General features: G+C 37.3%; 2 protein-coding genes across 2 annotated transcripts; both read right to left on the reverse strand.

The window, feature by feature from the left end:
• Positions 1–55,049: 55,049 nt before the first annotated feature.
• tmx3 (thioredoxin related transmembrane protein 3) lies at positions 55,050–104,509 on the reverse strand. The gene is made up of 16 exons (XM_023326334.1): positions 104,429–104,509; positions 104,131–104,188; positions 103,039–103,078; positions 101,684–101,807; positions 101,486–101,531; positions 96,229–96,309; positions 95,696–95,795; positions 95,458–95,535; positions 93,714–93,780; positions 81,729–81,827; positions 74,851–74,908; positions 74,564–74,617; positions 70,938–70,994; positions 65,556–65,685; positions 63,748–63,816; positions 55,050–57,808 (listed from the first exon to the last, which is right to left on the reverse strand). Exons 1-16 carry the CDS (start codon positions 104,460–104,462, stop codon positions 57,551–57,553), a joined length of 1,353 nt encoding a protein of 450 aa, XP_023182102.1. The 5' UTR covers positions 104,463–104,509; the 3' UTR covers positions 55,050–57,550.
• Positions 104,510–106,629: 2,120 nt separating this feature from the next.
• On the reverse strand, positions 106,630–119,175 carry pxdc1 (PX domain containing 1). The gene is made up of 5 exons (XM_005798524.3): positions 118,715–119,175; positions 110,481–110,572; positions 109,762–109,879; positions 109,550–109,661; positions 106,630–108,977 (listed from the first exon to the last, which is right to left on the reverse strand). The coding sequence occupies exons 1-5, from the start codon at positions 118,968–118,970 to the stop codon at positions 108,854–108,856; spliced, it is 702 nt and encodes a 233-aa protein (XP_005798581.1). The 5' UTR covers positions 118,971–119,175; the 3' UTR covers positions 106,630–108,853.
• Between the last annotated feature and the right edge of the window lie 6,172 nt (positions 119,176–125,347).

The following is a 125,347-nucleotide window of genomic DNA, read 5'->3' on the forward strand; positions in this document are numbered from 1 at the left end:
CAACCACCATTCAGCCTGCTTGTATTTTGTGTAACTTTATTTGTGTTGGAGGTCAGTTAGAAACAACACATGTGGTTGTTTGCCAGCATGTTGTAATGACAAGTCTTCAGAATGCCTGGAGTATTGTCAACTGCGCTTGTGATTGTATGTTTTATGATGATCCTGTCATAAAAAAAATATACTCAGGGATAGCTAGAGAGAAGCACAAAGACTTTGTATTTGCCAGTGTCATAAAATATAAATTATTTTCACATTTTGAATTATACAAACATAAAAGACACATATACCCAGGACTTCCAAATAAGCTATTCAGCACAACCACATTACATCTACTCTGAGAGAAACATTGGTCAGATTCAGTGAGACAGATGGAAGGATCAAAGTCAGGGAGAAAACCTCAGACTTCAAACAACAACACAGGGCCATGCTGAATGATGATAGCCCTGTTGAAGCAACAGTGCCCCCCTCACCTCTCCATCTCTCTCTCCGCAGTTCCTCCTGAGAGTTTTCTTTGTTTTTTGTCCAAAAAACAGGAGGAGGTGATGTGTACAAGTGGAATTTGAGTGGAAACAAAAACAAGGCATATTCTTACAAATAAAACGCTGCAGCAGCAGGAAACCAAAGTTGGCACAATTATACGTTGTTACATTTCACATTGGTTTTCAGCGAGGTCATTAAACTCACCTGATCTGCTGAATGGAGTTTAAACACATCCTACGAAGTCGAACCCCGACTGACATGCAGTTAAGCAAAAATTCATACACTTGGTAGATTTAAAATTGTTTTCGTTCAACCAGGAAGTTTGTTTTTGGTAACAAAAATGTAAGAAGGGTGTCCATTTAAATAAGATTAGATAAATAGACAGACAGACATTTTTATTTTGTATTTTATGGAAGTGTTGCATAAAAATTGCATAAGTACACATGTTTTTGACATTATAATGATCATCCAAAAATTGACAAGACAGTCTATTCCCTTTTTCACAAATATCTTCACAGAGATCTTGCTCAAGTGGAAATATTTAATTGCTTATGAAGGTGTAAACAAACCATCACTTTCAGATCTCTTTGGTAAATGTCAAGCTGTCACCTGAAAAGGGCCACTTATTTTAAAGTTTAATTTTAGGGGCAAAGCTCTGGTGAATCATTTCAAACCAAAACTAAAATTCAACCCCTGGCGACCCAGCATGGAAAAGTAAGTATAGGTTGACGGATGGATGAAAAGACAGATGGAAAGATGGATGGACAGACTGCTTGAAATGCAATAACTGTATTCCAAGTGCCATGAGTTCATGCTTTGTATGCCAGTGTAATATTGAGCCTGTTAGATGGGGTTTCATTAGATGCCCACACCTGACAAAGATGACAGCGCCCAAGATGCTAAAGGTCACACAGAGAGCTTTCAGAGTTCAGTTGAGATAGAGGAGTGAGGAAAATGTGAATATATCTCAATATTTATTATCATATTCACCAATAATATCACCGTCACAGGATTTTCTTGTATTGTGCAGCCCTTGATCAGGTATGGTGACTAGCAAGTCTACGAAGGAACCTCGGGCATCTTTCTACCCACTGACTGTATCAGAATCTGGAGGGTTCCAAGGCCAAGCCAGATATAATTATAAACTTTAGTTCCAACAGCAGCTCTTGATCTGCCCAGGTTCTCCTTCCACTGAAAGTCCCCAGAAAATCTGCAGTTGGAATATACCCATTAAGGACCATGATCACAAGCCCTAAACATGTCAGGTGACTCTTTTCACCTAAAGAAACTGAACTGGAGCCAAGTCAAAGATCTGGTGGGGTGAGTCCCCAAGAGTTGAGCCTTGGTTTCTGCGGTTCACTAGGTACAGAACGAAGAAACCACACAATGCCACCGTGTCAGCCCATCATCTGCAGGAAGGAATCTCCAGGTCGGTAGGTTCATGTTGATTCCCAGTGTCATATATTTGAATCTAAAGAAATGCCTGACATGTTAAGTATCTCATAAGTGTTTTTTAAAACACTAAAAGGAAAGGTAAGATATCCTGAAGTGAAATTATGTTGAGAGGTATGACCTCCACCCCATAACACTCTGTCTCCTTTCTTATTCTCACTTATGAGACAAAGATTTCACTGAAGTGTTAGCGGTTATGTTTTGAGTCGTACAGTCAAGTCATGTAACCGTCTGTATAATAATATTCTGAGCCTGGCAAAATAAACGCAAAAGTGTGTGTTGCATTTAAAAAAAAAAAAAAAGCTGGTGTGATGGTAGGAGCTGTAGAGTGAGAAATGTGCACTGGAGAGTAACAAATGTATTAACAAAGCAGCCTGAAATACTTGTATGAATACATTTAAATGATACTGATTTCTTGGAAGGAAACATCAACATCCCAAACATCAGATGTAGTAGAGAGAGCTGTTTAAGTGCTCTGCTGAAGCTTATGCCAAGCTCTATATGCGAGTGGATATTCAGGCAATAAGCCAAGTAATATACTGGAACCAACCATCTGTCTATAGATTTTAGCTTTGACCTGGTCAGTTGGTAATAGACTTTGCATGCTGATGTAATATCTGTCTGTAAAATGTGAAAAATGTAAAGCTCTGAAAAGCATATTTCTGTCTAATGCTCATTGGTTTACATAAAAAAGATTATAAGCTATTAATATGCAGTCCCAACAAAAAACACTGGAATAACAACATCAACAGTTGGTACATAAATTGACCATCTTAATCTCAATTAGATTCTACCATGTAGATTGAAGGCTAAAGAAAAACTCTGCGTTGTACCTTTTCTTCCTTTTATTATAATTTTTTTGTTGGACAAGAGGAGAAATTGCTTTCAAGGAACATCCATTTTCAACAACCGTTCAGGGAAATCTGGAAATTCTTGACACCAAAGCTCTTCTGAGTCACCTCTGAGAAATCCTATCTGCCCCACCGAGGAACACTACCACTTTCACTGCAATAACCCAGACCTGCATGCAGTCAGAATAGGAGTCTTTAGGTCCAGCCGATACCTTGCAAATGCATTTGATGGAGTATAATTTGTTTCAGTCAATGCATTTTGACACTCATGTAAAAAGGTAAAATGAAAAGGTACACTCTCTTCCAGCAGATAAAAGCTGCAGAGGGATGAAATGAAACTAGATGAGAGGTAGGACGCACATTATGTACCTTTATAGAAAACCATCTTTATTTTTCTTTCTAGGCAGTATCGGAAATCCTGTTCCACAAAAATATGAAGAAAAGGTTGAAATGCATTTACATAGTGCTATTTCTGACCACTTAAAGTCCATAGTGTGTAGTGAAAAACAGCAAAAGTTTGGCATATCAGAATACATTGGAACTTTACCTATCTTAAGATTTTATAAAACATAATATATTGAATATGAAATGGAAATTAGTTTACCATTATAATGTGCCTAACAAGTTTACATTTTCAGTGCACCTTACAGCCAAGCTTATTTGTATTGCACATTTCAGCAACAAATCAAGTCAAGGTGCTTTACATGATGGAAACAATATTACATTGCAGCTTTCAAAATAATGGAAATATATCTGATTACAATTAGTGATATTTCAGTTATAACAACCTTAAATGTTTGACAGAAATAGCTATGCTGTGAGTAAAATTAAATGACAAAAAATAACATGCAAAAAGGAGGAAAAAGAATGAGGTCATATAGGCCCACAACACCTTGCCACCAAAAGCTAATTAAAGATAGACTGACATCTCAGTCTATCTTTAATTTATGCGCACAGCAGCATCTTTAAGTATTTGCCTTGACGGAATTTTATATTTAACATGGTGCATGTTCCAACCGACAAATAGAAAGGGGAATATTTCACCATCAGTGGAAAACCCAGCATCCTGCTGCCTAAAAGGTAAACTGGGTGCAACTTTGCCTCAGTTTAACTTTAAATTGTAGACTCACTTGGCAGTAGCATCAGGTATTATGTGACACTTCTCCTTTGAAGTTTTTCACCCCTAAGTGTTCTTCGCATATCAATTTAGAACTAGTTCAAAGAACTGTTTACTTTTGAGATAGCATTAACTTGAACACAATGAAAAGTACGTTTTGTGGAGAGTGGCTTACTGATTAATATTTAATGGGAATTATATTATTGCAGCAAGTACAAGTAGCTGCAGACAGTCTTTGCCAGGTAAGTTCATTATTCAGCAAAAGAAAGATAAGTTATGCTTCCCCTTTAAGTTGTGCATCGTGATTTTTCAGAGTTTTATGAAGTTTTAGTGCTACAATGAAAAAAAAAACCTGAAAAATAACATAGATGTTTTAAGATTTTATGACAGTGGATGCGTCCATCCTGTTTTCAGGATGCTCTGAGAAAATCTGGTTTTAGCAAATCTACACTTCTATTTCTGTTATTAAGGATAATCAGCAGTTCAGGTGAATTAATACACATATCTCATCTTCTTTTTAAACATCTAGTATAGTCTTTAGTTCATGCAACATTTGTGTGTACAGTCAAGCCTCCAGAACTGCTCAGGTACACAGTTCCATCTTGTGTGAGATAAATATCTCACTCCCCTCCCCCTGTTTTTTCCAGCTCGTCGCCACAGGAGAGATCCCCCAACATCACAGGAAGGCAGTCACTTTGTTCTCTGTAAATTGGATCATTGTCTAGAACTATTTTTATTACAGATAGATAATTATTTAAATCCATGTTAAAGCCAAAACCCATGATCAGTATCCAGCAGTGATTAAAATAAGTCTTTGATGTCCAAATGAACTAGTTGAAATTGTTTTATTTTACTATAAAGAGGCAGATAAAGTTCTTGAGCAAAGAAGTCATTGAAAATATGATCAGCAAGAGAAAAAACACTGAGATAGTCCAAGTTGAACTCTTTTTTTGGTTTGAAATGCTTTGCCCCCAAAATTAAACTTTAAATTAAATGACTATTCTCTGGCGACAACTTGACATTTACTGGAGAGACCCGAGAGTGACTCTTGTTTACCCCTTCACAGAAAAGCAATTATTAAATACTTCCATCCATCCATTTTCTGTACCCACTTATCTTTACAGGACTGTGGGGAAGCTGGCGCCTATCCCCAGGAGAGACGGGGTTCCACTCTGGACAGGTGGCCAGTCCATCACAGGTCAACACAGAGACACACAGGACAAACAGCCATGCACACTCATGCCTAACGGCATTTTAGAGACTAATTAACCGAGCCAGTCATGGCTTTTGACTGTTGGAGGAAGCCAGAGTACCTGGGGAGAACCCACACATGCACAGGGAAAAGTTGCAAACTCCATGCATAAAGACTGCAGGCCAGAATTCAATCTCATTACCTTCTTGCTGCGAGGCAACAGAGTCAACTGAAACGGGGGGAAAGGGCTGCTAGCTAGTGGATTTGCCAGTAAGCAAACAAATTTAGGAGCTCTTAGGAGGTGCTGCAGGGAGTGTCATGGAGGAAAATTGCCAGGAGAGGCTTTGAGAGTTCACCTTGAGAGCACACAAAGACAGCTCAGTAAACTATGCAGGATATCATGGAGTGCTAGATGTTACCACAGTGGTTGTGATGTTAAATGATTGGCAGACAGCTCCTAAAACACTGCAGCTAATGAGGCAAGAGAAGCGCAGGTGCACATGGTGCACACTGCTCAGCTCCACCCCAAGGGAGGAATCCAGCACCTCAGTGAAGAAACTTTGTACAGACACAACACAAGCCAGAACCCTGACAGATCAGAACTGAAGGGACACAGATGTTTCAAAAAGCTGGTTTCGATACCAATAAAGGTTTCTGAAGAGCCATTTCCAACAGACAGTAGTTATCTATACAGGGAACATAAAATCATACAACATAAGACATAATTCATTAAAATTCATACATATTAACTTGGTAATAGTCTGCCTAATGTATAAAAAAATATAAGTTAGTTGGCTCAGTAACAAATATTTAGGACATGTGACATGCAGAAATGTGTGTCACACTCATCTTAATTGGAAAACTTTGCCACGTCTCATCATGCAGCTAATTTCTCCCTCAAGGTTGCACACAATCAGAAATAACATTCCAACTACACTGTTTTGGGGTTTTTTTTGTCTACTTTTGTTTGTTTTTGTTCTTTTGAAATAACAATAGTCTGGACTCCCATCCTTTTAACAAGAGTGCAATATCAAACCAGAGCCTCACATTCCTGGTTCGTGTTGCCATGGCGATAATGGTAGAATCCATAGTGTGTCCATTCTTGTAATTTGGTTACTTCAGAATGAGAGGCAGACCCCATCAGAGCTACAGCTGGGCAAGAAGAAACTACAATGAAATGAGGAATTATATTGTAATACATGTGCTCTCTCACTGTGGTCAGTGTGATTGAAAGACAAAGAGAGAGCGAAAAACTGCAAATGGAAGGGCTTAGAAGTAAGAAATTCAGAACTTTCTGAGTTACCTTGCAGTCTTCTCATTATCCAGTCACACACTGAAGTCCTCGCTGGCAGATGTTTGCACCTTTTCATCAGAAACACTGATATCCTGTGTGCTTCAAAATGAAAGAGAAACCTTCTAATTAGAAGTGAATCTATCTTACTCTGGGTTTGCTGTATGTGGATAATGTAAAAGCTCTATACAATTGTGCCCCAAAACACTGTAAACTGTGTGGTTTGAGTGGCAAAACATAAAATGACCAAAATAACTGCCTGCAAGATATTTACCCTGGAAAGAGATCTTAAAAGTCAAAACAAAAGTGTGAAACCACAAACTGATTGCCTCCATGTCATGCTGCATTGATGCAGTAATTCATGCTAAAAGAGCTACAACCAAGTATTGACTATAAAGAAATGAACATTCTTTTCAGAAGCCTGATATTTCTGCTTAAAATATTTTTTATTTACTTTGTGTTAACTTAAACTTTTCTGACCCATAATCATCAAAATTAGAATAAATAAAGCCTTGAAATATTTCACTCCAGTCGTAATGAATCTGAATGAGTGTCACTTTCTGAAATGAGTGACAAAACCATTTAACTTTTTCACAATATTCAAATTTTTTCAGATGTAGATGTATATGTTTATAGAGTCTTGTTCCTCCCTTTGGACAGAGAAATTAATTTTTAGCATTTTTGGCGCAATCAGCATTTCAGCAACCAGAGGAATCTCTCACACGGCTCATTATGTCTTCCCTACAGAACCATAATTGTGACTTATTTGCCTGACAAACCAGTGGCTCTTTCTGCACTGATTCAGTAAGTTCACATGTAAGAAAGAATTTATTTTGTGGACCTTTAAAGCTTTGAATCACTGAATTTTTACTGGCGAAGGGTTTGCTAAACTGACTTTAGCAGTCTGCTCTGCTAAAAAAAATCTTTTGTTTTTATTACAACAAGAAAAACAGAAGAATGAAAGCATTTCTTAAAACTTTCCTCATGAAAAGTAAAAACAGTGGTAATAAAACTATGAACAAGTCTTTCCATAATTAAAAGAATGCAATGTTTATTTTTTTTGTGAATTTTTATGTATCTTTTCTTAATCCAAATGTTTTATTCAAGGCAGAGCATTACAGCTAACGATCAACAATTATGCAGAACAATTCTGGCACTGGCTCCTGAAAGCTTGTTAGTTTGGCACTGAGAGTTAAGTTATGTGCATCCAAAATGGAAAAGGCTGAATTGCGTCTGTTGTATTAATTTATTATGAAAGTATCACAATCAAATGAACAAATTAATTTCAAATCTAATTTTAAACAATAATGTTGCAATTTAGACCATTTTCAGTTAGACTTTTTATTTACCTTTGCAATTATGAACTAGTTAGGTTTGTTCGTCTTTTACTGCTTTAGTTTATGGGTCAGTGAGTTGGATGCTATAACCTACAAGAGCCCAGCGATGTTAACTGGCTGTTCTCTCGGGTGCCGTGGCATATGGGAAGAGAAGCTCCAGTAGAGTGCCATATGTTATAAAAACAAGCAAAGCTCATAAATGTTGCATGAGGGAAAGCAAAAGTTACACTTAGAGCACTGCTGCTTCACAGCCGGCATGTTTTGCAAGATAAGTGTGCAAGACTTTAAAATGGTTGATTTAACAAGAGTAATAACAGATTACATAAAGCTCCTCAATTATTTCTCCATGAATAGAACTTTGGGAAAATAGTTTCACAAAAAGAAAAAGAAGTATCAAACATGCTCTGCATGCATAAAAACGACTTTATTTTCCTAAAACGAAAATTAGTGCTTTTGTAAAAAGTGGTATTACTTTTCGGAATTACCCTGTTCAGGGTTACAGATGAGTGGCTACTCTTTCACAAGACCGTAATCCGTTATGTATTTTTATTTTTTTGCATTATTTTGAGGCATCAAAATAAAATGATTTGATGAACTTCAAAAAACTACTACATTTTGACATATATGTGCACGTGAGTCAACAGTGCGGTGCTGTGAAAGACGGCATGTCTGGTTTTCTCCCCTTTGGATTTTACGTCAAGAAATTCAACGTTGTTCTTTTTTGCAGTTTCAAGGTGAAATAAACGGAGATACTGTGCCAGAATTTTGAACAGGTAAGTTTGTCACAATGATAAAAGGAAAGATTTAGCAAAAACAGAAGTGCTTTGTTAATCTTATTATATAGAAACCTGAGTTGGCTCATGTCAAATACATTTCAATTTAATTTGCATATCAATTTACAGAAACCCAGCTTTTCATTACTGACCCATTTCCGTGTTGTGATTTATTATAATTTGTAACCAGGCTTCTTGTAATTTCCCCAATGTTATCTATGAGTCCCTGTATCAAGCTATGTAATCTGTGCCAAATTAGGGAATTTGGCACACCATCAGTAAACAATATTACAACCCTATGGAATTGGCTGGTTCCCCTTCAAAAACAAATGTGCACAATGAAGCAGCTTCAGCTCATTAGTCAAGTCATCTTTTTAATTGTTATTAATTTATTCTACAGCTGGAACCAAGCGTTTACGATGAACAAATAAAAAGTCACTTGCACATTTTTTTTCTGTCTGCACCTTAATCCAAACAAACTTCTCTTGTTTTGGGTCAATTAGAATTAACAAAATTATTTCTATTTTCCATTGGAGGGTTTTGGTTCCTGAGCTGCATTTTAAAGCGGTGGTAACACAGCTCATTTTGATTTAGGTTGAAACTTTAACTAGACCACACCACACCTTGATTATTATTTGTTTGATTTGTTGATTATTGTTGTTTATCCATTAACAGTTGGTCTTGCTGGTGAGATTTTGGTCATTGTCCTACTGCCAGATCGATCTTGTGTGTGAACTTAGGGTTAGAAACTGATAGCTAAACATTTTCCTTCAGAATTTTCTGTAAGGCAGCAGAATGCCAGCAGGTTGTCCACGGAAGCACAGCTGCCCTGTACCATCACACTACCATCACCATCATTAACTTTCAGTTTATTCTTTTTCTAAAATATTATGCTAGGTTTATGCCAGATGCAATGGTTCTCAAAAATCTCACGGATCATTGAGGTATAAGAGATGGACCTTCATGTTATTTTTACTCTTAAATGGCTTTGGTCTTAGAATGCTCCATTAATATTATTTTGGTTCATGAATCATGCTTCAGATGTTGTTGTGAGTTCTTGGTGATCTTCTTTATGAGTTCACCAAGAACTCTGGTAACTCCTGGGAAGGTTTGTTGATTGTGGTTTGTTGGAGTTACAAGCTTTAGAAAAGACTTTGGAGAGTAAAAGGTGTCAATTAGTTTTCCTCTCATCTCTTCTTGAATCCATTTAAATCAGTACATGATGTGATTATTTTCTATGACTTTAAGGTTTAAATAGGTTCTATTTAAATGATTTCTTAAATTTTAAGGCCTGCATTGGATAGCTTGGGACTGGGAAGACCAAAAGGACATAAAAAACCTAAAATAAAATAAACAAACAAAATGTTCATTTGTACTTTTTGTTGGAAAAGTATAATAAGGATGCATTCACACCAGCTCTGTTTAGTAGGATATAATCAAACCCTGGGACTTTTGCCTAAAAAGTCTGGTTCCTTTTGGGGAGATGTGAAGACGTAGCCAAACTCTCATGTTGACCAGAAAAGTGAACTTGAAGTCTTGGTGCAGTTACAATGAACTTTGGTGAATAGCAAGTTGTGGGAGCTATGGAGCTCAGCAACGCAATAAGCATCCCACTACCGGTCAGCTAAAATGATGTCAGATCTTTAAAAAATATAGTGTTGGCAGTTCAGTATTGGGGAATAATTAATTAAAGCTTCCATACTTAAAACAAAAATATTATTCTGGCTTTAAGTGTGTTTTATGATTTTCTGTGAGGGCAGAATGGACATAGATGTCTAAACATAGCTGCAGGCTACGGTTTGTAGACTGTAGTTTGATAAAATCATACAATGATAGAGACATGCTGGTCAGAGAGAAATGTTTTCAGACTGGAATCTTGGAAATACAGTAATTTGTAGAGAAAATACCAGAAGATTAGAAAAATGTATTACCAACTAAGCTCCCACATCACATGTATTCTTAATCAATAAAGCCAACCCTTTTGGGTCAATAACTATATCTTTGCAGCTGTTGACATGGAGGAGGTGTATTGATCTCAAGTTTCCAGTCCAACACTATGTGCAAGATTTAGTTACACACAAACTACAGATTATCAACATTTATGGTGTTGGCTGCAATTATGGTAAGTATTTGGTAAAAAGCTTTAAATTATTTCTTTATCTTATTACAGAGGTATAATCTCCCCCTAATTTTTGGGGGAAAAAATTAAAGATTAAATTAAGGACATTTTTGCTATGAAGAAAATCAACTACATCACCTGTGGGACATTTTTTGGTATCTCCTGAGTCAGCGTTTTGTAAAACCACTTTTGGCCACGGCTACAACTTCAGGCTTTCAAATTCATGCAGATTGGGCTGAAAACCTGCCTGCCAAAAATTCTCAAAAATACTCAGGTGTGATTCATGATAGTTTTAATGCTTTAATTAAAACCATCCGCTGAAGATCTGGCTCTTTCTTAAGGGCTGATTTCCAGCTGGAAGGTGAACTTCTAACAGAGTTTCTTCCCATTTGCCAACAAGCTTCCCTGTCAAAATAAATCACCCCAAAAACATATTGCTGCCACTACAATGTTTCACTTTGGTAATTATGTGCTCAGGAAAGTGTGCATAACAGTTTTCTGATTAACATGTTTTTGCAGAAGGTTAAACGGTTGTCTCATCTGATCAGAAACCCGTCACCCATCTGCTTTTTTGGTTGGTTTAGTAACTTCTGAAGGTTATCGGTCGAGTTATCCTCAAGTATATTAGAGTAAAGGGAGTTTAACTGAAATGCAAACTATATTTTTCAGATTTTTATTTGCAAATAGCAGGATCATTCTCCTTCGACTCTATGATTATGCTCTGCTTTGTGTCTATGAAAACAAATTACAATAAAATACATCCAAGTCTGTGGCTGCATTGTAAAAATACAAAGTTTGAGAAGGCAATGTTTAAGTCAGTTACAGAAGTAAACACATCTGTAAAATCAGACTTTTTTCAAGTATACTGTGACCAATTGAATGTTTAAACCAAAAAATAATATTTATAAAAATCAGCTCTTTTATGATTCCCTTCAATCATGGATTGGAAGCTTAGCAATTCTGCTTTGACTGTTCTTCGAAGGATGTACGCTTCCAAATGTGAAGAGGCTTAAAGATCAAGCCCACTTGACACCCACCAGCCTCCTCCTGCACACTCCACTGGCCCTGCGAGAGAGGCAGTCTCCTGCTCCCTGAATGCTCTTAAATCATCCAGCCTGATAAAGACGGCTCGACTAAGCCTCGTTGGAATTTTAAAACCTCCAAGCTCGACCATAAACACTCCGTGTGCTGCTTTTAGAGGTGGCCGTGGACTTTTTGCATGCGCTATTACTCCGGAGTCTGCCGCTAACTGGCCAGCTGCCTTGTTTCTCCTCAATTATGTCCAACCCTGAACCCTGCGATCTCCAGTTTAAAAACGGCAGAGAATGTTCTGCCTTGCATGCTTCCACGGCGCTGGCCCTGCTTAAAATGCTGCAACATCTTTTCATTAGCAGCCATGGCAAAGCACAGAAAGAAAATTACTGCAGATTCTGAAACCAGGTGGAATAATGCGATAGGAAAAGAGGTGCAAATAAAAATAAAGCAAACATGCCAATCTCTGCATGCAGATGCCACCTTGTCTGCATGGGATTAATGAGAAATAAATAGTTGGAGTTTCACTTGCAACCTCCCCCCAAGGGATGTTATCTGTGTGACAGTCATGGCTTCATGTCGCTCTGAAATGTCAGACACTGGTGCTGTAGTCCATCCCTAATGACTCAAGACACCAGCACCTACCAAATGCATGTTCTTCCCCTAAGAGCACAAGGTTTGCAGCTTGCATGGTATAAAAGTAAGAAGCAGGGTGCTAGTTTCAGAGGAAAATCTAGGAAGCTGCACACAGACGCCCTCAAAGGAAAGCGGAGGCACAAATGAAAAGTCTGGAGTCTTTTACATGTTTATGGCTGAGAGTGTAAGTCTTTTATGACACGACACACTTCTTTAAGCCCAGTCAGTGTGGTTTGAATGTATAAGCAGGCAGAGGTATGAAGGGCTCTGCTAATTTTAGCTGCATGTGCGTGGTACAGCGGGACAAAGCGCCATCGCAGGGACGGTAATGAGAGCTGTCGCGAACCGATCGAAACTAAGAGATGTAGTGTGGGTTTTGAGGAGCTTTAATCATTACAGTTTGTCAAGAATGGCGTGCATCCTGACTCGCTTCCTCCGACTGGCTCGTCTTTCAATCAGGCCGATTTCAGGCGCCGCTGTTGGATGTCATTTCTGCCAGACTAAGCAGACCGGCTTGTCTCTCTAGTTAAGAGAAAGATGGATGAAGTTCTGTCAGGGGCCCAGAAATGTGCAAACTGAAGCTGTAAATCTTGAGGAAGTCACATGATGTGTTCTCCAAATACTCCAGCGTGATAATGTATCCTCCCATGGGATGTGTAGAGGGGTGAGAGAATTGGAAATATAATGCGGCTGTGTCAAAATGAGTGGCAGGGTGACCTAGTCATTAGGAGCGCCAGGAAAGGGATTTGGCACTGCCTATGAATCTTTTGTCTTTAGGTGAGGAAGTAAAGGTAGCAATATTTTTTATTTAGGAGAATAATTTAATGTCAGATCTCCAAGATTCACAGGAAATCAAAGAGTACATGAAGGAACATGCTGTGACAAAGTTTGCAAAAGGCAGTCCAATTTCTGTACCACGGTTATTTCAATCGTATATTCTTATGCAGGGGTGTCGAACTCCAGTTGTCCTGCAGTCTCTGTGTGTCTCCCTGCTGTAGCACATCTGAATCAGAAGACTGTATTGCTGCCTCAGCATGCTGTGATGTTGAACAGAGTCCTGCTAATAACCTAATTATTTGACTCAGGGGTGTTGAAGCAGCAGCACATCCACAAGCTGCAGGACATCGGCCTTAAACGCTGGAGTTTGACACCTGTGCTGTAATATATTGATGCCACTTATCTGGAGCAATGTTCACCTTAAAGTACTCCTAAACACCAGTGACTCCACCATTGACAAAAGTTATGGGCTTAACAGACCTAAAAGCATTATAGAGCAACAACCCTTTATGCTCTATGAAAACTTCATTAAATGCCAAGAGCAGAAAAGAAACTAGCAAGCAACTGATGTGATTTTATTTCTAACAGCAGTCTGAAGTGAGATGACATTTTACCTTGACTAACATGAAGACATTAAATGTACATTATCCTAATTATAAATCCCACATAAGTAAAAAAAACAAAAAAATTACAAGAGACACAAACCAAAACTCAAAGACAACTTCACTTGGTTCAATATTAACAAATTGTTGTTTAGACGGAAGACTCTACGCTTTTTAAGAAGGTCTAGGAATACTTTCTGGATGCTGGTTTAAGAGGCCCAGAGAGACTAAGGAGTTCGCTGTGACTCAGAGGTTTTGATACTGGAGCAAACAAGGTCAAGTCCTGGCAGGGAGAGCATACAGCTTATCTTGAAAACACATACACACATGGCTTGTACACATACTGAGATACATAAGGATGTACTTTTCAGAACAGTATCTCAACAGTCTATGTTGATAATATAATATGTCATCAATTATGTAATTGGAGAAGAAAAAAGCAAGTCCACCTCTGAATGACTTGAGAAAACAACAATAAAAGTGAGATTTTGAAACAGCCTAGTCAAAGTTTGAACTTAAACCATGCGAGATGCTTCAGCAAGACCGGCTGTTCATGCTCAATATTCTCTGATATGGCTGAATTAAAACAATTATGCAAAGACGAATGAGACAAAACTTTAAAACACGTATTACCAAGTATCACCAATCGATGACCGTTATTTCTGCTAAGGAGGGCAGAAGAAAATATTTTTATAATTTTATATTTGGCCAGGGTGATGATTTATAGCTAAACAATCATTTCAAAAAGTTGTCCTGAAATATCTTTGAATCTGACCAACAGTAGTGCTTCACCTGTTTCAACATATTTAACCATGACTATAAACTAACATGCTGCTATCACCACATGTCCCTCCATGTACGCCAGTGACTCACAGCATCAACCACTGACAGGTGTAGTAAACAACGTTGATTGCTGTTTACTTCATCTGTCAGCAGTAACTGTGCAATGCTCTGCAGAATCCATGTGTTCTGGCATATAATGTTGACAACCACATTTATCTAAACAATACACATCCAGGCGTACATTTTCAACAGTAATGTAGCAGCAGCTTCCTAAGCAGGACTCTGTGGTCTATTACAGAAGCTGTTCTGTTTTCAGTCACATTTTCATCATGCTGTCATTAAATGCGGACGTCTTTTCAAAGCACAAAATATTCATATATGATAGGCTGTCAGCTATTATTGACAAAAATATAGAGGCGGCTTGCATGACATTGCTATGTGCCTCATAAAGTGACTTTAAAAAGTTTATGTTCTGACAAGAACATTTTGAGTTTCTGACATCTAAGTCTTTGAAGATGTTTTTTTTTTTTTTACCCCTCCAGGGGGTCTTTTGTGGGCTCTAGTGTCCCTTATATTATAGTAGGCTGACAGGAAATGGGGAAGGAGAGGGGGGAAGACATGCGGCAAATGTCGTCGGGTCCGGGAGTCGAACCCACGACAGCCGCGTCAAGGACTCAAGGCCTCCAAATACGGGTCGCGCCAACCGCTACACCACCACGGCACACCCTGAGGATGTATTTTAACTGAGTCCTGGAGCCGTGCTAATTCCAACCCACTCATATTGTATCTTTATTTCAGAAAGCTTAAAGTTTTGTTGGTCATGGACAGCGAGATTGATAATTTATGAACAGCCAAAGGCATTTTAAAGAGTCTAGTTTGTCTTTGCAGCTTTACTATAATACCGTTTTGTGAAAGACACTACTGACCCAACCAAAAAACTTTGAAAACCTGAATACAATTAGGAACTTCTACAAAGCGCATTATCAAGTTTGAGCCAGTAATTTATATTCCGAAAAGAAATGCCTAAATGTTCTTAAGCACACATTTCTTGAACAATAAATGAATCAGTTAGGATTAATTCAGCTCTATTAAGTATTATTTATAGTAACATTACTGATTTTGTATCAGCATATCTTACATTTTAACAGAGAAGGAAATTTATCCTCACTGATGTCAACTCTTCATGCATCAAACTGACATTCAGACTTTCTTCTCAGACTTCCGAAACACTGGCTCATTTTGTTTAAGTAAAAATGACAGATATCTAAAGCTTTAAACATACGATATAAATAAGCAGCCTATTTTTGGAGCCCAGCTACCTCCCATCACTCTTTCGTGTGACCTCAAATGCGAATTACTTTTGAAATTCAGAGTGATCCTTTTGGGAAATGTAGAAGGTGCATCGTTCAGCGTGTAGGATGGTAAATTCCAGACGTCTTCTCATGAACAAAGTAGAGAAACATCAGTGCACTTTTGTTTCGTTTTTCTACAGTTTTTTTTCTTCCGGTGCTGAGATGGCACAGTGATTATGCTGGAATCAAATAAAAGGGAGTTTTAATATGAATTGTGAATGGCATTTTAGTGGCACTTTTGTGATAACACATACTTGAAATGTAAAAGACTTGACAAGCCGTTTTCCTCTCAAGTGTATTTTCTACTCTTGAAGTCATTTCGAGTGTTTATCCCCCCAACGAAAGGCACCATTCACTGGTAGTCTTGAATTAATGCATCTCTAATGTATCTGCCAGTTAAGTGTGCTGCTATTAGTGTTTCAAAGTGACATTCAGCTGAACATCTTATGTGATCAGCAAAGCTGTGCACCTGAGCATGGACTCCATTTTAAATAGTCTCTACTATAGTTATCACATGTCTCTTCTCCAAGAACAATTTAAATTTTAAAACTGAATCCAAATGAGCTGCAAAACTGAACACAGTAAAGAGATGTCAAGCTGGTATGAACTGGGCTGCAGTTGGTGAAAACCAAATAACGTATTGGCTAATAAGCCTCATAAGGTTCATAATGATTTGAGATTATGTTGCAGCCAAAGGAACCGGAACCTTTGGAGTCATTGAGTATGCTATCAAAACTTTCCTATACAGTAAACCTCCAGTATTCACAGGGGGTAAGGACTACAAAATAGCAGGTAAGTATCAAGCCATGAATACTTGATACTTAGCTACTTATTTTAAAAGTTCAAATAATAAATTCACCTTCATATGCATTAATACACACAGTGGAAACCGTCTTAGCGCTACCGCTGAAGCATCTTCTGCATATGGAGAATTTTAAAGTTAACTTTAAGGTTGTTTTATCAATGACTGTAGTTTGGCTAAAACAGAATAATTTTTCTAATCAATGGAAAAATTCTCGAGGGTTGATGCAGTGGCAAAAGTTCAACATGACTGAAATGCTGTTCCGGTACAATAACAGAGCTGTGCTGAAAAGTCCTACAGCTATATTGTAAAGAACACTGGGTCAAATGTCTGTCAGAGTGGTGTGAAAGACTAACAAGGGCACAACCACTTCTAAATATTTCTCCTGTCTGGTTGCAAAAACTATTAAAAATGGAATTTAATACATTTTTGCCATCAAGCGTAAATACATTAACTACAACATTGACAGTTATGGAAACTATCTTTGTTTCATAGCTGTTTGTGTTGAGAATACGAGTGAATCTCCAACTCTGGGACACAGATTTATGCATGGGTGATTCTTATAAAAGATGACAGCTTCTACCAAATGCACTTTTTATACAGAACATTCTCCTTAAGGAAAATATGTCAGACATGCCGAGGATTTTTAGACATGCAAAAGAAATGCACTGCCAGAAATCTCACATTTCATCAGCCTGGGGTGTCTGTATCAAATTCTTCCTCTGTGCTGTAAGACCAGCAGATCCAAGCCGGGCAAAAAGTGCATTTTAAATCGTTCTCTTGTCACATGTCTGGAAAAAACTGACTTCTCATGCGTTATGTGTGGCTGCAATAAATACCGGAAGCCAAACATTTTCCAGACAAACTTTGTACAGGCTGCATGTTTTGCTGCTCTTGCAAATTTGTCAGTATTTCAATTGCAGCCTGGATGCTGTTGTCATCATGTCTCCAGGCGATAAATCCACTGTTTCCCCACTAATGAACTCTGGAGTTGACCATTTGACTCCAAGATTGTCAAACTCACTTTCTTTTCCAAACAAGACTTCTGCAGCTCATTTACTCCGCCGTAATCCCTCCGGCTGCAGCATGTGCTCCTTGGCCTGAGAAACTGGTGTATTATCATTTCTCCTCAGACTGTGAACCAGCTTTGCTGTCCAGTTGGAGCAGGATCCCCCACCCCCACAGCGCTCAGAGTAATGCCGATAATGAGTGCTAGGAGGCTCTGTACCATGGATCAATGTTCCGAGCTGTGTGTCAGAGAAGAAGCAGCTGCCCTGGTATGACCGGCTGCCGACCTGAACACACAGCAGCCCTGCTGACACCAGACTTTCTGGGTAACCCCTGGGGCCTGCAGGTGAAGATGTTTCTGTAATCATCTGTTATCTTCCTCACAGCAGCACCTGAGCCTCTGATGCAGCTTTGTACAGGTGCAACAAAATATTGTGCTTTTTCACACATAAGATTTTTGGTCTATTTGTAGTTCTTTATGTCGATGTACTGTACATTCCAATGGTGCTGTAAACTCTAATTTTGGGATGATTATCCAATCATCTTCAAAACGGGTTAAATGACCAGTTGAAACTAAATCAGTTTCAGGTTAGTACAGATAAAAGCACACAAAGAGTCACACAATCCAGACATTTTGAATGCAAATATAATACAAAATATTTTTAAAAAGCCAATTATGGCCAATTTTATTATAAACATAAAACTTTGAATGAACATGTCTAGAGGAAGAGATTAGGTAGAAGCATCTATGGAGAGGACAACTAAACAACTTAAGCTAAGTTCACAAAGAAGGCAAAGCTAACCGAAATCTGACTGTTTTTGCCCATATCCAACTTTTTCATGGCAGCCTGAACAGCCCAGTTCTAATATTTTCACCCAATAGTGCCACTTCTACAGTGTACTAAAAATCAGATATGAGTCCAATTGTTTTCACAGCACATGCAATTAAAAACAAAGTCAGATTTTCAAGTCATTGATATGAGACATGCATCATAATTATGCACAATATAAAAAAAACAGACTTGGTAAATCCAGACAAAAACATTGGCTTAAGTAAACAGTGAATATTATGAAAATAAATTATGAAAGAAGTCTGTCAGTGAAGCGCATTACATTGCAATCATACCACGCCTAGTTCCGATAACGAAAAGCAAAGGACTTCTGTTTAACTCTGGGACACAGAGCTCCCTCTTGACTTCACTTAGTGAGTTTTATTTTGATGGGATCAGATTTGCAAATTATTGAATAGAATGTAAAACATGCAGAACAGTAGTCCCTGACAGCCAGGTTTGGAAACCATTTTCCTTTAGATAGAGTTAATTAATTATAAACAACAGCAGTCCTAGCAAACAGTCTTGGGTTACACCAGAAAAGATAATCAGAAGGTATTAAGGTGTATGGGGTACAATTGATTCTGGTTTGAGTTTAAGAATCTGATTATTGCCTCACTTTTGCCTGTGAAAGTATTCAGTGTAAGTAAACAGGGTCAACTTTTATTAGCATGTTAGCATATTAATACAGTAAAATTGTACATTTTTCAGTCACCTGGAAAACATTCTAAAATCAGAAATTTGAATATTAGCATCAGCTTATTTAAAAAACAAAAAAACACCATCAATTTCATGTTTGATGTTTTAAACACATATTAAAGAAAACATAATTGTTGTTATTATATAGTGAACATGTTTAGAATCCATGAGAAAAACATCTCACATTTATTTCTGCTCTGAGGTTTGACTCTAAATCTGCCAATCTTCATATTGTCTATGGTGTAAGGAGACAAAAGTGCACTTGGTCCAGTTCTCCTTATGGTTGTATCATTTGTTCTCCCCAATACTTTACCCAACACAAACATATTACTTTAGACAAGATTAGGAGTGACAGAAACACACGACACCCTCATGTAAAAACAGTCCTATTGGACCAGAGCTCGATTTCAGAGTGGATTTCAGGTCTTTAAGTGCCTCTCATAGGGAGGTTGTGATTTCACTGTGAAACACTGCTGAGTCATGAAGCATATCAGCAGAGTAGGTGGATATGAGCTTCATGAGTGGACTCTGGCATGGAAATGACGAACGCGAGTGAAAGAGGCGTGAAACCTTTTGAGGGAGATAATGATGCCGTCGGATCACCTTCCTTCAGAACATCTGTTTAAGTGTGTAATTGTTCTTAAACGTTTTGTGACGTCTGCATTGACAGATTCGTAACTCCTCACTGAGCAGAAAGCATTATGACAGTTACTGGTGTGCAGTAGATGGAGGGTTACAGAGTCTTTTCAGGCTGGCTATAACAGATATTAATGAGAGTTTAGCAAAAAGCATTAAAGTCTTTTAAAATCAGGCATTATAGCTTACAGCTAAACAGCCAAACAGACTTTTGGAGCTTGGCAGAAAGTAGTTTGGTTTAATCTCACTTAAGTTGCATGCCTAGGGTCAAAGATTTTGAGTTTCCTTCCTCAAGCTTCTCACAGTGGTTTGCTGGAGTTCAGACTCATCCTCCTGGCTGAACTGGTTTTTACTGAGTCGGGTTTGTAGGAAACCTAATTCCTTTTCAGCAATTTTCAGCTCTGCTCTGGTAATTTTCTATGGGACTGAGATCAGGGTTTTGTTGTGGCCACATCCAGGACCTTGCCTTGTTGTCTTTAAACCACTGTGTTACTAATTTGGCTATATGATTAGAGTCACTGTCTCTTGATGACTGGACATGCAGTTGGAGTATTTTGACATAATGTTTTTCCACATGATACCACTACTGTGAAGTGCATCAGTCTCTTGTAGAGCTAAACACTCACAACATATTCCTGCTGCCCCCGTACTCCACAGTTTGGATTATGTTGTCAGGCTTAGTTCACCATTACTGACACAGCGTCTTTGCTTTCGTTCTCTGGTTGAAACACACATTTCGCACCAAAACTTGTTAAACTCTGGGGCACAGAACTCCCTCTTGGTTTTGCTTAGTGAGTTTTATTTTGATGGACAAACCTCATATCTTGCATTGACCTCAGGCTCCCTTCTCACTTGCATTTGGGTCCAACAGTCACCACTTTTTTTTTTTTTTTTACCCATCCAGGGGGTCTTTTGTGGGCTCTAGTGTCCCTTATATGACAGTAGGCTGACAGGAAATGGGGAAGACATGCGGCAAATGTCGTCGGGTCCAGGAGTCGAACCCGCGACGGACACGTCGAGGACTAAGGCCTCCAAATACGGGTCGCGCTAACCACTACGCCACCACGGCACACCCCAACAGTCACCACTCTTAACAAAAGAAAAATTATAAACCAGGGTGATATTAAGCAGAAGGTCAACTGGAAGGTTTGCACTTCAATTCCAGCTTTCCAACATTTCCTGTTATTGTTGTTCAAAACACTGGACCTTATGTTGACTCCACTCACTCCAATGTTTTCCAAGAGTAATGCCCCCCAAAAAAAGGTTCCCATTTCACATTCATACTGTGCATAACCCAAATCTCTGTTCACAAAGCAACAAAGAGATAATCATTGCCCTTATTATCTGCCTCAAAATTATAAAATTGCTTAATTATGGATAATGATATAAAATGATGCCATTACCTTACATTCATTATTTGTCCAGAAGAAAATTTGCAAATCACTGATAAGGTCGGAGCAACAGAAAATTTAACAAGCTGGCAACATACCATAAAGTACGCTGCAAAAACAGCCCATTTTGTCATCCTACAAACACAAATGTCAATATCTTTTATGATGATTTATTGTCATGATTCCCTGGACTTCCTGAATATTTGTGCTGTATTTTTAATCTTGTATTTTAAGTTATTTCTGTATTTTCTATATTTAGTTCTGTTTACATTGTGTTGATTGATCTCCTTTTATTCCATGCTTCTGTGCTCTCATTAGACTCCACAGGTTCTTAGTCTTGCTCCCAACTCACAAAACATTTATTCTGTTGATTCTGCTCAACTGGTTTCTATGGCACAATTACTGTACATCTCCACTGTACTTAAAGTCCTTGGTTTCTTGCTCTCACTACTGGATTTTACTGTTACAACCGCCATGGTTCTTATGGGTTTTCCACGTGTTCATGTCCTTCAATTTCATCATTAAAAAATGTCCTGCTCCTATTTGGGTCCTCAACAAACTCCAAACAATATATTTACTGCAAAACACATATACAGTAGTGTATAGTAGAAAGTAAAAGGAAAATACCTGCCTTCTCATTTTTACAAATATAAGTCTGAAAATGTGTTGCAACAAATTACCTTCAGAAATCACCTAAGTTGTAGAATAGAGTCCACCCATGTGTAATTTATCTGTTTATATACAACTGCTCTGTGAATGTCTCAGGGTTTGTTTATTAAAAAATAAATAAAAACATAAAAATGACCAAGCATCATAAAGACTAAGGAGCACAGCAAACAGGTCATAGGTAAAGTTCTGAAGAAATTTTAAAGAAAATAAGCTTATAAATCAATAAATACCCCAAGGTTTAAAGATGTTTAGGGGCATCTTTCAATCCATCCTCCAAACATCCACAATAATCCATCAGGGACACGGACATTTTTCAGAGTTGATGGGAAGATAAATGGAGCTAAATGCAGAATAATAAAGAAGAAGACGTGTTAAAGGCTGCGAAAGCTTGAGCAGAGGTTAATCTCTAACAGAGAGCCTGAGCTACAGTGGAATGGTTTAGATCAGGGATGTCAAACTCATTCTCATTTTGGGCCATTTCAGGATTACAAATATCCTTATAGAAAAAATGTCTTTGGACGTGTACTTTTTAAAATAAAAAAAAACAATACTGAACATTTACATCACTCTAATTTGGTAGTATATAGATGAAACTGCTTTGACTGAATTAATATATTACTTAAGCAACAACTGTTATCTTGTTATATGTATGTGGACCACATTAAAACTCATGGCAGGTCAGATTTGGATCCCAGGCCTTGAGTTTGATATATGTGGTTCAGATCAAAGCATATTATTTATAAAACTGTCATATTCAAACTCCAGAAAGCTATATTTACATCTGCTAAAATGTCCCACTCTATAATTTCATAACATCAGTACAATCTCAAACTTATGTCTTTCGGTGTCTTCTCAGTTGTTTTAGATTTTTTTTCAAAACTGAAACTCGTGAAAGTGATCTAAACATGCATTCATGCGACACAGCATATAGAAAGTGTTCTCTTGTATTGTAAGCAGCCATGTTATCTGACATTTCCCATCCATTGATTCCCATCATCGGTTCAACCTTTTGGAGGGCTTCACTCTGACCTACTCGGCTCCGTGGGGAGCTCCTGGGCCACTGAGACTCGTGCAAAGCGGCCCTGCTATCGATCGGCCCCTGTGCCTAAAAATAAAAGCCGGGGCCGGCCAACGACAGAAACACAAGCAAAAAGCCTATGTCTGCTAATCAATGGTGACCCAGAATCTTAAGTCCTGAATCGATACATCTTGCTTTTCTCGCATGATCTAATGATCTTCTGAGTGCTTCTGACACTCCTGAGGAGAGCAGAGACAAAATGTCAGCTGGGAAATTAGTTTCATTTCTTGTTTTGACTTCATCTTTGAATGGAGGGGATTGTTTTCCTTTTTTCTTTATATTGAATCTAAAATCGTTACGAGTCATTCGAGTCTTCAGAAATGTGTTCACTATATTTTATAAACTTCAGCACATGTTTGCAAAACTGATTGGACCTTTCTAAGCCAAGTTACATTTGACAGAGTAACTTTTATAAATTGGAGGTGTTGACAGCCTGTTGGTCATTCTCTGAGCCATTTTGTCTTCAGTGAAATCTCTTTATATCCGCTTTCACACATTTCCCTGCAGTCACGTTTCCCTCTCCTGCTCCACCCCTATCTTACAGAAGGAGCCATTATTGCTTAAGGCTATGAGCTATCTTCCTATATTTCTCTCTGGTGAATATTTTATCTCGGCTTTCAAGTATCATTTTCATACAGAAATGGTGCATTTGTCCCATGGTGGATTAGCCAGCTTTCTGCCTTTTCAAATGAGTTAGATGTTCAGGCAGCTTTTTAGATTGGGGATTGACAATCAGACATCTTCATTTCCAGGCAGAGAAAAGTCTAAACTAGAAATCTGATTACTTAAGGTCCATCTATTCACAAATAAATTTTTATTTAAAAATACAAACAAAATAATTTATTTAACAACTACACACGTTTGCTTAGTGGGAGCCACATAATAATGTAATACAGTTTTAGACTGATGGCAAAATTGTGGCAAACTTGTTTACAAAACTACCAAGGATTTAATCACTTCAGAATTTATCCAGAAAATTTTATTTAAGGCTTCCAAAGTTAGCAAAAAGTGCTAAACAAAAATCTTGCGCTGCTATCAGTGCAGAAGTGGAACAGTGAGAGTGTGCCCACCACTGGTGAGGAGTTTACTTTAAACTCCTCACCAGTGGAGTTTAAAATAAACTCCACTGGTTTATTTTAAACTCCTTTAAAGTAAAGGAGATTACTTTAAAGAACACATGACCAAATGTATAGTGGTGGCCACATCATACTGAGGGATTCTTGCTTCCAGTGGTATTGATTCATAGCACAAAGTAGTTGCTTAAATAACCAGAAGAAGTTTGTCCTCGGTTAAGAAAAAAAAAAAAGATTGTGGCCAAGGTTTAGTTTTGTAACTAATTATTTAAAATCTTTTTTAGGAATCTGTGGCTGTATTTGAGAATGTATGCATAATTTTGACTTCAAGAAAAAATATGTTTGAACACCATACTTGTCTTTGTTTAACCAATACAGTTGAAGCATCTGGAAAACCGCTCAGATATTCATGCTCATTTGGGTACTTAAACTTCTCAAAAGTACTGAAACACTTTCTTTTTCAGAGAAATAGATATTAGAGCAGAATTGTACATTTCATCTCATATCCTATTTTTTTATCTTTCAGCTTCCGAATTTCTTCATTTTAGTGACTCACATTTAGTATTAGCGAATCTAAGTTGTTTGCCTAGCTATATCCTCTGGCACAGTTTCCTGAACGCGAGATGACAGTAGACCAGTTCTCATATGTGCTGAAATGAAAAAAAAAAGGAAAAAGAAGCTTACAGCAGTAAATATTGGAGGAAAGACAGGAAGGAAAATCTGAAGAGCATTTGTAAAATATTCATAGTTATATTTAAGTCAAAGTGTACGTGTTTATTTTTAAATGTTTTATTCATTGACTGAAGTTTGTACGGCAGACGGAATAAGCAAGGGTTTGCATTTGACAGTTCTTCAGCCCTTGCATTAATTCCCTCTGACACTCTGCTTCATATATGTGTGTCTTTTTGCACTTCATCACATACATTTATCATGGACTCATGCTGAGGCTAACGTATGTCGGTGTTGTGAGAGAGTAAATGTCAAATAATTCCTTTCTCTGATCCATCAGGACTGCTCACTGTGATCAAACAGGGCCTTTTACGACTTATAGCATGTTATACATCTCAATTATCTATCTAGGTTTTCAGTGGCATGACCTATAAAAATACAAGAAGAGGAATCCAGAGGCAGGCATCTACTCTGGCATTCTGCAGAACAACCAGCTGATATGGTTCAGTACTCAGCTAAGACCAAATCTGGGTTAAAAATGTTGAAGCAACTAGATATATTCGGCTTTAATTCCCATGTTCAGCACTTGCAGGTGACAACTGACAGAAAGTGTCATTTGTTTTCCCTCTCTTGCTGCCGTAGGACACTTTTGTCTGCTCTTTTTATTCTCTCTTAGTTAATGCTGACTTCTCTATCATTTGGAGTCCCACTCAAGAGCACAGTGCCAACTGAAGCTGCTTATAAAACATTTACAAAATGCACAAAATAATTTGGATTTAGCCAAATGATTCATGCAGAGGTAAAGAATGTTTGTCATACATTTTTGAGGTGCTTTTCTCAAAGCTATGTGTTGATAATTATAATGGTTTTGTGTTTACGGCATCAGATCAATAAAAAATATTTTTTTAATACAGAAAGATGGACTTAATGAAAAGCACATTTAGTTCCAGCTTAAAAGTTACTTTTAAAATGTACTATGAATTTGACAAACGAGCTTCATTGCAACACATATTCTAATTTATTGTGTATGGTTGTAAATACATTCATATTGAAGCTTGCCACAACTTTGACACCAACCAACAAGTGCATTCTTTCCGTTGTACCAGAAGGCAATGCAGCTTTCACAGGTTTAGAGGGATGATGGTGGATTAAGACAACGAGATCCAAGTTCATCTCCAGTGTCAAACATGTTTTTTTTCACTTGGATTTGCCTGAAACACAAGGGACATCACAGGACTTTGTTGGATGAAAAATGTTGGAGTATTTGTAATCTAATAGACTCCTTTTGCTTCTAATTATTTGTTACACTTAAATGTTTAAGATCAAACCAAGTTGATTGCCAGAGGAAATACAAGGTGTAGTTTTCAAATTCCAATTTTGTTTCTTAAAAAGAAAAAAAGATACTCAAACCAATGTTACTCGCAGTACAATTGTTCCCCTTTTCAAATTATGACTTGGCTGTTAACTTTCTAAAAACATTTGATTACTAAGTTTAATTTCACTAGCTTCATAGAGGCCTGAAAATTTCAAGACCTTGAAATGAAGACGAGTCATTGACAATGTAGAAAAGGGTCAAAAGGACTTTTCAAAGACTCCAGACAAACATCCAAAATGTTATACATAGCCGATCCAGGAGGTCACACAAAAATCCAGAACCACATCCAAACCACTGCCTGCCTTTATTGTGTCAGTTAAGGTTGGTATTCTTGATTCAACGATAAAAGTGGGTAAAAATGACACATTGGAGAGTTTTAAAGGCACAACAACTGCTGAAAGAAAACACCAAGGCCCATCCCACAACTGGAAAAAACATCTTGATTATCACCACGACTTTGGGTAAATATTTTCAGGAGAAACTAGACTATCGTAAACTGGAACCTTCTGGGAAGTTTGCATCCCGTATGATCTAATTAAGGATTTCAAAAAAGCAAAAACATCTTACCAACACACCAGATGTAGTGGTGGTAGTGCCATAGTCTGGCTTCAATAGCTGTACAGCTCTCCATAACCATGGTGAACCATAAATTTTGCTCTCTGCTATGCAATCGTGAAGAAAAATATCCTGCCATTAGATCATGGGTTATGCAGCAGGGTAACAAACCAAAACACAAAAGTACACCCACTAATAAGTAGCTCAAAACAAAATGGTTATAGACTTATTATCAAAGTCTAAGCTTTATCCCATATAGATTATATATATTGACTGCAAGATCCTTAATGTGATGTAAATAAAATAATTTAATTAAAAGAGTCGGGCAAAACTCCTCCACAGTAACATGAAAACCATGAGGATAGGGATTGGGTGGGTGGGAAACTCTTTTTCCTTTAATAAATTAAACAGCTGGTTTTTTTTACTCAACTTGTATTTGTCTATTTAAAAAAATTACATTTACTGTAAGAGTTTCTATTGCAATCTGTCTTAATGTGCAGTTATGGAGGTGGTGAGGTAGACGCCGTGGATCCAGATAGCTGAATAATGATGATGGTTTAATGAAGAAGTAACGCATTAATTCACAAACCAAACAGCACAGGTGAGCAGAATCAAGGACACTCACAATGGTAGCACTGGCATCAGGGAAGACAATTCACAAAAGACACACTAGGGACAGGATAGACAAAGACCCAACAAGGAACAAGGGACACAGGTGGATTTAAATACACAGAGGGTAATCAGGGGAACGAGAGACAGCTGGGACAAATCAAGGAGTAGCCGGGACAACACAGAGACTCAACTGACACAGAAACCAAAATAAACCCACAGAAAACTCAAATCCTCACACAACCTTTATCATTTATTGTGATAAAATTCTTATTATGACAACAACTTTGATTTATCGTTGTCATGATCAATTCCAGTTAATGATGTTTAAAAACCCCAAAACTGTCCATATTGTTGGGATTGTTAGTCTTAACATTTTCTCCTCTGTTGGTTCAATGAAAGCATCAATAAAGTTGAATATCTGATTAAATGCAGATATGATTTGCAGTTTAATGATACGAATTACACTACTTTATGTGAAAGGTGACCTAAGGAGTAGAATGTTTTTGGAGAATAATATTTGTGTTTATGAGGCTACGATTGAGTGTTATGCAGTCATAGTCATACAGTAAAAAAGTAACGTCTTTCTTTTTTACTGTACAAAGTAATACATTGTTCTTATGGTCACTTATTGTTATCACAAAGTACCATGAACAAACTTTAAGTCCACATCGCCCACCCCTACGTGTGACCAAAGCAAAAATCAGCTTTTTCACAGTATTGTGTCTAACCATATAGTTTTATTTGTTTTACTGTGATGACTGTTATTTGGACCAATATAATAAAAATTTGAAAGCAGTGGTTTAAGATATAAAAAAATTACTCCAAGAAAATGTTTGAGTGATCTAAGCATTTTTACTTTGGTAAATACCCTTACAGTGGTTATGCTGTCAGCCATTTCATTTAGTTACCTTATGTGAATGGATGTCTTTGGATATATTCAGTCATGCACCACATGATAACTGCTGACGCTGCAAAAACCTTCAGCAGAGGGTCACACAAAGATTACAGCTGATATCTGCTGAAACCTGCTGTTTGGCCTGACACAAATCCAATCTTTGGGCCATTCTGTAACTGTGAGAACACACTGAAATCATGAAGCCCAAGCAGCAGGGTGGGCTGCCCACGCCTGATGTTCCCTCAGCACAGCACGGAGCCAGGCTGACCGGCGTTGACAGATGGGGTGCAGAGATACCGCAGACCTGTGAGGCATTCACTATCCCCACACAGACAGTGTGTGGTGACAGCAACGAGCCACCTACAAAGGACGAAAAGAAGGCGAGGGAGGCATATGTGAAAGAATGATGGGTAGGAGATACAGTGCTAGGCAACAGGCTTGCAATTCATACAAGGCGGGATCATGCGTGAGTCTGTTGGTGAGAGACCCTGGCAACAGCAGAGACGTGTCTCGACATGAGATTTTCAGTTTTGACCTCAATTACGTTCATCAGCTCTGATCGGATTCTGCCTATTGTTTCACTGAAAAGCCTCTCAGAAATCAGAATGAAACTGTTCAAATGTCAAAACCACGTGAAGTGTTCAATCCAATTACAGCATGAAATTGCTCACATTTGAAGTCTCACCCTGTGTAATCAATTCTTTGACCTTCTCAACAGATTTAATATTGTCAACATGGAAAACACATCTAAACTGTTGATGAATATGAATAATGACAAGAATTTTTAAAATAATTGGTATTTTTTCTGTTATTCATACAATTGAGAAGAAATAAACCTCATTTAAAATGATCCATCTGTTTATTTCTTTCTTCTGAGTCCAGGGTTGGTTTGTCACCCATGGTGACCCAAGCTGTAACCCCTGCAACTATTGTCCCGCGTCGTCTGTGTTTGGTAACCTTCACATCTGTTTGGCTGTCAGTTGTATTTGTGTTTGAGACTCATGTAGAAGTAAGATATGAAGTGGTCCCAGAGTTTCTATGTTGACGATGTCAATGAATGAATTAGTTCCACAAGCAAATTTCCATCCTTTTGACAACAGTGAACTTGGACCTCAGTCTAACAAACTCGATCTAAGTGTCTTTGGTCCTTCTTGATCAATGATGAAATTCTACAGCAGCTATTCACAAAATTTCCTAAGACTGAACATCAACAATGTTTGTGAAATTTGGACAGAGACAAAAACTTCAGCCAGTAAACTTAACAATATTATTAAATTATTTTCAGTTTTGTATATGTACTATGATTAAGCAATAAATGTTACCTTCTGTTGTAGTGCTAAGACAGCTTCCACTGCGTACATTAATGTATATTAAAGTATATTTTGTGTTTGAACCATTAATTGTACTCGTGGTTACTCAAATATTCATAGATCTCAGCTGTTCCCAGGTGCTTGTGAATCCTAACCCTCACAAATGCTGGGTGTCCACTGTGCTATATTTTCTATCCAACTAAGGTAGATTGTCAGTACAGGTCAGTGTCAGAGCCTTGTGTCCACACAGATTAGGTGAAGGCGAAGATTGTGTGGTACTGTTCCCACCAGTTAATTGTGGTTTGGTTCAGTTGTGCATCATGTAATCAAATTTCTAAGAACTACCAGCTTGATTTTCCACATCTCCCAGCTTTATAAGGCCTAACTTGCCTAATTAGATCATAAGATGACTGTTAGGTATAATGCTTCATGCTGGATAGATAGGAAAGCAATTTACAGCTTTAGAATGGACAGATATGCTATCTTATGTGACACTGTTAGCAAAGTTCTTTTATCAGAACTCTTGGAGAGAAAGAAAAGACTCCTTCAACCTCTTTCTGGTTCGTGGCCTTGTAACCAAAGTAGTGAACCATGCTCCTACTGGTTCTTTTCCTAACAATGTTGCATTGCTAATCTTCTCCCTGTTTTACTGAAAATAAGCTTCTTAAATCTTCACCTGCGGCTCTGATCAACAGCAAGGACACCTAGTAGCAGGCAAAGGATCAGAGCTTACTATCAGGGCTAAAATAAAGGGTACTTCTGCTGTTCTTTTAGTGAGATTGGACTACATTTGATCATCTTGTTCAAAATCTATTTATTGCAATTGGAAAAGAAAGCGTCTAACATGATGCTTTTTGACACTAGCACTACTTTAGTATTATAGAAGAGTGAACCTGCAAAATGTTGTAAACAAACCTGAACTACAATATTCCACATAGAATGTGATTTATAAGACCTTTACTCTATTAGTGAAAAGTTAGCTTTTCCAAGAATGTCAACTTATCATATTCTCATAAACCAAATATCAGGATTCAGCTGGTATGTTTTACTACTGATAATTAGACAAGTAATCCATATTCATAGTTAAACACCTAAAAACCTTTGCTAATTTAGACTCAGGGCGAATTACTTTACCTTCATTATTCAGTTTTTTCAAAGATAATACAGCAATTAGCATTCTAATTATGGTAATGTGCCAAACAGCACTGCGATTATGTCAAACCAAAGAATTTGCAATCTGGTCACAGCAAACGTTTTTGTACCTCTGTGCTTCTCCATATTATGCTAAAATAAACATGTCCACATTCTGATTGAACATGCTTTCATTCACATTTGTTTTCTTTCTAACTAAAATATCAAATCAAATAAAAAAATGATCACTAAAGTGTGGCCAATTAAGACTACATATTTGATCAAAGTTATTTTTAAAGCACTGCAAGGTTAATTCTGTACCTTAATAAAATTCCCTTTATTCTTTCCGTTTTTACATGTACCACATTTATTTATTTACATAAGGAGTTGAAAAGTGCTGCTAGGGAGAGTGATGTCTGGGTTTCCCTCCTGGATGGGTTACCTCCCTGACCTGATCACAGTTGGCAGGAGATAATGGACAGATGGATTTTAATCTCTATAATCTGGTCCAAGACTGCCAAGTCATTTCTGTTTACTTGTCTTTTTGATATGCTTAGCATTACGGCACCATTGCACTGGTGGTAGTGTTTTTGCCTCACAGCAAGAAGGTTGCGGTTCCTATCATGTCTTGGAGCTATGCATGTGTGGATTGTCTCAAGGTACTCTGGTTTCTTCTTACAGTTCAAAAAATATTGTTACGTTAATTGGTTTCTCTACATTGCCCTTAGGCACCAGCTTCCTGTGACTCTGTGACCGTCTGCATGGATGGACGGACAGACAGACAGATTTGCATCCATGCTACTTACTTGAATCCATTGTCACCTGCTTTCTGTGTATGCAATTAACAAGTGTATGAAGACTGAAGGCTGTGGAAGTTATTTTAATTTATCACTGTCTTTTCAGCAGCTAGCTGCTTTCCCATTGGCTGCACTACGGACACATTGATCAAACTGAAATCTGCATAACCTTGAAGGACGTCAACATTAATTACACTGAACACTGCGCTGAAATCACTCTTTTAAACAGTTTCAGCACATGGCAACAAGGTTAAACAGCCTTATTTATGTGGATGAAGGTCAAGGAATGATCATAATTTAAAATGGTAACATTAACAAGCTCTTTTAGCATCTTAGACTGAAATGTTTAATAGCAGTGAACATAAAGCAGTGAAGGGTTTGACAATACCTTCTCATAATTCTCAGACCTTATTCCCTTACACCAGTCTTGCAGGCTGTTTCAAGGTTAGTCAGACTATATTTAAAGCATCAGTGAAACATGCTCCAATCTAAAGCTTTGTAGCTCTGACTGTTTGTTCATTCCAGCAGGTTTTCTTCCTGGTTTTTTAAGGGTGAAGTGTAGAAGGTGTTGCACCATTCATGGAGTTTTGCATGTAACCCAAAAACCTCTGTTTGTTCAATGTATTTGCTGCATAGTGTAAGTCACAGGTGTTAAATTTTTAATAGCTCTCCTCACTGTTTTTTTTCATCAGTAGCGTTTTTCTTGCCTGTCTTCCAAAAAGGGCCGATGTATGGAGTGCTCCCATCTAAACTTGTGAATCTTTGCAGCTTCTCAAGGCTTAACATTATTCCTTAGCTGCTTCTTTGATTAATGATCTCCTGTCCTGTCAGTTTAGGTGGATGACCATATCTTAGTAGGTTTGCAGTTGTGCTCTTTTATATATATATATATATATATATATAGATATATATATATAGATATATATATATATATATATAATTCAGATAATCCTTGAAAAAGTGCTCAGTTTGATGTCTTAAGCTTGGGATATTGTTTTATATCTTAACTCTACTTCCTTCCTGACCTTGGTTCCTTGGTCTTCCTGATTCTGTTTATTGACTAATGTTCTTTAAAAAGCCTCTGAGGTCTTCACAGAACAGTTGGATTTAAAGCTGGGACTAAATTGTAACCTTTTTTTTTTTTCTTTGAGTTAGGCGAGTTCTTCGTCAAGTATTTGCATTTGATTATGTTTAGGAGTAGAAAAATGAAGAGGCTGAATAGAAAATGCGTGCAACACTTTTGTTTAGATTTTAAATGTGAGCAAAAATTTTGACGTCTATCTGTTATTTACCATCCACTTCACAGTTTTGCGCTATAATCGACCTGCGGTATTCATTGCAGTCATGAACCCCAGTCGGCCATGAGTACCTAAAAGTCGTCAATACTTGTGACCCCGTCTAAAAATGTTTACAACTCTCTATTTTAATCATTCAAACACCAAACATACATTTACATGATTTGATACTTCACTCTTGGGGTTGCAGTCAATTAGCACCAATGAAAAATGGCTCTGACTGTCTGATTTGCAAATGCCAGCCTTAAGTAGCACTTTGCTGAGGCATTTCAGCTTCCCACGTTTTTGGGTGTAATGTAAAAAAAAAAAAGAAAAGCTCAAACCTTGTGAATAGTCTTACAACATGTTGTATCTTAATTCAAATAAATGTAAGATTATTTTACTTCTACTTGATGAACCATCAACATCATTTTCCAATCAGTTGTCCATCCCATGCATGTATAATGAGTTGGATATAAAGCACATTAATGGAAATTTGTAAAATACACAATTAGCTCATTTCTGTAATATAGATTTGGCTCTTTTATGTACAGCAAGGTGCAGATCAAAACTAAAACTTAAGATTTATCAGGAAGTATAATTAAACATAAGCTGTTCGTTGCATGCACTATGGTGCCTTTGAGATTTTATGACCTTTATGTCCTCAAAAGAAAAATATACTTTCAGAAAAATGAGTGCAATGTATCCTAACTGTGCAATGGCAGCTTTTCATATTCCATTGTGTCAGCAAATTTGATACCCTTACTCTATCAATGTGTTTTATTGCTATTAAAGCCAGAGCAGATCTTTGATGGCTCATCATTACACCCCTTGAATGATTTCACAGACCATAGATTCATTTGGACCACTGAATAATGCGACGGTATTTGCCGAGTAGTGCCAATAAAATTTCTGCTGAGGCGCACGGTGTGGCATTAGTGTGGCAGATAAAGTAGATACAGAAGTCACACCAAAGTAATGCACCATCTGAGACTGTGCACATTTTTTCTTAAGTGTGTGTGTATGTGAGACCAAAAAACAGAGAAGGGAGGGAGGGTGTCACATCCTGTTATGATTACAGAGGTGTCATGGAGCAATGAGCCATTATTCACATAACAGGCTGACATGGGGAGTCTCATGATTGCATGCTGTTAAAGATTTCACTGTGAGACACAAGGGCAGATGACAATGGCAGTGCTTAAAGAGTGCTTGTTATCCAAGACAGAAACACTTCGTTATCTCCGGTTGAGACCGCAGCCCACACACTCCAGTGTTCGACATCGGAGGGGCGCCGTGATCACCATGTTTGCTACTCACAAGCATACTGATGTATAAATTTGTGTATTCAGGCCAGCAGCCATCTTTGGTAGGAAGATCAGTTTTGTGTTGGACAGGATGTAGTGTTGGATAGTTGACCAGATTTCCTGCTTGGAGCATGTCCTTCAACATGTTCTCTTTTTTTGTGTTTTGGGAAGAGTTTTGGACAGCCAGTTTGAGCCGCACAAAAGTCTGAAACTACTAACCAAGAGGATTTTTCTTGATGTACAGATCGTAAAACATCATTCCCTGACAATATCATTTTGCTGTGTAAGTTGTATAGTGGGGAAAATAAATATTTTAGACAAAACCGATTTTTCAAGTTTCCCTACTTAGAAAGACTGGTAAGGTCTGTAATTTACATCATAGGTACACCTTAACTGTGGGAGACAGAATCTTTAAAAAAATCACATTGTGTGATTTATAAATAGTTCATATGCATTTTGTTGTTTGAAATATGTATTTGATGCAATATTTAAAAATGAAATGTACCATGGAGCGCAAAGGAGATTGACAGTGATCTTAAATTTCTCTCATTTTCTAACAATTGCTTCAAGAGATGTTCTCACCAGCAGTTCACTGGTCCTACAGTCCGTCCCAGCCTCATGCAGGGCTGCAGTCTGTCCATGGTGTCCTTAGACAGCACTCTAGACTTGCTCATGATGGAGAGGTTGGAGACTGATTAACTGAGTGTCTTTTATACAGGTAATGAGTGAAGAATTGGAGCGGTTCTTCGAGATCCATTAACGCGTCTGTGAGATCTGAGTTCCTTCTGGTTGGTTGGTGATTTAATACTTCATTACATGCAAATTCACTACTTAAAAACAATTCAGTGTGATTTCGTAGATTATTTTTAGATTATGTGTCAATTACAGTTAAGGTGTACCTATGATTAAAGTTACAGAGCTCAATTTAGTTAGTGGGAAAATTTTAAGTTATTTTGCCAGGATTCACTCCTGCACTTTCAGACTCAGGTGTGCTAAATGGAGGAGTCACTCTTTTGCTGCTTAATTGGATGAACAAAAACTCTGTCTCACTTTTTTTCCCCAATAGTAAAATCTGATTACCTAGTAAGTTGTTTGACACTTGCACCAAATTCTGAGCTCTGTATCCAGTTACTAAACATAATATTTTTGATATATTTCACCTGAATTAACATCACTGTTGCAGCTCCTTCAGCTTCAGTTGTTCTTTTGTTTGCAGCTTTTCAAGTAGGAACAACAGGTTCCACTGAGAGCTCGTCAAAACAAAACACTGTCTTTTGTTTCAATGTCTTTATTAATGTTTCATCATGTATATAGATCCTTTAGTAAATGTGTTCAGAAAATATGCATGACCAGGTAAAGCATCTCTAACTTGCACTCACAACTGAAAATATGGAAATCCAGCTGGAGTTTTGATTATTTTTCTCTTATTTTAAATACAGCCAGTAGAGCTTCAATTGGAAGGCTGAAGTTAACAGCAGATTTATTCAAATATGTGTTGGTGTATTTTAAAATACAATCAGAAGCTGTCAGTCTACAAGGTTGTTTAATTTTTGATCCTCTCGGATTCTTTTATTCACATGCAAAATGATGGTGTCTCCACTGCATGCTAATTGGAAACGAAGGCAGCTTTTCAGATTCGTTTTGATACCAGACACTGTTGACAGAAGCAAAAGAGACAAAGAACGAATAAATTATAAGGACAAAGAGCAGGTTGTGTGCGTGTGTGTGTGTGCGCCTGTCAATGTGCAGCCTTCCTGACAAGCATTTATAAGTTACAGTTGACAAAGCTGCCATTCACAAGGGACAAGGCCAGTCCTTGGCTGCTTGGGCCCCCAGAGAGAGAATTTGATTTGTAGTCCTTTCGACTACCACCAGTCATCACAGCTCAGTTCATATTTTCTATATGTCATAAATGTTCAAATGTTTATATATTGTTCAGGTAGCATAACCATAACTTTGCAATGTCAGATGCAGAAGTATTCATATCTGTTGGCCTTTTGCCAGATTTTGCCCCTTATTTTTACAGATTAAGATCTTAAAAGTGTGGCATGCATATGTATTGACTATGTCTAGGTCGTTCTAACACAAATATAATTTGATCTAAACCATGTTGCTTTTACTGAAATGGTTAGGGTTGTTGTCATAAAGCTAATCTGGGCTTTCGAAGGCTTTCTTTGAGAAATGCATTGTGTTTAGCATCCATCTTTGTTTTTATTCTGACCAGCTTTCCTGTTGCTGTTGATTTAAAAAACCCAGGAAGCTAAAAAAAAAAAAAAAACATACTACTTAATTGCAGTTCTTAAAAAGAAGGTCGGAGTTTTCACGTAAAAAAAATTGCTAGTCTCAGTTGCTGTGACTCGTACAGAACAACTTTCAGGTAAAGATTAAGGTAAGTTCAAAGATGTTGATTACAGAGATCTAATAAAAGCATCTGGCTAGAAGACAGATGAATGTAATTTGGGGGCAAGAGATCATCTACTATCACAAATATTATGTCAAATAACCATCCTCCTACAACATTCCATTTTAATTTCAAAATATATATAAAATGTTTGATTTTTCTACAATATTGGAGGCAGCAATAAAATAATATATTTGTTTACCATGAGGGCCACTAAACAGGAAGGGTGGAATAAGTACGACTTTCACTGAAAGTGCACATTTATAAATTATAAGTCCCATTCAGTAATTCATATAAATAATTCTAAATCTTAAACTCAACTCCTTTCGTCTGGTGCTCTATCCTCATACTCACACGCCCAATGTAGTATCCTTGGTGGACAGTGCTGAAATACAGATGCACAGACCTATCACCTATAGCCTCAAAGTAGGGTAACAAGGTCTTGTGAATATAAAAATAACAATAACATTAATTTTCCCTCTACCACCATGCTTCAACAGGTAGTATAAAGTGTTTGTGATGATGTGTTGTCGTTGGTAACTACGAAACAAGTACACCAACTAAAATGGCCAAACATCTCTACTTTTGTTTGATTTGCACCAGTGAGATTGTCCCAGTGGTCTTGTGGTTTATTTACATGTACATTTTCTAAATATTTCCCAAGGCATGCGGCATAATTCTTTTCCAAAAGAACAGGCCGTCTTTTGGCAGCTTTTCAAAACTATCCACACTTGTTTAGTCTGTTTTAAACTGATCTCCCATTATCTTTGACTTATAACATTCTAACTGAGGACTGTAGACTCCAGGGTATGGCTGTCTGGTTATTTGCAGCTTACACAGCCTGACAAACTTGTTAGGAAGTCAGTTCCTGGGAAGACTGGCAGCTGTTTTGTTTTTCACTTGAAAGAAATCTTTTTAACTACAAAATTGTGAACTTCAGATAATCGTTTCCAGATTGCCTGGCAGCAACAACTGGTTCCCTGAGTTCATTCCCGAGACACTTTGGCAGCATTTAGATACCACTAACCAGTAAGACTGTACAGTTTGTGCAATTCTGTCAGTATTAAAAAAAATTATAAATATACTGACATGGTATGATACTGTATATTATATATGGCTCATCTTAACATCTTTATGTAACTTATGACCTACTAGGAAAAAATACAGTAGTTTGAAAAACATATATTTTGTTTTGTCTTTACCGTCACCATTAAATGTATTACACCTCATCAAAGCATACTGATATAACCAGAGTAAAAAATATACAGTGATCAAATTATGATTTTATTTGCCAAGAAACAAAAGCTATCCAAATCAACTTGGCGGTCCCCTGATGAATCACGTTAAACTCTCTCTGTACCCAGCGGTCATTAAGGAAAAGGGTGGTGCAACCAGTTAATGTGTTTGGGGGAAACCATATTTTCACATAGGGCCAGGGTAGTTTAGATGAGTTTTTCCCCATATGCTACTTGGGTTATATTTTTCTAATGTTAAAATCTGTTTAAACATTTCAGTGTCAAAAACTAAAGGAATTTGCAAAAGGGGCAAAACTTTTTTGTTCTGAATATGATTTTAATGGACAAAACATGTTTTTTTTTTATCATATGAATCAAACTCTAAAATGTAGCAAACATTTTGGTATTCACTTTGTTCAAACTTCTATTTTTTTCAATACTAAAATAGAGTAAAAACTGAAGAATAAACTTTCTTTCCAATTAAACAGTAGAACCATGTTTTTTGTTTGTTTGTTTTTACCATTTTCTGAAAGGGTTCAGTTTAAAATATTTAACCTTGTCCCTCACTCTAGATACTTCATCACTTATTCAGCTCTTCCTCTTGATTCTTCACACTCCCACTTACTTCTGCCAAATTGTGAACTGTGCAACAAACAAAGATTGGCTTTTAGTCTTAAACAAAAAAGGAATTGTGTCCTCTATGAACGAACTCATATACAAAACCTACTTCCTACAATCCATCAGTACAGCAAAGGAACACAAACCAAACTCAAACACTAAAACAGTTTCTTTTTAAGCCATCAGTTTTTTTTTCCTTCCTTTTGATTTTAAATCCTCAGTTGCTTCTGCATTTTCAGCTTCTTCAGAATAAATATGTCAATGTTTCATCTGGTATGTCAAAGAAACATTCATAAGACCTGTCACTATCTCAATTCGCATTTGATTTAGCTTCACCACCCTACTTGGCTTTTATATGCTCTGGACCACTTCTTCAACGTAGAAGAAGCTACTGCTATTGAAGATTTTGTTTTGGAATAGATGTCTCAAGTAGTGTTAAAATATCAGGTACAATATAGCCACTAGCGTATGATTGTCAGGATCTGTGCTTTCTGTGTTCATTTAGAGTTTTTTGTGTCCTTGAGTCTCTTCGTTGTCCTGTCCTCCCCTTGATTGTTCCCAGGTGTGTCTCGTTCTGTCATTACCCTCCCATGTATTTAACTCCACCTGTGTTCCTCGTCGGGTCTTTGTCAATGTCTTGTTGATGCGTCTCTGTGCGAGCTGCCTGTTGTTTTGGACTGTGTTTTCGCCATTAAATTTCGTTATTCATCTTACCTGGGTCCGCTGCGTCTGCCTCACCAACCCTCACCACACCGTTCCTTGACAATGATGTCTATTTTGTTGAGCTGATTTATTGCGATTTCTTCCCAGCAAAAGTTTAATAAAGTTGATCCCATTATTTGAGGGGCAACCACAAATAACTAATTTCAGTGAATACTCGAGACCCCCTCTAAAATGGATAACTGCCTATTTTAATAGTTCAAACACCAAATATGCCTTAAACCCAGAGTAGCCAAGTCCAGTCATCGACAACTGCCATCTAGCAACTTATGCTGGATCCTTGCTCCAACACACCTAAATCAGATAGCTGAACTCCCACAATTACCAAAGATACACAAAGATTAAGAACAAGGCACAAAAATACAGACAGTACACTGCTCGACCAGCAGACAAGTCTTAGGGGTACAGGCAGTCAAACTGAAAAGCATTCCTGGCATGGCGCTCTGCAAACATTAACCAATAGTGTGTCGAGTAGCATTGCGCCTCAGTTTTTCAGCTTTCCAAGTTACATTTTCATTCCTGAGAGCAGAAGAAATACACAAATAAGTGAATTCTACTTGAATAATCCAGAGTTACTTATTACAGATAAATCCACGAATGTGGGAGTGGGCAAGTATTCAAACTGAAATAGGAATGGGTCAACTCTTGTACAAAAGTTTTACAAATACTGTACATCAGTCCTTTGTTGTCAATTGATATTACATAAAAGTGTTAGCTGCAAGATAAAGAAGGTGTCATGATTTGCTGGTTGAAGAATAGTGAAATAGATGCAGTGGACCCAGGTTTGTAGAATGAAATGATGATTTAATGATGATAAAGCACTAAATCCAGGTAGCACAGGTGTGCAGAAGGCTAAGAGCTCAGAACTGGTAGCAATTGGACATCATAATAACATACGGCAGAATAGACAAGACAAGACGAGGACTCGACAAGGAAACAAGAGACATTGGTGGATTTAAATACACAGAGGGTAATCAGGGGAACGAGACACAGCTGGGATCAACACGGAAACTCAACAGAAGACAGAAACCTAAATTATCAAACAGGAAAAAAATAAATCCTCATCACAGAAGGATTAGTAAAATATTCTAGAAGAGTCTAGAACTTCTGTTTGACTTCCACTGTAATTCAAATTTATTTGTGATTTATGTTAATTGGTCACTAGATGGCTTTGTATGTGGCAAAACACTGGAGTCTAATGAAGTGGAATAAAGGAGTGGTATTATGTATTTTCACAATCAAAGAACTACGTTACCTTCAGTTGTTACAAAAATGATGTGTACATCAAACATAACTTTGCAATTTGATGCCTTGAAATCGAGCCATAGCATGTCATCCCAACAAGGTTTATTGATTGTGACATTAACAACTGTTTTTAAGGACTGAATAGTTTGTATGAAGCATGAGCTTAGCAAATGTGCAGTTCTACCTGAGTGGGGAAGGTGTGGGGTGGGTTCCTTTGTGAGACAGAAGCTCAGATGGGCTACTCCTCCAAGGAGGAGCTTAGAAAAAAAAGTGGTGCTTTATGAGAGCAAGTGTTTAGGCACCCCCAAATGGCTGCCTCTGGAGTTTCATGGATTCCTCATACATGCATAAAAGAATTAAAGCAACACTCAAGGTATGTTTTTGATGAGGGAATAACATTATAACTTTATATATAGCCCCTAAAAAGCAAGACAACCATCAACTAACACACATGTAAGGCAGCAGCCTTTGAATATGTAAGCTGAAGAGACAGAGAAGCATAAAAGAGTTAATTAGCATGTTGGTTATTACCCCTTATGGGGTCCTTTAACGTCCTAACACATTTGTCCCCGAGGACAAAAAATTGGCAGTAAAAGGGAATATTCATTCAACACACATAAAATGGCTTGGAACTAAAAAAAAAAAAGATGAATACCACAAAATGTCTCAATCTCCTAGGGGTTAGCTTTTGATTTAGAAAAGTTAAATATAATACTAATAATAATGATAATTATAATCTTTATTGTCACAAAATACATAATACATACATGGACTATAACAAATTTGGTTGCTTTCCCTTACAGTAACTTTCATTTTTACAACACACCATCACACAGAACCATGACATTAATATCAATAGTGAACAGGGTGAAGCACAGCTTATACACAGAAATAGAGCTGGGCAAGAAAAGCCCTGTGTAGGCTGGATTCTCTTGAATAAGCTGTATAGAGGTGTTTACAAAGAAAGATAAATGGATACAGCAAAAGAGCAACAGCATTTATCATTCTGGAGGACTGTCCACCACTTTGTGTTCTGCTTTATTCCAAAGCAGCATAGAGACATGCACAACTGTGTATACCTTTAGTTATTTTTCTGAGAAAATCATGTACTGTCAGAACAGAGTGGAGAATCACAGAACATTTAAGTCATTACTGATGTAAAATTGGTGCTTCATCGCACTATTAAAATTCTAACACTGCTTTTCACAGTGAGCCATGGTATTTAGCTACCATTTGGAAGAGCTGTTACAACATAATTAGCAGATTTTAGTTTCTTAAAGCATTTTTATGAAGCTCTGATGTGTTTTTCAACAACATCAGTACAGGAAATGATTGCCTACAGACATATTTTAAAATATTTAGATGCAGTTAGAGCTCTGAGTCTGATAGAAAGATCTCTGCAAAGCTATCCAAGAAATGACAGATGGTTACAAACTGCCCTTCTTCCCTATATGTGCTGATGTCACATTTTCATTTTCTGCCACCGAGGACAGTTGGCATCTGTTTCTGTTTCATGTTGCTGTCAGGAAAAGTTGATTGATAGCAAAAATATTCTGTTGCAGCTCAGGAATTTCTAACAGGTACTGGCGGCTCCCTGCTTCTTGTTCAGCGAACTCGATGAATGTGGCACCTGATAGGCAGCGACAAGCTGCAGGATCCCTGATGTTGCATGTTAAAGTTTTCCTTTTTTTTATTTAATTTATCACCACCCACTGTGTCATCTTTGGCCTTAGCAGAGCTGGGTGGCACACACTGAAGGCTGCTTTCGCTCCGTTTAATTTAACTCCGCAAAAGCAGAAGTGGTGACAGACAATCTCTATCCTAATTGCAGCTCCACTATGTCCAACATGGAGAGGGAGAGAGATGCGGGTAGCTAAAATTGCAGATGAAAACGACTTTAGCAGGGGGGGAAAAAAACGGCCGAGGGCCAGTTCTGGATCTGCCTCTGGCTGTCCTTGATGGACCTCCTCTGGGCTCCATCCTCCTGGGTGGGCTGGGCAGCGCGGCGCACTGAGACGATTTGTCTGGATGGTTGACAACCTCTGCACCACTTACCCCGGCTACTCAGGTCCCCAAAGAGAACCACTGCCAAAGATTTAAAGGGGAAGCTATTGACTCTGACATGGCGAGGTTGTTAAATCTGGTTAATATTTTATTTTGGAACAATGTAATAAGAACATAGTTTGAGCTCTGCCAAGTTGTGACTTTTCCAGTAGAAATGATTAATTGTGATCAAGGACGCTTTTCTTTTCAAGTTGTAGATTAATGCATACAGTGAATTGTGAGTTTATTGATGTAATTGTAAGCAACACAGTAATAACATTTAAATCCATAGAGTAACTGAAATGAATCCTGAAACATATCTGTATTATAGCAACTCTATATAAAAGGCAGCACCTGTCGTCCCTGTACTTTCATGTGAAGCAGAACAGCTACTCCTAACATTTGGGAAAGAGTTTCGTTAACCATTCTGGTTCCTGAACATATTTTAGAAATAATGTTGAATGTTCCCATAGAAAAATGGGAACATTTTTTCCATAGATAGCCACACGTCTAGGGCTCCACATCTAGACGTTTGGTTATAAGGCCTTTGAGGGTAGCTGGAGTTTTTCTGTTCTTCTTTGTTTTGGCTGGAACTGTGACGTCACCCATAGGCAAATCAACAACAACTATTGCTCAGTCAGTGCTCCATATTACAAAGTTATGAACTTCTCTGATGTTTAATGACATTAGTCTCTCTGACATGCAGTAACAGATATCACTGTATTTCTGATCAGACGAAAGGTCTAGCGCGTGAACAAAGAAGTAACATGCACAACTCACATACTGTAGCTCCACCATCTTGATATATAACATCCACTGTTGACAACAAAAGTTTGAAGGAACCCCAGCTGAACAAGTTCAAGAACAAGAGTCCTTTTGCTGAAAAAGGCCTAACTAACATTGGACTCATTGCGTGGTAGGGCCCCATCAGCGCCTTGATTTCAACATCATGTTTTGGTCAATCTGGCCAAACTTCCTGAGGAATCTCAAATCCACTGAAAGTTTCACTCATCTTGGTGAGTTAACCAAGACTCACCAAGACGAGTGAAGTGCGCTTATATCAAATAAAGATTGTAATTTAAGCTACAAGCAGCACTGAAGAGCATCGCCTCCACCATACATTTGTATCCAAGTTCTTCAGAGGTGTGTATAGCCAGTAGATAATGCTGTAAAAAACTTTAACATCTTGGATGAGTTACTGCATCAGTGAGACGTGGCATAGAGGTAATCAGCCTGTGTTACTACCAACCATCCACAGAAAATATTATGGTGTTTGGATCAAGCCAATTTTATTGGCCAATCAAACACAATGATACTTCGCTCATTGCACCAGGTAACGGTACTTTTGCAGTGTGGGAAAGTGTCACGTCCTGCTAGAAAATAAAATCAGCATCTCCACAAAGCTTATCAACAGAGAGAAGCATGAAGACCTCTAATGTATTCTGGTACATCATTGTTCTGACTTTGGGTTCCAGCAGATTGAATTTGTGCCTCTCCAGTCTCAATTACTAAATAAAAAGTCAAATTTATTTTAATCTAAACAAAATCCCAGTCTTTTCTGGTTAACTCAGGAAATCACAATTTCCTACACAATTTTCACTCTTTATGAAACACTTGGAGTTCACACAAGCAGATTTTTGTGTGGTAGACTGGTAGAGTGAGAACCACACATTTAGCAACTGCGAATGCTGAGGGATTTACAGACTACATCATTTGTCAGACCAGCTAAAGCCAACTGAACACATCAATTTCTCACACAAAATGTGATGAGGGCGACAGTTTAACACTAGAACTACAAAGAGTCGATTACCTCCTAGATTCACCATAAGGAGATATTTTCACTCATTGTTAGAGGAGAATTAATAATGACAGTAAAGGTTTAAGACCACAGCCTTTTTAACTGTTTTATGAATTATTCCTTAAGTAGGAGCATAAAAATTACAAAAAGTGTTTGGAAAATGTATTTTGCTGCATTTTAATGCTTGAATTAATGCTAAATTTAAATGATTTACACAGGAATGAAAACCAAGACCTATTGGCAGCTCTAGTGTAATAAAAAAAAACTGGTCAGCTCAAGCCACGCAAACTGCATCAAGATTATTCTCCAAAAACATCAAGAATTTTGATTCACTGAGCTCAGGTCCAGGTCTGCTCTCCTAACCCAATCGGGAATAAAGTGGAAAATTTAAAACATTTGCAGCATGTCCCCACCTAAAAATGCTTCTTTCTATGTCTCTGATTTAGGAGTGGCTAAGCCTAACAGTTATAGCCCATGTCCTAGACAAGTTAGTTTCATCACACATTTTCCTTCCACTCAACTTTCATTTGTAGAACACTGCAATGAGAATATTAGTCATATCCTTTTTGTGGACTTTCAGGAAAGTGGCTTGTATGACAAAAAATATCCAATATCTGAATCTAAGAGCTGTAAGTATCACTCTGCATAAAAAGCATATCTTTTTGGGAATTATTTATTTAATATTTGAAGAATTTCTGCAGCTTTTTACATTCCATTTGTTGCCTTGTGAACTGCCTTTAACATGAAAAGGACCAGCTTAGAATGAACAACCAGATGACTCCAGCAAATGAAGCTGCACCGGCTGGTGTATTCACCTTTAATAAACCTAAAAACAAAAATGTGACTCATGTATTTAAGCTCTTGACCTTTTTCCGTAATTAGCAAATAATAAAGACAGCTAATAGCTTCATGTTGTGATGATAATTCAGGGCAGCAGGCAGAAAAGCCTTGGTGTTATTACCGCCTGGAGGTGTCTCTTAACTGTTGTTCTGCTGTGGCTCTTACAATAATCCCCGACTCTCATTATGCTTGTTTTTAAATGTGTTCCTCAGCCATCTACTGTCAACAAGGATGTATTTTAAGATATTACTTTGTGCCCCTGGGTCATTTTAAACCAAATAACAGCTCACAATTATGTTTTCCTAATTGTGATGATTTCATGATTACATTACCCAGCTCTCTCGCCATGCCTAACACAACACGGCCCCCAGGCAATTGAGAGAAAGGGGTGACAGTGTCACTGGAAGCAATTAAAAAGCTATCAGGGGGAGCTGAAAAGGAAACATTTCCTATTAGATTGTAAAGTTAACCACTGGCCTGAGCCGAACGTGGCCACAGGGGTACTAAGACGTTATAGCTCTCTCCAGGCGTTGTGTTGTTATTCCTTCCATGGTGCTGGATGCTGAAGTGGGCTCACTGATGACCAATGACTGCACTTTATGCCGCTGCTCCACAGAATACCACATCAGGAGTGGTTGCTCTACTTGACTTGTCATTGTGCACATGAACCCTAAAAGCCGTCTAATAAATTTTAAATAACCTTACTTTTCTTTGAGTGTCTGTGTGAGGCAGGGTATGGTGGTTATTTTACTCTAGAACAGGGGGACTTTAGCCTTTATCATATAAAGCGTAATTTTTTCACTCTCCAAATTTGTTTGGACTTGAGCTGCAAAAATGTAATGTAATAAAAAAAATAAAGAAAAGTCCCATTTGAGAGACACGTAATGGATTTCTTTATAGACTTTTAAACAGGGACATGCCTTGTCAAAAGAACATTGATTTAAAATCAAGTAATTTTTTTTTACTTTATATTAGTTTTATGACATAAAACTTTTTAAGTTTCTTAACACATCTCAACAGGTTAAGTATGAGTAGATGTTCAGTCACTCAGTACTTGCATAGACTTTCTAAAAGTTTTTTTTTTTTTCCCCTTGAGTAAGTTCTTGGACAATTACTCAGAGCTTTAACTTAAGTGAAGCTATATTGAAGTTTTCTTACTTGAGTACAATTTTTGGGTACTGTCTCTGTCCATGTTTGCACATGCAAGACAATATGCAAAGATTTTCTGGCTGATAAAAATCTAACAATTTGTTTACTATAATGTGATACAACAAGGTAAAATCCATCTAAAATCAATGGAAGACAACAGAGCTTTTAGAGTTGTGCAACAATATCACTTGATTAAATGTGATGTTTCAATTGTTGACTGTGTGTTGTATGTCTGTAATGTTGTGTTTTTATGAAGTAAAGCACTTTCAAATGCCTTGTTGCAGAAATGTGCTATTTATTAAAATTTGATTTGATTTAAAAGTTTTGTACTAAAAAAACCCCCGAAAAGCATCAATTTGTTTTTTATCCCCTTTGTGGTAACTACCTAAATGTCAAAAGAAATAAATAAATTGGGCCATTTAAAACAAAATAAAGCCAATAATGTGATAACCTTTTGAAGCCAATAGCATAAAAACATTCTACCAATGACTATATAAAACATGTAGACCACATTACAGCTTTCTTCCTGCAAACTGAGCAGTCAACGCTCTACACACTGGCTATATTTATAAAGATTTGGTAAATTGAATAATTCTCAAACCAAATCAACTATACAGTATTTACATAGTGCTCCATAAGTTTTTATCCTGGATGACTGTGCCATTCTCTATATGTTTATGATAAGCAAATTGTTCTGAAACTTATTTATGAATTACCACCATAAGGTCTACTTTTCTTGAATTGCAAAACATTTATAGTGCTACATAATAATGTAGAAAAAAAACATCAGCAGATTACTGGCAAGTCATTTTGTCATTGTCATCTAAACTTATAACTGTATTAGCAGCTATTTGTATGTTTTAGACATGTCTGTGACAAGATTAAGCAGCTAACTCGAATAAATCCCCTTTCCATCCTGAAATACAGAGCTCAGCTCCTAGTGTCTCAGCAGTATTTCCTGAGATATCTGGAAATTTCTAGCAGACACGGCTTCAACCAGGCCTGATGTTCTTACAGTTTGTTGCCTAAGCAGCAAAAGGAGCTTGCATCAAGCATGTGTGTGCAAATTGGTGAGTTCTCTGGGAGCGTACATATGTGGTGTCGGTTGTGTCATTACTGACACTGGAACCAGCAGGCAACTCACGTCCCCAAGGTTGAGATTATAGACAAAACACAGCAGATTTAACATGGCAAACACGTGGCTAACAGTCAGCCGTGTGTTGATGAACCTGTTTCATTCCATGACCCCGAAAGCTGATTTCAGAGCTTTAGGATAATCTTCTGGAATGAAATAATACAAACTCAAAGGTATCATCGCAAAAACTGCATCAGCATTATAGGTGAGAGAACATGCCGCCTCCTCCTGAGACAGTTGTAGCTCAGATAATCCAAGCAGCTCATGCTGCCCTGAAGGGACAGATCCCTTCAGTAAATGATCACGACCTAGGTAACATCATTAGGCCACTGCTGTGTGGCAACAGCTCCATAGCAGCGTGATAAGCACAATCACACTGCCGGGACGTGCTTACTGTGCACTTCCAGATGATACGGATAATGCTGGCACTTGTTATCCTCGGCAGACCTGTGCATCATTTGTCCATTTCAGCTATAAATAAAAATTTGTCACATGCCAGTGCATGAAATGGGAATAAGAGTGTGCTTAGCTCCTATACGCTGATTCTAAAAAAACATTTCCTTCAGACCTTTATTGTTCACCTATAACTAACCCTCACTAGGGTAAAATGAGCTCCACCAAGTTAAAGAAGTACAACTCTTGCAAAATTGAAATGAACTGGATACAATCTTGTGAACTACATACATTTATTACAAACTGTAAGTTAACCTCCAAATTAACGTTAATACCTAAACTTAAACTGTCAAGAAAGAGAGATGGGGCCATCTCTGTGTTTCTTTCCCATAGAACGAACTTCCATGTTTCCTTCCTCTCAATCTCAGCTAGTTGTAGTCGTAAATAGTTTCTTCGGCTATGAACAGTAAGTAGCTCTCAGACACTTGTTATTGTTTTCTGAATACCTGCCTGGTGAGGTGTGGTATTATAGAACACTAGAAGAATGATGAATTGTTAGTTGGAGAGCTAGAAATATATATTTTTTGGATAAGTCATTCTTTTTTCTTACACAAAAAAAGAATTGATTCCGAATTGATTCTTAATGAGGTATTAACTAGCCAGTGACTGATTGAATTGAATGTTGGAAAACAAAGATGGCGGCTTAAAATGTATACAAACAGACAGATGGCAGAAGGGATGGTGTCAAATCCAGTAGTCAAATAGCAGCTGTGGTACTATTTGGAAATCCTTCTGAGTCCCATATGAACTTTTTAATACCACTAATACAAATATTAATGTTTGTATTAATACTGGCAGCATGCTAAGGCATGAAGAGAATAAGGTGTGCTGTAAACAAAGCAGAACTAATACCGTCCTCGCATCGACAGAGCTTTTATTTTACTTCTACCATAAGCATGCTAACACAGTTTAGCATCACTTTAAGGAATGTGTGGACATATTTTATGCAAGTTAGTGAGTTGAGATGAAAGGAAAACATTATTAAAATGGAATAACTTTACATTATAGGAGTAAAGTGACTCATCACTTTACTCACTAACTTTACAAAAAAAATCTTGGTGCCAAGTTTTCTTCAAAAATTCTGTTTTTTATTCGGCCAGTGAAATTAGTACATTCAGGAATGTGTCCTCACCTCTGCTACTGCGCTTCGAGTTTTATAGCGCTATGATGCCACATGGATTCCAGATGTGAAACTCCTTCTTCCTGGGAGTTGTGCATGAGAATGAGTTAATGCTCATTCTGAGATTTTGAATTTTTGCCATTGTCTTTGATTCCCTAAGCATAGATAAGTCCTTTCTGTCCTTTGCATTGCTGGGTCCAAAATTACCCTGAATCTGAATTTACATGGCCAAAGATTTATGAGCTAACAGTTTCAGACAGAAAAGTCTGCTGTTGAAAACCTTGACCCATAAAAGTCTTTAATGAGTCTGCCAAGAATAGTGTCTGGAGACAGGTTCGTGTTGATCCAAAGCAGCAAAGAAGGTGATTTAAAGGGATCACAATTACCTGATGCAACATGGTATTAAAGTTGAGGAATACCATCCTAAATACATCTCATAAAAGTTCTTCAGGAAATGTGTAGAATGTGAATGCTGATATGGGAGCACAAGTTTGAAGAACTGTGTACACCAAGGACACTAACTTCAAAGCTGACAAGCAAGTAGCCAGAAGGAGTTGCGCTGCATATATTTCAGTAATGTGACTCAAAGGACATAACAGCATCTTGGGTGTGATTCAGCCCGTGAGAAGGACCTTTAGCAAGCTGTTAAAGATTAAAAGAGTCAGTGAGGATGAAGGAAAAACATTTCGAAGCACGTTGATCAAAGGAATGGTAGTAATGTTTGAGCATATTTTTATCGTGACATTTTAAAAACTCATCAGTAGATGAGCGCATAATAACAGTCAGCATTCTGTTTGATCTTTCAGGTTAAACCGGATGCAGTTAGAAGTTTGAGAAAGTTGCTTCACATCTCTTTAGTTCATGTCATACAAGAATCTTTGTTGATGACGATGATGTGGGCAGGAAAGATCTCCAGTAGTCTTGCAATGAATCTGTCTCAACTCTCATAACATTGCTTAAAAGAGACGAAAGTCCACAGTATTATGTCCTGAATGATACCATCAGTTTGTAACTGGTTAGAAAGCCGGGTAAGAGAAATGTTGGAGTTGGGGATATGACCAGTGCCCATTATGATTGAAGAAAGAGCTGGTTTGAACTCCTCTCTCTGCACTTTGGTTATGCTCCATATTCACAAAGCCTCTGTTTTATCTCCTCTGTGATTCAGAGTTGTAGTTCAGGTATCATCAGAGTTTTTGAGAGGCTAATGAGATTCTCAAAGTTGTTGTTGGTTGGTTACTGATCATACCAACTGTCCAAAAGCAAAAAAGTAAGAGCAAACATCCTTCCAACTGAATAGCATCCAAAACCAGAGGGATTATTGTTCAAACATGCAATGCCTCAGTCAACTTTTCTAAGTCTTTGAATGTGAAAGATGTTGTTGATTTTGCTTCTAAACTGTTCCTGAGATTCTTCAGATCGGGGAACAACATTTAGTTTTTTAAGATATTCTAGCCCTTTGTTATGGTTGTCAGACAGGTTTGAGTTCTACCAGGTATCAGACCTGCGTACTGCAGGAGCAAGAAATAATGTCAATCGCAGTTATTTCATGATTTAACAAGGGGAGAAGGTATTTAATATTCATATTATCTGTCTGGTTTTGAAATATTTCAGCTTCTCTTAATAAATGAATTCATTAATGGAAACATTTCATTTTTTACTCATTTTGTTTGTTTTGACTGATATTAAAATTAGTCTGATGACATAAACATGTAAGTGTAGCAAAACAAACAAACAAAATAAGAAGTAAAGGAAATCTGTAAGGAGGCAAATGTTTTTTTACAATCCTGCAAAAATCCTCTGTATGTTCATGCATTAATAGATTTTTACTCCTTTATAAAATAGTAGGAAAAAAAACAGAAAAATGAAATTTTTCCATTTGCAGTCCAATTTTTTTAAACCCTGTGACACTTTCTGAGCATTTGCTAAGATCTGTTTTTTTTTTATCTATTTCCTATTACTGACTTCTCGAGTGTGATTGATCATTTCCGATGCAGAAAGTGATACGTCAGGGCTGATAGATAGAAATCGTGTTTGCAGTTTTGTCATTTTCACACTGCTTAGATGAAAAGTTTGCCAAAATGCCAGGCTGCTCAGAGGAAATGTATAACATCACGCACAGCTGACATCCTGACAGGCAGCTATTACACCAAGTCAAAAGCTTTTTTCAGCTGAATTAACTTCAGCAAAAACAGTCAGACAGCTAGAAGGAATCACTTTGATTGCTACTTTTTAGAGTTTTGAAAAAACTAATACACCTCATTAAATGTTTTTTTAATGAAATGTTTAGATTTCTATTTTAAAAAAGCTGCCTAATTATATGTAACAGCTACCATGTTTTATTCATTAAACTATAGATTTCAACAAAAATGTTCTACAGGTGTCTAACTTCAGTCCTCAAGGCAAATTTTAGACGTTTCTCTGCTTCAACACTACAAAATCTCTGAATTATATCATTAACAGGAATCTGCAGAATTTGACTGGATGGCGAGAAGGTAAATCAGCCATTTGATTACATCCGGGACACATCGAACAGTTGTAGCACACTAGTTTTGACACCCCTGGTGATGGTATATTTTCCACGCTTCACAGTGAGTGTGAAGGTCTTTTCCTGGAATGCTGAATTTGGTTTATGTCCAAATTCATAATGTCCTATGTTCTAATGTTATATAAACTAATCTGCCCAAAGTTTGTTATTCCAGAAAACCCGGCTTATTTTTTGTCCATGTTCTCTATCAGAAATCTTATTCTGGCCTTTTTAGGGTTTTTATTTTTGTTTGTTTGTTTTGTTTTGTTCTTATTTTAAAGATATGCACTTTCATGTGAACAGTTGTAAGATCTCCAAAACCCAGTTTTGTGTTTTGAAGATCTCTTTTAGCTTCTTGCAGTCTGCATTCAAGTTAACCTTCTTTGGATAGACGTCAAAAGTCTATTAGCAGTTTCTTATTTTAACCATTTTAAATTAGAATGTGGGGAAGTACTAATTCATTCTAAATATATATTTTTTTTAGTTTAACTACATTAATAGAATTTTTAATCATTGCTAAATTGATATAGGCAACATAGTAGTCCGTATGTGTTAGAAAAACTCAACCTGTCCTGATTCTTTTCACATATGATATATATATATATATATATATATATATATATATATATATATATATATATAAAATATTGCTTACTAGGTTGGGAATGGTGGGGGAGTGGGGTATCTCAAAGAGCAGATTTACCAACATCGTCTGTGCAATTAGGCACTTAGGTATTCTTCTTAAAGTGCCACTAAACAGATGGACCTCAGCACCTGCAGCCATCTATCACCCCTAATGCAAAACGTGTTGGCTTTACCGACAGGATCTGCAAAGACTTGCAGGGAACGACTGTGTGGGCTGGTTTCCATGGTGAGCCAAGTTAATCAGCAATTTCTCATCTGGTTGAGTGACATGAACATAGCTCAGAAGCCCCCTCGAAATGCAGCGTTGAAGCGCTAACTGAAATAACAGCCTCTCTCTTTACCTTGAACTCCAGCGTGCCAACCCCAAGAATTAAACTCCTCCCATGCCGTCCAGAAATGAGATGATTACCACCTTGCCTTAATTTGCCATTTCAACATGAGGCAGACGTCAGAGAGAGCTGCTCTGAGCAGCATAATTGTCCTTGTCTGGTGCGGGAGATTGTTAGCATTCTGAAAAGAAAAGAGACAGCAGGCCACCTTCATTTGCCTCTCGATGAAACTCTTTCTCAGAATATATGGCCAGGTAATTGAGCGATGAATTACTTTTTGCACCAGCACCACTCAGTGACTATGATTCGGAGGTAGTAATATATTATCTCCCCTTTTTTGTTGCAATTTATTCTGAAAATGGCATGCAGTCGAAAAATGAACACATCCTCTTTTACACTCGACTTGAAAACATACAAACTTTCAAGCAGCAGTTTTTTTGTGTTTTTTTTTTTTGCATTTTTCTGTTTCTCTGCCTGTGCATGTAATAGACTTCAGAAGGTGTTCATTTAGATTTTTTCATTATGCGAAGTCACGTCTCTCAGTTTGACTTGTGATTGCTGTGATTCCCCAAAGAGTGAGAAATAAATGAGTTCCCCATCAAGCAATCGCCTGTGGCTAAACCTTTTCCCCCCAAAATATGATTCTATCTGCAATAATTGAGAAAAGGGATCTACGTTGGATTACACTGCTTGAGAAAAAAATACATTTATTGGCTGGTAATTAAAGTTTGTACGAGAAATAGCTATCTGGATGGGAAAGGGAACAGGCAAGAGGGGAGCAAAAAGAGTAAAAGGATTTCGAGGCTTGTAAGTTTACAGAGACTTATCCTGGACGTGAATGTCACAGCAATGCTGGGCTTTAAGTGCTCTTCCTTAAACTCAACTTCTTTTTTTTTCTCTTTAACATATTTGAGTTTCAAGTTGGGTTAATTCCATAGTATGTTCAGTAGAAACATGGAATCCCTTTTGTCAAAGGAGGTTCAGGCTGTTGCTTTGCCATCACAAAACTCACTAATAGCTAAATATCCAGCTTTTGTTAACCACACAAAACCAAAATGGGGATTTTGGAGCTGTCTAGTCAAATCATGGGCTTAAATTTAATTGAGATGCTATGCTGTAACCTTAAACAGAAAGTTCATGTTGAAAATCCCCCTAGTGAGGCTAAAATAAAAACTGTTTTGCTAGACGGGGGGGGCAAATGACCCTGCAGTGATAAGAGTCTCGTTATCACAAACACTTTGTGGCAGTCTTTAACACCAATAGTGGCACAGTTATTAGACTTAGAGAGTGATTACTTTTTCATGTAGAGCCAGGTTGGTTCGAACAGCTTTGTGTGTTATTTGAAAATTGCGTGGATCTTTTTTTTTTTTTTTTGTAACCTCCTAACTGGTGGTAGGGAGCAGAGAAGACAGAATTTTACAATGACGTTATTCAGAGGTCCACTATTATGCTTCCTTGAACAATCTAAATGATAGGTCTATGGGCTATACAAAACATGTTCATCAAAAAAAAAAAAAATTAATTCTCACAATCAGAAAATTCCTATTGACACAGAGCTTAGATATTTTTTAATGTAAGAATGTCACTTTTCTTAAATTTTCCAGTGTTTGCATTTGACATATAAGATATTAAATTAACTTTTCAAGCTACAGCAATAAAAGAAGAATTTGGAAAGGACAAATGACACCAGGAATGAAATGCACAATGAAGGAAAAGGAGAGGAAAGGGAGGGACTATTCTGCACAAACAAGAACGGATGGAATGAAAGACACATGGGAGCAAAGAGGGAAGAACGAGAAGGAAAGAAGGAATGATACAAGGTAGAAAACCAGGAAGGACTGAAGTAATGAAAGTAAAAAAGGACAAAACTAAGCAAAGGAGAAAGAATACTGGGCACTGAAAAGAGGGAGGTATTTTACAAAGAAAGAATTTTTCCATACTTTGATAGTATTTTTCAGACTGTGTACCAACTCAATTTTTATCTCATTATTGCAACAGGCAGCCAGGTTTGTCCAGCTGTCCAAGCAAAGCAGCCAAAACATTAATGCTATAATCAGTTATAAACCAACATTCACAACTGCAGTTTTAGGCGTTGGCTCAATGGTTCCCATTGGTTTGAAATGTGTCCTTGACAGCAAAATCATATATTTTACCTACCTGCGAGTCCATTTTTGTTAGATAATTTCCAAGCAGTTTCTGTGAATAAATTAAGATATTTTGTCTTTTTTTAAAATATCTATTCTAATGCCAGACAAAATGTGTTTTTTTGCTAAAATATGTGAAGATCGGAGTTTAAAAAAGGTCTTTTCTTTACTTAGGAGGAGGGAAAACTTCTGGTTTAACACAAGCATGAGTTAGAAATCATAAATTTAATCTTCCTTTAGCTAATATCCAACTTTAGTTTCAGAGGACAAAGAAGTGACTGAAAGGACAGCCAGCTAATGACTATCTGCATACAGATATACTCTGGCATAACTTTGTCACAGATAAAAAATACATAAATAGGGACCTAAAATAGATCCTTGGGGAACACCTTTAGAAATTGTAAAGCAGCGCTGACGGAACAAAAGCTCCTTCTCCACAGGGGTGGCCATCTCAATTTCCAAATCTTGCATTGCTCCCCTCTATACTATACTTTTTTCAGAATTCCATCCCTGTCCCAAATCCTTTCTAAAAATAAAGAATTAAATGGGACCAGACATAGATCCGTGGGGTACACCTTTGAGACAACATGAATGGTCCTGACATTTCACTGGAACATACCAGGTTCTGTGAATTTCTAAACCAACTCTGGGCCATTTCACTGAACCCCACAGAGTGGATTGCCTGATAAAGTAGTTTATGTAGGCTTTGAAAAATATTTTATAAATAGACACCAACAAGACAACAAGAAAAAGGGGAAAATCTTTATTTAAATCTTTAATAAAGTTACACAATCTCAGTTCACACTCAAAGAGGAAAATTTGCTGAAGAACAGTAGGCAACTACAAAGACCAAAGGCAAGGCAAGGGAAGCTCAGTTTCACAGTAGAGATTACAGATGACCTCCATCTGTTAAAAAATAAAATAAAAAAAATAAAAAATCAGGCCTGCTTTTCCTGATAAGTCTAGATTTGTGTTTTAACAAGTTTAAACAGCACTTTAAATTCTGGTTTATTTGACTTTATTTGCTGTTGGTGAGCAGATTTTATCTATTAGCAGGGTCAGCTGTTTTCAGTACACTAATAAAAATGTTCATACTGTAACTGTCCTCAGTTTCCACAGAGATAATTTTAAGTTTTATTCTCCCAATTTCCAAACAAAAATTAGGTAAGCTTTTCCAAAAAGTTCAAAACAGGACAGGCTGGAAAATGTTCCGCTCTGGTATTTCTAGGAAACGATAAAGTTATTTTCTGGGCTCTTGCATGTTTTCAAAGCAATAAAGTTTATCTCAAGGTCCAAACACGACATTTGTGCATTTTTCCTAAAAAACAAAAACATAAAATAAGTAAAAAACAAAACAAAAATGAAGCCATAACCTGCCAAGAGTTTCATCTAATTCACAATTTTTAGTCAAAGAAACAAAAGCAAGACAAAGATAACCTTGAGACCAGTTTAAAATGGGATGTAACAAAAAAAGGGTCCTCATATTTCTTATGCTCAGTGTACATGTCACAGCATTGAATGTAAACTTTCACCTGCCAGGCAAATTGTATAAAGAAACCAGTGATGGAGGACAGAATGAAACATGCCAACAGACAGCTCCTGTCTGTTTGAGGAATAAGAGTTGTTAGGAGAGCCACAGGAGCCATTGATGCATGTTATGGCTTTTGCTTGACAGGTAGAACCCATCTATACAAGATGTTTTCAGTAGGTTGGTCATTTTTGGGTGGAAATGGATTTTTAAAAAGGGGGAGAGAAAAAAGAAAAGAAAGAAATCGCACCTATTTTTGGCATCACAAAGAGTGATACAAATTACCATTCAAGCGCTTCTCGTCATTTTGCAACCCAAATGGACAGGTGGCTGACAGAAAAATAGGCTAAATGCAAGACTGTCTCTGCACTTTGCACCCGTTCAAGAATAGCGAGGAGAAATGTTTTCAGGCAATGTCATACAGTACAAAAAAAGCACATTTCACTTATGGCAGGTCCTCTTTCCTGGGCACTTCTTTTTCTCTCTAAACATATTAACAACATCACCTTCAGTTTACAGTGCATTACAAAAGTTTTAATACACCTTGACCTTTTCTCCCCATTTTGACACCTGCCAACAAAATTCAGAGCATTTTTGAGGATTTTTTGTGAAAGAAAATTGTTTACATAATATTGACACTTTCCTAATTTAAAAAATGAAATAGTCTGCATAAGTAAAAAATATAGTATAGTAAAAATAACGCAAGCCCAAATGCCTTCAGAAGTCACTGTTAAGTGAAAAGAGTCGAACTGCAACAAACACATGGATAGCTGCCTAATCTGACAGCCTAGGTACAGGAAAGCCTATTAGAAAGACCAACAATAAGTCTGTGGTTACCTCTGGGAGAGCTGCAGAGTTCCACAGCTCAGGTGGGAGAATCTGTTATCAGACCTTTGTGCCTTTGTGGAATTGTGGCAAGATTGTTCATAGCAGCCCAAAACAATCCCTACAACGGCTACAACAGAACAATTCAGATCAAATCCATGTCTCAGAACAGACCAGCATCTAATTGATGTTCACAGACACTCCCATCCAGTCTGAGCCTGAGCTGTTTTGCAAAGAAAAGCAAAAATGTCCTCTTCACATGTACAAAGCTGGAATAATTATTAATAATAGTAATTGTGCTCACCTACCACAAAAATCCTCATATAACACAATGACGTTTGTGGAGTTATTTGAAAAATGTGAAAAAAATTCAAGAGGTGTTAATACTTTTCGCAAAGCGCTGCAGGTAGATGGACAGAAAAACAACTACCTCATCGTTTCCTAGTAGATTTCGAAGGAAAGATGTATCAGTTTCAAATGTCATAACGTTATTATTTTAAAACAGGAAAAAAATAAAACGCTTTGGGACATGACAAAAAAAAAAGATGTTTTTTTTTGTGGTTTTTGAATGATATAACTATATCTGGCCAATTGAAACCTATCACATGATTGGATATCAATAAATAAGGTGATGTGTTCACAGCCATCCCTTCTTGTAAATTTTGTTGACGCTCTGTAACCAAATAGGCTGTTTTTTTTATTCTCAGAGGCTCCGCCAGGCAGCCAGTCCAGCAAACGACACACAGAACTCAAAGGTAGAGGACGAGTCGGTGCTGGAGGGGCTTTGAGTGGTAGTGAGATGAAACATAAAACAGCAAAGTAGCATCACACACACGTCTTTGAGTTTCATGTCACTGACGGAGCCAATCATCCTCCGTCTGCCGTGTGCTCCTGCATTAATCTATTTTCTTCTCTTCGGGATCCTTTTCTCCTACATCCTCCTCCTCTCCGGGGCCTTCCAGCTCAGCGGCTTGTCGCTGTTGCTCCTCTTCCTCATCGTCCTCTTCTTCCTCCTCGTCGGTGAGCCCCTCCCTTTTTTCGTCCAAGCCATCGTCTGATTCGGCCGTGCAGATGCCGTAGCACATCAGGCTGATTACGCCGAGCGGGAGGCCAAACAGGAAGCAGCCCAGCAGAGGAGAGCTGCGAAACACGGACTGGTGTCGGAGAAAGGGAGGCAACGGAGAACAAAAACGGGAAAAGAGGGAGGAAAAGACACGGTAAAGGACAGGAGAAAGAAGTTAGATTAATAACTTCACACTCCGGCATCCTATTTAAATGAGCACACACTTACCAGCGGTAAAAGCCATTAATCATCTGCATAAATTAACATTCGCGAAGATTCCTTTTGTTAAACCCTTCCTTCTTGTCTTAATTAAGTCTGGATTACCCAGGCAAGGCAAAAGGCTCTCCTGTGGGGTCCAAGATCTCAGAGTGGATTCACTTTACAGCGAATATGTTTTTTAATGGTCCCTTTGATGGTAATTTACACTCAGACCACCTTAACAAGCAGCTCAAGTGTGTTAGCTGTACACAGTGGTTGCATAAAAGGTGCTTCCCTTTTCCTCGTTAAATTCAACATATGATGATAATAAATACAAGCTCTGTCAAATAGAAAATAGAACTGTCTGGAATCAGCAAACTTTGTAAAAAAAAACAAACAAACAAGCTCAACACTGTTTTGTGGCTGATATGCAATACATCTTCCTGTTAACTTTCTAAACTAAAAAATTATAATTTAATCCATTCCTGCTGCAAGTCTCAAATTTACTTTCAAACCAAGTGAGACATCAAAATTTCTTGCTTTTCTAATTATCCTCTACGTAGTTTCTTAATTAGAAAAGACCAGATCTTGCTTTTGCAGTAGTTAACTTTGTGTTTGTAAAATGTACAACTGCATGGTTAAAACTCCTTTCACATTAGGAAAAGCAACTTGGCGACCCTTAAACCTAGATAAAAATGTGAAAATTTTTAGAATCATAAATTGAATAACTTGAATTGAAAAAATGTTTCAAATGAATGATCTGGTAAGTCTGAAGACAAAACCTATGCAAAAATAAATACCCCATGATGATATGCTCAATATAACTTAAACCACTACTGAGTTTAAAGAAAGTTATTTCATTCTATTTTGTTTTAAATAGTTGATTAAATTGTAGTAAAGAACAAAAACAACTTTGATGTCTTATGTAGGCCCCATTGGTAATCTATCATTCAATTAACAGTGTATATAGGTAACCGTTGTAGTTATAGCTAACAATATACTGTATATTTACATTATAAGAAGACACACAACCATTTTTTTCACCACCTTCTCAACATGTATAACTCTGTACAAACCAATTTTGCTGGTAAAAGTGGTCAATTGCCCAATCAGAAATATACCAGAAGCTTGTTTATGGCTATCAAACGTACATGATTTAGGTTAAACTAGTACTAGTAAATGTACAGTACAGACCAAAAGTTTGGACACACCTTTTAATTCAATGAGTTTCCTTTATTTTCATGACTATTGACATTGTAGATTCACACTGAAGGCATCAAAACTATGAATAACACATGTGGAAATATGCACTAAACAAAAAATTGTAAAACAACTGAAAATACCTCTTATATTCTAGTTTCTTCAAAGTAGCAATCTTTTGCTGTGATTACTGCTTTGCACACACTCTGCATTTTCTTGATGAGCTTCAAGAGGTCGTCACCTGAAATGGTTTTCACTTCATAGGTGTGCCCTGTCAGGTTAATAAGTGGGATTTATTGCCTTATAAATAGTTTGAGCTTCCAAGTACAATTTCAATTGTGTACAAAGCAGCAAAAATCCACACTGAAGTGAACTCGTGTAGGAATAGTTTGATTATTTATGGTATCCGCTACATCCCACTGGTAACAAGAATACTGATTGCTCTCTTGGTTTTTGGGTGAAATATAATGAGGCTGCCAACCACAGTTACGCATGTGAATTGTCCATGATCGCTTTTTAAGAGGAGGCTGGATGCAAACACACATCAGAGGAAATAGGGGTCAAGTGTCCCTCATCTTAGTTTCAACTTCTGATCAAGCTCTGCCGTTATTTCTCGACTCCCTCTCGCACAAAAAAAGCACATACTAATAATATATCAGTGTGGTGTATTTGAGTGGTGGTATGTTTGAACTGTTGTGTGATGAGTCACTGTTTATCAAACATCAAACCTCTCAATAGATGCCATTCACAGATCAAAGTATATCAGCTTAAAATGCTTTTAAGCTTTAGATGAAAACACATTTATCTAGTTATTCATTTGAACTGCATCACAAGGTTTTTAATTAGCAGATCAGAAATCATTTGAAGGAACAAAAAGAGACTTCATATGTTTAAGATTAATTTGTGTTTGTTTTTCCTTTGTATATTTTTATTATTCACTTGGATGCTCTTTGCTGGAATGGTCAGAGCATCACTACCCCAAACATGAAGCTAATGCAGAACTGCAGAGGTCCTACAATGATGCTCCTTTGCACCAAAGGAGCATCATTGTAGATCCTTCCGCCCGGCAGCTGTTTATCAAACGCTGCTTCCAAAATCAGTGTTCACATCGCTGCTTTTTGGGTTTCTTATAAAGAGTCTGTGGTTTTATACACAGATAAACATTATATAATTTTTTTTTAATTACCCCACTTTGCTGTTCATTTATCTTAAACAAAGTGGTATGAATAATTTTGGGCATAACTGTATGTGTTCTGGTATTTATGTCCAATGAGAGAGAGTACCAGCATTTTTCCCTAAATAAGTAAAACTGTACTCTAATTTTCTCCTTATTAGACCACTCTGCATATTATAATTTACAACACTAAATTGGTTCATACAAAACTCATACAGAATTCTACAAAAGTAGATATCTTCTCCTTGCCCCTAATTGAAGCATTTTTTATTATTGCAAGTTCACTTTCTTCCTTCTGCTACTTTTTTTCCCCCAATTTCCATACCACTGCAGTAAAATGTACAATCCATCATCTTCACTTTAAACCTCAATGCAGAGGTCAGCTGAGAAGAGTTTTAGTTCTTTGTGAAAAATGTTTCATTTGACAACAATATCACATATAGATTTAAAAAAAATACCCAGGAGGGAGCATTTGGTCGTAGATTGTGACTGCTACAGAGAATTGGAGAGGAAAATGATTGAGATTACCTCCGGTTATTGCCGATGGAAAAGTGATGGTAATCGGCAGAGCAATGAGACAGTAGATGAGGTAAGGATTGGTTGCACTATGCTAACCCGTCCGGATATGACTCACTGGGACTAATGTTGCTTCCTCATGATCCTGTCAGAGATTCATTTAGATAAGCTCCTTGGCGTCAGTGTGATATCTATTAACCATTTCTGTTCTATTCTGGTCATTCTGATGCTCACAGCTCATTTATTTAGGGAAACAATAGTAGTTTGAGTTTCATTTCTTTCTGGTTTTTTTTACTCAAGCCTTTTAAACGTATAACCTCGTATAACCTCTGTCCCATCTAGGAGATGAAGTAAATAAAAACCTCTTGCTTAGATGAAGCAAGCATCTAAGCAAGAGTCTTGCTTATTATTGTTTGCAATATAAATTAATCAAACTTGATCTATCAACGAACATATTTCCACAAATCCTACTTTGCATTTTGGCATCAACATGAACTCCAGATAACTTACACTATCATTCATTGCAATTAAATATACTTTAATTACACATTGGCTTGATCCTTTGAGCTCCCAATGTCTAGCATGCTTTAATTAAAAATACAGATGGATTATAGCGGCACATCCTTACAATGTCTTTGAAAATAATTTCTAAACAAGGATAAATAAATACACTTCAACCCATCGCTTCAACTTCTATAAGGAGTGGTTACCTTAAAACATTACTTAAAACTGTCATTTTAAACTTTCTTTCTCTACCATTTTGTCCCAGTTTGCTAATATTTTTTAGGCACAACAGTATGAGTCATTTATGTTTGTATTAGTAGAGGGACTTACTAAAAAATGTAATTGAGTTAATTGCAGGATCTATAAATAATGAATTGAAATTAATAAAATTTTAGTCAAAAGCTATACATTGACAAAATAAGCAACATTTTCAGTTGAAAAAAACTTTTTGCTAATAAATTATTGAGCTCAACAACAAATTAATATATTGACTGTTTTCAATCTGTTGTTTAGGTTTTTCAACCATCAGATTGGTTAAAAAACCAATCTGAGTATAATAGATTGATTATATAGCAGTATAATAGCACTTTGCTAGGTATAATAGCAAAGTACTATTATACTGCTATATAATCAAAGTGCTATTATACCTATTCAGCTTTGAAGTTTCATTCATGTCAGTTCTTGGACTGTGGACAATGACATCAGTGTTGAGGACGTCTGTGCTGCTGTAATGTGTTTGGCATTGAGATGATATTTTAGGCTTGAATAGATGTGGTTATCGGCCAACTCCTTTTAGCAGACAATAGCCTTTTCCAGTACTCCATCCAATCACTTTTTGAAGCAAAAATTAACTCCGAGCTGGCTAAGAGAAGCAGTTTTGTCATCCATCGCTGTTTTCATATATTGCTTGTGCGTCACTTTAAAGGGCGTACCAGAAACGCACAAATACAAAGATTCAGGTAAGAACCTTTGAATGTAAAAACAAAATTACTTGATTACATTGAAATTAATGAGTTTAAGTCCGAGCCTTAAAATATTGGTATTTTTTGAGGGTAGACATCCTGCTGGAAAATGAAATCTCCAAAAGGCTTGTCAAAAGAGGGAAGCATGACATGCTCTGACATGTCCTGGTGGACAGCAGTGCAGACTTTTGACAGGGCTTCCTAAATCATCACTGACTGTGAAAACAGCACAACATCTTAACTTGTATGCCTGTAAACTCCTTCTTCAAAATATGAGACTTGTATTTCCAAATTAGGATAAAGTTTACTTGAGAATCAGTCCAGTCCTTTTTACTTCTAAATCCATGTAAGACACTTTAAATATTGTGTCAGGTTTAGGAGTGGATCACCACAAGGAATGAGGCCATAGAATTATGTTATCATCAAAACTGCCCAAAGCCCAATGAGAAAGTCCTCCCACACACTCACGCAAATATTTTCAATTCCTGAGGGTTATGAGTTCTAAATATAAATATACGAATGCTAATCTATTAACTGAGAAAAAATAAGAATTATTCAGATTTTTATGACCTAGAGGAACTAAAGTAAATATTTCTTTCACTGAATTAGACTAAAACAAATGTTCTTTAAGTTACTGGCTGCTTTTATGCATCCCTCCGTAAAGGACATGTTAGAGAGCAGTAATTAGTTTAACCCAAATGTAAGTACTGGTGTGTGGACAGTAATGCATTACAACACAGCTGTGTATACATTCCTCTCACACCCATGGTAGTATAAACACTTGCTCTCCCAAAAAAGCTACTTAGGGCAAATGTGGGAGGAGAAGCAAGTCCAACCTCCTGTCCCTCTTCTCCTCCCAGTCTCACTGCTCTGCTGCTTGCTTCCTTGCATCCATGCAATGTTTTCAGTACCTGCTCTCTGCATAGCATTTAGACTGCTTACATAAATACAGACAAGGGCAAGTATAGAAGGTAGCAAAAGTTTTTCTTTAGGTGGAAACCTGCTTTGCCTTAAGGTCTCTGCACTAAACGAGAGACCTCTTAAAACAGATTAAAATACAGAGAATGTTAGATAGTTGGTTTATCTCAATACATGTGAGCTGCAGCTCAAAATATTGCTGTGAAGGGTGACTGTCACTCTAATATCTTAAACCAATAAAAAAAGAGTCTGAAATGGCTGAAAAACATTTCATAGATATAAACATCTAAATTCTGTGATTGCTTAGTTCCAAGAGATGGTTTGGAAAAGCCATGGCTCACAGACACACAAAACTGAAGTAATGGAGGGAAGAAATAATAACTGGAAATAACTTTTTTTTTTGTCTTTTACCCAAAGGGTTTCACATCAAAACCACAACTTCTGAAATTATTATTTTTTTCTCATAAAAGCAAATGAAATCACAACTGCTCTGTGCTTGGGAAAGTAATCTCTGACTGCCATCTTGCAGCAGCCTGAACAAAAATCTCAACATCTTACCATGATGGTGGACCTGGCATCATAGGCCACACGTTTGAACCGCTGGATGAAGCCATCACCGCCGTATGCCTGCAGAAAAACAATTTAATGAAGACAGAAGAGCTACTACATTCTTAAAGGAAAATAAAAACAATCCAGTTCTTATTAGGAGTTATGTAAAGGACTTTACATATTGCTTTATTTACCTGCAATTTAAAAAAAAAATGGATTAAATGCATGTGTCTCTTTCAACAGATTAGTACCTTCTTGAAACACTCAACACTTCAGATGCAAAAAATCTGTTTCCTTCAGATTCTTTCATATTTGCCTAACCTTCGTCTGCCTTACTGACGACCTCTCGTTTACTTTACTGTGCTAAACAGCTGGTTTGGAGTGTAAGTATTTAGTCAATAGATAGAAGGGTATCTGCAGGTTACAGCAAGAAGTCAAATGTAAGACTTTTTAAGACCTTTCTAAATGCCACCTTGAATTAAATTTAAGAGCGAAAAAACTATAAATATAGGGGATGGTTAGGGAAACGTGTTGCAAAACAATCAAGGCTAGAAAAAACTGGAGTCTGTTTGTGATTCTTGACAACATCTTTGTGCTTTACATACTGCAAAAACATAAGTCATGTGATTAACACGTTTTCAATAGAAATTTGTATTTCAGGAAAATTATTAAAAGTCCTCAGCTTTAGTTCATGTCCCATGTTTCAGCTATGACCTCATTTGCCTATAAAAGCATCTGGACTTAGAAATGAATGATGTGTGCTGATGCTAATTCATCAGGATGTCCAGTTAATTAGCTCTGCCCCAAACAGGACCTCAGTAAATTAGCTGGAAGAGGGCAAGAGGCTAATTTTTAGGTAGCAGCTGTTGCACACTGAGCTTCTGTTGCAGGAAGATGGATGCAAAAGTTTTCACAATGCTTTTTATAGAGCCCCATTTGAGCATTTCTTTCCCTTGCTGAAGCGTAAGAGAAAGCAATGCTTTTCAAGTACAGAAGACTTGAATGCTAAAACGGGTAATGTACCACAATAAAAGGGAGTTCAAAATCTTCTAAAAAAAATCAGTAGTGGAAAGTTGGAACAGACCACCATCCTTATCTTTTCATGTCTGAAGCAAAACTTATCATATGTAATCCCTGTGTTCAGAGATTTTATTCATTAATAGAGGAGGGGGGATCTCCCCTTCTTTAAGAATTCCCTGGAAACCCACAGCAGAATACTTTCCAACCACTATTTTTCTGCATGCATACACATGAAGTCCACACCAGCTGTGACAGAGGCTGAAGGAAAACATTATGGTCATGATGTGAAAAGCTTAAAGCTGCCCAGGCTTTGCCTGGAACAGGACGACACAAAACTGCAGGTTTCTGCTGCTCCCCTTTTTTGTGGGAGGTGGTTTGTTTTAAGAAGCCAAAAATAGCCCAGAAAAAAAAGACAGAACCTCTGGATGTTTGGCTTATGGTTTGATGCATCTGGTGCCTTCACTGTAGAGCAGGAAGGAACCATGAAATCTCTTCTCAAGGTTGTCATTACAGAGCAATGCAGGAATCTGGCTGTTTGATTTCAAAGACTTGTTGATAATCTGTCCAAGCAGGACAGAGCCTAAACAGAATCTAAACATGCAAAAGGAGATTGCAATTTCTTTTACTGTGCAAATTGACTTAGGACTTACAATGCAAGACAACATGCGTGATTAATGAGGAGCACTGAGGTGATTACAATGGTACAACACAAGGAGAAGGGGGTGAATGGGCTATTCTGAGCTGAAAGCTTAAACAGAAAGCAGCAGAGGGAGACGAGAGGAGTGGAGGGTGTTAACCTGTGCAGAACCGTTCAGAACGCTGCTGATGAATTGGACCAGCTGGTCCGTGCTCTCAATCAGCTCGCTGGGCATGAAGTACTGCTCGTTGGATGTGTTGAGGATGATAACGGAAGGCACTGTCACCTCCCTGAGAAAAAGAAAAAAAAAAACAGAACAAGACATTTGATCTTCTTAACCTCTTCACCACAAGTTGCCATTATCAAAGTGGGAACAAAATGCAGTTATCTTACAGAACAAATTGGGACCCAGATAATACAGTAGTGTGGTAAACAAAACGTTTTATACTGAGAGGAACCTAACTTTTCCCATGGGGTTTCTTTCAAAGAGAAGACTTCTAATAAGATGAGGAATCCTGTTGTTTCTTCTGTTTTTCCAGCAAAATGTGGGAAACTCAGGGGCTTTGCTTGTGTTTGTTACAGCAAAAGACATAAAAACAATCAATTATTTTAAAATTTCAAACCTGGTTTTATAAACTCAATGCTACAAATGTTCCTTCAAGAGCAGTGCAACAAAGCTTTTTTAATGTTAAACTTTAAACAAAGGTTTTACTTACCAAACATGTTTTATGTTAAAATCCCAATATTTATTTAATAAAAGTTCTCGGCTCCTTATTTGGTGATGTTTTAAGTGAAAACACCATCACTATAGATTTACTGCAGATTTGTCAGTTTAAATAAAGAACTAAGTTTTTTATTAATCTGCATAGTTTAGAATATAAAGACAAGAATTACTAATGTTTAACATTAAACACAAGTCAAATTAACAAGAATATTTTACTGACATAATTGGTGTTCGCTATATAGCTGTAGAAACATTTACTGTTTTTTTTTTTAATAGACTCTAGCTTCATCTCCAGCCCTGGTCAAGCACTGGAACCCAATTGGTGAAAAACTCCTTTTAGTAAATCACAGGCCGTCTTAAGGGAAGCCCCTCTGGCTCTATGCTGTGGCCCAGAGGTCCACTCATCTTTAGTTTAGCAGAGGACTCAAACAGTAACCTTCACTTTACACTCCTGAGCTGCTTAATCTCCACAAATCGGCAGAGGAATTATAAATCCTTGTGAGATAAGGAATAAGGTCATAAAACAACTAATCCTTTTTCCACACATCTTGTGCAGCACCAAAGCCTGGCTTAGATAAGGTATGCTGTTGCTTAGATGCACGCACACACACAGTCACGCAAACAGTCCATCACTGTGCCGCTACCTCACATCCCTGCGGTGATACTCAACCCAGCAACAAATTGCACACATGCGCACACATATCCATCAATGTCCCAATCCACCACCCAGCTGAGATCCAGAGTGCAAACACACACAACCGTGTGGTGGAGTCATCAACACTTCACTACTCTGTCCAGCTGAGAGCTGCAAACACTTACACACACACACACACACACAGACATAATGAATGCATATTTTCACCACCGTACTCCAACAGATGGCCCTCATTTAAACTAAATATGGATTAGCCTTTATGCCTCTAAGTGGGACTACAGGGGGTTCACTGCGATGATGAAGGAACATGCCTTGCACCAGCAGAGTCACTTCTTTTCCAATGCAAACAAAAATGGCTGCTTCATACTATGATGACCCTTAAAAAATTAGACAATTATAAATAATTTCAAAACAAGCTACACAAATTCAATAACCTTGGTGCAAAAGTGAACACACCCTTGAATTAATCCTTTTTGTTTTTTGTTAAATGCCGTACAGTTTTAACATGAAGTTGTCTTTGGTTGAAGTCAGCAGGACTCATGTTGATATTGGAGGAAAAGGTTTTTGTTTTGCAACCTCTTGTGCCAAGCTTAGATGCTTGGAGAAAACATGAGCATGTTCTCAATTGGAACACAAAAAGTTAGACATTTCTGCATCTCTTCAGTCTTCATCTTAGCAGCCTCATCAACCAGTTTCTATTTCGGTTCTTTTTAATTTGGTATATAAGTTCAGTTTTTTTGCATTTCACAGCTGTCCTGTATTTTCTCCCATTATTGTTGTCTATCCTCCTTGTGTCATGGTATATAATATTATCCTGTAGCTTGTTGTACCTCCCACAGATGTAACATAAGCTAATGGCAGGCATGAGATCAAGACTGAATTCTGAAGCTGAATAAAAGCTGCTTCAACAAACTATTAGTGTAAAGATGTGCACAATTCTGCAACCAAGTTTTTAGCATGTTTTTAATAGTATATATTCCTTATACAGTGGATGCCATCTACTATTCACAGAAAGTTAACTAATTAACAGATTTTTCATAGAGCATATCTACAATAGCTTATTTGAAAGAAGCCAGAATACCTACTTGTCACGCTACTTGCTGCTATAAGAAAACTATAGATATTAGCCTATGTGATAATGCTAAGGCTTGATCCACTGTTTGCATTGATGTATGTTAAGGTATATTTGGTGTTTGGGGTATTAAAATTGTTAATTGTAAGGATTGTTAGAGGGGTTCTCAAGTATCTTGTAATTTTAGCGATTATTCACAGGCAGCTGTGGACCTTCATCTCCACCAATACCAGGTGTCCATTGTATATATTTTATAAATTCAACTGTGAATATGCTTGTGAAAACACACTTTCTGAGAGTCAACCCTGCTACTCTTCCTGTTTGATGACCACTGCTACCACTTTTCAGGATAGCTTTAAAAATAGCAAGATTGTTAGTGAAACCACCCCAACCCTAACACCAGCAATCAACACTCACATTCAAGTGGAACTACAGATTTTTAACAGGCTGATTTAAAGTTACTCTCTAATGATTCACATACTCTGATAAAAGTTTTCCTCCCACACAGGGAGACCTCACATCTTTAGTCTTTCACTGCCTGGTAAAGATGTTAGCAATAATCCTATATTAAAACAAACCCAAGGATACCCTTGAGACTCATAGTGGTTATCTTAGATATGTGTGTGCTCATGGGTGTGTTTATGTGCCCCTGATGAAAGCTGGGGTCGCCTTTAGTGAGAGACAGACCGCTGCCAGACAGTCATCATGTCGATGACAGAAAAGCAGATAAAAAGCCATCAGATTTATTTCCATGAGCCTCCTAAGGGGAAAGGATTGGTGGACAACGCTGGATTTTATTCCTCAAAAGAGGGCAATTAATCTTGCACTGTCGCAGCCACATTCAGAGCCAATGAAATCCTGCATTCTGCATGTTCTCATGCAGAACTAGAAACACTAATAAACTCCTTTTAATCCTAAATATATTCACTTCCTGTTTAAATTTAGAACTCTGTCAGCTGTATTTGGTCACATTTAGAATCTGCAGCCTACTGCTGAATCGCTGACTTAATTAGACAGGACTTAGAAGAGTATGGCTGCTATAATCTCTCTCCGACAAACAATAACATGCTCAAATTAAAATAACATCCTGCAGCAGACCCATTACGCATGCAGGCTCTCACACTAAATTAACCAGACACACATAACGAGGCACTAGAAGTTACTTGACACAAACAGACAAGCGGCCGCTGCAGCCCTGCTGGTCTGCAACACTTGTGGTATTGAGTCTAATTAAAAAGTGTGGCATGTCAGATGGAGGGTCTCTCAGAGCATGACACCCTAACAGTCAGTCCCAGAATGGGAACAAAGCTGCTCCAGCCGGATCGTCCTTCATCATTACTGCTGCACTATGAGGCAAAAACATTAAATATAAGACCTCTATAGATTCAATCCATTAATACGGAGCCCGACAAAACCCACCTTCAACATTTTATTCCTTTATTTAATCAGGTAAACCCCGTTGAGATCTAGATCTCATTTTCAAGAGGGACCTGAGCAAAAATTTGCAATACATAGCAACCTGGTTACAAGATAAAAACAATTAATACATATGCACAAGTATAAAACAATAAAAACAATTTAAAAATAATGACACTGTTTCATAGAATCTTGTTGCCTAACATTTTCTAATTTTGTCACATTACAACAACACAATCAATGTAGTTAATTTGGGTTTAGCAGGGAAAAATGTATTTGTTTTTTTAATCATGTTGTCCATTTCAATTCAGGCCCCTTTACTGTGACACCTCTGAAAAAATTGACTGAGCACTGCAATTATATCTGCATGTGTTTGGGAACCAAACCATCCTAACCAAATGGCACATCTACAGATAAATATTTTCATCCACTTTTGATTGTGAAAAGGCTTTGAAACTGGTTTCTGACATCACTTTTCATAGGGTTTCAACTCTACTGGTGTGTATTGGAAGGTTTTGACCAATGGCATTACTACCCTTAATTTACGTATATGTCTGGCATTGTTTATAGTGAATGTGTATTGGAATTTCACAGAAATAATTTGGGACCTCTTGAATATCAACATCTGCTCTGTTGCAGACGTGCCAAATAACAATTAATTAATAACAATTAAATTAAGGGTTGTTGTTCTTATCTGTCCAAATGGCATTCTTTCCAAGTCATGGCTAAGGGAAAGGAAGGGGACCAGGTCACCCTGACCTGAAAGTGAAGCCAAACGCTCCTTTGCAAAAAAACAACTTCATAAAAAATATTTCCTGTCTAGTAAGGCCAACAAAAAGTTTCATCTTAATCTCACCTGAGAAAAACTCCTTCCACACGTTTGTAGTGTTCTCTATATGGCCTGTTACAATATGGAAAGAGGACTACTTCCCATAAGGGACAGGTTGGTGAAACAAACAACTAATACTTGTCCCCTCGACAGATTCTTTAACCAGAGCTGTGGGTCTCTGCGCCACCTAAAGGGTTACCCTAAACTACTTGGCTGCTTTTCTCACCAATCCTCTCCTTATCTGACCCGTCAGTTTAGCTGGACGTCTTTGCTGTTGTTCCACACTTTCACTTTTCATGATGGACTGAGCAAAGCTGAGAGGTGTTCAAAGCTTTTATATTTGTCTGCTTTAATCTTTTTCACAACTTTTCACTGACCCGCCTGCAATATCTTTATGCATTCATGTACTTGCTGACCTGCTGATATTCTCTAACTCGCATCTTAGGCCTTCACAGAACAACCAAATTTGTACACAGAAAAACTACTATAAGGCCGTTGAGGACATTTATTGCACTGAATTTTATTTAGGGATACCTTAGTGAAGACGGTAAAATGATCGTCATTTGTAAAAATTGTTCAAGTAGGTCTCCATTCTACGTGGCCTTCTCACATGCAAATCTGCAGCAGCTTGTGAGTGTTTTGTGTTTTTTGGGCCATGGTGACTGAAGGTCCGAGAAGCAGAACAAGTAAAAATGACAGCATTTCGGTGTAATTGACTTCTCCTGAAGACAGAATCCTTAATGGCAAAGGCCGGCATTACAAGCCACTGCAGACCTAGATAAGTGGCTGACAGAAGGTAAGGTGAGGCTGAAAGAGAAGAAGTGACACGAGGAGAGAGACACTCACCCCATAATGAGGCCATTAATGTAGTCGTTCCCATCCATGTGGCCAAACTGGAAGTCTCTGGAGATGCAAGAAAAATAAGAGAAAGTAAAATGAACTCTATCTCCCGTCTCTGTGGGCTGTATATTGTTAGCACAAACTGGGACAGTATCTTCAATGCACAATATCACACAAATAGAAAACTTGGTTAAAAGTAATATGATGTCCCCGCTGCTGAAAACATAAGAACGCTTTTGTCACTGTGGGAGGCGATGAAAAAAAAATATCCCCAACGCTCCATCCTGCGCCGTCCCTATGCTTCTCCTCATCTCCTTCGCCACAGAAAAGTCTTGGGTTATTTATCTAAATGATAAGGAAGGAGGAGGAATTCAATTTGTACCTCATTGTACTGCACTATGTCTGAGAAGAACACATTGCAAGCAGATGAGGGAAGGGATGGGGAGGGCCATAGAAACCAGCGACTTTCGCCGAATGACTGATTGCGACGGCCCGCACATATACATTATATTCATTTTGAATCATTGCTACATATAGGAGGATTGTCCCCAGGGTGCTAAGCAGTACCGCATGTGCTTATGTGAATGGCATGATTATTAAGACTGAACAATATAATAAATTTTGTGGAGGCAACGAAAGAAAGAAAGAAAAAAAAAAAAAGAAAACCTTCAGTCAATGTTTGAGGTAATCGTACTGACAATAGCAAACCGGACTGGGAATAAAACTCATCATAAAGTAAAAGCCCGCGCTGGAAACGGCAGCAGAGTGAGATATGGATCTGAATTAGGTAGAAAATGATTTACACCTCTAAGAGCAACAAGAGCAGTGAGGAAATGCAACACTGAAAATGTTATAATCTTGGAAAAGCTATAATCTTTTTTTTATTATTATTATTATTAAAATTTTGCCTCTTAATTTATTTTTTAGATTTGGTCCCTATACCTTCTAATCTTCCCACAGACATGCCTTGAGCCATTAAGCAGGCTGCTAAGAATACAATATAAGTTTAATTAAACACTCCCACACTTGTAGTTTTATAAGGGCAGGTTTACCAAGTATATTTCTAATTAAGCGAACACCAGTCAAGCAGATTTAAATAAAAGAATATTGACTTTAAATAAACGACAATATACACATTACAGCATCTCAAAAATAGAAAGAAATGTTTGATGTTCTCTGCTCCATTCTCATCCAAATTCCTGAGTCAAATATATAAACTTAAGTTGATTTCAAACTTGAAAATTCAAAGGTCTACCAACAAAACCTGCTTGGAAATCTTATATGGCTGTCAAATACATAAACAAAACACAAAATGAAGCAGGTTTTTAATAATACTTGAGGGGAAAATAAGACTATTTACTGCTTTTGCAAATAGCTGAACTTTTTAATGCATTCAAAGCTACATCCTTAAGTCTTCCTAATCAGTATAGAATAATTCAGTCCAGGTTGGAATTGTCTGTAATTTGAGGTTTTACTTTCAATTTTTTATCAAAATCCAATTGGTGTTTTTGTATTTTTAACACTAAACTCATGCTCTATCAGAAAAAAGACAGTTTGGACTTCATCTCTATAATTCAAATTGAATTTGAACCAAATCAAACTGAATGCGTTGAAGACACACTTTATCTCACAACCACACTGTAGCTCCTATTAGATGTTTGGTGGAGGTTATATTGTCCCGCCTTTGTTCTTGAACTAAATCAACCAATGTGCAGAGAAGCGTCATGGTGGAATCAGCCATGTTGGAAAACAGAGGCCGTCGTGTTACACGTCATGCCTCCGACTGGAGAACCATTTGAAAGGACACGGTCGCTTCACTGCGCCGCTATTGCACAGTGTGGATGAAACAAAGGCGAACAGAAGGAGCACAGCATTGGATTGAGGGGGCTTATAAATTCAAGGAAATATTTTTGTTTTGGTGTTATTTATCAATCCCTCCATACATTTATTAACTCATTTATTTCTCTATCCATCCATCCCCTTGCAGGTGTAGCAATTTTAATTTTCAAGTTCCTGCAAAAATATCTGCACTGACTTCATAATGAACTTTGGTATTATTAGATTAAAATTGGCAAAAGAATTTATTTTAAAAGAAAAGAAATATCAAGCTGCGCTACTGAAGTTTCTTTTAAATCCCTTCAAGCCCAATACTCCTTCTATTTTCTGGTACTGTGGAAAACCTCATTCCTGGTATGCCAAAAGCACACTTCTTTCTGCTCCTTTACTTTGCTGTTTTGGGCTGGATTTGAAAAGTTTTTTTTTTTTTCTTTTTTTACCACTAAAAACAGCTAAATGAGCAGAGTAGAGTGAACTGAAAAACCAGCGTTGCATACTTATGGGATCTAAAACCAAAACAATGCCATAGAACTCCTAAAAAAAATCTATTCTTGGATAATGTGAACATTATAAAGTATAAAACTAAACATTGGGTCTAGAAGTATGCTTACCCGGACTCTCGTGGGCTTTAAATGAGGAATTATGAGATTCCAAAATCCTTTATGGATAGAAATTAAGGCTCAGAGGTCTCAGTTTGTGAGACTTTGTGATAAAGCTTCTTTTATTTTCAGCTCCAACTGGCAGATCAAAACCAAGACAAAGCAACATGTGCTCAATTCCAGCACATTCATGCCCACCGACTGACGAGAATCCTGTTTGCCCACGCACACGAACGCCACAAATGGTGGGTGAGCTGAATACCACAGCGCTGCATCAAACGGCATTGGCTCATTCAAATGTCAGCACTCTCCTGTGATCTCTTCTCTCCATGTGCTACCTCCACCTACCACCGGGGGCGACACTGCAGCTATCGACTAGTAATTACAAGCTCCGTTTAGGTGTGTCAAAACCCTGCAGGCGGCTCTGATCTCAGTGGGGGGGAACTCAAATTCAGACATCTTTGGGGAAAGGAAAAAAATGAAGAAACAGCGGAAGGTAGTGTGGCAGATAGTGGTATAATTGATGATAGGGATCTGAGTAATTCAATCAGCCCTAATGGGAATGCCTGGAGAGGGAGAAGTGCTTTGATCACAGTGGTTTGAGGAGGACATCTTTATTCAAATGCAGCAGCCACTTCAGCACAGTACATTCCTGCTTTAACCAGAATCCTTCAGCTGGAGGATGACCCACCAGCTGTGCTTTAAGTTAACCCACTGCGCACAATCAACACGCTTTCATTTGACAGCCCTTTGTTAAAATCTGCTTCCTTTTTTCCCATCCTCTTGGAGCAAAAATAGCTTCTCCTGAAATTATACACTGCTTTGTTTTTATTTGCCTTGTTACAGAGCAGCGTTCCAGCATGAGAACAGGTCGAGCAGCGCAGCACGCAACATAAACACCCCGGTATAGAGTTGTTATTGCGCAGGAAAACAGAAAATTATGCATTAATAAAGGCTGAGCGGTGGTTGTGATTGACAGCTGAAAAGAACACCTATATTTGGAAGCTGACATTTCACATAATTACCTTTCTACTGAACCACTACAAAAAAAAAGAAAAGGAAAATAGACGTGCCCTGACAACGGCATAAACTTGCTTCTGAATAGACTGGCAGCATTTCCCCAGCGAGTACGCCATCCTGAAATAAATGTATAAATTGGATTTTCATCTCTGACCTCATCGTGTCTCCGTGCCTCACCTGTTAAACTGTTCTCTGTATTCCTTCGCCACCCGCTGCATCAAGGTCTTTAATCTAAAACCAAATGAGAAGAGAGTGAAAAGCCACATAAGTCAGAGCCCATCCCTTTTTTTCTTATTTTTTATTTATTTATAGCCGCTGGCTGCAATTTGTGGGCAGCTCCAAACAATAACAGTCAGTCTTATCTCTATTCGAAAGCCACACAACAAAATGCCGCTATGGTGGAGAGTGTGGAGAGCCATTTGTTTATTACGGGCACAACTTTTTAATTTCTGTCTTCTCTTTACCTGCCGCTCTGCTCTGTGGGGTCTTTCTCGTCGATGATCGCAACTGCCACCAGTTTACCTGTGGCAGGAAGACATTGATTACAATTTTTTTTTAAGTCACAGAATAAAGAAAAGAAGGAGACAATTTGAGACCAGTTAGACACTGGCAGGAGGCTTCTTATACAACTTTTGTATCAAAATTACTTCTTTATCCTAAAGGAAATCTCTGAAGTCCTTTGATATTTAGAGACAATATTCAATAAGTACAACTGAAATAATAATTGCTATGCTTTACAACAGATATTACAGACTTTATGGGTGGAAGTGTGAATGAATGTACAGATGCACGGGTGTATGAATAGTCAGATCTGTGGACGCATATTAAATATTTGTACACTGGAATCATGTGAAACCAGGGCACATAAACTTGGTCATTAATGGATGGATGAACAGAAAGACGAACAAACGAATGAAAGGAGGAACAAACAGATGGACGGAGGGAAAGTAAGATATATAAATGGACGGACGGACACATTTTTTATCTTCCATATTAATTTAGATTTGAGAAAATATTTAAATTTCAGACTTTTCCAAACTGTAGGAGCTGCATGAGAGATGCTTCAGCAGCGCTCAATAGGGAAAAGAAAAGAAGAGGCATGGAGGGTGATTTACCCATTAATCACTCAAACATTAAACTAACTTCAGCTTTCTGCTTCGTTGTGCAGGAAACAAGTGCTCAGTTGGTAGCAGAGCTATTTAGGTGCCATTCAAAACCAAAACCCATGAAATGACAAATAGGTCTACTTAAAAAAACAAAAAGACAAACTCTTACACAACTTAAAAAGGTCTCCTATTTAAGCTGCTACGGTTTGAGGCTGGAAGCCCCTTGAAATTTAGATGAGAGAGGCAGCCTGCCCCCTGCTGGTCACTGATGCAGAAAGGTTATGTAGAGAAAATGGACATCCTGGAGTTAGGAGAAGCGATAAATACTTGCATTGCAGAGAGGAAATCTTAATATATGGCTTAGTTTGTGTGCATTTCTTCCAACTGCAGAGCGCCTGTCTTCATGGGAGTTTCTCAAGCGGGAATGTGCATAATTAATGCCAGCAAGGATTTGAGAACTTAAGAAGGTACACTGAGCTAGAATAATATGCATAGAAAAGTAATTCATCAGCAGTTTGTCTAATAGAGTACTGGGATTTTGAAACATCAGTGCAGTTTGTTTTTTTTAAATTTGGGATACACTTCGTGTTAGGCCAAAAAGGAACAATGTATTCTCTTCAATGTTAATATTAACCAGCGATCTGAATATGATTATTTTATCATGCTTCATAAAGGAAACCCAAACGCCCCAATATTTATCTTCTAAACTTCTCATATGTTCACGTACCTTCTTCTGGCTTATATTGTTTTGTGTGGTAACAACGTCGTTAGACAAGCTTGCAGCTCATTAAGCAGGTTTTCACTGCAAATTACAGGTCCAAATGTTGCAAAAATTGTAAAATGTCTCTCTTTCTTCTGCAAGGACAATAATTATAGTTACGGCGCAATAATACGACCAGCTAAGGACCATGATTACTACTGTCATCACTGCAGGACTATGTAACTGTAATGGAAAATTACTCACATGGAAACATTAATTTCACCAAAGAACTTTGTGCTTGGAGTTGTTCACTTCATTTCAGTTGATATTACTGTTACTATTAGTAATTTACTATTTGTTTTCGAGTAAGCCAGCAAAAATCTAACACTTCTTATGCATCATTGTTTTTGTTTTTCTTATGTAAGTAAATATAACTGAGGATTTTTTAAAGGGGGCTTATTATGCTTTTACACATACTGTATTAAGATAGGTTTATGCAAAACAAGTTCATTACATTTTTCAGATTCTCAGATAAAATCACCAGCTCAGCTCTGTATATTTTAAGCTCAACTAGGATCAATTGGCATGTATGCATGATTGGACTGAACTGAATTTCTTTTGTGTAAAGTGCCTTGAGATGATGTGTTGTAAATCAGCACCATATAAATAAAATAATTTAATTCTTGGTTGAATAATTAAAACTTTAAATCAAAATATGTGAGGGGTACGAATATAAGCATAAATATGGGGTAGAAAAAGATCAATTACAGCCAAAACCTTTGTATGTGAAACCCAACTATTTAGCCTTCATCATACTCTAAACTGACCAAAGCTTTATTCTTGTTTTCATCTTCATCTCCAATTGACTCGGATTTCATCAAATGCGGCATTAATTGGACATCAGGAGAGACAAGCCAAAATGTTTTTTGTTGCTTTTTCACTTTATCAACAGTTCGCATGAACTTAGGTCCTGCTTCAGAAGTTTGGTGTTTAATGCGAAACATGCCTCTACAAAAATCAGATTCAGAGATTTATTATTACTCACCAGTTTTTCAGCTTGCTACTCTCTGCTATCAAGTCTCTCTGCATGTTTGGTGTTATTTGTGACCCAGAGATGGAGAGCAAACACAGTGAAATATAAAACTCAAGGTTGTTTTCTACAGGCCCATATCTAAAAACGAGAATCAATTTGAGCTCTTCTATTATTAAGGCTTGATTACCGTGTCACGTGGGTCAAGATGTTTTGGATTCTTAATGCCAAAGCTCTGATCATCGCTCACATCAAAAGGTTCAGGATGAGAATGAAATCATGCTTCATCAGAGAGAATTTCTGAATAACTTATAAATGTTCAAATCCATCAAGTTAAAAGATCGTCTGCTACAAGCTTAAAGACCCGCTTGGCGACAGAATCTAATTTAATGCATCCAACTGAGACCTCGCATCGTTTTTCTGTAAATTTGCCAGAGCATTTTCAGAAACTATAGCCAGCTCAGTTTTATAATCCACTGGTTTAGTGACTGTACTGTTTACCCAGCTGAAGACTAACAGTTTGCGCCTTAAATCCAGTATAAATATGTAGCAAGCATGATATTCATGTGATAAATGTAGAAAAACGAGAGGACACAAAAATTGGTATGTGGAAGATGACAAATGTTTTCTGGTTCTCCTGTGTTGTTATTGCGGTTGTCTCCGCTTCTGAAGAATAACCTTCCAATATTCCCGTGCACGACAATATAAAAGGAGAAGTGCTTTTTAATATCACCAAACATATTCTGCTTTCAATATGCACCCAATTCATCTCCCTGTCTCCCTCTCTGTCCTTTAAATCCTCACAGTTAAATAAACCTAAATTACAGTTTCAGGCTCTTCATTGACTTTTTTGGGTCACACCAGTATTTAGATGTGGGTACAGAGTTCTGTGTCAGTATTACTTATGATGTGTGGGATGGAGGGGGGGATTTTTTAAGCATAAAATGTCATCCCAGCAGCTCCACTGAGCTGCAGTCCATGAAATGTGATATTCGGTTGAAAAGACTCCAGCAACAGGGCTTCTGCCAACTTTCTTTTTTTTTTTTTTAAACTTCCTTCAAGCATTCACATGAATTAAAACAGCAAATTCTTGAACAGTCACACATTGTTTATCCAATTAAGGCATTATTGCTAAGGTTTAAAAAGCAGGAAGTCTGGCTAAAAGGAGAAAGAAAGCAACATGAAGTAGCCTAAATAGAATCAAACAGTATTCACTTACACAGAGAGTAGTAAAGTAGTAAGGTTTGTGTTTGGTTGATTTTGTTGTTGTTACAGTGCTTACAGTGCTTCTACATAATTAACCTTTTACCAGTGGAAAGCCTGTTTATTCTCTCTTCAAAATGGCGCCACATATGCAGGTTGAATAGAGTTGTGTACAGGGGTTACACCCATAAATAACTTGCCAAATCTTCTTCAAAAATGCAAAACTGCTTATGATGGAGGAAGTGGGACGGTGTTTTCTCCATGATGGAAAAACAAGAATTTTCAACACTGGAGGAGATCCCAATGCAGAGAGAAATGGAGATGAGATCCCGCAACCAGTGGCAATCCCATGTCTCCGGACTTAAACCACTTCTCCATCATCATGTCTCCTTCTAACCGGTTGTTGTCTGGTTTGGTTCTACCACAGTTGATCAATTACAGCCAAAACAGTACAGTTTGTTCCTCTGCATTGTGGGTGTGAATTTAGGCAGGAATTTGGGCGGCTGTCAGCGTGCAGCAGCCTTGGTCGACATTCTAATGAGGTTTGCAGCAACACTCAGCAATGGAGAACCGCAAGGTTTTAGATTTAGGTAATGAGGTCAACAGATGTAAAGCAAAATCCACACATGAACTTTATTTAAAAAGAAAAATTCAAAACAAAGAAATAACTGCACAACGCAACTAATAAATATTATGTAGTTCTGACTGCTCCGTCCAACAGATCGCTGACTAGAAATGCAGTTTCTCTCTTTTTCATTTCTGCCCATTCTTCTGAGAGTCATGTTGCTTGCAGGGTAGCGAAACACGGTCATTCCACTCCAAAAGCTGACACGTGTGCTCATGGCGGTGCTCAAGATTAAATTCGTAATTACACTTCTCCATGCTGTGCAGCTTTATGATAGTAGACAACGTGTCCGCCAGCCCACTTTGGTGGTTGAGATGTTGTTGTATAGAGTTTGCAGTGACATAAATAAGACAATCATTGAATTCAGTCTGCTGGCTGGCACGGCTTGTACTACTCCTGAAAAAAGTACGAAAACGGGGAAGAACCGCATACAGCAACTAAATGGAGATTAATTTGGACTGGGGCAGAACCAGTTAAAGCCGCTCTAGTGGAGACGCCCCTTTAGAGACTGAACTGTATGCTACATACAGAATCCAATCATGCTATATATGATTGGATTCTACAACCTGCTGCATTTGGACATAAGCTGATTTTTCTTCCATATCTGAAATGCTTACATTTAGTTTGAAGTTGTTTTAGGTGAGAAATTTAGCTAAGTGCAGAGCAAGCTGTGTGCCTTACTGCTGTTGAAAAATGCACACCCTGACATGGTTCAGTCAACCTTTCTTTCTGCAGCTGCATGAGAAACCTTAATCTCTCCAAATATCCGAGCATAAAGACAGCTGGGAGTTTACTCTGTTTTGTTTGGGTGTCACTTAAAAGTTACCCAACAAAACAATGCATTGCACTACTAGTTCCACTTAAACATTCTGCGTGTGAAGTTGACAATGCTGTACTGGATATTTTCAGTGTGAATTTGTGTGCCGTTAAAATAAAGAAAAGAGCTCACAAAGTCTGAGAAATTTCAGTTTAATGAAAGTAAAATGTAAAGGAGTGAAAGCCGACTGGAGAAGTGTACAGATTATTCTAACATTTTTGCACCAGTAAGTATTTTAGGGAAAACATCAGGGTTAACTCTCTTGCCTTAGGAAACGTGAACATATAGAAAATCCGTGCATTAAACTGCACACCTTGTTGGAATCCAGCCCGTTATCCAGCAAACCACAGCTGCTCTAATGCTGTAAGTATAAAGCCTATGAAGGAAGAAAATACTGTGTCTAATATTAGAGAGGCACTGCACAGAGTATCAGTGTACCGCTGTTTAAGAGGCAGTTTGCATTTCACATTTGAGCTTAAATTACCTTTACAAGGAAAGGAGTTTTTGAACAAGAATAACAAATCTGGCTGTTTCTGGAGGGCATAAAGACTGAGCAAAAAATAGATCCACGAGTACAATTGAAGCTGAACAAGCTTCTGATAGAAGATGTTTGACTTTTAATTTTAAAGCTGCCCTATGGCAAGCGACACGTTTGAAGGCGAGGCTGCCAAACATTAGGGCGTTCTTTATATAACAACATTTTGCTGACATGCTTGATTTATGCTTGTGTTTTAATATGCAGTTTAGAAATGTTTAAAAGCATCTTTGGTCGTAAAGATTAAAGAAGAGCTATATGCATGAAAGAACAAAATAAAAAAACCACAGCTACAGTGCAAAATATAAAGCAGAAAAGCATTAAAATGAGTCTGTAAAACATTTGAGCTCCGTTTCATCTGGTAAAGAAATATTATCAAAACATAACTAAAGTACATTTCCAGGAAGAAGTTCTCATATGCTCCTTGGCTGTGTGTAACCAAGAAAGGAGACAAGGATGACTGCTGATGCTGGCTTCTACCATAGTGCTAAAATGATTTCCAGTCTGTGTATTAATGCATATTGAAGAATATTTGGTGTTTGAACTTTTAAAATTGATAGTTATTTTAGTTTTCTTGAATTGTATTTACTTTCAGCATTCAACGTGGCTCGGGATCCACACCATATATTTGAGCTAAGGCTCTGCGATTGTTTAACATTCATTTTTGGAAAATCTGGATTTCTTTTCACCCATGCACTCCTTGGATTTCCACTGTTCAAAGTATTGTCAAACAAGATGCTAGGCCTTGGGTAGGGTGATAAGTGTTACATTTATTTGGACTTCAAATTCAAATCAATTCACCGAAGGGATGATTGTAGTAAGATGCAATTTTGGAAAATATTTTCGATCTTATGTCATGTCTTTCAAAAAAAGGAAGCGAGAATTTTTTTAAAATTAAAATCGGAAATCAGATTTGGTATGATAAAATTTTAATTTTAATCCTCTATGGATTACAAAAAACTATCTATAAATTCAAACATGTATGCAGAATTATTGTTAAAAAATAAAAATCACTAAAATTTCCTGACAAATACTGAACCAAATTTTAAAAATTGCAAATCAAATATATCCTTAAAAGTCACAAATGTATGTGATAAACCAGAAATGGATGGCCACTATACATCTCAAATTTAACTCTGTAAATGTTAGAATTTGCATTTATTTGTATAACAGTGACATATTTCTTTAAAAAATTGGGGGTTATGCTGGAAAATTTCTTGGAAGGTTACATGTGTATGTTGGAGAACAATATGCTTTGCTGCAAAATAACATTCTTTAGATCAAAAAAGATGAAAATGAAATAAGGCTGCAAGTGGAATGCGCTACCTGTTTCTCCAAGCTCATACAAGGTAAAGCCATCAATATGAAGGTATCCCTGGAAGCGCTCCTTGTTCACCCACGACGACAGGCTGCCGTCCTCATACTCTGCAAACATACAGGGGGGAATCTTTCAGAAACAAGGGGACAGAGCAGCTTATTGAGATTCACCACACAACCTGTCGATATCAAAAGCAAAACATAGAAAACTATTGATGGCTGGACTGTCAGAAGATCACAGTGTTTACAACATGTAACCTCTTCGGGGGGTAAAGAGCGAGACACTGTCTGAGCATTCACAGACATGGGGCACGTAAACAAAGATCAGAGGCGTCTGAAGTGGTCTGGGTCATAAACGGCACTATAGATGGATATATAAGTGAACAGATAAAATAACAAGGTTGAGAATATTTTATTCAGGGTGGATTGTCAACAGTTATACTGGATGAACAAAACATGTTTTATTTATCAAATAAATGGTTGTCAAAAATACTAAATTATCCATTTGACATTAATAATTTCTATTCTGTCCCAATTCTCTCATCAGTTTTGCTTGTCAATCACAAAAAGCAAGAAAGAAAAAACTATTTCATACTATTTTTAATGCATACACTACTATGGACAAGTATACAAACCACTTTGACAGCCAACAAACTGGAAATATTATTTATATATGGAAGACCAACATAAAGCAATTCATAATAGTGAAGAGTGAAGAAAATGACAGTTTCCAAGGGACAAATATTAGTTGTTTACATTGCACATCTGATCTTGAAGAAAAAGTGGGAAGAAGAAAGCTATCGTTTAGGGGTGTGCAATATGAGTAAGACATGTGACTGCTATATAACAGCTGAATCTTGTTAAGGCAATATTGATTACAATAAATCCATGTTGTCGTAAATCTCGTTTTTTCTCTCCAGGTAAATTTCACACCAGTCTTCATGAACTTTAGCATCTTTCATACTAAAAATCTACAGCTATCTACAGTTCAGTTTTTGCAGATGCATCTAGTCCCTGATTTTTCTGTGGAATAAAATTCCAAAATACAGGGCACTCCTGGAAGAAAGTCTGATGCTGCAAAGACTTGAGTGGTGGAGGTTCATAACCCTAAACATACAGCTCTATATACACACAATAGAATAGTTTAGATGAAATCGAATTTATGTGTTAAAATGATCCAATCAGGGTCCAGACCTAAATCCAATGCGGAATATGTGGTACAACCTGCACAGTCTCAATGAGTTTGAACCATTCCTGAAAGAAGAAAGCCTTTGTTGCTAGATGTGAAAAGATGATAGTGGCAATTTCTAAGACTTGAAGCCGTAATCGCAACAGAAGATGGCTCTGAAAAATTCTGAGTCAGGGGTGCTGAATACAAATGGATGCCACACTTATCTTACTTGTAAAACTCTAAAAAACCTGATGTCATGTTTTTCTTTTATGTGTCACTGTAATAGTCCATCGTGTAAAATCTCAATAAAATATAGCAAGATTTGCAGTCATGAACTGACAAAATGTCACCAAGTGAGAAAATAATTCAAAGGATATAAGGTCAAAGACAATAATATTTTTTGCAAGGCATTGCATCTTATGCATGTCATGCACAAAAAGAAAAAAAAATAATTTCTAGACAAACATCTGGAGGCAGTATGAGAGTTATAGAACAAGATCAGTGAGGCATTTTAGAAACTAAAAAAGCTGAAAAAAGCAAAAGGATGCACATAATTACTGTCAAATGTAGCCGGAACCTTAATATGACATGTTAATAAGTTATTCTGACCTTTACACTGCCACTTAAGTAATTACAGGAACACTGATAATTTTTAACATGATTCTCATGCTGCAGGGCCTCAAAGGAGCCGGGGGCACAATACCAAACATGACAACTTAAAACCCTGGAACACGCTTTTAAATGTGCAAGGCTGTTCCTTACAGTTGCATTAGAATGCATTTCTCCCAGAGCCTTACTGCTATGCGAAGGCAATGGAGTGTTGCTGTAAAAGCCTGCTGAGTCAGTCGATCTGGTAGACATTCCAAAGACTTCTTCCCACAGATGTTTTGGCTTTATAGACAGCATGCAGCTGCCCAACTTTTCCCCAGAAGCAACAGAGCGAGAGTGAATCGAGAAAAGAAGGTGGGGGTCGCGTTCTTTTTAAGGTTGTACCATCTGATGAAGCTCTTGTACACGACTCAACTTGCTTCACCTTGAATCAAATTAGAGTCGCTCTCTTCTCGGGGCATGAGGCTCAGAAATTTCATGCTGCCCTACAGGAGCCCGTCAGCCAAGAGTTCGCACAGTGGGGAGACAACATGGAGAAATGAGGGGAAGGAAGGGGAATAAAAACAGACAGTGGGTGGAGAGGGGATGATCTGGTGTCAGAGTTTGGAGCTGAGGTAGGAGGGAGCGCTGACACATTTCAAGGATGAAGGTTAATGGCAGAAAAGACCTGGGAGTCTATGCAAATAGAAAGAAACAGAATGGCAGTGGAGAAAAGCAGAGGAGGGAAAGTAGCTTCATCAAAGAGAACTTAAACAGAGACAGAAGGTTGATGAGGATGAAAAGACAGACGGTTGAACATAAAGTGTAAGAAGGGTGTAAAAAATGAAAAGATTTCTTCCGTTACAGAGAATAAGATAATGTGACAAGCATCCATAAAACACTAAGACCCATTACAATGAGAGCAGGAAATGAGATCTGACGCTCAAGACCTGATGAATAAGAAGACTCTAAGAATAAAAAAATGACACCAACTATTAGAGGAATTACCATGAGATTTCAAGGTAATGCTATAGATGAACTTAACAGTTATAGCTTCTAATGAAATGTTCTTTTAATCCTACAACCTTTGTTAATTATAGCATGTAATGAATAAACAATCTGGTCTTTACCAACTTCTAAAATTTAGATCAAACATCAAGAGTAGAAACCCCCATCCCACCGAATACACTGTGAATCTGTTTCAGGGTTTCCCCCCGTGTATTATAAGCCTGGCGGGCCACCAGGGTTTCCTTGTGTCCCCACCAGGCTAAGCATTGCTTATTTATGAAAGTCTTTTTAAAATGTTTGCATTTATGCGTCAAATGGCCCGGTCTACGGAAAATGGGTTCTTCGAAGGCCACGGATATGTTCGACCAGAAGAGGGAAACTGTTTCATAAAATGCCAAGTATGCTTGAATTGAAAGTTATTTTTTGAAATAGCAACTATTGTCTCATCTTAGAGAATGTGTGTCGCTTTTTCCATGTTGCTCCTGTTATGAATAGTGATTGTATAATGGGATCAATGGTGTGAAATTCACGGGGTTATGCTGTGTCAAAACCTGGAGAGTTACTTTTGTGCTACACCACCTTAATAAATTTTCCTTTTTTTCCCTCATAATAAAAAAAGTTGGCCTGTGTTTGTTTTGTAATACTTCATACACATTCCACAATCCAGAATCATCTCTTATAACTTAATGGTTATAGATTTAATACTTAGTCTCAGGCTGGAAAGGCTTGCAATCAATTCAAATCTCTGTTCTACATTGTGCAACCTTTCTGTTCACTATGAGGTCAAGTAATAGCAATGCAATAATGCAACATTTCAGGATGAGAATAATTAACTTTATAATTGGACCATTACAGTAACAATTCACGCAATTCCACAAACTGTTGAAATGGTGAACATATGCATAAACACAGCATAAGAGAGCACCGCCTCTCATGCTATGGAGGTTTGATATACAAAGAATCTGTCGCAGTCTGGTTGGTTGTTCAACTGTAAATGGAGCACTGTCAATGCCTGATGGAAAAACAATATGCTAAGTTACTGTCCTCCACACAGCCGTGAACTATTAAATACTACAGAACTGCCATTCAAATCAGGCAGAAAATTAATTTATGTGACATCATGTCTTTTACCAGAGATGCAAATAAATGTGGAGGATGCTATGTAAGCTAGGACCAGTCAGTTGCATAAAAAGGCTGAACTCTTACCAGTTGTCATCTATAGCATTAAGTGAAGGAAAGCAAGGATTTTTAAATGCTTTTTCCATTTTTACTGTAAACGTACAGCACTGTAGCATTTTAACATTGTTGTTTACAGGGACTGACTCATTCACATTAAACCTAATTTAAACTAGAGAAACGGAAGCAAAGGTAAAAATGTTATCTGTTAGCTTTTACTTCAGCATGTTCGCCCTATTCAAATAATCAGAGGTAAACACTGCCTTTTTCCAGCTTATCTAAACAGTGTCATTTTTATGACTTGTTATTCAGTCTCTATTTTAAATTAACCCAATCAGCAGATGTGAAACAAGTTCTACTGCATGGCAGCCACATTCATGAGCATTTCCTTAAAAGGTGCAACACCAACAAACCATTAACCACTGATGCAAATTAGAAGAAAGCATTGATGCAACAGAGTAGTAAAAAGGGCAAATTAGGATTGTAAAACACATTTTCCACGTAAAAAAATTCCAGACTGGAATTTCCAGGGTTTTCAGTCCTGCATATGAACAGTTGGCAGATTTCACATGTGGAGCAAAGAAATAACAATAGAACAAAAGGAAGAATGAAGGGAAGGACGAAATGTAGAACAAAAGGACAAAAGCAAGAAAGAGTGAAAAATAATAGGACACAAGAAAGTGGAAAAAAACACTTAAGGAAAGACACATGCAATGAAACAAAAAATGGCAAAAAGGAAGAGAGCGATTAAAGAAAGAAAAAAGGTAGAAGAAATAGCACAACATTCACACAAAGAAAACATAAAATCTGGAAGAACAAGTTTTTCAATGCTCATTTTTTTTGTACTAATTCAAATCTGAAAAGTACTGAAATCAGATTCCAAAACTTTCCAAACTGAGTTGGAACCCTCGGAATATGCCAATCTTGTGAAAGAAGCAATGATAAAAACAACTTTTATCCTAAAGATAATGTAATAAAACAGACCATGTCGGTCAGTGTCTTCATCCACACGCACATAATGATCAACACTACTGAGAGCCTGCAGCACAGTAACAGCTTACACCAGCACAGCAGTACGGCACTGAGGATTTTAGTTGTTAAATATGCATGAGGCTCTGTGCCGGACTATATTTTAATGGCGTTCTTCAAAAGCGGGATGCTGCTGTTTTGGGAAGTGCGCAGCAACGGCAATCAAAGCTAAAACAACACTGTGTCAAATATCACGTTACACAAAGTGAGGGCTGGCTTTTGGACAGCGTGTCTCTGCTCAGTGGGAACTCTTCTTTAAAACAACACAGACCTGCACAGTCAGAGCACCGAGGTGCAGCAGTGAATTCCTAATAAGCGTTTTTGAATCCGAACTAACTCAAAATCTAAAAAAAAAAAAAAAAAAATAGAACTGCCAGGGGAAGATATTGTTTGCATATCCTAGGACGAGCCAGCCTCTAAAGCCAGGAGATAAAAAAAACAACAACACTGCAGTTTATGAAAAGATGAACATGAAAGCCACGCAGTGCTGTGCCAAACGGGTCATATCCCTTGAACTGTTCTGAATTTTAAACACAAACTTCTTTGTCTTTTATTTTGGTCCAACTCATGTCTGTGGCAGACCAACAACTTTTGTCCTTTTGATTTTTTAATAGTTCAAGTCCAGTCAACCTGGGCAGAGCAAAGAGTTATTTGTCAAGGAAGATGGTTCAAGAAAGCATTCCCACAGCTTGATGCTGCTCCTGCCATGTTTCGCTGTGTTTCCAGTGTTGTTCTACAGTCACAGTTCAGATATTTGACCTTTTAAGATCAAAAAAGTAAAAACACTGTCCAGTATTTAACTTTATGTACTGTATATTCCAATCAACCTGGACCAGCTTCCCTGTCCTTGCTGAAGACAAGCATCCCCACAAGCAAACACTGTATCAAAGTGAGTGATAGCTAGGTGACCTCAAAACATAGAAGTTTGGAAAAACTTCTGATTTTAATTAGGTCGTCTTATGACTTTAAACGGGAGTTCCCTTCTTGCAAGTCTTGCATAAAGGTCAGATTACTATAGTACTATAGTATATAATTTGCAGCTTTTCTAATCAATACTCTCCTTGCTCAGCCTCTCAGTTTTAGCAGGTTTATCACACTAAATCTTTGGATAATGGATGAATCAGTGCTGTGATGTTTCTTACTTCTGAGGGGAACTGGTGGCACTGAATTTAATTTAGGGCTAACAAAGTAAGAGGGAATCAGGATGCAGACTACAACCTTCAGATTTTAACTTATTTTTATAGATTTTAATTTTTAAAAACCCTATATCACGTATTTCCACCCAGTTCACAGTTTTGTGGCTGGAACATGAAAGAAATGCGCAAGTCTCAAAGGTGGGAAAACTTCAATGCAACATCCACACTGCCTGAAATAAAACTGGACAGCTATGCAAACGAGTCATAGAAGTTCAGCCAAATTACATTTGATAAAACACTTTCTGACAGAGCGTCATGCAAAGTGAGGGATACAGAAAACCACATCAGATGATTTAGGATCAGTTCTTCTCTTATGAAGGATCAAGTCAGAGCAATTTAAGCGAGACAAGTCTGAGAAATAAAGCAAAGCAGACAGAAACAGATGCTGTGGAGCTACAGAAGAAGAAACAAAAACAAGGACTTGGAAGTGGACGAGAGGAGTGGAAGGATTTCTTTCTGCTGTCATTGACTGCTTGACGAGCTGCAGTCGGTGATGTTAGATAATAAACGTGTTTTTACTTTTAGAGATTAGAACAGGGGAGAAAAGAAGCACGCAGCGGATCGTTTTATCATCCAGTTTAGCTGCTCCATCTTTGACAGGTTTAATCCGCCGCATCCATGGCAATGCCAGACAGGCGCATCCTCTGCATCAGGGTCCTGGAGGACTCTGCTGAGTGTGGCGTTTTTGTGGTCAACGTTTGCTGCAGCGAGCCTCTGCTCCTGCGGTTCTGGAGCACCAAGCCCATGTTCTGCAGCACTCAGGTGGAGCAGTTGGGCGTGGGCTACAAGACCCCAACACAGATGGATTTTTTACTGCGGGCCGTGCGGCGTGTACCCAACCTTCCCAACAGCCACTACTGGGGGCCGTTTGTATTGGCACTGTGCCTCGACGCTCTTCACTTCCGCTTCAGGCTGCCTGTTGAGGTAGAATCCGGCGTTGATGTTCAACGCATAATGAAGCAACATGGTAGACTCACACTGCTGCGATGAAAAGCGTAAATGGGTTTCTAAATACATTTTGTAGTATTTATTTCTTTATTTTCAAGCTAGTTTGGCTTTGTTGGAGAGATACAGCTTGAATTTCTCAAACTGCAATCAATCAAACCTTAAATGGTTAACCTACACAATAGCAGACATTTTTGTGTTGGAAGAAATGTCCCATTAAGCAGCAGTGAAAATGACATTTTTGATACTACATTCCTCTTAACAAGAGCTAGTGTGTGTGTGTCTTCTGGTGTGTCACATATAATGTTAGATTATTGTATGAATGTGTGTGTAATATATTTGAGGGCAAACATTTTTCATCTTCTGGTTGTTTCTTTTTGCAAGTACATTTATCTTTAAAAGACTGACCAGTATATCAATGAATGTCACAAAGGAAATATACATGTTTAAAGGGTTAAGAATAAAAAAATATGTATATCAATAGGTTTTAATTTAATATTTTTTCAGAAACTAATATCTCCTTAGGGATCAGTGAATCCCTTAAGCATTAGAATAATTCCAGCTCCTCTTAACATCTGTGAATGGTTCTTACATATTTTGCCATACTTAAGATTTAAATCTGAAGTTTTAAATTAATTTTAGCTAACTTGTGAATGTTAAAACTAAGTAAGCAATGATTTTTAGAAGATATTTGCACAGAATCCAGATTTTAAGAAGAAAACCAACAAAGAGTAAGGAAGAAAGGTCACACGAAATCATAATCTGTAGCGACCAAGTCCACTTCAGATTTGACCTTTCAAACACATTGAGCTGTCCTCTACAAATACTTCTTTTTATTACTCTTGCAGTTAGTGATGACAATCTTTTACGTCTTGTCGACGGCATCTTCATTTCATATTTTCATGACCTTGCTATTTAATAATCTCCCAAACTGGACTGGGAAAAAGCAGCTAATTGTTACTTACATGTTTCCTCTTTTTTAAGGTTGTGAAAAAATATATAGGTTCCTAATTTCCATCCCTGGCTGTCTGACCCCAAGAGCAGATTGAAAGATGACTCAGAAAAATAAATAGTAAAACAGAGAAACACACAGAATCCAGAGGGAAGACCAGACAAATCCTGATTAACTTGTGAGAACTCAGGTGTGAGGAGAGTTTTATGTATCGTCTCCTTTTTGTTCCCATAGAATGATTTTTCTAACAACACGTTTTCTCTCACTTTCCCTCTAAACCTCAAAATGATCGACAATACTCAGCAACTTCTTGAATAGTTTGTTTTTTCATCTCTTATTTGGCTCTGCCGTTATCCAAAGCGGGAAACCATCCAATGATCTGGGCCAGAAGAGTGAGCGGCTATATCTTGCAAACAGAACGGCCTTCGGGTCGAACAGCAGCTGTGTGCTGAGATTCCCTGTGGGCTGAGCTGAGACCCAATCCAGTTTGCTGTTAGGTGACCCAAGAGCTGGACCACAGTACAGTGTTCTAACTCTGAAAAACTGATGGGTGCCCATGTCTCATAAACTATTTTTCTTTTTCCTATTTCCACGAGAGAGATCTCGCAGTGATTCCATTCTATTCTATTTTAGGTCATTTTTTAATTTGCTAATAAACATTAAGAACAGGAATAAATCTTAAAGTGTCACTGTTCACTATAAGTCATTATTACATGTAATCAATTTGACTGACTAATAGAAGTAAATCTTATTTTTGATAAGCATTGAATATACTTATCAACACTAAGCATTTTTATCCTAAACTACTTCTCCAAAGCTTAGAATGGATGGAATATAAGGTCTATAAATGCACATATTTTCCACTCTCTACTGTATTTTTCCACTCATGTCCACACCTGAGATCAAAATCCACAGTTTTCCAGAAAATTTCTGACTACCTAGGAAGCCTGTCTGTGAGAAATCTAACCGTTTCACTCAGATTTTGTCGTTGCTTCAGTGTCAGTTCAGTTCTCAGCTTTGTTTAACTGTGTAGACAGCGAACAAGCACGGTGCTTGTTTCTTTTTCTGAAACCGCGGTCTCCAACGCCCACTCAGAACAGGCCCCAACAGCAAGGCCCGCTATGCACGTCCGCCCAGAGACAAACCACCACGACATCCCTGGACTAACCACATGGCTATAATAGAGGGCAGAGCCCTGGCTGGTTTATGATGAGCCGGGCACACCATAAGCTTGTGCGGTGAGGGAGATGATAGAACAACAGCGGGAAGAAAAAGCACAAGACAAGGGAGAATGTGTTAGACAAAGACCAGAGTAACAAGATACCTACCATCAGTGTTGTAGTACTCGAAAACGGTCTTGGTCTCGAGACCGGTCTTAAGACCATTTTTTGATAGTCTCGGTCTTGTCTCGGACTCGACCACATTTGGTCTCGGTCTTGTCTCGGTCTCGGACATTGAGGACTCGGTATTTTATTTCAAGACCGGTCAAGACCACAACTGTGAAAATAACGCTAAATCATCAGTATCAATTTCTTTAAGATCCTTCTTTTTATTGGATGCACTCCTGATTCAAATCCAAGCAATAACCCGTCTCATTGGTAAAAGCATGTTGTTGTTTTTTTAACTGCTGTCGCCCCACCCCCTTTCACCTTGAGCGCGGACTGCAGCACTTCGATTGAAAGTTACAAGTGGTTGTCTGAGAAGGGGATAAGATGTCGGCCAAATCATCGGTTATAAAATTTGGCTATTTAAATCACAAACAATACATTTGTAAAGCAACATTGAGAAAAAAGCATACAGCGCAATGTAAGTTCTGCAGTGCTTCACTATCAGAGACGGTGGGGACTACGTCCAACTTTTATCGACACCTTGAAAGAAAGCACAAAGAAAGGTAAGCTGTGTGTAAAAGTGATATTAGGAAAGCTAGCAAGTTAACGTAAGCAATTTCCTCGGTATCAAAATTATTCTACCCGGCCATCACACAGTTTTTATTTCAATATTAGCTACACATATTAAGTTAGCTAAAGTTATATATGTATGCTTTATCTTTTAGGGTGAATGTTCTCCTTTCTTATCCGCTATTTGCCACCTAGCTTGATGCACAAGTTGTCACCTAGTAGTGTTTGTGAAAACATGTCGGACATTACTGATTTAATTTAAAGAAGTGTTGATTCGTGTTGTGCATGGACAACGCTGTTTCAATTACAGCTTTCCTGAACATGTCTCCGTATTTCTGTCGGCTTCATGAGTGGATTGCAGCACATAGGTGGAAGCAGAGCAAAAATAAAAGTCTGAATAGATAATCGTAATATATTTTGGTTCTTGTTCAATACTTCTCATGAAGGAGAAGACTGATGTGGAAGTCTCTACCTATGTTTATTAATAACCATAATAAGGTGACGTACGTAACCATGACAGAACAATGGTTCGTAATGGTTCTGTCAATAAGTCACCATGACAGAACGTAATGGTTCGTAATGGTTACGTTCTGTAACGTAACCATGACAGAACGTAATGGTTCTGTCAGCATGTGCTGGCTTGTGCTGGTGGGTAACCCCAATGTCTCCAAAGCCATCATATATAATTTATTAATGTGCCAAACCTGATATGCTTAACCTTAAATAAGTTGTATTTTCTTGCATTGGTCCTACAATTAACATTATTAAGGGAAGTAAGCAAATGCAGTTAACCTTGAGAGACTGAGTCGACTGGACATATAATAACATCCTGTTCCTAAGTTAGATTTTTTCTTTCTCATGAAAAACAATTATGAGACAGTGAATGAATTCATTCACTGTCTCATAATTATGAACTAAGGTCAATGTAAGTTACATTGACCTTAGGAGCTGGATATAGCTCCTGACATTGAAGATAAGACGTGGAGGTGATGCTCTGTTGTTTGGCTGTGGGAACTAGTCTATAGATATAAGCAGAGAGTGAAGAGACTAATATGCCTCACCTTATGAAAAATTAATAAATTAGTTGCTTTGTATGGATATAGGCAAATTACTTTTAGAAACCACATTGTTATGTTGCCATTTACAATTTCAGGTCAATAAGTAACTTTTTACCAGTTCACTCTCTATGGTTCATACCATATCAGTCATTTAACTTACTTGTTTATCCATTTCAAAAATGTGATGGCCAAAATACCATTGATTTGCATTTTGTTTATCTACATGCGTTTCTAGTAACATTACATTACACATATTTGACATGTATTTGTAAACAAACCATCTGATCCAGCAAAAGGGTCTTAGAACTGATAAAAGTCAGTCATGTTTTTGTGCACGTATTTCAATGGGGTTTGTATTTCTGCAGATGGCAGTAGTCGCTCAGGGAGGAAGTGAAGGAGATCAATCTTTTTTTCAACAAATTATCTGTCTCATAACATATTGTCACAACTTGGTGATAGATATAGATTTATTTAAGAAAAGTTATATAATGTAGCTATAATCTGTATACGAGAGAGAAACGAGAGAAATGATTGGCATTTTTTCAGTTTTACATATTTGCACATGGTTTTGAAATAGCACATTTAAAAACAACATAAATGTATGTACTGTTCATGAAAGGCAGAGAAAATACTATTTTGATCGACTTTGATTGTTTGAAATTCTGTGATTACAACATAGAAGTACTAAATAAAGATGTTTATGTTTATTCCAGTTCTCTGTGTAAAATATCTAGGTGTTTTTACGTGAATGTGGGTCTTTTAGATCAATTTTAGTGATTTTGATCATGTTTCACATTTTATTGTCACATACTGGCGCTGGTCTTGGTCTTGACTCGGTCTCGACTTCCCTCGGTCTTGGTCTTGACTTGGTATCGGACCCTAAAAGTCTTGGTCTTGTCTCGGTCTCGATACACTCTGGTCTTGGTCTTGTCTTGGTCTCGGGTTAGGTGGTCTTGAACACAACACTGCCTACCATCATAAGTAAAGTGGGATCCATCCTTGAAGACAACGACTGCGGGCAGCTCTGGCAAAGACACGGACTGTTGAAAAAAAACAAAACCCTGTGTTACTTCATTGTCATTAAAAGATCACTTGAAGCTGATTTAACTACAACTTTATAAATCATAACAACTGTAACATAAACACTACAGGAAACTATAAAAGTCAAAGAATATGATTTAAAACAAAGCATGGAGCAATTTATGAGGTTTACATCATCTTGTTTTGTTACATTTAGCAAAAGACCTGCCTTTTCACAGCAGTTTTAAAGGGATAGTTCAGAATTTTTGTGAGACTTTCTGTGCATATGTGCAGTGGATACAGTTTCAGACATTTATACATTGAACTTTTTCACATTTTGTGATGTTACAGCTACAAACTTCAGGGCATTTATTTGGAATTTCATGTTTTACACCAACAGAAAGTAGAGCAATATGATAAACTGTAAAGTTTGAAAAGTGTGGCTTACATTTGCTTTATGTCCCCCTGAGAGAAAACTTTGTAAATACTGGGCAATTCTGAAACATAAATAAGCTTTGAATTGGACTATTCTATTTTAGTTCTGTCTTAATATTTAGTGTTGTTACCATGGCAAACCTTCACCCCAGTACAAAGTCTTTTGTAACATCGAACAGGGTTTCTGTCAGAATCAGCTTCCCCACTGTTGATGAAGAAAAGCATTCCCACAGCATGATGCTGCTACCACCACATTTCACAGTCGTAGTAATGTGTTCAGGGTGATGAGCATGGTAGTTTTCCTCTTCATATAGTAGGATGCACTGAATGCAATTTTATGGCGGATCACAATCTTTAAAAAGTCTATTCCGATTCTGGCAGATACCAGTTTTTATATCTTTTTTTTTTTTTTTGACATACTGAGGCCAAAATCTCATAACACTGAAAGAAGCTGCAGCATTTGTAGCTAGTTGGGGTTTTTTTGTCCTTTTTTTCCAGTCACTAGAGAAGTCTGAAAAGTAACTATATATGGTGACAAGGTCACTAAGTTGGCAACAGTGGGGGTGACTATTATTAACCAAACATGCGCAGATGTGACCGGTGGGCGGATCTGTCAGTCATCTTTCTCTTACTACAGGGAAAATGGCAACAGTTTCTGATTTTCAGACCTTTGCAGAGGTAAATAAGATAGATGGATGCGATAAGTTTCACACATAAATATTGGTCGATCACCCAAAATTATTGAAATTGGGACAGATTTTCTTCATTTTGGATCTAGGCATAAAAGTTGAATTTCTGTCACATCTGATCTACCAAAGTGAACTGAATATAAATGTTTCCACATTTTCAGAGTTTTATTTGTGAAAAAATAAATAAATAGGGGTGTACCAGATAAATTATACAATAACCACTTGAAACAGTTAATGTTAATGTTTAAAAACTTCAGAATAAGACCACACCTAGATTTGAGAATAAAATATGTTCCAATCACTTTGGAGCTGTTTTGATATACGGACAACCGAGTGTACCAGCTGCTCCTGAATGCAGCATGTGCACCTTCATCAACAGGGAAAGGTTTAAGAGATATGAATACACCTGGAAGAAACTAATCTGTAAGTGTGATCTAATGGGTACAAATCCACTAAGAATACAAAAACATAAATTACTTTAGAGTAATAAAAAGACATAATAGCAAAAGCACTAACAAAATTGTATCAAAAGTCCATTCACTGAACTGAAAAATACACAAACAAATGATTTACCTCAGGCACAGCTTCTTCTGAAGCTGAGAAGAAGTAAGTATAAACAATAAGTTCAGACGCTGCATCGTTGTACTTCTCCTGCAAACAGAAAAAAAAATCAGCTTTTAATTGTTTTCAACAGGAATAAAAGGGCAAGATACACGTGATTTTTATTTATTTAGTCTACATTTTCAGCACTGTGTCTGTTCTGAAAAGGCTTGGAACAAAAACAACGTCTCATTTCATGGGTGGTGCTTACTTTAAGAGGAGACTCTGCACCGACGTACACAAAAAGAACATCGTGTCTCTTCAACATGTGTTCGAACATCTGCTTGCTGGGAAGAGCCCGGACGGCTGGTCTGGAGGAAGAAAACCCACAAAATATAATTTATTTTGATGGGTCGTTATCTCAAATGGAGACAGAGAAAACATGCACTTTCAGGGAAGTCAAGCTGTTCATTTATATACTGATGGCTCCACCTAGTGGAGGTTTGCTAAGAGAAAAAATGTTTCCCCCTCTCAAGTTGGGGCCAAGCTTTTGATCATCCCCTCTGTCATGGATGGAGTTTGATTTCCCCCTGAAGGAGGAGAAAATCTGTCAGGCTCGCTTTATGCAATGGCTTAAAGTGGAGCATCAGAGGCATCCGCTGAGCTATGAAACAACTGTGTTCTGTGTTGATAAGCAGGCTTGGATGAGCTTTCATTGGCTCAGCATGTGGCACTTTGAAAATAAAGGGGGAAGTTCTGCTGAGTTCTTAGCTGCATGTCATATTGTTTCGGTCTGAGACTCACCCTGCCACCCTGTTGGCAAACTCCACAATATCGTCTTTTGTTCTGGGTCCCTTGTAGCTGTAGGCAAGGTCGCCCTTTAACCTGCACAACAAAGACAGACACAAAGCAGGGGTGAAAAGATATTTATGGTTTTCACATGATTGGAAGCAAGTTTTAGGAGGTAAATACTGATGTAATGTAGACAGTCATATTGTCACACATGAATCCTTATAAAGCTCTTTTAGCTGTTATCTAAAGCCTAAGTAAACACATTTCAAAGCCAAGACTTTTAAATAATTTATGATCATGCAAAAAAAAAAGATCTATTATTAATTTTATTTTCATGACAGGTATTTCTACTGCAGGAAACCTTCACTTTTGGTTCAAGCAACTGCAGCTGTTAAGGAAAGAAAGATAGAACACAAAGAGGAACTAAAAAAGGACAACAAGGAAGGAGTAACTGTGGGACACAGGAAAGGAAGGACAGATAAAAAGACAAGGAAAGAAGAAAAAAATAGAAATTATTAAGGAAATAACAAATGGAGACAATACAAAAGGAATAAAGCAAGAACAGAAGAACAGCAGACAAAAATAAGGAATGAAGGAAAGAGAGATGGACAGAAAGAAGCAAGGATGGAGACACAGAAGCAGAGGCACAATGAAGCAAGAAGGATGTTAAGGACATGAGGAAAGGAAAAGAGAAAAGAGCCAGGAAGATGGAAAGGAAGGACAGAGAGAGGGAGAGAGGAAGAAAGAAAGGAAAGAACATTTAGACAATACTCTAGAAAGACAGATATGTTCAATTCTCCAACTTTCTTTGTCTATACTTATCAGTGTCTGAAAAATCCTGAAATCACTCCTGCTTCTAGTAGGAACTCCTAACAAATCCATCAGATGGTCAAAATTCAATAGCTTAAGTTGAGCTATTTCATATTCCAAATTTAGGAGGTATTTAGAATAAAGGCTGCCATGATATTAGAGAGTTGGGCCTAAAACTTAAAACAAACCCATCAAAGAGATGGCGAGCCCATTAACAGTGGCCAAATTAACTAGCTGTTACATTGATGAGTTCAGCAACATTAAAGAAAACCACAGTAGATAATGAAAGCATCATCTCCATAAAAATAAAAAAAAACACCTCACAACATCCAGCTAAGTGATGAAAACTCACTAAGGGGTCTCCGGGTAATTATTCCAGAGAAAAAAATTTACAACATAAAAGAGAAAGTGAAAAATAGTTATTAATATCAAATTAAAAATGCACAATAACATTCTGACAAGTCAAACTCAATCTAAAACAGCATTTTTCAGACAAATGTGAAAAATGTCAACATATTCCTGAGTTAAAATTACATAAAGGTTTCAGACAACTCATTTAATCCACTTTCAGCATGAGACATCGTAGAGACAGTCACGGCTTCCTGTTACAACGGGTCACAAGACACTTTCTTTAAAAAGACAGAAGACGACAGATGAATTCTTGGCTGTTCAGGGATGAACCATCTGCTCCAACGACGGCAAATGCTCCAAAACTGTTTGGATGACACTTCACAGCCAGAGCACAGACGGACAGTGACCCAGAACATAATGCAAGAGGAACCCAAGACTTTCTGAAGGAAAGGGAAATGGGCGTATTATGCAATGGCTGAGTCGACAAGACAACCACGCAAGAAAAATATCCGTATTAAAAGCCAGCTTTGAATTTTCATACGAGAACCTTCTGGAAAAATCCTCAAGTTTTGTAGTAACAAGAGCGTCAAACTAAACTGACACAAATTTATTAATCAATTTATCAATTTATGAGTTGGCATCACCTATTACAGAATACTAAAGTAAACATTGTTAAAATTCTGTTATGTGCGTGTATTCCTCAAACAATTAGAGTTTTACCTTAACTCTACAATTTTCAATAGTCATTTCCAGTTTCTGCATTTTTCATATTATGCATGGGTAGAAAGCTCATAAAAATACAACTTTACAAAACTTTGTCAGCCTTCCTGTTCTCGCCTTGTTCTCACACAGAGCCTGAATGAACAGCAGATATGTCTCAGCATGTTTTAGAAAATTATCTAAAAAGCTTTAAAACAGTTTTTCCATCGCCCTCCAACTTTATTTTTAACATCAATAAATTATAATATGCATTCCATTGACGCTCACTTGTCAGATTACAAATATCTTTTCAAAATATCAACCTTTAAAACAGGTAATAAACAAACTTTTCATTAATCCTACATTACTGTATTTAATGTTTTCACTGATTTGATGTAATAGTCAGATCTTAAAAGTTGCAGAAATTTCCCTCCTCTTGTGGTTAGATACCATCAAGTGGAAAAATTGTCCAATTCTGGTCAGTAATATATTTCTCTGTGAAACTATAATTTTACATGTCATCTATTTTGTGGTTTCATCCATTTGTGGGAGGTTTCAACACCAATTTGTTGTACATCCCAGAGAAATGTTCTTATTCTGTAATACGGTGTTATGTATACAACAAAAAGACAGTAACCTGATGTGATTTGGTCATAAACTGATCAGTAATTTGCAAATAACATCTTGGCTGCACATTAATAGAGATTTATTCTAGGCCACCCTTTATATTAAGGCTTAAAATGATGCATTTAGACAGCATTTCAGATTTTTGGTGGCTTAACAGAATAAATGTCCTAATATAACTTAGGCTTTTAAGTAACACATACAGACTTACAAAGTAGGGCTAATACTTTATGCATGAGATTCAATAAAGAATAAAAAACCCTGACACATTCCTCCCACATTAATATCAACTTCATAAAACTGTTGCTGCAGATTCGTCAGCTGCCTGTTAATGCTATGGCTATCACTTTCAGACAGATATCAAAGGTGCAGCGTGGCACTGAGAGACTCCGGAGGCCATTGAAACCCAATGATCTCATTAACATGTTGGTGTGATAATGCCAACCGCTCATGCTGGTAGAGGCCATTAGGGCCTGCACAGAGTCAGCATCAGTACTCTGACGTATCGCAGAATTTCAGTAAGGCTCAGCTGGTATTCGGGGCTTAAATGTGCGCCAGAAAAGACCACCCCACCTCTTCACACCCTGTTAACATCAACGCCATGACTCATGCACAGAGAGAAACGCAGTTCCATGGAGTCCTGGTATTTGACCAGATGTTTTACCTAAACTTTAGAGCAAAAAAAAAAAACGACACCAGATGTAACGTTAAATATTCAACAAACTAATTCTACAAGCCAATTGGGATTTTACTGCCTGATCAGCTTTACAATGCTGTCCATTTAAAGCCACAGTCATCAAAAATGAATACGATAGTGTATATTATATTTGAACATTTTATAAGCCACAGGCCACGCCCCTTACATCTCCTCAACTGGGTCACATAAAAAATTTTAAATTAAGCATGAACGAGTCTGTAAATCCACACACAAATCCAGTTGTGCTGCTTTCATTTTGAAAGCAACTTTAATTTTCTACTTAAGGAGAATCTTAATGTGAGCAGGCTCTTCTACAGTAAACAAAGAGCAATGTGAATAACAAAAAATTATAGTTCATGCTAAATAGCAAGAAAGAAAGCAAAATATTGATACAAAATGTAGATTTCTTTTAACATGTCATAGCCCTGGGGATTTATTTGCAAATGTTAAAGTGATGTGTATAGTTTATTAGACACAAAGTCACTAGTTGTCTTGAATTATAACTTGAACTTAAATGATCAACATAAAACCTGATGAATATTCCTGTTAAGTAAATCCAGCTTCAGTTATCAGTATTGTCCCAATTAGAACATCTTCAGGTGGGCTTACTACCCAAAAAAAACACATTAAAAAGTCAGGTTAGTCTAAAATATAGCACCAAGAAAGAAAATAAAAACAAAATAACCTTTTTCCTAATTATCTCCCATTCCTCCAACAAGCAGAACGCATTAAGGATCACCAAGGTTTCATCAGCTCACAGGGCCTAATGAGCTCAGGGGCAAACAGCCTCTAAATCAAGTCTCCTTCTCTCATCAAGGGAGGCATCTCGTGCTATTCGATGCCTGTTTCATCACTTGCTAGGTTTAATGTCATGAGCCCCGCCGTGATCCTGTGGCACTTTCCCAAATGAACCTGATGAAACCAAATGGGAAGCCCATTATGGCAGCGTTGCTGATAAATGGCCCAGCTTCAAACACATGGAGGAGACCCTGATCATTTATTCTCATGTCAACATGCGCTCTGCCGTTACGCAGCTGGCGTCTACATAGAGCCAGAGATTTAATGGGGAAGATGCCACTTGTCATTCAAGAAGAAATCATTTCTTACAACAGACGGGATCAGTGAAAATGGCACCAACAGGAAGAAAGGGATTATGGAGCATATCTGTAAATAATGCTGGAAAACAAAACTGAGCATTAAATATTCTAACATAAAACCGACAGCATCTAGGAAAGCCAAATGTAATCACATTCAAGTACAAAACGTGTGAACAGAGCCTGTCATTTAGTTATGCCTCAAGGAAAACACAACAACACATTTTTCCCTCCTGAATACAGTTAGTTATCTTAGGGCATCTCCACTGGTTGGCCCTCAGGGGATGAGACACAAACAGAGGCAACACATGATTCTAATAATGACACAAATTAGAAAAAGGCAAAGGAACAAAAAAGGATGAGAATAACATTATAGCTACATGTTCAGCATATAAAGGTTTTAAATTGACAGAATGAAAAGAGTATATTGATACTTGCCCTGCCAATCAACAGTTGATCAAAGTAACATCAGTTAGTTAAGTATGAGTAATTTTGGTATAAAGACATAACAAGGTTTCAAAAAGTCCATTTAAAAAGCATAAAAGTAGTCGCATCATATTCTTTCTATGAGTTAACGTCATTTTAATGAGATGCCAGAATGACTTGAGTTTGCTTTACTTGTTTGAAGCATAAATTTAAGACTTTTTAAGGATGCGCAGACATCCTGGCCATTAACAAACAACTCAAGAACCTGAACACTACTAAATTTAGATTGTGTTTAACATTAATGCGTAAGTCTATTTATTACAATCTTAATAAATACATGCTACACATAAAATTATTACAATTGTAATAGTCCATATGTTATACTATTTTAGAAGTTGATCCTACCTTATGTTTGGCCACAATTGGTGAATCTCTTTTAACTAGTAATGCACAACTGATGTGTGCAAAGTTTTTCAAAAACAGATGAATTATGGCAATGTTTAAATTGTGTTTTTGCATGTAATGCTTATCGCTAGTAGCCATGTGAAATAAAAGGTAAAACACTTACAGCTTTATTGTTGGATAGCCTCGAACACCAAACTCTGAAGCCATTCCTGCAATTCATAAAAATAGTACTCACATTACACCAGAAATAATAGTTACACCATTGTCTTCTTAAATCTTGAGGTCGACAACTAATTTAGTCTTACTGTTAAAACAAAGATATTTATCTACATACATTTAATTTATAAAATGATTTACTCACCTGAGTAAGCAGTGGCATCCATCTTCCCAACACGCACCGGTGACCCCGAGCTTTTCAGCTCTGCTCCCACGTCGTACCATACCGGCTCGAGTTTTTTACAGTAACCGCACCATGGAGCGTAGAACTGGAAGATATCACAAGAGGAAAGTTATCTCTCTGAAAACAAAAGCCTTCACGCTGCAACTCTTCGATACAAATGAAAATTCTAAAGCACCACCGTTCACACCTCATTGTCCTGATTCATTCATTTCTAATGACTAAAAAGCACCCAGTGCAAGTACAGGTTTTGTGTGGTGTTATTGTACAATCTATTAAGACATATATTATTAAAGTCAGAGGGGCATAATTGATGTTAAGATATAAGATAATGTATTTGCAAGTGAATTCTTTGGTATGATTCCAAAAATTTTTGTTTCATAAGCCCACAGAAGATTTTCCAAAAATACAAGATGCTTTTAGGAAAAGTGGGGCAGGCCTTTCTGTTTTCACCCTGAAACTCTCTTATGGAGTTTCTCTCCAATCTTTGTCTTGTTGTAGAATTACGAGCAGTGACCTCAGCAGAGGCAAGTAAGGCCTGCTGTGCTTTAGATTTTGCTTTTGGGTTTTTGTAATGTCCTGATGGTCGTGGATGTGCTCTAGGAGTCATTTTGGTAGGCCACACCCCCTCCTAGGAAGGCTCAACATCGTTCTGTGTTTTATCCAATTGTGGATATCCCTGTAATTGTGTTTTGCTCAAGTATAAAAGCCATAATAATGGTTTTGCAAGATTAAACAGAAATTTTAAGCCACTTAAGAACAGTTAACACTGTATTAATTGGTCAGATAGGTTATGTCTAAAGGATTTCTTGATTCTATAGGACTTGCAGCAATCAGGCCTGGGTGTGCTCAGTGAAACTGAACTCAGTCTGCCAACTAAACATAGTCAATTCATGGTTTAGTAATGTTTGTCAACATTACATCAGTATTTACCTCCTAAAACTTGCTTCCAGTCATGTGAAAACCATAAACGGCTTTATATTTCCCATGTTGCAACTGCTTATGCAAACACTAATGTTCCAATAACCGTACTAACAGAAGTGATTCCTGGAGACCAAACGAGCTGGTAAGGCACGTTTGCCACTGATTTGACCCAGACCCAAACACCACAGCGCTCCAATCCCCGGGGCTTTGCTCCGCATGCTTGACTTATTAACTAATCACCAACACAGAGGACGGTGCACACACACCCTCCCCAGCAGCTACCACATCCGCAAGCGATGATCCGGGCAGCGGCGGGCTCAACCCAACGTTAACCACACTTCAATGGATTCAATGAATCACTTTGTGTTTGTATTTGTGTTAAATGTCACACTCACATCAACCAGCCAGATGTCATTTTCCCTGGTGTCTTTAAACCTGTCGCAGAAAAAAGACAGAAAGTTATACTTATTCAACAGATATTTAAAGACACCAAAAAACTATCTTTGAGTGATGTACTGTATGTGGTGTTAAGACAAGTATTTAAAAGAAATAGATTTATAAAATAATCTAATTGTCTTCATTTAAAAACTTGGAAGCTACCATTTTTCCTACTGTTCATTAAGCAACTTTATATGGATTATTAGTTTTATTTGCTTTTAGTATCATTTCTTTTTGTTATTTTTATCTGATAGTATAGACAAGCATTAATATGTAATTAATAACATGCATCTTTCAAATAAAATAGGTTTGCAATGCGGCATATTTTACTTTCTTGCTGTTCTGCTTTGTTTTGCTACCTTAATAAATGAGGGAAAAGGTGATTGTTTTAGTTATCACATACAACTATGTTGTGTAAGCTGAGGTATTCCCAAACAGTCAAATTTTTCTTTTATAAACAACAGAAATGTGTAGCGGGTGTCTTTTGAACTGGCAGCAACAGATGGGGCAGAGGGGATTGTTACATTACTCTAAACTCCACACAGCTGCAGAAATCTGTGGCTTTGCTGGTTGGCTACTTTCTCTTACTTCTCATTTAAAGGACTTTAAACTGTGGGAACGGTATGAAGGAAAATCTTTGCAAAATTGTAGTGTTTTTCAAACTATGGTGCATCTCGATACCGGTAACTGGCTCATGCAAACACCGGATCAAGAATATAGAAATAAAACCTTAAGGTTTTATTTAATAAGCTTAATAAGAATACAAAAAATAATTGTTTTTGTATTCTTGATTGAAATGAAAAATATGTAGAGAAAAAATCATTTTGAAATGTTGTATTCCAATTTCCAAAATGCCAATATAAGTCATGCATCACATTAACAAGTATCACGTTTTCAGATGTAAACACCTTAAGCAATCACTGTACAACCATGCATACAAACATGGTTTTACAAAGCATGCTTGTAAACTCAGGAAGTTGCATTATTACATGGTCAATTTTCAATCAGGCATTGTAGCTGGAAATTGAATTTAGAAAAGCATCACTTACGTTTCATCGAGATCTTCAACAAAACCAAACACCGATGAGCTCAAGAAAGCTGCTAGAACTGCAACAGTAAAAGACAGAAAAAATAGGCATGTTTAATTTAGAGACAACCTGCAACTATGAGCTCCTAATGAGTGAAGCATCACCAGCTAAAGCTACTGTCGCCCTCCCAGGCTAACTGTGGCTCAGTCTGGGCCAAAGTTAATATAGCAGCCTCTGCAGACGTCGTTCTAAACCCCGGGCATGAAAGTGTATGTGTTAAACTGTTGGGGGTGCATAATACAGGTAAACGTAAACGTACCTCCACAAATCACGGAAGCCCTGACTTCTGCCATTGCTTCTAGTGGAAAGAGCAAGCAGGAAATGCTGCTGCTAACGTTGGGTCGGTACGCATGCGCAGATTTACGCAACAGTCCAAAAAGCTTTACGTCAGGATTTTTTTTGTATTTTTATTTTATTTTTTGAAAAATATCATTGTAGATTATAATGAATAAAACATTAGAAGAACACGTATACTGTGTACATTTTAGGGCATCTTCAGGTCCCAAGAAAAATAATCTCACACATTAGAACAAGCAGCAATAAATTATAATATAATATATATTTTAATAATCTATTTTTCTAGATTATTCGCTTTTCATTGTACAACAGTAACTGATTTTTATTGCGTTGCAAATTAAAAACTAGAATAGTGGTAACATGAATACAATACCATTGATTATAACTTTTTACAGTTTCTGTTCATATGTTTACTTTTCATGTTAGTTGTCTTGATTGTCTTGATAAAGACACTTCATAAATCATTAATAAAAATAGAATACCCATTATGAATACTGTAAGATGTCTTTATTTTATATAGAGAGCATAGAGCAGATGTGTCAAACTCAAGGCCCGCGGGCCACATGTGGCCCGCTACGTCATTTTATGTGAACCTACACGCCGTTTTGCGGATTTCCTCAGCACAAGAACTTAAACCAGACATTGAGAACTGACCAGGGGAAAACGGTGCCAGACATCCGGCCAGAAAACATTGGTAAGCACGAACAAACTAAATTTAAATAGAATGAATGTAAAACCAAAACTCAGTATACTGGAATATGCATATAGTTTATTGATTTTGCTTGTTTTGTGTTTATTTACAGAACACAACACAATGAGGATGTGTGTGAGTTGGTGACAGGGTGAAGAGGATCAGCTTTGTGTTCAAGGACAGGCAGCATCACCTCATTGTTTTGTTCTTATGTGAAATACATGTTCGTTGTGTAATAAATAACGAAAAAGTTTTGTGAATGAAGTTGAGAGTTAATATCAAAACTTTTTTTTATTCTTTGTCTGCTTATCTTTAAAGCAGACAAAGAATAATTTTCCCAGCAAATAAAACTGAAACATTGACAAGCTAACAAGCTAAAGAGCGAAGTTTAGCTGAGCAGTTTAAAAACACTGAGCATATTTTTAAACTGAGCAGTAATTTTACATCCATGCAAACTCAAATGTAATATTTAAAACTTGAATACATAAAATCACTTATTTAACAATATGAGGTGTTGTTTAATTTATTTTTAACATTGTATTTTCATACGTTTATGCTAAGGTTGCCCAAGTCTAGTTTTCCAGACCTATCACTCTGCAACTTTAGATGCGTTCTTTCTCCAACACACCTGGATCATTGACTCATTCATAGGCCTCTACAGAACTGAGTTGCTGCTAATAAGGGAAGTCAACTTTTTGTCTGGGGTATGTTTTAGCAGGGACTCATCTAAAAGTTGCAGTCTGGAGGACTGCACTTGGGCATTCCTGATTTATACCGTCAATGTGGCCCGTTGAGGGTGGCCAATATGCTGAAGTGGCCCTTGGTGAAATTGAGTTAGACACCCCTGGCATAGAGCATCTGATGTCAATTTTTTTATTTATTTATAACTTTCGATTTTATCCTGATCTGATCTGTTTCTAGTTTTGTGGTTCCAGACACTTAATTTTTGTACTCAATTTTTCTAACTTAAGAAAAAAAACCTTTGGACTAGTGATAATATGATTTGGAAAGTCCATTGGTTCGTTTTTTCATTAGTTTGTTACATAGCTAGTTAAACTGTATTTAATTGACCTTTTAGTGTTTGTTGTTGTTGTTGTTGTTGTTAATTGTGGGTCTATTTGTACCTTCTGTATTCTGAGTTATTTCACCACACATGCTCTTAGATATTTTTTTAAAAAGGAGTAAGAGTGACGATCACTACTGATATCGGCCACAAGGTGTCCCTCTAAACTAGCTGACTAAAGTGTCAGCCTAAGTATTTGGAACATAAAATAAAATTCTGCATCCATGAGATTTCAGTAGGTCATTTATGATTTAAAACAACCAACAAGCTATAGTAAACTGATAGCTAAATAATATTACAAATGTGGTTCATTGCAGAAATTATTTGAACGAGCTTTCCTCATCAGTACAAACTGACCCTATATTCTTTATTATTGTGTATTACTCACAAATAACAAAAACAAGTAACATGATTTATTGAAAACATATTTATTTGTCAGATAAAATCTCTGAGTGATAATCTGAATCTAACACTGAATTGTTTCAAGGTTATTAAACAACTTAATAATTAGTTAACTTCATTGAAATATATTTACACTGCAAATGATCTCCTCAAATGAGACACAATGAAAGCAAACAATAACATGATAGAGAATTGTTTGATTCACAGAAAGTGGCTGAACATTACATATGTATTCTTGTTATATTATATTCCGTCTTGCTTTAATTACTCTTAAACACACAGCTGGCACGTTAGACATTGATGTGTCAAAATACCACAGAAATTGAAGTACCAGCAAATTGTTCCTCATTTCCTTTGTTACATTGCACTTCTTCAGTACAACTGCAGTCACAACTTCATGCACAACTTCATGCACTGAGGAAGCAAAAGCATCTGAAATTAACTTTCTAGCTGACTTACAAGTTTTAAAAATGAAACTTTTTGGTCCTGAAATGATTTCTAACAGACCTTTGCAAAACAAAAATGTAGGTAATGTGCTGCTTCAGAAGATAATCTGACTAAAAAATAAGGGATGTTGTTGTGTCTCAACCTTAAAAGAGCTTCACTTTCTCACGGGGGTGAATAGAGATCAAGACTGAGTAGCTACATGGACTGATGCGGAGGACATGCTCCTGGCTCATGTGCCAAGTATGTGAATGCTTTTGTAATTGCTGTGGCAGAAACCTGGGCACAAGCTGTTAGCTTACATAGAAACGAAAACATCTAAAACAACCCAAATACAATGCTCCTTTGAGCTCTGAGCTTTCAGAACTGTAAGGGTCTTCTTTATAGTGACAGGAGGACCAATAAAGATCGTTTTTCCATACCTCCAAACAAGCAAAGTGATTTGTCTTTTTCATATAAAGAAAAGTCTTGTTTAGCCGTCCCAGGCCAAGCTGCAGACTCCCACGCTCAAATGAAGCTGACTGAGCAAACTCATGTCAAGTCACAGGGCAGGACAGAAATGACTTCAGCAGGGCTGGAAAACAAAGCTTCCTTTTCCTCGCTTCAACTGCAACAACAGCACTGAAGTGGTTTAGCTTTCAGGATTAGGGCTCACATTCATTGCATTATTGGTTACATCCAATAAAAACAACAACACAAGTACATTTTATCACTAAGACAAAAGGAAAAATTCAAGTCAGAAACACCTTCTGACTTTGGAAAGAAAATGATCATTTTCAGCAGTATTATGAAGTGAGTATGTATTTCGGGTGACTGTGCTAAGGGCTTAGGCTGAGCTGAAGAAACTCCAACAGGGGAAAATTATTTGTTGGATTTATTGTAAAAGAAAGCTGCTGTATCCTGAAGATCATGGGTGTATGAGAATTAAGTGGGGGTAAATCACAATACTATGTAGAACATTTAATACTGATCTCAATGATTTCAATGTAATGTTCTTTTGTACTTGAAATTGGTACTATAACATGCCTAATTTTAAATGATTAGTGTCAATATCAGGACCAAAAATTAGATTGTTGCATCCCTAACTTTCCCACAAAGGTTTGTCCCAGAAAAGGATTCCATTTTCTTCCATAAGGTTTAGTGGCATCCAAACAAATTCATTTTGGGTTAACTAGGATCTTGGAGTGTTTGACATGTTAGAAAAGCATTTGTGCAATCACATCTATCACAGTGAAAACAGGTGAAAATACAACTTTTTTCTAAGACGATGTTTTGAGAGAAGTCATGTTGGTTGGAGAGCAGACAATGAATTCCATCACGAATGTCTTAGCAAAGCAGGTTAGCGGTTTAAAAGTGCAATCCAGAAAGGATAAAACAGCCCAGTCAATAAAATTGATTGCTGGTCAATTACATTAACACTGAATGGTCCAATAAATTACAGCTGTATTGAAACTTCAACTGATGTGTGGTTCCCCCAACCTGATGTTTACTACAAATGCTGATCGGTTTTAGTCCTGTTAAAGTGGATGATAGCATCTTAAGGAAATGTCTTAGTCTAGCTGAAACCATCAGATCTGTAACACTTATGATAAAGAGTTAGGAATCCAAATGAGGCACACTGGTGATGTCCCATAAAGGGAATGAAGTGGTGATGTTGCGGCATTTTTCCAAAGTTCACCAACTCAGGAAACTGTTGCATTCAGGAGCAGCAGCATTGAACTGGAGCAGCTATGTGCAGAGTTGCATAGTTCAGTTCAGCTGAAGGAGAAATATCCATCCACAAGTGTTCATTCCAGGATGTCTGTTTCAAATGGGACCAGATGGTAGTAGGAGAGGTTGGTGACATACGCTTCTGTTTCCTCCTCGCACACGTCTGCTTCCATTGGCAAAAATTCTGTTCCGTCTTCGTACCTGTGGGAAAAACCCAAAACAGGTCTGGTCAAAAGTTTACACTCATCATTAGCGGAAATGTCATATTTATTGTGGGCTTATTTAAACAGTTCTTCTTGTAGAGTTCATTGACAGTATGACAAATTATTTTGATGAACTTCTTAAATATTAAAACATGTATATGGATATATATTTGAAAATATATGTATAATTTTAACTGTAAGAAGTAAATTGTGACATTTTGACCCCATTCTTATTTTTCAAAAGCTGCTTTGTGGCACAATTGGAATGTGTTCCGCTTTTGCTTCCTACACAAAGAAGGAAGGAAGAGGTGTAGAGACAGACTTCCTGTAATGCACGAAAGCAGTGGATAGTCGCATTAAAAGACTTCATCACTCAACAACTCAGAAGCAAATATGGAAATAGTAGGATTTGTGGAAAAGTACCAAATTTAGTAGTAAAAAAAACTTGATGCAAAATTGACACAATCTTACTTAAAAGTTAGCTCAAGAATGATATGATAAATGTGTTTTTTCATGCACGGAGTGTTTCTAAGCTTATTTTACAAAGTAACCTGAAAGCTTAATACTCACGTGTGCTCTCCAGAGTCTATGGACGACGGTCTTTCTTTTTCCTCTGGTATACTATCATCAAATACAATAGTTTCTGTGTTGGCCAGACAGAATCCGTTCGACCGCATGATTTCTGGAAGGTACAGAGTGCAGCATTGCATCATACGTGAACTTATCAAAGGCTGGGGGATGAAATCAGTTCATTGATCGATATGTTCCACATGGACATGTACCTGATATGTTGATTGGACTCTGAAAGCACGGCTGGATTCTGTGGACTTTGTCATTCCTTAGCACCTGGTCCAGCGGCGAGCGTTCAAAGAAAGTCAACATCACCTCCGACCTGGAAAACTGGAGGAGGAATGTTTTTAGACGCTGGAACATCAATTGTACTGACATGAAATGAAAGATCCCAAAAACACATTGAGAATGTCTTTAACATTGCATGCTAAATAAATACAAGCATCATCGACTAAAACAAAAAGTTTATGTCAACATTTGTCTTGTCATAATTCTCTACCTTTTTTTTATTTGTGTTCATTATTCTGTTTTACTAATATTTTATATAACCCAGAGTTTTAAACCCTGTCAAAAAGACGAAGCAAGACCTTTTAAATAATAATGAATATTACTGTTGCATCTTCTTAAGGTTTTACTGCTGTTTTCATTTTAATTTTTTGATTTTATTTGTTGAAATATCACCTTTGAAAGATAAAGTGATAACTCCAGGTACCCTGGTGATGGTTATGTGACGCAGTTTTAATGATTTAATCCTCTAATTATACACCAGTATGTTATTTATTTAATCAAAGGAATTTGGGCAAGAGGGTTTGTTGTAGCTATTTGACTGTGGTATCTCTCTGACCCTGCTCCCTCCATTTTATGGCATAATTATGAATAGTGTTTGTTGTCACATTACAAATATACTGACAGTTTTAATTAAATTACTAACCTTGCATGGCATGTTGATGGCATTCTTTAGAAGTCTTTCCACCTCATTCAACTTCTCCTCAATGTCATGTGCATCTTTGATTTTTACCAGACCTGCAAAACAGAAAAAATGAATATATATCCGAAAAATCACAGTCTCTCCCTGTCTCCCAATTAATGCTTTGTAGAAGTGAAACCAAGGATATAAAGATGGAGGTACTAATGACAAAAATATTTAGCAATTTGGATATCTGGACATTTTTCTTGTCTTGGGAAAATTATGTGAAAAATATTTAGAATATGGACTTTCATTCTTAGCTTCTATATACAAATATGAAGGCCAGCAATAATGTTTATTTGGTAGCTTAATGCATGTAAGTGGTATGATCATGATTAAGGTAGTCACATTATATTGCTAAGATTAGTACAGCATATTTTTCTTTAAATGTGTATACTAGTATATTATAAATTGTCAGAATCCAAATGTTTTTGCGAAGTCAGTTGCTGAGGGATTTGCTCCCTGTATGGATTTATCCATCTACCTCTCAGTAATGCAATGTACAGAAACCTTTAATCTACAAAGAAACTGCTAAAATTGAAATGTCAAGCACAACTATTTTTGTACTTTGACAATTAATCAAGGCTGTTGCTGTGACCTTTTTACTGAAACGGAGCATTAGCTATCTGCAAAGTCAGGACATAGCACTCGGAAAAGTTCGATTTTTTAAAAAAGGTCAATCTAGATGCATAAAAGAAGTGTCCAAGCTTTTATTAAAGTAACCTTTTCCTTAACAATGCTGCGTGGTACCTGCTCTTGCAGCAGGAGCACAAGAAACTCCATAAGGTGTTGCTATAAAATTACTGTGTAACCACTGGCATTTGTTTAACAGCACATAATAACACAGAACGGTAATAACAGATGCTGCATACCAAAGACTGTGATAATTTAAGTCTTGAACAAAAGAGGGAATGTATTTTTGGAAGGCAGTGGGTGGATAAATATCATCCTGTTTGGTGATATGAGGCTGCCACCTCTCAGACTGGGCGATCAGGGAGACGTCATTTACTGCCATGTCGACAGAAAGGGATGTGGTGAGAAGTATGAAGAACAAATACTGAGGTCAAACTGATGAGGCTCTGTCTCATCTAAACAACATAAACAAAACAGGCACTGTTGCATAGAAGAACTGGTGCTATGTGCACCCACAGCTTCAACCATTTAAAGTGATTGCATCATTCTCAGGGGGTTGAAGAATTACTGGATGGTTAAATCCTCAAACATTTATAGAATCGTAATGCCCAGAAGTTTTTCTTAACAAGGAGTCTTAAAAATGTGTTTGCCTGGATTGGACCGGTTGACAATATCAATGTACAAGCTTTATAAAGTTAAAAAGATTATCATTAACAATTCCAAATATTTATAGCTCATTAATAAGATACAGATAATGCTGGAAAGTTTCTGTTGTTCTGTGGACACATTTAGAACAACAGCTGATGAACTGGCTGAAAGAAAACGCCGCCACGTTTTATTGTAGCTATGGTTACGAAAAACATGGACAGTCACTGAGAGGAAACTGAAGGACAGCCATTGCTCTTATTAAGATATATGCTTCATTATTTAGTCAGTGTGTGATTCACATCAGCTGATTACTGTAAAATGTGTGTCCCAGGTTTGTACAGTGGTAGAGGACAGAGAGAAGTTTTAAACCACATAAGAAGAAAATTCCCACTGAAGATGGTATGTTCAGTGTTCCTGGAAACACCATCTGCACCACTGCTTTTGCTACGCTTGCAATTAGCACAATACAAGACGGAAGTCAATTATGTTTTCCAAACAAGCTTAGATTTTCTAGTCGTCCAGTTATCCTTCAAAAATTGTCTTCAGAAAAAATGCCATAGCAAATCTGTCTTGTTTTTCCAACTAAAATGCCTGAGACCATTTCCTTCAATTTCCCATTTAAGTGTCTATTTCCTGCGTGGACTTCCTGTCTTCCTGATGTTATGTTGTAACTCATTATGAAACGCTCTCCAAGACTGTTCACTTAGATTTGCTGGCCTTGAAGATGACAACTATGAAGAGCTTAAAGACGTTTCCTTTTAGCTGCCAGTAAGATTTGGGTAGAATCAAGAGACTGCCTCGTTTGAAGATGAAAAAAGAAATTATTATTATTATTAGGATTATAATACATAATCAAACACACTGTGACAAATGGCTGTAAAAACTACAGCAAGAAAATACAATAAGGTGGCTGGGTTTTGAAAATACAGCTCTTTACTGTGATCTGAAATGCGTATGGAAAGTATATGGACGTGATTGGACCGCTGGATCACGTGCGAAAATTTACAGTTATACTGTAAATTTTTAATGTACAGTTGCATTGTGGGATACTTACCGGCTGGACGCGAACTTTCACGGGCTAGAGGGCAGCACATTTAAACTTTTAAAAGCTAGGAAAGTATGCAGTTTCATGAACTACTGTAAAATTACAACTTTTTTGTAATTATGTTACAGGACTTCTGTAATTTTATTATGATAAAAATGTGATGAAATCACAGTAACCATGTTATATAATTACTGTGTTATTTAAAAGAAATTACAGTAAGATAGTAATAAAAAAAATACAGTAAACCTGCAAAAAAATTACAGTAAAACTGTAACAAAATTACAGAAAAACTGTAATAGAATTATAGTAAGGCTACTGTAAAAATAATTACAGTAAGGTTACTGTAAAGTTACTGTAATTTCTTTACTGTAAAAATTACAGTAACTGGCTGGCAACCCTGCTGCCAGTTAGTTACTGTAAATTCAACAGTGACTTTTTTACAGTGCATTTGAGCTCAGAAATGTCAAATTCATCTTTAAACGGAGAGCTTAAAAGAAGATGTTGTAAGAGCCACAATCATCGTCTGTGAGGATCTGATAAGCATATGTCAGCAGTTTAGCGCATAATCACTCAACCACCAACACGTAGCAGTTTGTTCAGCGTGTTATTTCTTAATATCGCCGTCAACAAGCTGACAACACTATTCTGTAAACATCTTCATCCAGGGCAGCTATTAAACCTGCTGCTGCGTACTCTCATTTATTAGATACACTTGCATTCTTTAAGTGAAACTCTAAAATGTTTTTATTATATGCAATGAATTGCTTTGTACATAAAATGTATTTTAAACACATGTAATCATTTCACAGGATGAAAATGTTTTTAAAATTCAGAATTTAATCTTATGAATATTTTTAGATCATTCTAATAGAAAGAAAGTGGTTAACCTTCATAAAAAATAAAACAATATAAGAGCAGCCTGGAATCTCACAAAAACATCATTATTTATTTTTAAAGGCTATTTGTAGAGGGCAGTACCACAGAATCTTGTTTAAGAACAGTTTGTTAATACCAGAATAACCTAATAGTTTGCTAAAATGCTCAAAAACAGCAAGTAAATTCATCAGTCCTAAACAATTTTAATTGTTTAGGACTGATGAACCTAACAATTCATCCGTTTTTGATTTGTGGGAAGCAGTGACCGAGTTGGATTTTTAATTATACCTATTTCACATGAACTATGAGCAATCGAGTCCAATTAATGTTTACACTGAGGTCACATGTACACACCAGGCTAAAAATGGCCTGTGCCCCTCCTCTCTCAGTCACTCTCTAAATCTCTTTCTCATCATGACATCAGTCTGAAAAGCTCTACACGCCTTCTTTGTTGCCCGGGTGCTTCACAGTTACAGGAAAACATGACTGCAGCTTGAAAGTCGACTGGGAAAGGACCGTCAATCCAAACAACGCTCGAGGCACGCACATGAAATATTGAATGTGAAAGAATGTAATTAAACCCATCTTGTTTGGAATACTGGTGACTTGTTGAAGCGACCCTGAATTACTGAAGTAGCTAAACATCTGCCTCAACTATCAACAGTATCCATTGACAGAGTTTCTACACACTTCATGAAAAAATTCCAAACTTTTCAATACTCTACATTTAATTCAAAATACTAAAGATGGTCACAATATTTCTAGAGTGAAAAGCTGCAGTTTTAAATGTGGAGCATTTTATGTTCTGCAGCCAGTCTTGGCCAGGATTCTCTGGCAAAAGGGATTTTTATTCTCAGTGGGGATTTTACTGGTGAAAAAGAAATTAATAACAAAAATGGAAAAGCAAGAAACTCCAAAGAAAGGAAAGACAAGAATAAAGAAGGAAAATACAAGGAAAGAAGAGAGTTTGGAGACATTAAAAGGACAAAGGTAGAAATTACACAAGAAAAGAAAGAACAACAAGAGGCAGAAGATGGGAAAAAAGAAAGACAAGAAAGAAACAGATAGGAAATAGAAAGGAAGGACATAAAAAGTAATTAAGGGAAGAAAAAACTACTTTCTTCTAGGGAGGATAAATGGAAAGAAAGATGGAAGGTTATAACAAAAGGAAGAAGGAAGGATATTAGAAAGGACAAGAGGTAGGAGACGGGGAAAGGAGAATGAAGAACACAGGGAATGATAGAAAGGCAGAAGAATAGAAAGGAGGAACGCAGAAAAGAGAGCAAGGAAGAATAGGAAAGAAGGTAGGAAGCAGGGCAAAAGAAGATAGGCTGAGAGAAAGCCTTTCTCTTCTTAAGTTGGAAAGACAGAAGGAAGAAAAGGAAAAGGAAAGGAGAAAAAGAGTTGAGGGCACAAGAAAGAATAGGACATGAGGGAGGGAGAAAGATCAGACCTTTAGACGTTTATATTAATATATAAATAAGGCCTTTAATTATTCTAATTCTAATTCAAAAATGCTTTATTTATTCAAAAGGAAAATTAAATCAATAACACTCTGTTTTCTCAATCCAAATTTATTCAAACCTGGAAAAACTTCAATCAAATCTTATATAAACTCTTCCAGACTTTCCTAGACTACATGAACCTGGCATTTACTGTTCAGCTGTGATCTGGATAAGAGGTGTGACGGACAAAATAAAGAAGCAAAGTCAGTCATGTGACCCAGATCGCCTCTTCCCAAAATACACCAAACACTACAGGGGAAGAGGGAAGCCAGTGAGCTGTCAACAACTCTGTCAGCTCTTTCAGGCAGGAAGCAGAGCTTTTTCAGCCTCCACTGAAGGGATGTTTCCGAAACACTTGCATCGGCGGGGTACAGAGACAAAGGGGAAGTGCAGAGGAAACTCAAACACTGAATAAATAGGAAACTCTGCCAAATCTGAGGCAACTCTAGCATAGAACCACCCAAGGCTGAAAATACTGAGGGCTAAGGGTCCAGCACAGAGATGTCACAAACTGGACTATAGAAAACAATACTTTAAACCAGGGGTCTCAAACTCCAGGCCTCGAGGGCCACAGTCCTGCAGTTTTTAGATGTGCCACAGGTACAAAACACTGGAATGAAATGACTTAATGACCTTCTCCTTGTGTAGATCAGTTTTCCAGAGCCTTAATGACCTAATTATTCTGTTCAGGTGTAGTGCAGCTGAGGCACATCTAAAAGTTGCAGGACTGCGGCCCTCGAGGACTGGAGTTTGAGACCCCTGCTTTAAACTCTGTTGTTATTCAAGCTGAAGTAGCAGAACAGAAAAGTTTAGTTTACCATACAGAATTTTTTCTCATGCAAAGTTATTTTTCCTCTATGAACAGCAATATATCGCATGTCTTTCAGGTTTGATGACATTTATTTAAGTGGTACAACAACTTCTGCTTCATTTTTTTCCAACAGCAAATTATTCCTAAGTTCCCTTTGAACTGATCCTTGGTGGCATTTTAGCACAAAATAGTAATTTAGTTGATAGGCTTTTAGGGGATATGATGGTTTTACTTGCATTCTGAGAACAAAATGCTTCTCTGAACTTCTGTACTTAGAGCAAATCAGAGCTTTCAGGTAAAAACCCAGATTAATGCATCAAAACTAAGAAATCCCACAATTTCCTTTCAATGAACATATCACCCAACAGCCTGTGCAAAGGCTATGGACATTTACTATGACGCATAAAGATGGAGGGATTTGTAATTGCATTCAGAATGACTATCTCTAACAATGACCTAGCAGCACATTTTTCTTTCTCTTCCGTGTTACCTAGATAATGCTTTTATCTATTTTTGACTTATATGAGTATCTAACGACTTCAAAGTAAAAGATGAACAAGATCGAAATATAAAAATACATTTTGATAAGGTGCCCTGATATGACGTTAATGTGCTTTAATAAGCACAACCTAGAAACACATCCCGTACAGCCACAAAAGCCGCAGAACATATTTTGCTTTAAATATGTTGAAATATAACAGAAACATGCTGTCTGTTCTGCAACAGGGCTGCTGCAAACACATCCTGAAGAAGAACTTGTTGATCATTAACTTGTTCAAACAGACTGATGTAAATGCTATCTATGAGCAGCTCAGAGTAACCTCAAAGCCTTAAGAAATATATCCACTATTGAACATATAATCATCCTTTTGAATTTATATAACAACCCCTAGGAGTCTATATGTGGTGCATAGAAAAAGTATTCAGAGCCGGGGGTTTTTTGTTGTTTTTTTTACCAGTGTGATGGAGCCACACAAAGTAGTGCATAATTGTGAAGCGAAAGGAAAATGATTCCTGTGCATTTGCCTTCAGGCTCCCTGAGTTAATAGAAGCACTTTTTGCTACAGTAGCAGCAGCAACACTTGACTCTACAGAAACTTCCTACCCATTCTTTTGAAAGCTGCTAAAACTCACTCAGGTTTGATGGAGAGCATCTCTGAGCATATTTTCAAATCCAACTGGAGATTCAAGATTGCATAATCAGTTTGGACACTTATTAGCCCATCAAAACATATGAATTTGTTTTGATCTATTCTGTTAAGCGAAAAGTTTCATTCTTGTCTCACCTAACAAGAACATCTACTTCCACATGTTTGTGTTGTTCCCTGTATGGTTTGTAGCAAACTTTAAGAGGGACCTCTTGTGGCGTGTATCTCTAGAAAATTCAAATAGAGTAAATGACTAATTGTTGTCGTCAAATTCTCCCACAATCACGGCAGATCACCGCAAGTCCTCCAGAGTTCCCATTGGTATTTTTCTTCCACTTCCTTCCGGTGGCCTACCACATTAAATCCTATTAAATGCATTGAAGTTTGACCCTACGAAATGGTAACAAGTTTGAGACTTTCCAAGTCTGTGCAGCAGTGTGTTGAAGCTGAAAAAAACCCATACATTTTGAAATGATTTCCACAGCTGTTCTGGGGTCAAACAAAAGAAAAAAAAAGGTGAAATCCAAAACAACGGCTGTTGCACTGTCTGAGGCAGAATCATGAATATCCAAAGAATTGTACTGTTCAATTAAATGCCAATTTCAGGAAAAGAGACTTGAACGTTGCAGATACCTCAAAAAGGGAAAAGTCCTGCACGTAAGATTTCTACAATGCAGGAGAGATGCTACAAAGTTTTCTAAGGGTTGTAGGGTGGGGTCCCACTGAAAACTTTGGGGAGATTAACCAAAAATAGAAGCTATAACAGAATGAGTGTGATATGACTTATCATCTTTCTCCAAGATGGGAATGATGTCACATCCTATTCGTGGGTGCTCTCTTTGCAACTCAGAAAATAGAAGGATTTGATCTGCCATCTTATGGGTAACTATTACTAGTAACACAAACCAAATTATGCATTGATTTTAAAAGCAGTAAGGTAGTGGGCTGCTTAATTTTCACCACTATGTGTGCTAATACCCCACCACTATTCTGAGATCTCATATGCTTGGCAGCCATATTGGATGCAAAACTCAGGGTTGTTTTGTGGGCTTTGACTTTCCCAGTCAGACTTCCGACTCTTGTACTTCTGTCAGAATTTCGAAAATCCAGCTTACAAATACAAAGAGAACCCACTCTTATCATCCTGTAAGCTATTTAATAAACACTGAAACATGGGACTTAGGGAATCAGCTCCTGATGCAGGCATGTGGTGGATTTTTTTCTTTCCATTAAAAAACCAGCAAACTCAGTCAATCTATATTGACTATATATATAAGAAATTGGCTATACATACTTACAATTTTAATCATAATACAATTATAATGTTTTGATACTTCTTTCATTATGTCTGATTATCTTTTGAGAGACACCTTGGGTGGATGAACATGCATAATATCATTCAAAAGGTAACATTTGTAAAAGTTCGCATTCATTTAGCGCATTTTTCTCTATCAGTCTAACATCCAGCTTTAATAAAAAGTGTCTGTCATCATTTCCTGTCTGTCTCAATCTGTTTCTCCCATTTTACCGACCTTCTATCAGCGGAGATTTAGATAAGTCCTTTCTGTCCTCCGGAAAGGACTTCAGCAGTCTCTTAAAGAGCCGCCCCAGGTCGGAATAACTCCGATGCAAGTATAAAATGTTCCTGTCGGACCACTCGGTTCGGATCTCGAAGAACTCCTCTTCCTCTCCGCGCTGGCTGATGATGAGCCTCCGGATCCCGTTAACCCAGCAGTCCCGGACAAACATGTTGACCAGAGACGTGCCTTCAAACACGGCCGATGCCATCCCGCCTTTCAGGCGTTTAAGTCCGGCATGCCGGGGCTGCTGCCGCAGGGGGCTGTGGTGGAGGTGACCAGTTCCGAAACCTAAACGCTGCGCCGCAGGAGGAAAAGACAACTTGGGGAAGTTTTCCGTCTGCCCTCTGAGAGCGTCGGACAGCTGCAGCAGAGAGAGAGAGAGAGGAGCGGCAGCAGGAGGAGCAGAAAGAGGAGGGTTTGCTCAGCCCGTCAGTACTGTCAAACGTGGCATGACTTAGGGGAAAACACTCAACTGACTACAGAGACAAATTTAGCGCCTCTGCGAAGCTGATTTAAATAGCCAATTTTAGTCACTTGAAAAAAAAAAAAAAAAAACGAAAATGTGAGTCATTTGATTATTTTTGTGAAATTAAAATTATGATGTTAACTTTATAAGTGTAGTTATTAATTAAAATCGTAGTTTTGAGAAGGCAAAATTGTGAGTCTTAAAATAATTCAGAAGAGAATCAGCCACAATTATGTGTTTTAGTCATATTTTGTCATTTTATTCAGCTTCCTCCAGCCACTTGTTGGTGTGCCCCTGAGCAAGGCACTTATTTTGCCAACCAATCTGCGTGTTGGTATATGAATGTGTGTGCATTATTGTGAGTGCGAGTGGCTGACTAGTGAAAGGTGCTTTAAACAGTGGGGATGCCTATAGAATCACTTTAGAAATTATAGCATTGACTTTTAAAGAAGTCAATGAGGGTTACATTTTGACTTTCATTGTTAAAATATTTCAATTTTAAATCTCAATTTTATATGTGATATTCAGAACTATGAGATACAAAATCACTCTTTGACTCCTAGGAGTCACTATTGTGAGATAGAAAATTGTTTTTAATTAAAAAACGAAAAGTATGCTCACATGTGTTTCATAATTAGAGCTTAAAAGAATAGAAATTCTGGCCTACTAAGGTAAATAGAAGTATAGAAGTATGCCTGCTAATAAATAAATGAATAAATAAAATAAAATTGAAAAAATATCTGAACAGAAAAAGAATATGACAAGTAACTATGGATTTAAAGACAAGATTAGGAGGTAAAAAGTCCAAATTTGATATTTAAAGTCATGATCATGAGGTACAAACTAGGAACGATGGGTTCCAAGTCAGCTTTTTACAGCCATAGTTTTAAGATAAAAAGTCATAATTTTTACTTCAGAAGACATAATTAATAAATTTAAAGCCAAAACAATGTGCTCTGTAGTCATGATTTCGATAATAAAAGTCATAATTATGAAATCTAAAAAACAAAATCATCACTTTGTATCCCTTGACTATGATTTGGGATTTTGTGTGTGACTTCCGATTTCCAGAACTTTGAAATGTAAAACAAAACAAAAAAAGACAAAAAAGATTAAAAGAAAGATAAGATATATTGCTTTAAGTGTATTGTTTGTTTCACCCACTTGTTTATAGTTTCCAGAGTTCAGAGAGTTTGAGCTTTCTGGATCCGCTGCCCGTTTTCCTCACTCCCTCCCTCTTTCCTTCCTCCCTCCTTGACAACAGGGTATAATTATGCAAGGAATGCAAAGACTGCACTGTCCATCTCCTTTTGCATTAAAAGGATAGTCGTATACCTTTCTCTCCTCTTAACCATGATAAGTTCTGCTAACTACTTATTAGCGACTGTTCATTTATTGCCTCTGCTCCAACTATAAACAAAACCAGCTTTAAATTATGCGTTCTTTCCAGACAGCCAGTGGAGAGAGCTCCCAGAAGAGGCTGCTGAGGGTTTGTGGGGCCCAAAATCAACTTTTGGTTTGATTCAAACAGCTTATGTGTTTTAGTTGTGCTGATTCTGTCTGAATATGACACTCTGGGATATTCCTTTTGATTAAGGTATCTCCATGTGTTCCCATTTCATTTCACTGACTCCTTAAAGTCTTAAAAAGAACTCTGTGTTTTTCATGTTGTACTCCAAAATAAACAAAGTGTTGAAGAACAATGGCAATAAATGTACATTCATAAAAAACTCATAAATATCAATAAACATACAAGAAATAATATGAATACAAAAACATTACAGTCTTTAAATAACACTATCTTAGTAAAAAAAAAAAAAAAAGCCAAGAGTTTCTTTTTTTGCACAAGTCTAACAAGGGTTGAGAAACTTTCCCTAATTTTGGAGCAGATTTCTAATTTGGATCTGAGCTGGTAGCTTAACCACAGTACTCGTGTTGTTGAATAATAATATAAAAGACCCTTGAAACACAGTATGATGGCACCAGATAGTTGATTTTCCTAAAATCTAACAATAACAATCCAATAAAACAGCAGCTGACTGGACTTTTAATAAATTATTATTTCGAATTTTGACATTCTGTTTTTCTGTATTGCTTCCCCCTATGCAACAGAAATGGGCTGAATACAAATATAAAGACTGAAAATGTGCCATATAAATAAAATTACCTTACCTTACCTAACAATCAGCTATCTAGTATTCATGTTTTGACAGAGTAACCTAAGGAGAATTAGGGTGTCTCTGTATAGCTCCATTGAGCAGAGCACTTATATTTCACAGAGAGGAGAACCAGGGACTAATAAAAGATCTTTACTGGAAGCTATGTTGGAGGCAAGAAATGACAATTCAGCTGTAATTAATGACTGTGGAGAGGGAAACTGTTCTGGTAAAAGCAGTTCATCTCAACACCCCACAGCACATACAGTATATGCACCTGCATGCACTTAGTAGTAGCATTATGTGATGGAAAACTGTAAAACGGTGATGCTTAAATGGGGAAAAAGAAGCTCTGACAAGGCAAAGCACATGGTGAGCACTTAACATGCATCCTTGTGACGTTATAGCTAACAGCTGATAAATCAAAACGTCCTCTGTAAAGTTTGACAATATCACATTCAAATGTTCCTTGGTCTCTTGTTACTTCAGATTGATAATGAAATGTTTTCACAGAAGGAATGTATTGACATTAACAACATAAAAATATTCACACTATCTCTGCTGTACTGTGATGTTCTTGTTATTTTAAATTATAACAGGAGATGTAAGCGATTTCTAATTCTACGTCCATCTGCATTTTGGCCTGTTTCTAAACAGTCTGAATGATGTACACTAAAAAGGGTCGCAGTATCTTTGGACGAGATGCAAGGTCACAGCATTCCTCCACTGTGTTTACACTGGGCATAATGTGCTTTTTCCACATATTCATACTTTTTGCCATGCCAGACACACCTTGGAGTGTTTATCACCAAAACTCCCAGCTCTAAAAAGAGTTTAGAAGTTTAATTTTGAAGTTGAAGTTTCCTCATTTCCTCACATTTAGACATATGTATATAAATAAACTGAGCTAACTTGTTATTTATGGCTGAATCTTGGATTCAATTCCAGTCTTGTTTGTTGTAAATGTATTTTTTTTAAATCTTTTATTTATTGCTCTTGCTGTATTAATAAGCAAACTTAGATAAGTACAAAGATCAACACATCTGTGGCATATTGTGTCTTAGCCCAAAGGTAGTCATATATTATTTATCAAAAGTTAAACTTTTGACTTTTGAGTTGGATTCTAAGACAGCATAGTTGTTTAATTATGAATAATTAAACCTATATATAATTTGTTTGAATTAGGGATTTTTCAAAAATATTTTAATGTAAGCTTTGAATGTTGTAAAGTATTGGAGACCTTATTTGTTTTCTTAGCGAATGTTAGTAAGAATTTAACGATAGTACATTAAAAGCTTTATTAGGCATGTGCACAACCATCAATGGTGTTTACAAAAGCTGAAATTACACCGTGGTGTGAAAAATCACAGTGATCCTCTCTAATAACAAGGTATCAGAGAGCTACACTGCACACTAAATTATTATGTGTTGGTTGAAGTGTGAGATTAAGTTTATATGTAAACTTTTACACAAGCATCTTAAAAATATAGATCAATACTGTCCTGTCATCTGGCATCAGAACCTAGTCATTAACTGAGTTTGTGCAGATTTGTATTCAGGTTCTATTTCATTGACCGAGATTGCTCTCTATGCTCAGCAACATTGGCTTCCTACAAAATGTAAAACAGATTTTGAGTCAAGCAATGAGAAGCATAAAAATTATTTGTTTTGTTTTAGCACCATCTTTTTTTACTGACAGACAAACTAAAATGCAAAATTTTGACTTCTCAATAACATGAAATGTGCCAGATGCTAACTTTGATCTTTATATTAGTTGGAAAATTTCCAAAGAGTTAAAACTGTGTCTATTTAAATTGCTCCTGCTCCTGAATTGCTGCTCCTGAACTTGATAATTGGCTGATTCATATGCACATACCTCAAGCAACACCATGTTCAGCAGTAAAAACCAGTAGTCTGGAGGAGCTGCACAGATCCACAACTCTGGTGGGAGAATGACTAGCCTAGTACTTTACAAATGAGAATTTGAACAACAGGCAGGAAGAAGAAAGCCATAAGTGTAAATAAAATCACAAAAAGAAGAAAAGGTGGAGAACCACCAATTATAAATGTACATCCAAATGAAAGGAATGATTTAATGGCTATGTTTTATAATGGCCCAGTCAAAGTTCAATGGAGGATTTGTGGCACATCTTCATCCAACCTGACTAAACTAAGAACCAATTTCATAATTGTGCATCACTTTAGCTTGGTCTAACACAAAAGAATCTGAAGTTTTGTGGCTCCAACATGAAGACGTTCAAAAGGTATAAATTACCTTGGCGACTCTTTCACAACTCAGATACATATGCTGATCTGTATGATTATGTCACACGAGTAAACTGCCTTTGTAATATCAGAAAACCTCTTTTCCCCTCATGTAAGAAAAAAAGATATGTGTGTTTGGAGCTGGGTTTTAGTCTGTGGTTTGGCCACATTGAAACAGTCAGCACATTTTACCTTCTTTCAAGATAGTTTCTTGGAAAGAGATTACGTGGTAAAATTCTGGTTGCCCACTTCTCCTCAAAAACCCCCTTTGCATAAATGTGCATCTCATATTACAAGTGTAATTGTTAAACCAAAAGAGGATGGAAGTTTTTTTATTTATTTATTTTGTTGATTTAGACCAGAGTCACTTTATATGAAGTCGGAGTTGGTTGGTAAAAGTTTTTCCCTTCGTTTGCAGCCATTCTCTAAATGTAAATCTGGAATCCTACCTCTTGCCTTAGTGTCTTATCCACGGATTGAACCTGAAAGTAACCTACGCTTGCACCGGGAGAACAAGTACATTTCAGCAGAATGGCAGAAGGCTAGGAATCAAAGCCATGGCCTTTTTGCTGCCAACAACTGTGCTGTCATTCAGTCCTTAACAAAACATCTGAATTTATGCTGAAAATAAATTACACGCAGGTGAGGTTATTTGCTAATAAGGTCGTATTTAAAGGACATTTTTACATACACTTGAATTTAGGGGTATTAGTTCAAATGGGTTTGAACTAATAACTGCACCTAACATATTTTTTATCTATTAAAAAAAATTGACTTTTTTTTAGAATATTCCTTTATTGTCTATTACTTTGTGTTTATCCAAAATGCTAATAAAATGCATTGAAATTTGTGTTAGTGGTAGTTCATGGGGTATTAAAGCATCTGCAAGACATTTTAGAAAGTCTGTGAATTGGATCCTGAAAATATATCTGAAGGAAAATAAACTATTCAACTATTCTCTGTGAAATTAGAACTTAGTCATGAGGATTTGAAAACAGACTTGAACAACCGAGTTTCATTCACAGGGTATTTTTGAAGTATGAAGGAGCTGAGGCTCAGTTATATCACCAACATTTGTGTTAATATCACTGACATGTAAACAAAGGCTTCTTGAGCCTTTTTTTTTACCTTGACACTGCCTCACTTGTTATTGACTCCAGCACAAAGATAAACACATTCATCCAGTCTTTGGCCAGATCCTGGGGAGGCAGACTTCTCTTTGTAAAACCTGTGTATTTCCAGCATAAGATTGTAATTGATGACACCAGAAAGACAAAAAAACTGCTTGCTCATTCCTAAGCAAACGTAAATTTACCACCCTGACAAGGCCATATGCTTTGAGCGTACTTTAAGACCTAATTGTTCACCCTTATATCAGCACCCATGCGCTCAGAAAACCAAACATTGGAGAGTCAATAAGTAAAAGTCAGAAAAGAAACAAAAACAAAGATGGACACATCTGTCAGAGGACAAAGAACATCTGCGTTGTATGGATGCATGCTTTGCAATGAATGGGCACAGCTTTGCTTAGGGGAAGCTGTAACTCTAAAGTTGCCCACACTCAAAGACAAAACCCACTGAGGAGTGCAGGGGCTGGGGTGACAGCGGCTTACCAAACTGCCTGAGTGTCTTTAATAGGCTCCATAATGGACTGTGGTTGTATTTGGTGAGCATCTGTTGGGCCCAGTGTTTTATGGC

This window comes from Xiphophorus maculatus, chromosome 21 (genome assembly GCF_002775205.1).
Source record: "Xiphophorus maculatus strain JP 163 A chromosome 21, X_maculatus-5.0-male, whole genome shotgun sequence".
In the NCBI taxonomy this organism is placed as follows: domain Eukaryota; kingdom Metazoa; phylum Chordata; class Actinopteri; order Cyprinodontiformes; family Poeciliidae; genus Xiphophorus; species Xiphophorus maculatus.

What these genes read in the sequence shown, in the direction of transcription:
- tmx3 (XM_023326334.1), bottom strand. Translation starts at nt 104,462, where the DNA reads ATGGCAGAAGTCAGGGCTTCCGTGATTTGTGGAG. An exon ending in GGATGCCACTGCTTACTCAG is followed by an intron (nt 101,532 to 101,683) that starts GTGAGTAAATCA and finishes TATGAATTGCAG; the next exon opens with GAATGGCTTCAGAGTTTGGT. An exon ending in CAGAAGAAGCTGTGCCTGAG is followed by an intron (nt 93,781 to 95,457) that starts GTAAATCATTTG and finishes TTTTTTCAACAG; the next exon opens with TCCGTGTCTTTGCCAGAGCT.
- pxdc1 (XM_005798524.3), bottom strand. Translation starts at nt 118,970, where the DNA reads ATGGCATCGGCCGTGTTTGAAGGCACGTCTCTGGTCAACATGTTTGTC. An exon ending in TAAATCTCCGCTGATAGAAG is followed by an intron (nt 110,573 to 118,714) that starts GTCGGTAAAATG and finishes TCTGTTTTGCAG; the next exon opens with GTCTGGTAAAAATCAAAGAT. An exon ending in CCATCAACATGCCATGCAAG is followed by an intron (nt 109,880 to 110,480) that starts GTTAGTAATTTA and finishes TTCCTCCTCCAG; the next exon opens with TTTTCCAGGTCGGAGGTGAT.